At 46.9% G+C, this 144,179-nt stretch overlaps 1 protein-coding gene and 1 non-coding gene across 2 annotated transcripts; one reads left to right on the forward strand and one right to left on the reverse strand.

The window, feature by feature from the left end:
- Nucleotides 1–16,416: 16,416 nt before the first annotated feature.
- Nucleotides 16,417–93,146, reverse strand: LOC135369392 (diencephalon/mesencephalon homeobox protein 1-like). Its single transcript, XM_064602985.1, has 5 exons — nt 92,978–93,146; nt 84,000–84,172; nt 18,083–18,227; nt 17,916–18,011; nt 16,417–16,828 (listed from the first exon to the last, which is right to left on the reverse strand). The coding sequence occupies exons 1-5, from the start codon at nt 93,144–93,146 to the stop codon at nt 16,575–16,577; spliced, it is 837 nt and encodes a 278-aa protein (XP_064459055.1). The 3' UTR covers nt 16,417–16,574.
- Nucleotides 93,147–95,982: 2,836 nt separating this feature from the next.
- Nucleotides 95,983–96,066, forward strand: Trnal-cag (transfer RNA leucine (anticodon CAG)). Its single transcript has one exon. It is a non-coding gene; the product is annotated as a tRNA-Leu (tRNA).
- Nucleotides 96,067–144,179: the final 48,113 nt, after the last annotated feature.

The raw sequence follows: 144,179 nt of genomic DNA on the forward strand, positions 1-144,179 counted from the left end.
CCACCACCGCTTTCCGGTCCAGATAATCCTCCGTCAGCGAGAGATACGCTTTCTTCTGGCGCGCATTTGCGTATCAAAATTATTTGAACCTTTTTCATGGAAATTCTGTAAAACATAAAAATAAACACCCTGTATAAGTGGGTCACACGTCCCAACGCTGCCATGAAACTTTCTTTTAGTTACCTCCCTTCTTCGCTATCTTTGTCTTTCGCTGGCTGTATCAAAAGCACCATGACCTTTTCCCGCTTGTCTGAAGAATTCCAAGATCAGACGGCCTTTATTTTCCAATTTCTTTTTGACAAATAAACTCAAACTGAAATGCGCATGCAGGCTTTCCTCCTTAACGGCAAACCTGAGCTCTGCAAAAACACATTGACAACACGACACAGCCCCGCCCAAGGTTGCCATTATGGAGTACATCCACCAGCTTGCCCGTGTCTATGCAATTTTATCTATGCAGGCTTTCCTCCATTTCACACTCTGCAAGCAGAAGGCTATGCGCCAACCACTGCTCCGAATGACGCAGTTATCACTTCTGATCTGCACGAGGAAAGAGCATGATATACGCCTTTTTGTGGCAATTACCATATTACGAAGTTTCTACAAAAACGAGTACTCCTCCTGTTTGCAAGATATCAAGAAAGAGAACGACATAGTTACGGTTGGTATCGACTTCAGATTTTCATCCTATGTACATGTCAGTCTGCCTGTGTGTTTTCCTCTTTGTCCCCTTTAATGACCCAAGTGTCGCATCAAGTCTCACGATTGAAATAACGAGTTTATCAGACCCTCGATCTTCCTTAATCCTCCGCGTATAGAGGTCACGCACTGCATGACTGTGTTGCAGCCTTTTGATCATACGATTGTGCATGACTGCGTGCCATGAAAACATTTCAGTAATCGAGACCAATCGATACCATGGCTCTGTACTTTTAAAATAGGTTGCCGCGTTAATATAAACGCACTTGTTGTACACCTTACACAACATCCAGGTTCAAGCTTTCCGCGTCACCTGCCTTCATCTGCCAACGGCAAAGCCTTCTTGCGACATATAGAGCACGCTTCAAATATCAAGTGGGGTGCCGATAAAACTGAACATCTTATCGGCATCCTGACTGACTGGACAAGGAAGCTGGTCCTGTCGTATGTATACTATGGGCAATCAAGATGGTGGACTGCAGATAAGTGCCATATGGGATTTAGAGGGTTCCTTGAAATGTCCATCGCCAACAGTTGGTGTTCCATCGGAGATCCTGCTCTTGCTTAGGTGGCGGCCGTTGATATCGCAGACGAACACTCCACTCTCTCCGAGAGATGCGTTCTTTCCTTGAGTGAAAAATATTCACTTCGACGCGTGTAGGTAAGGCACACAGCGTTAGACTGCAGGTTCAGCACAACGCAACTTACGGATGACCTATACGTTTTCTTGTTGAACCCGAACAACACCGCGAGCAACTCGTGTTCGAGTCATTCCAGACGGAAGAAAATCCCGTCTCGAGAAAATCGGCTAGCTGCTAGGTAAAATAAAGTCACGCAAAAGTTTGTGTGCAATGTGAATTTAATGTGTGAGAGGGGATAAGTTGAATGCTGACAGAAAAAAAAAGGGCAAGGTTAGTCATGATGCAGGCTTGCCACTCCCAAAATTAAACACAAACAAATAAAAGGGAGATTCTATGAGGGAATGCTTTTTCCAAAGCTATTTTTGGAAAGACACGTGAATTAGTTTCGATTATTTTTCATGAACACCGCCGTGCCGCATGGACTGGAGTGTACTACATCATGCGAATCCACATAATATATCACGTCATCCCCTGTGCATCTCGCCAACGGGCTAGATAGCTACAAATACAACCAGTTATAACGATACTGCTACCAAAACATTTGTCGTCTGTTACAACTGCTGCGGCGGCCATATATTGAAATACTGGAAATGCATATTGGAGGTCACTCTCAGTGGACGATGTGACTATACTTCCCCATTACGTGACAACCGATTATCATATGTCATCACCCAGCTCCCGGATTACAGGTATATCATGATAAAACGCACCCTGAAGGTACACCGTTTCGAAGGACCTTCCTATGCTGTCATGTAGCCAAAGGACAACCCACCACGTTGTATACGTAGCGAAGTGTGTATACAGGAGGGCTTGTCCTAAATTTCGACCTTTCACGTTGACCACAACGTGGCAATATAATTCGCAAATCCGGAATATCCTATACTTCAGCTTACACTTCAGTCGGACCAAAGCAACGCACACAGTACAGCCGTGGCAAAAACAGAACGTATATACATCAAACCCCAGCCGTAACACACTTTACTCCACTTTCACCGTTACTAATCGCTCCTTTGTTACCCAAAACACTATGAACGCAAACAGATTCCCTAATCGGCCGATCCCCCCCCCCTCCGAAAAGGGGCTTCTCATTATTATAGTCAGATTTACGGTGACCAGAGAGAGCGCATCTCATTATATTCCCGTCTGCTTGTAACTACACCAGTGGGCGCAAACAGATAAAGGCGACGAGCAGCGTTATTATTATGCAACCAACTTTATGTAGGCGGGAGCCGTCCATATTGTGTACGTAATGTATCGCTGAATAAACGCTAAGCCTTTTGTCGGAAAACCCACCCCAGATGGTGTCGCATATCAATGTGAACGGGAGTGGGGGAGTCCCGTTGCCTTCCCTTCCTCCTCTTTCAGGATAGAGACGGTCCACCATAAATCAAGTGGATCAACCGGCTGGGTAATTTACACCAAAAACAATTTATCTTGCTCACGGGCCTAGCCCTAACTCCCTGGGCTTCTTCAGTTTGGAAGTTGCCGCACTGGTTTTCGGGGTCGCCCATCCATTGGGGAAAATGGAAGAGGGAGGCATGTGTGTATACCGTATAGATGCATGCTGAGAGAGTACGTGTAGTCGGCTTTGTTTTTAAAACCCCAGCGGTATTGTGAGTAATTTTGGGCGGTATCAATGTGTCGTGTTTTGGCTCGTATGCGCTCTAACAATAAACGCAGCTTCATCGCCGTAGCGTGCTCGGATCCAACTGCCACGTGCAGAATGATACAGATCTCGTTCCTGATTCGTTGAAAATGCCTCGGTCCGTGTGTGCTGAAAATGGGGGCAGGGGGAAGGGGGTGGCGCATTTTTGGGACAAGTTGCACTCCTGCTAAGTGCCCTAAAAAGGCGTGTCCACCCCACTGATCACAAGCCATAACTGTATACTGTACACTCTTAAAGGAGAATTTCACCGTACAGCACGCTGAAGGCCAATCATTGCACTCCTCACGCCTTTTTGTGACACTCATGCAGTTATGGTAATTGCCACAATAGGTACGGTCACAAAAAGGCGTATGCATCTCTTTTTGAACAAATCCGGGTAGAGAACGATGTCCTTCGGCACGACGCTTGGCAGGGATCTTGTTATGCGGTGAAGCTCTGTCTTCAGGTAGATTGTTATTATTATTATTATCATCATCATCATATTCATCATTATTATCATTGTTATTATTATTATTACATGCAGTACTGTATTATACTGATATACTATACTGTACTGTACATAGCGATACTGATAAAGTACATCAGTACCCTACAATCACGTCTCCATATTTTTCTTACCATACTTTACATAGCCATACCTTGCTAGTGTCTTCTAGATGAAAAGCGGCTACGATGAAAGTCCAGTCTTTCTATGATTATCTAGAAAACGACCACAGAAAAATCCGATTTTTGTCTTTCCAAATATCCTTGAGCAGCCTGTGAAGTGCATGAAATTCCTCGTCAGTCATGTATGTGGATCATCGTGAAAGGTACCTGGGTTTCAGTTCATGCTGGTCACGGCCCTTACGTCAACATCTCTGTACCATAGCTCATGAGAGATTTCCAGTTCGAGCACACACAACGTGGGCCACCTTACACGTGTGTGGTGATATGTTGAGTGCGGACAATTTTAACCAACAGGGGTTCTTTAACGTTCACCACAAGAGGAAAGGAAAAGTCGGTGTAACTGCCAATCTGTGATATACTGGGAAGCAGTGCTGGCGAGAGAAACTACGGGCCCAGGGGATGGGTCATACCCGCGCCCGTTCCTCACGTTCTCGATAACATAATCTAAGTATTTCGACTTTATATGTTTACGGTATGTCTTTTCCGGTATGCCTTTGGCGATATGTCTTTTTGAGGCCCGGGCCCAGCGGCGCCATCCCTGGCTGCGTATATCCTCTCGCCGTCCCTACTGACTGGGAAGGCACTGGCGCAAACCAAATTTGTGGATTGCGTTGAAAAGCCACTAGCCATCACCCTAAAAGCACAACTTCACCGCATTACACGCTAGGCTGACCACTTCTGATTTGAAGCGAGAGAGGCGTACGCCTGTTGTGCCGAGTTTGCCATCATTACCACCATGACGACCCTGAAAATTAACGTGTATCCAAACCGTTTCAAACAGGCGTGCGTCTCCGATCTTCAGCAAGTCACGAAAGGTATTGATATGGTGAACGCCGTTTGGTTATGAACTAGTTATGCAGTGAAGCTCTGCTTGTAAAGGAAACTTCATTATTAAAGGAAACACGAAAGGAAACATTATTTACTTCACTTACTCTTTGTACAGAAGCCAGACAAAGAGAGGGTTCGTGGCGGTTCCACGTGCATGATACACTGGGTTTGGACCCTCACCATTTCCCTTCCCCGGGCACGTTGACGTCATTGTGGTACGACGTCATGCACCAGCTTAGGTCGCCCCTCCACTTCTTCCTTCAGGGATGTGGTATGGTTGATGCACATTTTTCAGCCTTTTCCCGAGTATCTCAGTTCGTACAGACTAGGGAGCCTACATACGCAGCTCCGTCCGTAAAGACGGAGTCGCGTGTTATGCTCCCGCTGGTATAGACGTACACTGTTAAAACAGAACTTCACCACATAGCACGCTCCCAGCCAACCATCATTCCGAATGATATCATTCTGTGCATTGATTTGGTGAAAATGGGAGGAGGCGCCTATCTGGGACAGATTATCTTGTCCCAGATAGGCGCCTCCCCCCTGTTTTGAACATATCATGACACAGAATGATATCATTCGGCGTGATGGTTGGCTAGAAGCGTGCTATGTGGTGAAGTTCTGTTTTAACAGTGTAATGTTTCCGCGCTGTTGTAGACGGCGCTAGTGTAGCAGACATTTCGGATCTGCTTAGATACAGTAGTGGAATTATAAGAGATAACACGGTCACCGCATACCACGTTTTCCCGAGAGAAAAACTAAAGTACCGTGGTCGTGACGTTAGCCATATGGAAAATTGACCCACTTGATTTTTCGTGACATGATTCATATTTAATTGATGCTTGGGTATTGGAAGCTCGCGTGTTTGTGTCGTCCATATTTGTGGCCTGCCTCGGCTAATTCCCGTTGTTTGCACAACAGCGGCGCACACGAATGGCTTACTGATATTTCCGCTTCCGGTCGCTGTCGCTTTGCCGACGCCCATCAGATAAATGGCTAATTAGGGTGGTCAATTCGTGGCAACACGGCCTAGCGCTCGGAAATTGCTAGGTCGGCGCCCACGCTGGATAACGTGAACGTTATCGCCCGAACATGACTGCCAGGAATCTAGTGGTTTTAGACGCTTGGACCATGCTGGGGGCATCGTCCGCTAACCGTCGTCTGCTAACCCACGTGAACTTCGACGTACACGCCAATGAGGTCCCTTGCCACCCTCACGACGCGGGTGTGACGACATTGGATATATAGTTGGGCAATCCGCTGCCCCATCGCTTTGAGGACGGGCGAAAAAAGTGCTAGCCGGCAAATTTCTGGCGCCCGGAAGGCGCCACGCGAACATGCGATGTCTGGTAAAACCAGAGTTCGAGGTAACTCAAGTAACTCGTTACTGTAACTAAGTTCCTTTTTTGGTAACTTGTAACTTAACTCGGTACTTTTGCGCCGTGGTAACTTTCAGAGGAACTCGTTCCTTCTTTGCCAAAGTAACTTAAGTTAAGTTCCAAGTTAATTTTAACTCGCTTTTCGCTGACGTCCTTTTATTTTCTTGCGTTCTCTCCGGTTCCTTCATGGCATTTTTTTGCCATAAAGCGCGATATTCAATCAATGACAGTATTTTATTCAAGAAGTAAGAACCGCTGCCATTGAAACGAAGCTGATTAAGAAGGAGCAAGATGCAAAGCGTTCGAATAGACCTTTACCAGAGAAACATCATCATGACATTGGTAGACAGACAAGAAGGAGAGGGCTGGGTTCCACGAACGAGCGCTTGTTCGCTGCCTCCCATAGAAAGAAAAGCAGGACCGAGGGTCGCGTCCCTTTAAGGGACCATATCGTAATCCCCTCAAGATACCCCGTGGCTTTCGGGCGCGACCTTGTTCACCTCTAGCTTCGAGTGTAGTTCAATTCTACCAAATTTGTGGCGCTGTCGAACACTATGACGTCATTTGCTTACAAACAGTGGGGTCTATTGTTGGATATAAACGAAAACGATCTAAGCGTGTTGAACTCCTCCGCAGGCAACACAAGGTCTGACTCAACTGCTCAAGCGCGCTAATGCTATTTTGTGTCCGAAGTAAGTTGGAAGTAACTCGTTCTTTTTTTTTTCAAGTAACTCAGTAACTGCGAGTTACATTTCAGGCTGAAGAACTTCGTTATTGACTTAGTTACATTTCGCACACGGTAACTTCACTTATAACGAGTTCTTTTTGACGGGTAACTTCTCAATCTAAGGGTAAAACTCTCGAGAACAGGCGGGACCTCGCAAAAAAAAGAAAAGAAAAAGAAAAAAGAAAGAAAGAAAGAAAAAGAATGTTGCAACGAAATGAACCCCCGAAATGGGCATCCAAAACACAGCGTTTGTGACTCCTCCTCATCCTTCGTCAATTTGATGTTTAAAGTCAGGATGTAGTCTGCTTCAGCTAACCGGAGCAGACGATTTTAAACGCAGGCTTTCTGTGGCTACAAGTGGCTCACGGCGACTCGCCTCCATAGTTATGACGCCCGAAAACACGATCGTGATTGACAGACTCCTAATGACCACGTTATGTCGTCTCACCGACCACGATTTGTTTGCTCTGGGTGCGTTCGTTCGTTACACTTGAACAGCTGGAGAGTCGAGAGAGTCATCTCTTGGTTAGCGCTGCGCCGCTATTGTGACGTCATCCCACGTGCAGTGAACGGGGATAAAAAATTCCAGGATTCAACACTAGCGGTGCTCGAGAGTCGACTCCCAGAGACTTTCCTCTCCACGCGGGTCGCGGGAGTCGATGACGTATACGATGACTCTCCAACGTCATGACTCTGACTCGCGAGGCGCGCGGTTTAATATGTGGAATTGGTTTCGCTCTCAATCGCTTTCGGCCGGGCATGCGATTGGTCAAGACGAACCATGGCTGCCTTTCTTCGCCGCGAGGACGCCCTTTACACCCCGTTCTATCTCCCGCGTATAGTTCTTCCTTTCCGGCCCTGAACAGAGTATTTCTTTCATGTTGGTTTCCTGCCGTCTCCTCGGCCTACCACCCAAGGTCATTCCTAGCGCAAACGAACACAGTCGCCGCCCTACTAACACACACTCTCTCTCTGAAACTCCCTCTATAGGTCATCTACCTCGTCGTCTACATCATCTACCTCATCCTCCGATCGTCGAGGCGTTGCCCGCATGAGCAAGGCCGATTACGGCAAGTAGTTTCACCACCACCATCACCACCACCACCACCACCACCACCACCTGGGAAACTAGCCGACACGTTTTGCCATTGTGCTTCGCCGCCGGAGAGCTGACATGTCCAGGAATGTGCAGTCCTTATTGATACTGCTTTTTTTTTCTTCTTCTTCTTTTGTTGTTGTTGTTCCCGTCGTTACACAAAATTGTGTGCGTGTTAGTACCACGTCATATTAAATTTTAATTCTAAAAAACAACTAGCCGACATCTGCTGTTTTTCGAGTTGGGCGGAATATCGCTGAGCAATCACGTATTTTTTTTTTCACTCCGTGTTAGCGCCACGAAGCAACTGTGGCTATGAGCGGCGTACAAACCTGGGCAGATAGAGAGAGGACAAGTGGAAGGAGTGGGGCAGATAGCGGGGTTAGAGTGTGTCCTGGGACAACTTCAATGCCAACTCTGCCGACATTCGTTTGGAAAGTGTGTCGGAAAATCTCAGACCGATGGTACGATTCGAAGCTCCCTCAGTCTACAGCACGGCCTCATTCTGTGCACACGGCCTCATTGGTGTGCCAGATATAGGCAGTAAATTTTTCGAAGGTATTTGGAGACTGGTCAGATTCCGTTCGAGTGGAAAATTAGCAAAATAGTCCCAATTTTTTAAAACAGGAGACCCATTGCCCTCTTGTAATTATCGTCCTGTTGCATTAACAAGCAATCCATGTAAGATTATGGAGCACGTGCTCTGTAAGCGCATTATAACACATTTAGAAAAAATATGGTGTACTGAGTTCACGACAGCACGGTTTGAGACAGGGATTTTCAACCGTGGCTCAGCTTACAGAATTTCACCACGATTTGGCAAAGGCGATCGATGAACGTTTACAAATTGCTGTTGTGGTCATTGATTTCACTCGTGCTTTGGACTCCATTCCTCACAACAAATTGCTGAATAAACTATCTAGTTCCTTAATAACGCGAGGCCTGTTAAACGGATAGAATCATACCTTTCATATCGTCAACAGTTTGTGCAGGTTGGAGCCTCATGTTCATGGTTGTTAGATGTACCATCGGGGGTACCTCAGGGTTCAGTCCTGGGACCCCTGTTGTTTAACCTATGTATACATCAGCGACATACCAGATGTAACTGGTCACGGCGTAACTCTGTGTCTTTATGCTGATGACACTGTCGTTTATAGGGCAGTTGCTTGTACGGACGACCAGGTTGCACTGGCCGGAGCTCTGCAAAATGTAGTAGCTTGGTGAACAGTATCCCAGTTAAGTCCAGCAAGTTACGCATATTACAAGAAAGCAAACATCTCTAGCCTATAATTATTGCATCAACGATACCCTACTGAGCAAGGCAGTTCCTACGAGTACTTGGGTGTATATTTTCAGTTGAACTTATGGGGCAGCACATGTCGACTATGTTACTCGAAAAGCAGTGAGCATACTGTTCCAGCTAAAGCGATCGTTATGGCAATCAACGCCTGAAGTAAGACTTAACGCGTACAAATCACTAGTCCTACCAATATTGCTATACGCTTGTACTGTTTGTACCTTGTTTACAAAATGGGCCAATCCAGCTCCCCCTTGTGTTCCAGCTGTGGCGCGGTGGCCGACATTCTTGATTGTCTTTTGAACTGCCAGCAGCACGTTCCCCAACGGCAAGCCCTCCATCGCCGTCTAATAGAGCTGGACTGCAGCACATTGCCCATGGCCACACTCCTTGGTCCCGTCCCTCGGCCTCTTCAGTGGGCCGTAACTACAGCCCTGCTCCGCTTCTTGAAAGACTCGGGCCTTGCGTCTGCCCTCTGACTGGACATTTGGGCCGGTACTGCACTGGACTGCGTGCCCGTTTTTCTTTCATTTCTTCCTTTTCCTTCTTCCTTTTTGTTTATTTTCAGTTTCTTTTCATCTTTCATTTTCTTTATTTCTCTTTTTCGGAATAGCAAGCTGGCAATAGCCTGGTTGACCTTTCCTTTTTTTTTTTTTTGTTTCACTCTATTAAACATAACCCCCTCCCCCCCGTATCTTGTCAGTCACAAAATGAAACTAGAAAGTGTTCAAAGAAAAGGGGCTCGGTTCATTTATAGGGATTTTCGCACGAGCACATCTGCTTCTGGGCTGTGCCGCCGAGCAAGGCTGCCTCCTATAGAATTACAATTAGATACATTACGGCTTAAATTCATTTACCGACTACTCAGCAGCTTGCGCCCCGTCGCTTGTTTGGTCAAAGATACTATGTGTTCAAGGCATAAACATCACGGTCATTTACAAGAACCCTATGCCCGTACAGATGTGTTTTAGAATTCTTTCTACCCAAAAACAATTCACGACTGGAACAGTCTTCCGGAGTGTGTTATCATTGCAAGAGTCGTTTCTGCTTTTACACAAAAGTTGGAATGTGTGTTGACAGGGAAGGGTAACGGTAATGGTAACGGAAACAGAAACGGTATATTACCGAAATTGGAGATCGTAACGATAACGGAAACGGAAACGCATGCCACGGTCCTCAATTACCGGAACAGAAACGGAAACGAATTTATCGTCCGGTATTGAATTCGGGTAATGGCTATTCCTGTTGTGCGATGACATTTGAGTGACTTTTCATATTTTGTTTTTGTATTTTGATGACTCCATTCCCTGTAATGCTCTAAATACTGCACAAGAGCATGGAAAGAAAGCGCAATATTGGATATCGAGGGTGCATCCGTCGCTTACCTCATCCCAGTCCTCATAACTCCATGACATCAACACATGACTATACTCTGCCATAGCACGAGGGTGACAGCCTACGATTTTTAGTTACTTATTTTGTACTTCTTCTCTCTTTCTTTCTTTTTTTTCATTTCACCGTGGCCATGGCAGTATTATTTACGACTGAAAGCATAGAAATCATAAGTGACTGAGAGCGTCCGCTTATAAATGCGACATTGGATGAAGGTTACGCCTATCGTGAGTTGCTGGACTCCGAGTGACTGAAGATTGAAGACATGTTCCTACTTTTTAAAAAAAAAAAGCTTGCAAGATCTGCGCATCCCAACGACGTAAAATTACTTGTGTAGTGTGTACGCGTGACACCGAAGCAGCACTTTTGCAGAACAGGGTGCTGATAGAGCCGGACGGGCTGTCCTCCCGCAGCTCTGTAACAACAGTTCCATTACCGGAAACAGTAACGGAAACGTAACAGAAACGAAATTGACAGGCCGGTATCAGAAACGGATAACGGAAACGAAAATATAGCAGTAACGAAAATGAAAACGGTAACCAAAATACGTCCGTTATCCTTCCCTGGTGTTGTATGCCGGCTGACTCCTGTAACGAGGACCGTCGGCGGGTCAACAGTATCCTAAATAAATAAATAAATAAATAAATAAATTCTTCAGCACGGTGACGGGTAAAATCAATGGTCGTATATTTTACCCACTCGTTCATGCCACTTGTAACGCCGTCTTTTCCATCGAGAAACTGCCGTACGCGGTCACCGAATTATTTGCCGTGCGAGTCACGCAAAGAAAGCTTTCAACGAGCGTCCATAAATTCGACGCTGCTTTTTTTCTTTCGCGACCGAATCAGACAGTGTCGTGGAATGCATTCCGCGTACGTCTATTCCGTCTGGACGACCAACAGCTAGACAACAGCCACGAGTTTCTATTGTATAATTTCTCTAACGTCACTCGACTAACCCCCGCCCCCCGACACCTGCCATTTCACGCACATGATAGCCATATCCATTACCATATTACCATACTCGTAAGACAAGTACACACTGCTGAACACACACACACACACACACATTGAGTGGCGCATTAAATAAATTTGCTTTCTTTAGCCACGCGACCAGAAAGACACTGGCAGGTGCTTTCGTGAAAGCCCTTTTATAATCTGTCCGTGATCGGATTAAAGACAAGCGACACGGAAATCCTTTTTCTCACTGAGCTATTGGTTGGTGCGTTTAAATCGGATTTAATGGCGGGTGAGTGTAGCTTCCGAAGTGGCCGGGGATTTTGGCAGGATTTGGTGCGGATCACATATGTGAAACAGGCCAGCGTATAAAGATGTTTGGGTTGGGGCGCAGTCAGTCTGCGGGTCAGAAATGGGCCGCCTCAAAGGTGTTTGTGTAGCCCATCTGTTGGACTCATTTTCGTGATTATGCTTAGTCGGGAGTCGGAAAAGTGGATTGTTCTAAGTCTGGGCAACGTAGTCATTTAGATAAATTGGTTTCTGCTTAATTTGGTAATGGAGTTCTTCACTCGCGTTCTTTCACAAAGTGCCATGCCAGAATTGGTATGTCCATTAAAGGAGCTCTAGCTCCTGTCGATTAGTATATTGATTGGTTGAAAAATATATAAATAAATAAATAAATAAACTAGATATATAAATGTGAGTCTCGACAGAGTATGGGGACAGGCTACTCCTGAAAAAGCGAATACAAAAAGAAAAAAATAGAACACGAGAACAATAATAATAATTCGTGGGTTAATGTCGCGAGAGAACTATACATGAGCAACGCCACGCTGGTCATCTATGGATAAATTTTGCCATCCTGAGGGTGCGCCGAAAGTTCAGGCCTCGCGGAAGACGGCGTGTCCAAGCAACTTGAACCCTGCCACCAAGTAGCTGGAGTCCTCAGGCTCGGTTCGATCCCACAACCTTGTGACCAGTAGGAGAACACGCTACCAGCCGAGGTACCGAGGCCGGTAGAACTGTGGTGGCGCTGGTGCATGGGAGCGCTGAAGAAGGACGAAGAGAAGCGGCGGAGGCAGTTCCTTGCAGGTGCAGCTCGAGAGAGGGTGCAGACTGGCTTCGCTGGAAAAGAACTGGACCGAAACTTCTGGCTCGAACCGCAGACCTGGCAGACACCGGCCCTTGGTGGACTACAACCTACACTGCACTTCCCACTCTATCCCAGCTGCCGCCTCACCGTCACGTCGTACGAGGGTTCTCCATCATCCCGGGCAGGTCCGACGACATCCCTGGCAGCCAATACCTCCAAGGGAGTAAAATCACGTTTGAAACCCTCTGTTGTGCCTGTGTCTCGATGTTTCCCACTATGCTCCCCACACCAGGTGTAGGCCAGCTCACCGCGAGGTGAACGGGCTCATTCACCACACGGAGTGATATCGTTATCACCCCCGATTTGTCGAAAGCGCGGGGCGTACGCCTTTTTGGGCAACGAAAGGGCGAATCAACTAGCGTCCTCGGCACACCTGAGCTAATAGCCCTCGTTTACCAAGTCCGGCCGACTCCGACAGGCAAATGGCTGTTCTGCAACTTGTTGAACAGCGCCACCTTGGAATACGGGACTCGATGCACCATTATCGCCCCCTTCTTCCCATGAAAAACCTCAATCGAGGCGTACAGACGATGCTCCATAGGCTACGCACTGGATCTGCGTTCACGAACTCTCAACTATTGAAGATCGGCTCTACACTCTTAAAAATGAACTTCACTGCATAGCACGCCCCTAGCCAACCAGCATCTCGAATGATATCGTTATCTGCCCTGATTTCTTGAAAACGGGAGGCGTACGCCTATTTTGTGACAATTAGCATAAGTGTCACAAAAAAGGCGTACGCCTCCCGTTTTCAACAAATCAGGACAGATAACGATACCATTCGAGATGATGGTTGGCTAGGAGCGTGCTATGCGGTGAAGTTCATTTTTAAGAGTGTAGGGCTGACGCCGGCTGCGGACACTGTCAAGAGCCTGAAACAATCGAGCACGTCCCGCGAAAATGCCGAGCATACCATTCCGCGTACAAAGCCCATCTCTCTCACTCCAGCTCTGCAACACTAGCGGACATCATCTATTCCCGTGGTGGTTATGCCGAACGTTCAGCTCAAGCAAGAAACCTTATTCTCTTTCTGCAGGAGGCGGGTCTCACCCGACGATCCCTCGAGCACTTTGCATTCCCGGACGGACTCTCGCAATTTCTACGCTGCTCCACCTGTCATCCTCCATCCGACTTCCTTTTCTTTTTTTTCTTTTCTTTTTTGCTATAGTCGTGACGACGCGCACTTGTGTGCGGCCAACAACGCCGAGCTGACTCTGTCATTACGCCCCCCCCCCGTTTTTTAAGAACAGTTGACATCGTGCAATTTCGGCAACGTGATTTGAATATAGGTTGTTGAAAGAAGATCTGATTAATTTCTGTTAGACAAGCACATTTTTAATTAAAAGGCTGTTGGAGCAGCCCTAATGCTATTTTAGCAGGCGGGTCATGCGGCCAGGAGGACATCCTGCACAACAGCGTTCGCAGCTACTGGACGACTAATTAGTTAAAATTCATTAATTAACACAATTCTTTCGCGAAATACGGGAGAGCTGCAATGAAGCCAGCCTCTATTCAAATCCATTGTACAAGTCTTTGTAGAATCCATTGTATAGAAGAGGATACCTTGAGACATAAATTTCCGAATTTCGCAATGCAAATGCCGTATTGGTTGTGGCGCATATCAGTGGGCGCTCTTATGGTGCCCCCGCACTGCCGTATTCGTTGCGGCGAATATTACTGGACGCGGGCGTGACGACCCCACACCGCTGTAATGGCGATCGGATGACGTCAAGCAAGATGGCTGCTCTCCAGGAAACTGCCATATACGAACCATGTATAATATACAGGGGGCTCTTTTTAAGTGTTGCATGTGGACAACGCTAGGTCTGAAACCAGAACTACGCACTTCTCGGGCGCAGAAACGACCGACACGGCCTTTACCTTCTCTGGGCCAGAGAGCGGTGATAGTGGCGATTGAACTATTTGCCGTGGTCGGGCATGCTCAGGCATGCAACGTCACGTCTATCCCTGGGAAGATCGTGCGCCGTGGGTCGACTTCACGGAGAACTGTGCCAAGATTTGTCTTGCAACGTACCCAATCCAAACAGCGTAGCCGGCGCACGGATTCGAACACTTTCACGTCGTGAACTGAAGGTAAAGTTTGGAGGAACTACGTGGCGAAGTGTCTGTCCAATCGCAAAGCAGCGATAACAGGCTATCGGAGACAAGCCGGCATGGATCCATCGAAGAAACCGGGCGCAACTCACCTTGAAAAGTTGCTCCCTTAATTGGGGCCTCGTGGTACTTATTGCAGCTAGAGCAATTGCAAAAATGGGAATGCAATTCTCGAATATGCCGCAATTTTTAGGTTCAGCAGGTCATGCACTGTTATAAAAATGTATACCTTTTAGGGTATAAACGGCTTGTCCGAGGGCACACACCTTTTGAAGTATAAACGCTACTGAGGTCGCTCCACGGATAATAAGGGAGAGAGGGAACTGGGGAGCTGCGCAGAGGCCGGTCAAATTATAGCGTCTTCTTCGAAAGTACGAGTGTGTAGCATCGGCTGGATGAGTCTGGATGAGCCGGTGCAATAACCTCATGTTCGAGAATGGTCAGCAGCCTGGGGCATCTCTCGCAAATCTGCGCGGTTTCCTAGAAGGATATCTAATAAAACTAATTACCGAAGTTACAAAACGACCCACTTCACGTGCTGACGTTTGTTCATTTTGGCGTCTGCAGTGACGTGTGACACGATCGGTTCAGAACCCATAGCGTTCGCGCATGGCAAACTGCTATCTTATTAGGCTTATTAGACCATCTTGAACAGAGCTGCCTGCTTTTTAACATACTACTAAACCCTTTCCTTTCACCAGATATACCAAGAGGGCCTATAGGGCCATCACATGATTAAAGGAGCTATGAACTGTACCAAGCGAGCCCGCTGTCTGTATCGGCTCCAAACGGCGATTTCAACGTGTTGTCTGTGACACCTTTTGTATAGGTGAATTTGATAGGTGCGTATCTTCGGCACATTGCACGCTCTTAGCCAACCATCTTCCCGAATGACGACGTTCTCGCCCATGATTTGTTGATAACGAGAGGCGGAGCCTATTATGCATCTACTATGCACAGCTACAAAATGGGCTACGCCTCCCGTTTTCAACAAATCAGAGTCGAGAACGTTGTCATTCGGGATGATGGTTGACTATAGGAGCATGCCATGTATAGCGAAGTTCATCTTGAGGAGGGTAAAGCAGAACGTTATGTGTCTTCTGCGTTGGAGTCTGATTGGGTGCCACAATTCTTCAGATGACGTAACGATGGATAGAGGTATCTGGACGGCGGTGCTTCTACTCGCCCGAATACGAAAGAGTGCGTTTTTGTAATAACGCTGCACAAGTTATGAAGGTGAAGAATTGAACAATAAATTGTAAATAGAATTACGAAGCGTAGAAGAACAATATTACATCTAATAATCCCGTAACAAAATACATGCAGATAGGAGTTCTTACCTCCTTTAAAGGGTTTGAGAAACCATACGGATAGAACTTTGTCTCTGGCGGGGTCTGTACGCTGTAACTCCGTGACGCGGGAGCGCGGCATGAAGGGGTTTCGACGAAGATGTTTTGTACCCATAAATCTATATTTCAACCATTATTTCGTTAAATATTCAGGATTAGGTTCACAACCTCTTTGAGAACGTAAAATGTTTCGAATAGCAATGCACCTCCTAGAAACAGATGTTAGAAAGCTGCTTCATGTATCAATGCGTCTGATACTTTATACCGAGTAAACTTTCAAGGTATTCGAATACGCCAGATGTATAGTACGTATGTTTTCCAGTCAAGGGGCAGATGTCATGACCGTAACACAAATCATTCATCTCGGACCTTGATACAGTAATACAACCGAAAAACTTTTATTTCTTTTTTTTTTTTGCAGTGCCACTTCACTTCACCCGTGCAACCACACATTCATCGCACTTCCCTTGCCGACAAAACCTTACAAGAGGTCTGCCTTGCAGTGGCCACCTCACAACCCTAGTACGGCCACGAAGGCAACGGCAGAGACATCCCAGGTTCCAGAGACTCTTGGACCTGGTTGCTGGAACGTGACATTTACTGTTGAAGCCTAGTCATTCGTAGTAGTGTTGCAGCTGGTAGAGGTTCTGGGAAACGCAGTAGCAGCCTTGGTACACCAGTAGAGGGCGTTGGGCGCTGCAATGCACGGGAAAGAATGGGCAGCACCTGGAAACGCGAACGGCTGCAAGTGCAAGGGACGTTGAGCGCTCGTTGTTGGTACAGGAATCGCATGAGACGTTGATGGTGATCTTCCACTGTAGTTCCTACTCAAATGAGCAGCCGTGTGTTCCACGGTCTCAGGTTCTGTGTTTAGGAAGAAAACACACGCACAGTATAAGGAATACACAAAGTATCATAGTACGCTCATAAAGGGGCTTCATCCTGTCGCACCCGGAAACATGTGTATGAGTCATAGTATCATAGTTTACCTGGCCAAATTCCACTTTCGATAGCAGGTTACATATTTTTAAAAATGAATTTTTCGAAATAAGCACTGCCTCTGCATCTAAGGAAGCCACAGCGATAGTAACATCATGATGACGTAGGCTAGGAAAACGAATTCGAGTGCAGGGCAGGCTCTCCGACGTCTTGCCGCTTTCGCACCGCAATATACTTTGAAAAGACATCGGTAAATATATATGCCAATTTTCGCTTATCAGCGCAATCTTTGACGTGATCATGTCGCGGGGAACCAGCTGTTACGTTCCTTATTGCTATACATTGGTTTCGGCGCAATATCACTGGGCGCGGGCACGATGCCCCAACAGTGTTGTAACGGCCATCGGATGACGTCAAGCAAGATGGCTGCTCTCCAGGAAATTGCATTGTACGAACCATTTATAACATACAGGGTGCCTTTTTGTAGGTGTTGCCTGTGGACAACGCTAAGCCTGAAATGAAACAGCCCTTTTACGTCAATTTCGCTAGCAAATTAAGAATATTATGCGTTCTCTGTCAAATTTGGTACTTTTCTCGCCGGTGGGTTCACAGGCAGAAATCTGTTAAACTACGCCGTTAACATACACGGCATGTCTGCAGCTTTACTGTATACATTTTGCAGTGTAGTTAACGACTATAACAGCTACAGATGTACAAAGCCACGTACTGGGAAGTGTCTTAACGTGATATGTTCCGCGACACAATCCGACACGAACTTTTTTTCTCCGTGGTCATCTTGTCATCGGGTGGCGTCTTCGATTTTCTCACGTTTGACGACATGGGTCACGCTCACGGAAACACGTTTGATCGGTTCAGCCTTTTCCTTCTCATGCTATCATCATGTATCTGTTGTTGCTATATTGTTCACTTAATACAAGTTTAACCCAGGTCCGAAATAACACTAGAAGGTGCTAGTATTTGTAGCGAAAATTTAATGAAAAGAATGTCTCACCTGTGTGTTCGCTAGCATTGCTCCTTGCCATCGAAAGTTGATTATCACCAATAACGTTGTTTTCCTGCAGGAGATTGTCTTTCTTCACATCTGGCCCTAGAAACACCAACAGTCAAATGCCGTCATCATGTAATGCTCCTTCTTCAAGAGCGGATCCTGTGACGTACCTGCGATATCACGTGTCGATACAGAAGGCGTACTATCTTCTTCTGCAGCTTCTTCGCTGTTGTTCACGATAACGGGCTTTTTCGAGGGAGACAATCGAAGCTTCTGGTTCTTTCGCTGCTTGGCGCGCCGGTTCTTGAACCACACCTGCAGAAAGGAACGAAAGAAAAAGTCAACTGAACGTCTTATCATTGGCACGTCGACGATTTAGCCTTGAGTCGCCCGACTCTCTTACGTCATTACCGACATCATTCATCATCACATCAAGGGAGACGTTATGTTGAATCACAGACAGTCAGATGTAATGGGCGATGACGCTGACGTTCAATGACGGGTCGGGTTATGATGCTGACGCAGAGTGATAGGTTATGACGTTGATGTGATGGACTGTGAGGCTCACCATGATAGGATGTCGAATTAATTGCGTGAAGAGTGCCAAACTATACCGCACCTCGACGTTGGTGAGAGTTTCGGCGCAAGTTCGCACACTTTCATCTCATGAAACCTTCATATTACATCCCACATTCACTCGCAGGTCTTCAGCTCAAAGTCTCACTTCCCACAACCATCGCACGTCTTGAACACATGCATCGCCTCCTAGCCCTTGTAGCCATCCGTGGACGAAGACAAAAGCGCTTCACTATACTGACTTACGCTACACACACTGAATGTTCCTTAAGTTTATCCGCGAAGCTGTGGAATGAGGTTGCGGGTTGAGAAAGTCCCAAAGAGACTGTGTCCTCTGCGACTTGCCATCATTGCTGACCTATAATCATGTAGAGGGCATAGTAGGTCTTCGAATTCACTCATGATGGCCATCACCGACATCATTCACCGTAACATCACTCAGAATGATGTGATATTGAGTGATGGGCAATATGATGTGATGTGATGTTGAGTTTGATGTTGAGTGATGAACAATGATGTGATGTTGAGTTTGATGTTGAGCGATTGACAATGATGTGATGTGATGTTGAGTTTGATGTTGAGTGATGGACAATGATGTGGTGTGATGTTGAGTTTGATGTTGAGTGATGGGCAATGATGTGATGTGATTTTGAGTTTGATGTTGAATGATGGACAATGATGTGATGTGATGTTGGGTTTGATGCTGCTAGTGATGAGCAATGATGTGGTGTGATGTTGAGTTTCATGTCGAGTGATCGGCAGTGATGCAATGTGATGTTGAGTTTGATGTTGAGTGATGGGCAACGATGTGATGTGATGTTGAGTTTGATGTTGAATGATGGGTAGCGATGTGATGTTGATCTTAATGTTAATGAAGGGTAATGATGTGCTGTTATGTTGAGTGTGATATTGAATTGTGGGTTATGATGCGATGTTGACCCTAAAATGAGTTGAACCATGTTCGCAATATGTCTCTGGCTCCACGATACAGAGGGTGTCGCCCGCTTCAAGGGCTCTACTTCCGGTTGTTTCGAACTTTGCGGTCGCCTGTGTTACAATCGCAGTGGAATGGTACCATAAGTCGTTCGCAATATGACTTTAGCACCACGATGAAGGGGATTGCCCATTTTAAAAGGCTCCGCCGCCACCGTTTTCGAAATTTTTATCACCTCTGTTACAATCCCATTACAATGGCATGAGAGAAGATGCTCATTATATGTCTCCGGCACAATAATTAAAGAGGTTTCGCCCGTTTTAAAGGACGCTCTACTGCCACCTTTTCCGAATCTTGTTGTGGCCTCTGTTACACTACTAGTAGAATGAATGGCACGGCATAAGTCGTGGATAATATGTCTTTGGTACCATGATTGCAGAGGTTTCGTTCGTTCTAAAGGACTCTGCTGCCGCCGTAAACGTCAATAGGTATTCGAATTACGTTCCACGCCTGTGCCTCCTGAAGAAGTTAAATGACGTTTCTACAACTGTGTGCACCGCTCTTTTAAACTGGAATACACAGCATGCAGCGGCTGCACCACTAGCAGTAATGCGGTAAACAGTGATTCAAATTACGTTGCACAGCTGTGCTTCGGGTAGGAATAAGTAAGATTCCTAAAGCCGTCTGCATCGCCCCTTTCAACTGCATTATGCTCGTTGTACCATTGGAGCCCAAGCGGTAAACAGTATTCGAAATTGCATTGCCCTGCTGTGCTTCCGGTAGAAGTTTAAAAGGTCCTAGAAGCCTGCGGGCACCCTTCCCGCAAGTACGCAATAATACGTAATATTTAATACGCAATATTACGCAAAATACAAAAGAAACGCGTTCTCGTTACCCCTTGGTAGCTACGTAGTTACTCTTGCGTTACAGTGATAATGAACGGACTCAAAAATCAATATGTGCTGCATATGAATTGATTAACGACAGCGGATAAAGGCAGCGCATAACGTACTACCGATACGTCATGTGCTTCGTGTTGACTACAATTTCACCCACCACTTAAAAACCCGAGACTGGGGAACAAAAACCGACAACACAGACAATGTCTCCGAGGGACCTGACAATCGAGACCTTGTCCGTGTTGTCGTCTTTCGTCCCCCAGTCTCGGGTTCTCAAGTTATGAATTTATACCACCAGCTCGCTTGCCACGTCTCTGTTCTCTCGTTACAACTACACGTTGAATTGCCTTTTACCAAAGTTGTGTTCGAGACGCTGTTATCAACTACATGCGGTTACTGATGAAAACTTGCACTCTCATATGAAATGTCGTCACAATACCGTATGAGTTACGAAGTACTCAGTGTTCTGCTCAAATAATAAGGCCTTACGTGGTCAACAGCACTGATGACGATTTGTGGAACCTGCGGATTCGCCATCCAGGTCACCACGCGTTGCAGCAGATGGAATACTAATATATACGAGGGTAGATCAAGGTTCACCGAGGCTTTTGCTCGTAAAACAATCAGAGAGTAAATGGAACTGAATAGAACTTTCCGAGGCCGAAGTGCTCGCAAGTCCTTGTCGGCGGTGCGGTGGCTATCAGGGCGGCAAACGATGTCTCTGTAGCTGTGGAACAGCGATGTCACGCCGTGACGTATGAAAACAGCAAACACCATAACAAACCGCCTGCGTCGATCCCGTCGTATGAATGTGTGTATGAGAGAGCAGAAAAGTAAGAGTGAAAGGAGATTGAGTGAGAAAGAGTGGCTGGTTTGTCCCTTCAGATGACGCACCCTGGAAGTCGCTGAAAAGGCGTGTTAGCTTTGCTCAATTGGTAGGGCTGGTAATCCAGAAGACGTGGGTTCGAGTCCTACAGCTGGCTAACCTTTTCAGCGACTTGCACCCTTCATCTTTAATAGTGTAGTTCAAGCTGTCGCAGACCGGCTCAGTTTAACAGGCTCCAAATAGTCGCCTCAAACGACTTGACAAGCGCGGGAGACCGTCTTAGGAGAGCAATCGCCATTCGAGTGCAGTTTAGTGCGGAAGTTGACGCTGGGGGTCGAGCAGTTTAGTGGTATGTTTCCGTACGGCCTTCGACGGCAGCCCTGGACCGGCAATCCAGAAGATGTGGGTTCGACTCCTACAGCTGGCTAACCTTTTCAGTGACTTTCAACTTGCATCGTTAATTTCTTAGGCAAATTGAGGCTTTGTATGTATTTGTCCCTTCTATGTTGTTCCAGCCTCAGAGCATCAGTTCTCTCACCATAACAAAAAGCACGCGCCTTTATTGTGGAAATTAACCTACACAGAAATTGCTACGATGGTGCTGATGAAAATGCGTGCTGTATAGTTTGCGTGCACAAGTGGTCGGAGAAGGGCGTGCTGTGCGGAGAAGTTCTGTTTTCAGAGTGCCTACGTGTCGGTTACATGTACCCGGAAAACTATTTTCTTTACGCAGTGTTTTTTTGTTCCCTACCATATGGCTAAGGTTCGCCTGGGCACGGGCATCCAGAAGATGGCTATGTTGATGGATCCGTACGTAGTGGTAGTGGTGGCGATGGTGAAAGGCAGGTCCCCCAAGGTCGTTCCCGCGTATTTCCCGCGTATTTGTTCCTATCCCGATGCGTGCAATGCCGGAGGCCGCCCTTAGATACCCCATTGTTACCAGACGTTGGCTTGCGTTAGATTGTAGCGCGCTAAAGATCCAGTTGAAGCACAATCCAAGCCAGGCCAAGTCACCGAAGGAGAAATTGACGACTGCGCCTGCGGCGCCTGGTACGACAGGTACGCCATGTGATGCACGCAGCCGTGCACTAGATCCTTCCGGTCGCGCAACACGTTTAAAACGGGACCAAAAAGTGAAACACGACACAAAAAGTTGTTGTACGCGTTTTATTTGGACATATAAAGACTAGATTCATTCGTAGAAACAACAAAAACATTTTGCCGCTAAACTTAGCGCGCTGAAGTGATCCGGAACGGCAACAGTGGGGTATCTAGTGGCGGCCTTCTTCGTTGCACGCTTTTCCGAGGTGAGTTTGGGGGACCTGGTGAAAGGACTCGCCGTTGTCTTCCTCACAGAGGTGGGCAACGTCACGAACGACGCCCTGGGAGAATGTGCGTCCTGGGCCGACTTGTTGTCGCAACGCTGTCATAATGATCACCAATCGAGATAATGTTCTGATCAAACATCAGAGTGACGGTCTAACATATTGCATACAGATGTGTGCGTAAGACAAACGCGAATCCAAGAGGGGACCCATGCCATTGGGCTTCTGGCGAATGCAATGAGCATTCTCGGTCACAATTTACTGGGTTAGTCTAGCGAACGTGTCACATCTCGGTCGCATGCTAAAAATAGATGATAGGTGTTTAGCTATCCCCTAAATTTTGCAGACTGGTAGCCTGGTCCGACTTCTGAGGTCTGCAGTCTTGTTGAATTTTCTTCTTCTTCTTTTTCATTTTTTCTTTTGTGACCGTTGTTGTCCTGTAATGCAAAATCTCGCCTCATGCATTTCCTATGTCCCATCTCACTCAATAGCAGCTATTTTCTCCTATGTGCGCTTCATTTCACTACATACCGATGGTGCCAGCATATACAGAAGAAGATGATTAGTGCGTAAGGTCAGAATGGGCATGTCGCATCGTCATAGACGGTGTGCACGGCCTGTGCGCTGCTACTCGTACCACTGGCAGCGAATCGCTCCAATTGCGGTGTTGGGAGCAGCGAGACAGCAGCAGACGACGCTCCGCATCAGCATTGGGTATGGTGGGGCAAGATGTGACAGAAATTTGTAATTCAATGTGAAATTTTTATTTTTCGTAGGCACATTCTCAGCGGTCTAGAGCTTCTAACCTGTAAATGAGGAACGGACGTAGCTGTTCTACAATAACCACAGAACGCGATATTCAAAAATGCAGTTTGTCACATCTTGCCCCAACCCTCGGAGCAAGATGAGACGCGCCGTGGCTGAACTATACAAAGTTAGTTTAATCCAAGCACACAAAGTAAAGCTCGTGGGCCCCTACACAACCCCCTTGATCCCACCACCCAAATGATGCGCAATAAAATCACACAACCCGGGGCTATTTTGCTTCACCGTCCTTTGCAAACAAGGCACCGCCAGTCTGATGTGTCTCTACTGCGCGCGCTTCGCTTTGCTGTAAACTCCTAGGTAATATGCAAAAAAGAAATCTCTGAGGAACAAGCGTGAAGCCATCTAATAGTTTACTTACCAGTTCCTAAATTACATTAAATTTAAATTGCATTAAATTTAAATCACACTAAATTGTCCCGTCTTGCCCCGTGCATGTCATCGGATGCATTATTTTTTTCTATGCAACTCCGGATAACCAAGCGTGCCCACATTTAGCACCTGTCTAGATGAATGAATTAAGAAATAGAGTGTGGACTTAAATTGACAAGATAAGCATGCGAAACGCAGCTGTAACATCAAGGGACAAGAAAAAGGACTACAGAAAATCGCGCCTTTTTCGCGGGTCTTTACATTCTAGGCAGAAGAAATTGTTTTTTCTCTCTCTTTCTCTCTCTCTCTCTTCCACGCATGAACCAATCTGACAATTCTCACACGTAATAAAGCGGACATGCAGAGCCACCTATGAGTAAAATTTCAAGCACATGGAACACTCTGAGACTGGCGGCGTCGAGCAAAAAAATGTAGCGTCTTGCCCCGTGTCTCATCTTGCCCCACCTTATCCTACATGTATAATATAAACGTTTAGGTAGGGTCGCTTTATATTCGATACGGCCTGCCCAATTTCCGATGACGAATTCTCAGAAAGGGAGAAAAATTATTCGTGACGCATGGAAGACAACGTGGTTTTGTGGGAAAATCGATGCCACGGATATATTTCGCGTGGGTGGAGTTTTTGCTTGATTTTTAATTTTCTCTCACATGATCCTAACGATTGCTAAAAAATCCAATAAACCTTCGGACAAATGTGTACCAGTAAACAAAGTTTGGATTGTGCCAAACCCCGTCTTCTATTTTTACGATGCGATAGAAATCTGTAGCGTTTGCTGTAGACTAACCCTGTAGAAGCACGGAAAGCCGAAACGAAGGCCGTTATGCGTGTGTGTTTGACATTGCGCAATAGGGACCGTGCGACACCTACAGGGGGCGCGCTGCTCCGTCGCGACAGCGCCGCCAGTGGCGGTCTTGGACGTATCCGACGTGATACCACGCCGCCCGTTCTATGCATTCTCAAGTGGAACCGTAGCTTGCGTTGCGACCTCCGTAATTAGAAGGGCTAATTTTCGAAGTGCAAATAATCTGGAACCTTTCTGGGGCGCGAACGAAGAGAATGGAGACCAACTGCACAGAAACCACCGTATTTATAATGCATCTAACAGTACGGAAGCAGAACAGCCACTCGCGTCTGCCCGGTCAAAACACCTGTAAGTGATACGTCGAGAGGATGGTTATTTGACTCCTCACAAAATGGCTTGCTAGCGAAGGCTATATACGTGTATTTCTCTGACTCCAGCCATTTGTAATATCATGTTTTTGACTGAGTCTTGTATTCCTTTCGTCGTCTTTGCACACACATAGCTTCGTCACTGAAATTTACATCGTGCGTCCGTTTTATCCATACAAATAAACACGTGGGGTCACAACTTATTGCCTGAACTTGTACTGCAGTTTTTCCAGTATCTTCAGATACAATAACTCTAACGAGATCCTCAAAGAAGAAAGTATATGAGTTTTTACCTCGGCTACCGCCGTAAGCTTGCGGGACGACAGCTGTGAAATGGTCGGTGAGTAAATACTAAACCTTTTGGACAACGTAGAACTTCTGTTCTTACTGTGAGACTCGCCATACCGGGAGCAATATCGGCTCTGGGCACTGGCGATGAAACACCTCAATCATTATCTCGAAATAGGTTGCCGTTTGGTCGGTGCATTTGACGGTGATATAGTATCCAGCGGCGTTTCACCGTCACGAAAGTGGCAACTGTAAATCATTGATCATTTTGCAGGTCCTCATTCAGTTTCATTGAAACTAGAACAAAAGAAATAGAATATATTCGCTCATGTTGTGCACACCTCATGCAATGACCGAACGCGCGTCACAAACGCTATTCGCTGCGAGTCTCGTGACCTCGGTGGTATTGGAAGCGTAGAAATCACGAGAAATGAAGCATCTGGTCCCTAATGAAGAGTTCTTTTAGGTGCTGGCACAGTTAGCGATGCTGTGGCAAAAAAAGATACCCACACTTCACATGTAAACAAAGCTGGCTACCCGGTGGCTATCACGCAAGGTACTTTCTCCGGAGGCCGCATCGCGGCGCCACCAGTTTGTCGCACAGTCCCTATAGGCACGCGTAGTCACTAATATACAAGATACTGGTTAACAAATTTTGATGGAAACTGACGCAGCAGGGCATATACATACCGAGAAAGAGGAACAGTTCCGATTTCATATGCATGCATCCAAAGTAACATTTCGTTCGGTTCGATACTACGGGTGGGGTGGCGCCATCTCTCGGAGGCTCTTTTAACTACGAAAAAAAAAAAAACTGAACTTCACCGCATTTCACGTTTTGGGCGAACCATTGCTACGAGTCATAGCGTTATCGCTTCTCAATTGAAAAGAGAGGGAGGCGCAAGCCCAAACTGACACAAGAAGGCGTACGCCCGCCTCTCCCTTCCGTGTAAGAAAATGATAGCCCGACACTCTTAAAACAAAGCTTCACCGCATAGCACGCTGAAGGCCAACCATTGGGCAGAGTGATACCTTATCACTCTTTATTTTTGGAAGGCGCGGGGCATACGCGTTTTTGTGACAATGAACGTTTCTGCATAAGTGTCACAAAAAGGCGTACGCCTCTCGTTTTCAACAAATCGGGGGAGAGAACGGTGTCACGCGGGATGATGGTTGGTGAAAGATGAAAGTCACTGAAAAGGTTAGCCAGCTGTACACTCTTAAAAATGAACTTCACCACATAGCACGCTCCTAACCAACCATCATCCCGAATGACAACGTTCTCGCCTCCGATTTGTTGAAAACGAGAGGCGGAGCCTATTTTGTGTACATTATGTAGGGCACAAAATAGGCTCCGCCTCTCGTTTTCAACAAATCGGGGGCGAGAACGTTGTTATTCGGGATATTGGTTGGCTAGGAGCGTGCTATGTGGTGAAGTTCATTTTTAAGAGTGTAGGACTCGAACCCACATCTTCTGGATCCCACATCTTCTTGAGCCCTTGTACACTCTTAAAAATGAACTTCACCGCATAGCACGCTCCTAGCCAACCATAATCTGGAATGATATCGTTATCTGCCCTGATTTGTTGAAAACGGGAGGCGTACGCCTTTTCTGTGACAATTATGAACAGCATAAGTGTCACAAAAAGGCGTACGCCTCTCGTTCTCAACAAATCAGGGCAGATAACGATATCATTCGAGATGACGGCTGGCTAGCAGCGTGGTATGCGGTGAAGTTCATTTTTAAGAGTGTGGGCTCACGAATTCCGTGACTCATCCAATCAGTCAACAATACAAATTGGTCAATTGGGTTTCATTGGGTTTCATTGGGTCAATATGTGGTTGTCCCTTCTATGTTGTTCCAGACTCAGAACATCAGTTCTCTCATGATGGTTGGTTATGAGCATGCTATGTGGTGAAGTTAATTTTTAGGAGTGTATCATTTCCTCCTTGTTTTTAATTGCGTGTTAGTGCCGTTAATCAACTAGTGGCTATGAGCGGCGTACAGATGCGGACAGATGGAGAGACTGAGACAACAGGAAAGAGTGGAGGACAGCGGGGGATAGTATACGTCCTGGGTCGACTTCAGGGGGAACTGTGCCGACATTCGTCTGGAAAGTCTTCGGAAAAATCAGGGAACACTTCAGACAGCACAGCCGGCGGTAGGACTCGAACCAACCACCTCCCAGTCTTCAGCACGGCCTTATGGCTACCACCAACATGCGGAACGCGTTCGTCCATGCCGCTGGAAACAAGCTTTTTTCTTTTAAAGCTGATTTTAATGCGTCAGTGGTATATACGAGGGGTGTTCAAGTCAAACCGGGACTTTTCATTTTTCGCAAAAGTAAGATGAACTTACAGGCGAGAAATTAGTTTTATTTTTCGACGTAATCTCCAGCTGCACTAATCCCCTTGTCCCAGCGTTTCACGAAGGCTTGGATGCCAGCAGCGTAGAGATCCTTACCGGCGCGTAGTAGCCATGATCGGACCGCATTCTTGACCCGTCGTCGCAGCTGAAGTAACGGCCCCCAAGGAACGCCTTCAGTCGCCCGAAGATATGGAAATCGCTGGGGGCAAGGTCTGGATTGTAAGGGGAATGTGGAAGCAACTCCCAGTCCGTGTCGTGAGATGCGCGGTATGCAGGCGTGCATTGTCCTGTAGGAGGAGGACTCCTTTGGTGATGAGACCCGGACGCTTTTGCTTCAGCGGCTTATGCACATCCCTGAGAACCTGGCAGTAATATGCATTATTGGTATGGTGGTACCACTGGGCAGAAAACCAACATGAACAACGCCAGCCTTGTCCCAGAAAACCGTGGCCATGACCTTACCCGCAGACGGTTTGCTTCGGAACTTCTTGGGAGCTTGTCAGCTCGGATGCTTCCACTGCTTTGATGCGCGTTTAGACTCAGGAGTGAAATGGTGCACCCATGTTTCATCGCACGTGAAGATCCGATCATGGAACCGCTGTCCTTCAGTGTCGAAATGGTACCTTAGCTCTTGGGAGATTTCCAGTCATCTCTGCCGGTCAAAGACGGAGAGCTGCCTCGGGACCCAACGGGCACTAATTTTCCGAAATTGGAGGTGTTCATGATAGTGTTCAACGTTCCCACAGAAAGGTCCGTCTTTCGAGCCAGTTCGAGACATGTTATCCGTCGGTCCCTGAGGATCAGGCGCTCCACAAGTTGGATGATCTCAGGAACTCTGAAACTGGGCTCTGAGCTGCCCTTGCTGGCATCGTCCTGCACTCATGTACGGCCGTCTCGGAACCGTTTGCACCACTCAAATGCTTTGCTGCTGCTAAGTGTATCGTGGCCATACTGAGCCTGAAGTCTTCCGTGAGTTTCAGATGACTTTACGCCTTCATTCACGAGAAACTTCATGACAATTCGCTGCTCGATGTGCGCGCTCGCCTCCTTGTCGGCCATTTTGTCCAGCACGTGTCTTCTGTTTTGCACAAGCTTTGGACCACCACGTGGTGAACGCGGAGGCCTGTCGCGTGTGAAACTGACGAAAAAGAAGTAACGCGAGATCATTTGTACACTCAGGAGACAGAAAGTCCCGGTGTGACTTTATGTCGGTGATGCGGTGTAGATATGTACTCTATCTAGAGCAGCGTTTCCCACACTTCTCGTTGTGTCGGACCCCAAAAACCGCAGATAATCTATTCGAGGACCACCGTTGAGTACGATTCATGTTGACATAAATATGGGATGTGAAGAAAGAAAAGGAGAAACAAACAAGGCACCGCATGCAGGAAATGAGAAGTTAGTATATTTCGGGCTTCTTTAGTATTGACTATATCGTCATATATCAATATCGTCCCCTTCAGAGATGACGTGATCAGCACTCGCCAAGACGGTCTTCGATCGTCGCGAACCCCCACGAAGACTCTCGCGGACCCCCGGGGGTCCGCGGACCACATTTTGGGAACCACTGGTCTAGAGGGTGTTACCCTATAGAAAGTCTACCCGCGCCGGCATGCCGTGCTCGCCAATTACTCACTGCAGGTGGTACGATGTATTGCCTACGTATAAAACTCATAAGGACATTCCATCATGGTGAGTATCGAAGTGACTGTGAGCACCGTAACGCGAAGTTATAGCGCAAAACGTGAGATTCCAGTATAGTCTAAACAGCCGCGATGGCGGTGTTGTGGATCGCAGTTGTGACACAGTTCCCCAGACGACGACGTGTCGCTCTGGCAATCAATCCATCCGTCCATACAGGCAGAGTAGTCCCCGCGTTATGTTATTTCACTGCCTTTCAGTAAGCAGATGACATCCCCCTTTTGAATGTCGTCTGCTGAGTATGTCGGCATTTTCGTTCCTCACGTTAGTTACTTCTGAGCAAAATACGACAGCTACACGAAAGCGAAATGGAAACTGCAGTTTCATCTAGCTGGCAGGATATGCGACACGTAGCCGTCTGGGAAGGAGCATGTGAACTGCTCTTCTCAGCGCCGCCATCTTGATTGTTTTGACTACGGGAATTGCACGTTTAAGTTAGGGTTCCGAGTTTTCGGAGTTTTCCTTTTGGAAAATTCGGAGGCTGTTTATCGCAGTTTTCAACTTTTCGGAAATTCGGAGTTTCTCGGAGGGTAACAAAGTCTGAAAAATGAACGGCGCCGATTTCGGAGTATTGCGGAGCAGTCATCGCAGAGACAATGCAAGGAAATATGTGCAAAAGTGACTCGGACCACACGATGTAACGCACTGATGTTTTAATACCAAGAGCTATTGAAGTACAAACAAGCGTATTTGCACAAATTGTGAATGGTGCCCATACTCAAAATGAGTAAAATGAGTAGCAGCTGCTACGAACACAGAACTGTTCTGTGCCAAACTAGTCCAGTACCCGGGGTCAAGTAGAGTCACTAGGTTCTAGGATACATGGACCAGGTGGGACAAGCGTGTGTAGTATCCTCCTTTTGGGCCATTCATGCGTTCAGCGACCCTGAAGGAGACTACCCAGTTCGAAGTCGAAAACTAGGTGTGGAAGAAGACAGACAAAGGAAGAAGGAAACCAGAAAAACCTTAAGGCCGTTCCGTGGCGTTGGAAAAATCGGAGTTTATTGGAGTCTATCGGATAACGGATAACAGTCGAAAGCCTATAGTTATAACTTCGTGCTGCGGCGCATCAATCATTTCAAAATTTACCAAGATTAAATGTCCTCACGGGCTTTGTATGAAGACCGCACAATGTGCCACCTGCATTGAGTAATTGGCGAGTATGGCTTGGCAGCACGGGTAGACTTTTATATGGTAACACCCTGTACATTACAGCACTACACTCTTAAAAATGAACTTCACCACATAGCACGCTCCTAGCCAACCATTATCTCGAATGATATCGTTATCTGCCCTGATTTGTTGAAAACGGGAGGCGTACGCCTTTTTTGTAACAATTATGAACCGCATACGTGTCACAAAAAGGGCGTACACCTCCCGTTTTCAACAAATCAGGGCTGATAACGATATCATTCGAGATAATGGTTGGCTAGGAGCGTGCTATGCGGTGAAGTTCATTTTTAAGAGTGTAGTTTCCAGTGACACTCAGCACACAGGCACTGGTGTTAGATGCCGCTGGAACAAGTGTATCATTCATGGCAATGGGTAGCGAAGAGCGGGCTATGCTGTAAAGTTCAGTTTTTCAGTTAAAGTTCAGTATAGTGATCGGCGTCCGTCATGTGACCTCAGGCCTCTTCAGACAACTTCAGGTGGCAGCGGACGTTTTCGGGAGACTTCAGGTGAGCTCAGACGTCTTTAGGCGACTTCGGGGGCTCCTGACGTCTTTAGGTGACTCCAGACGCCTTCAGGAGACGGTGACTGCTGATGCCTACAGATGCCCAAGTGAGTGACTGCAGGTGACCTGGAACGTCTCATACGATTCAAATTACTTTACACGTCTTCAGGTGATTCCAGCCGACGTCTATTGACGTTGAGTACATTGAGTAATTTTAGGTGACTACTGACACCTTCAGGAGGCTTCAGGTGACTTTAGATAACTTCGGGTGATGTGACTTCAATTGACTTCAGACGTTTTGATGTGACTTCAGATGACCTCAGACATCGTCAAACGACTTCAGATGTCTCCAGAGCCTCCTTGTCTGTGACCGCAGCTGTAGAATGTTCTTTCTGGTTAGCGTCGGACGTGTTCGTACAGCCAGGGGAGTATAATCGTATTCCACGCATTCGTACGCGCGTCAGAACTCGCACTGTTATCGAAAGTCGGCGTACTCACCGAGGACTTTACACTTAGTACCAGGGAAGGGTAACGGTAATGGTAACGAAAACAGAAACAGTATATTACCGAAATTGCAGTTGGCAACGGAAACGCATACCACGGTCCTCCATTACCGGAAACAGAAACGGAAACGAATTTATCGCCCGGTATTGAATTCGGGCAATGGCTATTCCTGTTGTGCGATGACGTTCGATTGACTTTTCATTTTCATTTTTTTGTTTTTGTTTTCATGACTCCTCTCCGTAAATATTACATGAGAGCGCGCAATACTGGATCTCGAGGGTGCCTCCGTCGCTTACATCGTCCCATAGCCCTCATAGCCCATGACATCAACATCATACTCCACGATAGCACGAGTAGGAGGCACTACGATTTTTAGTTACTTATTTTGTATTTTTCTGTTTTCTTTTTTTTTTTTTTTTTTCACCGTGGCCATGGCAGTATTATTTACTACTGATAGTGTCCACTTATGAATGCGACATTGGATGAAGGTTACGCCCATCTTGAGTCGCTGGAGTCCGAGTGACTGAATGCATGTTTGTACATTTGTGTAAGTCTTGCAAGATGTGTGCATCCCAACGACGTAAAATTACTTGTGTAGTGCGTACGCGTGACACCGAAGCAGCGAAACGAAAATATAGCACTATCGAAAATGGAAACGGTAACCAAAATACGTCCGTTATCCGCTTAGTACGTTGCATTCGAGTGCCTGGCTTACGTCATCATGGCGTTATCGCAGGGGCTTCTTAGCTGTAGAGACAATGCGAATTCTTAAAACTGGTTTAATTAATACGCAAGCTGCTTTCGGATAAACTTGGCCAAATACACTGTGAAGCGGTGGTGAACATTACCGTATCGATCTTATACACACGTTTCCGGAACGAAATAGTCCCGTTAAAAGATAACCGTAAAGTAACCATGTTACTATAGTTTGTTAACTGTTGCTCCAACTGCTTACGTTAAGAAAAAGTAACTTTAATTGCAACTCCGTTATTATTTTCACAATATATAGCTGTGATCGTAATTATCTTTTGGGTAACTTACCCATCACTGCTGCTATACAAATCGTACATCTAAAAATGGTTGAAAAACGTCATTTTCTAAATGCCATTCGATACTAAACTTCTTTGTTCCCCAAAATATGGCAAGGTGAAAGTGAATCCTTCCCTTATTTCATCAACAGCGATGGCTGTCGGGTCCGCCTGAGACATTTCATTTGTTGCCCGCGGAGATGAAAGAACCTCCACATCTGCGCATGCGCCGTGGATGCGTGGATGAATAGTCGCTTTTCTGGACTGCTGCGCCATCTATAGCGCTGGTGTTAGGGAAGCGGACTATCCTTGCGTTAGCTAACCAAGAGCAAGGGAGGCTCCGCCTCCTGGTTGTCGACCAATAGGAGGACGCGGAGGGCAGGCACTTCCCAAGCCACTGCTCTGGCTTAAGAGATGGCGCAGCGTTACCGTTGTTTTGCGTGTCGCAAGGCTTCTGCCCGCACCAGTCTAACCAACTGCTGAACGACGCTTAGAGAGGAGTGCAGCTACCGTTATTTCTCCCGCCCGCAAGGCTTCTGCCATGGCACTCCGTCAACATGGGAATGAGAGGACAGAGAGGTAGCAAGCGAGCTGGTGGTATAGATCCATAACTTAAAAACCCGAGACTAGGGGTCTGCGTTGTCCTTTTTTTTTGTCCAGTTGTCTCGGGTTTTTAAGTTATGGGAACGTGTTCAAGCGGGAGTCGCGCGTACCCCGTTAAACGGAAGGCGAAGCAGTTGGCGCGCAATGGCAGAAGCCTTGCGACACGCGAAACGACGGTAACGCTGCGCCATCTCGTAGGCGAGAGCAGAGGCTTGGGAAGTGCCTGCCCTCCGTGTTTTCCTATTGGCCGTCATCCATGAGGAGGAGCCTCACTCGTTCTTGGTCAGCAAATGCAAGGATAGTCGCTGCACAATAGAGTACAGGGCACGAGGTCCCCCCCCCCCCCCCCCCTCCGCGCCTTTCAAACGACTCCAGACTCAAAAACTTTCGAAGTTGGCACGTTGCACGGCTGCACTTGCACCGTGAAGAACGTCACTCTGCGACAATACGGGGGCACACACCGGGTATAGACGGAAGTGTGTTCGTCAACTCGCAATGTGCAGCTCACAAAGCATACAAAGTGGCTGCGTGTGTGGCGTGGGCATCAGCATCTACGTTTCATCCAAACCAAGTGGCTCGCATCAATGCTCTTGTAGCTTCAGTTTCTTTCTGTCGCAGAAATGTTGGTAGAGACGTTCATACATGCATCCTTTATCTATTTACGTATTTGAAGGACAACAGAAACCGCTTTTAATGGGATACAATGAACAACTGCCTGTTTACAGGGACGTGTTGCGTGCAGCAGAATTGATATTATTGACATTATTTCCAGTCGCCATATAGGACGCATACCAACCTCCCGTCCTCCATTCCGCTCCTATAGCCCCAGTTGCTTCGCGGAGCTAACGCGGAGTTTTAAAAAAAGTTGCAAAAATATTTGCGTGATTCTATATGTAGTTACATGTGGCTCCGTAAGATCTCGCGCCCATGCAGCAGCCTCTGAACTATACGTAAACTTGCGTGAAAAAGTATAGACCTGTAAGAATAATATTCCAGGAGCATGAAGAGCGCAGAAGAGACAAACACACGGAAGAGGAAATACCCGTAAAGACGGTTCAACACTTGCGCCCTCTGCGAGGCGCGGGCGGAAGCGCCTTACTGGATGCCATGGTGCATGCTTCAGGCACTCTTCCTCCGATTCCGGAATCTCCGCCTGCAATTTTTACCTCCACTTTACAGCTTTCGCTGCAAAAAAAGTAAATTGAGTGTAACTACGACTTTTACTCTGTTTCTACTCTTTTCTACGCGTCTCTGATCCCCCCCTCGCTCTTCCGGGACTTCCCTTCCAGTTTCCCCTTTTGCACTTTTATTCTCGTATATGCTCCACAATTACACATAATTGCCTTTCCCACATTCTCACATTCCCTTTCCTAATCTGGAAGTCTAAAAGGGGAATGAACTGAGCTTGTCCTGTCCCCATATCACCATCATCAAGATTTATTTGAGTTCTCACAAGTGGGACTTTCGTCGTCCAACCTCCAACAACACCGGCAAACTTGAACGACAAGCACTGATGATATGTGACAGGGGTTGGTCGGCAAATGCGTATTTGCGGCGATAGTTGCCATAACTTTATGAAGAAGATAGATTATGCTTGTCCCATCCTACAGTTGGCGATACAAGAAGATAGATTATGAAGAAGATAGATCTTTCGATCTTTCGCGGTGGAGGGAGGCGAAAGGGAGCCGGTCCTTCATATTTCGAGAAGGGCCCCTTGATAACGCGGTCCGCCCCCGCGTGGGCCGTGCCTTGGAATGCGCGGCCCGTAAAACGGTCGTCGGGGCAGCATCGCTTGCGGTGTTGTTTCCGGGAAGATTTTTTCTAAAGAAGATAGGATGATAGGATAGGCAAGCTTTCGCTTGTCCCATCCTACAGTTGGCAATACGAGGCAGAGTTTTAGAACTGGCCTCAGTTGTTGACTTGGTTGGGGAAAATAAAGCAAATCAGTAAATTAAGGATATAGGGAGTGGTAGGCTAAAAGATAAGGAAGATGGGCTCACTAATTTTGTGACTCATCTAATCAGTCAACAATACAAGGATGATAGGATAGGAATATAGGAAGATATGAAGGATAGAAATAGGCAAGATACGAAACAAGTGGGGTAACAAGCGGGATAAATGGTTAGGGAAAGTTTAGGAAGATGAGTACACAATCTTCTGTGGCTCATCTCATAGAGTCAGCAATACACACAAGAAGATAGAACTCAAGGATAGAAATAGGCAAGATACGAATAACAAGTGGGGTAACAAGCGGGATAAGTGGTTAGGGAAAGTTTAGGAAGATGAGTACACAATCTTCTGTAGCTCATCTCATAGAGTCAACAATACAGGATAGGAGGATAGGAGAAGGCCAATGGATAGGAGAAGGACCCTATCTCTCTTTTGGTGAATTCCAATGGCAGAGTCGGAGTAAGTGGCAGACTCGGCAATGGAGCGGCTTGATCTGGCCTAGAGCAAGCGATCAGTGGTGGTGGTGGTGGTGGTGGCGATAGGGCTTGCCGTTGTCGGCCTCACGTATGTGGGCAACGTCACGACTGACGCCCTGGGAATGTTGCGCGCAAGCGATCAGAATCTGCGACTGGAGCACCCAACCTGGCCAATCTTCCTTGGTGGATTGGGGCCAGAGACGGAGGAAGAAGAAGGTACTCATGTTGATGTTGAAAATACTAGGGAGAGGTTGAATTCGTCACACAACAAATTCGGCTACTCCCATAAACAGACCCCCCCATGAAAAAAAAATATAAAAGAAAGAAAATAAAACAGAACCCCCCCCCCCCTACCCAGAAGAAGGTACTCATGTTCCATTATAACGCTATGTTTTGCAACATCAACGTCCTTCTAATCTCCTAACGTGGCCATTGTAATGTCTGACTTATCGATTCCTTCATGAAACAAAATCGCCAACGTACGACGCGAAAGACTAATCACGGCGAAGACGCATTGCGAGGCGGCCATGTTGGCGAAGCAGAGACAGGAAATAGGAAGCACAAGCGACAAGTGACACGTCACATGGAGTTCCGGTTGAATCTGCCTATTTTCGCGGAGCTGTCTGGGTTGCTCCCTGGAGCGACCTTGGCTCGAATGCCGCTCCGAAGCTCCCATTGGAAGTGTAGCGCCATTATCATCGTCAGCGCGCAGCCTGCCAAGGCGCGCGAGAAATAAATCGGCGCTCGTTCAGTTGCTCTCTGACGAGCATCCAGCGAACAGCTGTCCTGGTCTGTCCCTCGTCTAGCAACAGGAGGCTCCAGAACTGTTCCCAATTTGCCAATCGAACAGACTTGCTCTCGGCGGAGCAACAAAACTTGCTCCGGAGGTGCTCCGAAGCTGCCATTGGAATTCAACATTTGTGATGGAAAAGGAGAAGGCGTTTTTAGAACTGACCTCAGCTGTTGACTCTGTTAGGGAAAACAAAGCGAATCAGTAAATTAAGGATAGAGGGAGTGGTTGGCTCAAATGATAAGGAAGATGAGCGCACTACTTCTGTGACTCATCTAATCAATCAGCAATGCATAGTTTTTCCTAAAATCATTTATCTCTTTTGCTTGGGCTGCTGTTCCCGAAAAGAGATTTCGTAAAATCTTTTTTTTTTTCGTTGATTCTCATCTCCCCCTGGGAGTGTTGTTATATGGTATGTAAGACAGAGTCGCTGTAAAAGGCACATATTTTTCCCATTGGTTATTTTGCGATTGGTTAATTAGCAAATGCAATGTGGCGGTGTTCTAGAACTGGTCTCAGTTATTAACTTTGTTGGAGAAAATAAAGCGAATCAGTAAATTCAGGATAGGGGGAATAGTGGGCTAAAACGTCAAGACAGATGTACTCTTAGAAATGAACTTCACCGCATAGCACGCTCCTAGCCAACCATCATCTCGAATGATATCGTTATCTGCCCTGATTTATTGAAAACCGGGGGCGTACGCCTTTTTTTGTGACAATTATGAACAGCATAAGTGTCACAGAAAAGGCGTACGCCTCTCGTTCTCAACAAATCAGGGCAGATAACGATATCATTCGAGATGACGGCTGGCTAGCAGCGTGGTACGCGGTGAAGTTCATTTTTAAGGTGGTGGTGGTGGTGGTGGTGGTGGTGATAGGGCTTGCCGTTGTCGGCCTCACGTATGTGGGCAACGTCACGACTCACGCCCTGGGGGAATGTGCGTCCTGGGCCGACTTCATTTTTAAGAGTGTGGGCTCACGAATTCCGTGACTCATCCAATCAGTCAACAACACAAATTGGTCAACTGGGTTTCGGTTGGCCGTGTCTTTGATTGCGCTGCCAATAAAACGGTCGTCGGGAGCAGTACCGTTCGCGGTGTTGTTCCCGGGAAGATGTCTCTAAAAATTTGGCTTTTGATAGAGTGCTCCACAAACGGGGTTGGTGCAGGAGATTATACATACTGGATTAAGACTGTCCGCTGGGGCGACTGCTTCTATACAGGGGCGGATCCAGACCTGCGGTTTGTTTGTGGGAGCGCGTACACTCTTAGAAATGAACTTCACCGCATAGCACACTCCTAGCCAACCATAATCTCGAATGATATCGTTATCTGCTCTGATTTGCTGAAAACTGGAGGCGTACGCCATTTTTGTGACTGTGACAATTATGAACCGCATAAGTGTCACAGAAAAGGCGTACGCCTACCGTTTTGAACAAATCAGGGCAGATAACGATATCATTTGAGATGATGGTTGGCTAAGAGCGTGCTATGCAGTGAAGTTCATTTTTAAGAGTGTAGTAGGGGAGGGGGAGAGGGAAATCCAATGTATAAACTGACGTTTGGGGGGGGCGATCGCCCCCCCCCCCTTGGATTCGCCACTGCTTCTATATGGGTCAACAGGGCCGTTCAAGCGAGTTTCAAATCAAAGTTGGGGTTGAACAGGGTTGTCCGTTGCTACCGGCACTGAACGCTGTACACTGTTAAAACAGAACTTCACCACATAGCACGCTCCTAGCCAACCATCATTCCTAATAATATCATTCCGTGTCCTGGCTTATTCAAAACAGGGGGGAGGAGCCTATCTGGGACAAGATAACGTGTCCCAGAATGGCGCCACCCCCCTGTTTCGAACAAATCAATTCACAGAATGATATCATTCGGAATGGTGGCTGGCTATGAGCGTGCTATGTGATGAAGTTCTGTTTTAACACTATAGTGTTCAGTCCACTGTTGAAATCCCTCGCGGAATCACTTGAGTCTAGGATGCTCGCCTTACCGGGTTCCACTGCAGCTCCTCTGTTCGCATATGCTGACGACCTGTCGCTAATCCTTAGAGACGACGAGAAAGCCATCGGCCGGGTTCTCCAAATTATTGACAGTTACGGAGGTGTTGCTAACGCACGCCCTAATGAGGGCAAAAGAGCACTTCTGTTTGTGAACCTTGCGCCCTCGTGTCCAATACTATTCGGTATACGGGTCAAGAGCGTCATACGTATTTTAGGTTACGCTCTTTAACTATCGTGAAATATCTGCCATTCCTTGGCTATACACGTTCACCGCGGTAGCGTTCCCGTTCTACAAGACCTGTGGGAGCTCGTCCTGCCCAACACGTGCAGAGCGCGTCTCGCCGCGTCGTGGTTTTTAAGTAAATATCGGTATTTTGCCAATATATGCGCCCCCCCTCCCCCCGCGTGCAATTCCGTTGCGTTTCAGTTCATCTGGGGCGGCTCTGTGGGATGGGTGTTGGGGGGGATGGGGTGGGATGGGGGCTCTGTCGTTGGCTCGGATGTCGTGACGATGGAGGCCTGTTAGTCTCACATGTTAGGACTAAGTAATAATATAGGGTGTTTACGTTTAAATAATTGGGTGTTTACGTCGCGAGACAACTGAGATCATGAGCGACGCCACAGCGGTCGATCTGTGGATTGCTTTTGCCCACCTGAGGGTTCTTTAACGTGCGATGAAAGCTCATCACACGGCACCCCGTATTTAACGTCCCTCGCGGAAGACGGCGTGTCTAAGCAACTTGTACCCTGCCACCAAGTTGCTGGCGTCCTCTGCCGGGTTCGAACCCGCGATCTCGGGATCAGAAGGCGAACACGCTACCGACTGAGCCACCGAGGCCGTGTTAGGACTAAGTACCTCGCCCTATAGGCTCGGGCTCAATTTATCGGGCCCTCTGTGAAGAACACCATCCGACTCACGGCCTTCTAGAGGTTCAACTGGGCCCTGGCATTCGCTTTTGCTCTGTACTCATTCACACTCACCCTCGTTCTGGGTGTGTTGCTCCGCACCACCTTAAAATCGATGCTGCCACAATACGAAGCCTCCGGGCATCCCTATCTGGAGAGTGCAATCGTGCAATCTCATTCTTCAGTACCCCACTCTCACCCTCAACTCATTAACCTCATGCTTTCCTTTTTGCGTCGTCTTCTGTGATCCATCTCATCATTCTTTCACCGTTTGTTAGTCATCTTTCTTTTTTCTTTTTTTTTTCTTTGTCTTTAATCTACCTCGTCCTTCTTTCACCCTTTGTTAATTTATCCTTTATTTCCTAATTCTTCTCTTTTTATTTATTTTATTCTTCTTTCATTTATTTTCTTTCTTTGCGGAGTAGCAAGCCGACGTCTCGTTTGGCTGACCTTTCCCCCCTTTTTTTCCTTTTCGTCTAATAAATATATCCCCACCCTCCCCCCTGGAGAGGACATTCCATCTTGGCCCGTGCAGCGCCTTTACACGGGCTTTTTTACGCTTAGGCCTTCGCTGACTGGACGGGCGCACTCACCACGTCAAGTGGCGTGGCGTCACGTTCACACTACACTGCGTGGTTCACACTACAACTTCTCTCCGTTGCGGTTACGGTGCGGATCCAGTGCGGCTGTCGTACGACACGCTGTTCAGACATATGCGTTCTTGATACGTCAAACGCTTGTGGTTGACCAATCACGTCTCCACTCCACCACGTCTCCATTCCACAGGCAGCCATGAACGGGCAACGTGATGTGGTCGGCGAAACTTTGAATCTCTGAATGAATCTCTGTACTCGGCTCGGCGTGGGTCGTAGAGCCACGGGTATTTCTCGACCTCTGAAATTAGAGCTTCTTGTTTTGCCAACGTGCTTTCACCGGAGGCAGCCATGTTGGAAAAGCACGCGACAGCACAGCAGTGATGCGCTTGCGCGGAGCGCGTTCGCTCATTGGTCAGCTGCATCTCCGCAGGTAGCCCGTACCGCATGGACTTCGGTCGAGCTCAACTCTTGCGGTGCGTGTGCTTTTCGGAGTGTCGTGCTTCGTTGTCATGACAACCGTGTCGCGCCGCATCCGTAACGCATGAAAATGCAACAGTGTGAACCAGGCATTACTGCTGGGTGGTAGCACATGACATGATGTGTTGCCGTTGCGCGGCCGCTTCCCCCCCCCCCCCCACACACACACTTGGGCAGGCTACGCCGTCGTGCCCCTTTTACGGGCACCGTGACTAGGCCTTTAGCTTATGTGTCCTTTTGGGGGCCCTGTGGCATCGCGTCGTGGTACTCTACGCTTTCCGAGCGTTTCAGTGGACAACTGTCCAAGGAATGTCACCGTTTCCTGTTTCGCGCCAGGGCCGGCGACACTCTGCTCTCCTGGTCACGGAGATAAATTGAACCTCTGTATGCAATAAGGGGATAAGTCGAAAAATCCCAAACTGAGAAAAAAGGACTGATCTGATTGTCCGTCCCATTGACACACATGCATTTCCCATCTCTTACCCTCCTGTAGCAGGCCATTAGATTGCAATACGATCCTAAATTTCTTTGGCAGGTACATACTGGTATGTAGGTGTCATTGCAGCAAAAATTGCAAAAAGGAGATAAGTCGACTTATCCCCTTTTTGCATACAGAGTTTCAATTGTCAAGTATAGGTAGGGCCTGTCGGGCGGTGCACAGGAACAACGATCGTATAGTGTAGCAGAGTTAATTCAACTCGTCCATGCCAGTATCGGCAGAGTTCATTGCCGGGAGAGAGCCCTTCTGGAAGCTGTCGAGTTTGAAGTGGAAGCGGCTGACATCCAATGTTCTCTTCCGAGTGAACCATGGTAAGTTTTGCAACAACTTCTGGACTGTACTTGTTCTTGTGTCGTTATCCCGGTGGCAGGTCTCCGAAGTTATGTACGGTTGCCCGGAGACAACTAACACGTACATCAATCTCGGATGAGATGTAAGCTCTGGCTCTGTGAGCCTATGTTCGTTTAGTGCATTATAGGGAGACAGCCCCTGTGGTTAGCTTTTCACTTTGACGCCAATACATCTTAATTTGGAGGATGTTGGAGAACTACTTGAGTAATTGAGGGGACGCTTGCCCCATCCTAGAGTTGGCAATACCAAAACGTTGGGTAACGCCAACATGTTTGAGAATGGTCTCAATGAAGGTGATTCTTTTGATGGGGAAAGCGTCCACAGTTGGCTTCCGAGTATCCACTTCCTATCTAAATCCTTCTGTTTGTCCATTTCCCTTCTATACTTGACTTCCGATATCTACTTCCGGTTGTTCCTGACTTCCGGTTCCTGTATATACCTCACTTCTTGTTCGACACTTTCGATTACTATATGTAAGTCTGTTTAATTAACCTTTAATGAGCCTCAGTTACTTCCAATTTCCCTCTAATTACCGACGGCAGCCGTAGGGTACCTGAGGTAATGTTGCATTCCATTTAATTCGCTTTAATTACGTTTGCTTCCATTAATTACTCTCAATTCCCCTTTACTTGCCGTTAATTTCATTCGATCTTTCTCTTAATTACATATATTCTTACATTTCCTTTAACCTGAACTTTCTTGCTTTAATTTCATTAAATTTCCTCTAATTACTTTCAGTTACTCTTACCTCTTACTCTTAATTACCTTCGACTATTTCAATTTCAAATAATTTAGCTCCATTTACCCCTGTTATATCCTCTTTATATATTCACCTATACCTCTGCCTCAGTGAGGCTTCACCATCTCATACACGGACACACACACACACACACAAAAGTACAGCTTTTTCCATTCTCACACTCCTAATGCGAACGCATTACAAGCTGCTGAATTTAGCTGCAAAGAAGTACAGCAGGCGGCTATAGAAGCATCAAGAGTGGAAAGTCGCCGGGACCTGACGGGTTTCTGTACAGTTCTACAAGTGGTATTTGAACGTCGTTGGTCCCTCATTAGTGAAGGTGCTTAAAGTGTGATTCCGCAACAAAATCACCACAAATATTGTGACGTAGCAGCAACCGTTGGGGTGTCAGGAACATACGTTACGAAATATCGCGTTCCCACAGTGCGCAGATTTTATTCGAACGAATTATTACAAAGCGAGCGCTTTGCCTCTGTGAAGCAAGAGGGCGCCGAAAGCAACACTGCTGACGTCATCCTGCATGAAAGAATGCAAGCCCGCTAGCAGACGACAATGCTGGGTGACGTCACAGTACCTTCCACCTGGCGAGCCACTGTGCGCTTTGCAATTGTCATCATTTACCAATGAATTACTCGCACAAAATGAATGCCAAAGTTGTAATCGGTATCAAGCGAGCGGCCTGTGTTCGATATGATGCTCACCTAATTTTTTTTCAAATCCAGATATGCCGATTTTTTTAGTGCCACAGAATGGAACGATACTCAGGCTGTGTGTCCATTCGGGAACACTAAACTTGTGTGCGAAACGTTTTAGTTCGGCTGTTTATAGTTTTTCGGAAAAAAAAAAACACACACATTTTTAATTCCCCCGCTCACCCCTGAAATCGTAGGCAAACTCTGCGTACGGGCGCACCGACGTCACTGCTCTAGGTTTATTTGTCTTTGGCTTTGCATGGACTATTGGCTTGGCCGCTTGGCTTCTTTGGTTTCGTTCTCTGTGCATTCTGTATTGGCAAACGGCTGTTACTTATTGCTAAAGCCGGAAACAAGCAACACGTGAGAATTTTTGTGGCACGACATCGTTTGGAACGACATCGTTATAGAACACGACATGAGTCTTTTATGAGCTGCAGCAACATGTGATATGCCACGGCGAAGTTGTCGAGAATGCGATGGTGCTACGCTCCCGGTTGTTAGAACAACTCATCTGAACATTCAAGTGTTACCTACCACAAATTGCCACTTTACACTTGACTAGCTTCAGCTGACGGTAGACTTCCTCAGGTGACTTCAATTGACTTCAGACGTCTTGATGTGACTTCAGGTAACCTCAGACATCTTCAAGCTACTTCAGATGCCTCCAGAGCCTACAAGTCTGTGACCGGAGCTGCAGAGTGTTGTTCCTGGTCAGCGTCGGGCGTGCTCGTACAGCCAGGAGAGTATCATCGTATTCTACGCACTGGTAGGCGCGTGAGGACTCGCACTGTTATCGAAAGTCGGCGTATTTACCGAGGACTTCTCACTTACTATGTTGCATTCGTGTGCCTGGTTTACGTCATCATGGTGTTACTATCGCAGGGGCTTCTTTGCTGCACAGACAATGCGGATCCTTAAAATTGGGTGAATTAATACGTAAGCTGCTTTCGGATGAACTTGATCAAATACACTGTGAAGCGTTGATCAACATTACCGTATCGATCTCATACACACGTTTCCGGACGAGATAGTCCCGTTAAATGATAACCGTAAAGTAACCAAGTTACTATAGTTTGTTAGCTGTTGCTCCAACTGCTTACGTTCAGAAAAAGTAACTTTAATTGCAACTACGTTATTATTTTCACAATGCCTAGCTTTGATCGTAATTACATATCGGGTAACTTACTCGTCACTGCTGCTATACAAATCGTACATCTAAAAATGGTTGAAAAACGTCATTTTCTAAATGCCATTCGATATTAAACTTCTTTCTTCCTAAAAATATGACAGGGTGAAAGTGAAGCCTTCCCTTATTTCATCAACGGCGATGGCTGTCTGGTCCTCCTGAGACATTACATTTGTTGCCTGCGGATATGAAAGAACCTCCACGTCTGCGCATGCGCCGTGGATGCGTGGATGAATAGTCGCTTTTCTGGACTGCAGCGCCATCTATAGCGCCGGAGTTAGGGAAGCGGACTATCCTTGCGTTAGCTAACCAAGAGCAAGGGAGGCTCCGCCTCCTGGATGTCGGCCAATAGGAGGACGCGGAGGGCAGGCACTTCCCAAGCCTCTGCTCTGGCTTAAGAGATGGCTCAGCGTTACCGTTGTTTTGCGTGTCGCAAGGCTTCTGCCCGCACCAATCTAACCAACTGCTGAACGACGCTTAGACAGGAGTGCAGCTACCGTTATTTCGCCCGCCGCAAGGCTTCTGCCACGGCACACCAATCTAACCAACGGCTTCGACGTCCGTCAACATGGCAACGAGGTCAAGCGGGAGTCGCACGTACCCCTGTAAACGGAAGGCGAAGCCGTTGGTTAGATTGGTACGCCATGACAGAAGCCTTGCTGCAGCCGAAACAACGGTAACGCTGTGCCATCTCTTAGGCGAGAGCAGAGGCTTGGGAAGTGCCTGCCCTCCGTGTTTTCCGATTGGCCGGCATCCATGAGGCGGAGCCTCACTCGTTCTTGGTCAGCAAACGCAAGGGTAGTCGATAATAAATACTAACGTTAGAATGTAATTAAGATAGAGTATAAATACATGAAAATTAAAGTAATTAAGATAGAGTATAAATACATGAAAATTAAAGTAATTAAGATAGAGTACAAAATACTTGAAATACAATTAAGATACTATTTATCCTTGAACGCAAAAAATCACCGGTCATTGGTCAATGCGGCAAGTCACCGCTATGTGACATGAATCCCCTAAACCCCGCGCACTACGCAAGCCGCCGCTGAGTGATAGGAGTCACCTAAACACAAGTCTCAAAAAGATGACAAAGATATACCACATTACTCCACTAAGTATACGTGAGCCAGAACAAAGCAAACTTCTAGCAGATCCCTGCTCGGCGAGGTCAGAATTCCGCATCACCGCGTCAGGGCACACATAATAGAACCCTCATTCGCCAAGGATTAGTACGCAGGCGGCAAGATCTCTAAATGGAGACATCCAAGAAGGGCCAATGTCAGGATCAAGTCCGAGGGACTCAGGAAATTTCCACTGAACGAGCGAATGTCAGGGCCCAGTTTAAACTCTAGAAGGCCGCAAACCGGATAGTGCTCCTCACAGAGGGCCCTCCGCCCTCCTCCGTCCAGATGTGTACTCGACTTGGCTTCGGCATTGTACGGCATGCACTGAACAAGCCACTGAACAAGCAAGATAATGGAAAGACGAGACACAAAGTTTGAGAGGGAAATCCAAAATATGAAATTAGAGTATTGAGTAGAAAATACCATAAAACGTATTTTAAGTAGAGTACAAATACACACACAAAAAAGTATTGAGTAGAGTACCAAAATACCGCAAATTGTATTTAAAATACAGTATTTTAAATACAATACTCCAAATAGGTACAAGTCTGCTTTCAAGTGACTCCAGACTCAAAAACTTTCGAAGCTGGCACATTGCACGGTTGCACTTGCACCGTGAAGAACGTGACTCTGCGACAATACGGGGACGTCTACGTTTCGTCCAAACCAAGTGGCTCGCATCAATGCTCTTGCAGCTTCCGTTTTCTTTCTGTCGCAGAAATGTTGGTACAGACGTTCATACATGCATCCTTTATCTATTTACGTACTATTTGAACGATAACAGAAACTGCTTTTAATGGGATACAATGAATGAACAACTGCCTGTTTACAGGGACGTGTTGCGTGCAGCAGAATTGATATCATTGACATTATTTCCAGTCGCCATATAGGACGCATAGTAACCTCCCGTCTTCCACTCCGCTCATATAGCCACATTTGCTTCGCGGAGACAACGCGGAATTTTAAAAAAAAATGCAAAAATATTTGCCTGATTCTATATGTAGTTACATGGCTTCGTAGATCTCGTGCCCATGCAGCAGCCTCTGAACTATACATAAACACGCGTGAAAAGGTAGACCAGTAAGAATAATATTCCGGGAGTATGAGGAGCACAGAAAAGACACACACACACGGAAGAGGAAATACGCGAAAAGACGGTTCAACGCTCGCGCCCTCTGCGAGGCGCGGGCGGAAGCGCCTTATTGGATGCCATGATGGATGCTTCAGACACTCTTCCTCCGATTCCGAAATCTCCCCCTGCAATTTTTACCTCCACTTTACTGCTTTCCCTGTAAAAAAAAATTGTACCGAAAAAGAGCAAATGGAGTGTAACTGTGACTTTTACTCTGTTTCTACTCTCTTCTACTCGTCTTTCCGGGACTCACTATATCATGCCAGGGTTCACGTTCTACACAGAGAGTGCAAATGATACTCTTAGGAGCGTAAAGGTACAGAGACAGGGGTAGCAGCTCCTATCCTCCAAACGCCCATTTCCACCGACATCCCAAATCAACCAAAAGCTCATTTCCTCCGAAAAAATATTCGGAGCTTCTGGGCTTTCGGTTGATCTGGGCACGCGGGTGGCAGTGACCCATATCCCCAAATGCTCTTTTCATCCGAACGCCCAGAGCCACCGAAAGCGTGATACTTGAAAGGACACGCTTCCCCCGTTTGACAGGGAAAGGAGGAAGAGCGAGCGGATCCTAAGTGTGGGGGTATCCGATGTACAGCCCGAAGCAGAGTTAACTGGAACGCCACTTCGACTGGCGGAGGTAATGTCGGGGAGAGAGCAACCCTAGCGGCTCATACGAGAAATAAAGGCAAACAGTGTTTCGACTGTCCCACTGTTGCTGCTGGAGCGTCCGCCTTGCCATGAGCTGATGACTCAGCATTACCCTCAGCTGCGGTTATCATCGCGATGTTTGTTTGTGTTTGCGGCGATTATGTGAAGTTGTATGTCGGCTGATATCGCACGGATGCGCTGACTTTCTCATTGATACACACGAAGGTGATCGCGTTCGCTCAGTTGAGCATTTTCAGATTTGTGATGAGACAAATGAGGATGCACGGGGTCTAGTGGCAAATTCAATGCGGGAACGAGGGAATTTGAATTTGGTGTCCACCTTTGTGTGTTAATGAGATAACAGCGTCGCATCCGCGTGATATCGGTCAGCATGCACCTTTACATAATCGGCTCAAACCGAAACAAACGTCACGATGATAACCACAGTTGACGGTAGTCCCGAGTCCACACCTCATGCCAAGGCGGACACCCTCGCAGCATAATGGCGAATTCGGGTGATCATTTCATGGCAACTTTTTTTCCAGATCCCGAACAGTCCTGTTCGTTTGGTCGAAGCAAAGCAATCTCGCTTGTTCGCGTGGCGCTTTCCGAGCGCCGAGAATTTGCCAGCTAGCACTTTTTTCGCACGATCTCGAAACTGTCGAGCAGTGGGTTGCCCAACTATTTCCAGTGTCATCAAATCCGCACTGCAACGGTGACGAGTGCCCTCATTGGCCCGCAAGTCGAAGTTCACGTAATTTAGCAGACGACGGAACCCGAAGACGGGCGACCGCGATGCCCCTAACTTGATCCAAGTGTACGAACTCTGCCCTACTTCAAAAGGGATGACGCGAGCCTGATCCTGATCCTAAAACCGCTAGATCCCTGGCACTCATGTTCGGGTGGCAACTGTCACGTGATCCAGCTCGAGAGCCGACCTAGCAATTTCCAATTGCTAGGCCATGTTGCCATAAAATGACCACCCGAATTTGCAATAAGTAGGACAGTCGAAACATTATTTCCCTGTATTTCTCCTAAGCGCCGCTAGGGTGGCGGTCTTCCCGATTCGGCAGTCGAAGTCGCGTTCCAGTTAAGTCTGCCTCGAGCTGTGCTTTCTGCAGCTCACCAGAGAGGGTGACGTGACTCTAGCCATCACGTGGGTCCCTGGGTGCTGCTCATCCGGTGCTCGAAATGTTCTGTAACGTGATGTACGCGGTCCGCTGACTTCTACAGCTTCTTTTGTTTCCGTGCTCAATAATTATCCTTAGAGGTCTAGCATCTAGATCTCCGCGAGATGTAACAGATATGACTGATATAAAAATGAGAGCCGATGCACGGAATCTATATCAAAGAAGCCTGAGCTTGGGTGGATAGAAATGACACGACACTCGGTGTGTACAAATGAGATCGCGTTCAAGAAGTGATCTGAACGGAGAGATATTTCGAAAATGAATTTTATTCGTATGCACGTTGCTCACGGGAGAATCTCTACCTTCGGAAGCTCATGGAGGTCCGCGTCATGAGGCACGGAAAAAGAATATGATGGGAATGGTATGTCCTGGGGCTGGAACATATAGCGGGACGGCGGAAAACACACAAACCTCAAGCGTCTTCTGAAGAGATTGACAGTTCAGACGATGTGTCGGTTTCATGCATTCATACTGCTTGCAAGCTTTTTCTTGGGGTTGTTTCAGCCGGTTAATAGAGCCGGTGTTTTCTGAACGTCTGAACTGTATTAACAGAAAGCATTAAATAAAAGTAAAGGAGGAGGTCCTTTTTGTAACCTTTTTCGGGACCTGTGCCGTGGGCGCTTTGTTACTATTTGTTTTCCACTATCATGACCTACACAGTGCCTGGACTCCAGTCACTCATATGGAAAATATCTCTATTGGGATCGGATCACTGCTTGAACGCGATCGACATCGATAATACCTTTCCTTGGCAAACTTCACTTCTGAGTTAGTTGCAAGAAGTACATTGGATTCCCGCACACCCAAGAACCGCTCACCCTTCCTCCTCTCTCTGACAAACGGGGGAAGGTGTTATTTCACGTATCCCGCTTTCGGTGGTTCTGTGGAGGAGGAGGAGGAGGAGTGTCGTTGGGAGGAACCCGAGAGGTCTGCCTGCCTGATTAGGCGGGAAGGGAAATGTGGTGGAGAGGAAAGGGTGAAGTGAAAGGGCGGGGGGAGGATAGCTGCGTCCATGGGTCGACTTCAGGGGAACTGTGCCGGCATACGCCTATTACACATCTGAGGGAAACCCAGGAAAAACCCCAGACGGCACAGCCGGCCCGCGGATTCGAACCGCGGACCTCCCAGTCTCCAAGCGCACGCGTTACCGCTGCGCCACCGGAGCTGGTGTGGTTTTGTGCGCTCGGATGAAAGGAGCATTTGGGGGATATGGGTCACTGCCACCCCCGTGCCCAGATCAACCGAGAGCCCGGAACCTCCAAACATTTCTTCGGATGAAATGAGCTTTTGGTTGATTTGGGACGTCGGTGGAAATGGGCATTTGGAGGATATGAGGCCTAACCAGAGACAGGAACTGTTAATCTTCTCTTTTGCTCTTTTATCCTGGCGTATGCTCCACAATGACGCATAATTGCCTGACTCGCTATTCTCAGATTCACTTTCCAAATCTGGAACGGGAATGAGCTGAGCTTGAGCTGTTCTCATATCACGATCGTCAAGTATTTATTGAAGTTCTCAAAAGTGGAAAGTCTTCGTCATTCCGTACCGCTAAGGTATAGCTAAGGAGTGGGAGACGGAACACTTTCATCGCACAACTTCCACCACACCGGCAAATTTGGAAAGCAAGCACTGATGATATGTGACAGGGGTTGGTCGGCAACTACGTGTTTGCGGTGATAGTCTTTATAACTTTGTTATGTGTGCTACCTCGATCGATGCCTCGTATACTCAATATATATATGTTGGCTACCTCCATAGGTAGTCATTGCTCCAGGTTGCTTGTCCCATCCTACAGTTGGCAATACGAGGTAGTTATCTTGCTTGATTACGATACACACATAGAGAATGTTGTTCGAGATAAAAATATCAAATTCTAAATGCTGATAAAAATATCACATAAAAATATCAGAGATGCTTGTTATGGCGCGCATTCAAGACGAACCCCGTCTTGGATACCGCTGGGGCGCCGTCGCGCCGCTATGGCTACCAAGTTCTGTTCAAGATCTGCGATGGCGCACTGCCTGGGATGCACTACCAACGAGGGATCGGCTGAGCCGTTGGGGAGTTTCTCGAACATCCACCTGCGTGCGATGCCGGAAAGAAGAATCCGCAGTGCATGTTTTCCGTGAATGCCCTGTGGCCCGCAGAGTATGGTCGATACTATCTCGAAAATATCGCTTGCGGCTCCCCGCTGGGCTCCAGACAAGATCGTACGGTGCAACACAAGGCAAGCTTCGGGTTCTGTTCACAGCCATTGCAGAACAAGCTCTTTGGAAGGCCCGACGCAGGGACACCATACAGTCCAGGCAGTGGTGCTCCATGATGATGTTGGTCGACTGTGTTGGAAGTGAGGTGAAACAGTACCTCGAAAGACAGTTGCTGATGACGGGTGAGAGCGTTTTCGTCTGCGTGGACTTGTGTCAACATAGTCGAGGTTGCTAACTGCCGGCTGAAACTGTTAACAACTTTCTAGCAGAAGAATGGCATAACTTCAGTGCTTGCAAACGTGCACCGAGAAAGGGAACGGAATACAAGGGGAAAGGGCGTTTTCAAGGCATAGGCATGCCACCCTCGTGTATATAGTCGGCGATTGATTTTCATGTGTGACACTTAAGTAATCACTGTGAATAAAAACCTTTTCGGATCAGAATGTTGTTCGAGTTTGTTTGAGATGCTACATGAAGCCTGCCCCTGTGGCCGGCCTTCCATTTGATGCCAATACACTTTCTCCTATCTGGTCGTCGGGGCAGTACCGCTTGCGGTGCTGTTCCGGGAGGATCTTTTCTTGATCTTTCTCCTACGAGGGTGGTTCCATAAGTTTCCGGCCCGAGGTAGAAAATGCGCGCGAATTTGAAAATGCGATTAAGGACGCGTGGCGCCATCTGTTGGAGGGCCGGAGCACCCCCCTTAACCCTCTCCATGCTTTTGTCGGTTGGAGAGCGGCATTTCAAACAGCCAGGGTGCACTCTTCAGTTAAAATGGAAAAAAATCGAGTACCGCGCAGTGATAAAATTTTTGACAAAAGAGGGACTTTCGCCTAAAGAAATTAAAGCGCGACTGGACAACGTGTACAGGGAAGCCTCTCCGTCGTACACAACGGTAAAATAGTGGGCTAAGCAGTTTCGACTGGGACGAGAGTCCATTGGAGATGATCCACGCGATGGTCGTCCAGTGGAAGTGGTGACACAAGAAAATTTGTCTCTTGTCGAGGAGGAAGTGCTGAGCGACAGGCGTCTGAAGGTGAAGGAAATCTCAGAAAGGCTGGGGCTCTCCAAAACAACCGTTGTTCGCATCATCGGCGAGGGCCTTCACATGAAAAAGGTCAGTGCGAGATGGGTGCCACGACTTCTCTCGTCAGTTCAAAAGCAACAGCGCGTCGTCTGTGCCAAAGAGTTTTTGGAGCTCTGTCAAGAGAACGAAGAAGAAATATTGAAGTCAATTGTCACAGGGGATGAGATGAGACTATGGTGCTCTACTATGATCCCCTTTCGAAAAAGGAGTCGATGGAATGGCGCAAACCCAGAGAAGCACCCCCAAGAAAAGCCAAGGTCACACAATCCACAAAGAAGATCATGGCAAACAATATTTTGGGATTGTCACGGGATCCTCCTCATCGACTTCAAAGGGAGGAACACCACAGTGAATGCGACTTATTATGCTTCACTCCTGCACCAGCTGCGAGACACCATCAAGGAAAAGAGGCGCGGCAGGTTGAGTCGAGGTGTTCGGTTGCTCCAGGACAATGCCCCTGTCCACACGGCTTCTGCTGCCAAGGCTGCACTAAAGGAGTGCGGCTTCAAAGAAATCCACCACCCACCCTACAGTCCAGACTTGGCACCGAGTGACTACTTCCTGTTCTCAAACTTGAAGAGGGATCTCAGAGGACGGAGATTTCAAAACGATAGTGAGGTGCAAGAGGCAGCTTTCCAGCATTTTGCGGACAAAACTTCGGACTATTTTTTCAAGGGTATAAGAATGCTGGTTGAAATGAAGACATGCAGAATGCTGTGTGTCAAAAGTGCATCGAAGTTAGAGTGACTATGTCGAAAAGTGATACACTTGTTTCGTCTCTATGACTATTAAAAGTTGGTCTGGCCGAAAACTTATGGAACCACCCTCGTATCTCCATAGGTAGCTCTCATGCTTGATGACAATACACGTTCATGATTTATTGGAGTTCTCAAAAGTGGAAAGTCTTCGTCATTCCGTACCGCTACGGTATACATAAGGAGTGGGAGAGGGAACACTTTCATCGTTCAACTTCCACCACACCGGCAAATTTCGAAAGCAAGCACTGATGATATGTGACAGGGGTTGGTCGGCAACTACGTGTTTGCGGTGATAGTCGCTATAACTTTGTGACATTCCTGTGCTCTTCTGTGGCTCATCTCATAGAGTCAACAATACATACATACCCGCCCACCCGTCTCAAAACAAAAAACAATACATACATACAGACATTCCAGTGCTTGATGACAATACACACTCCGCGCATTGATCTTTCGCGGTGGAGGGAGGAGAAAGGGAGCCGGTCCTTCATATTTGGAGAAGGGCCCCTTGATAACGCGGCCTGCCCCTGGGTGGGCCGTGTCTTTGAAAGCGCGGCCGTTAACAAGGTCGTCGGGGCAATACCGCTTGCGGTGCTGTTCCGGGAAGATTTTCCCTAAAATCTTTCTTGCGGTGCTGTTCCGGGAAATAATTTATCTTTCTCCTATCTCCATAGGTAAGCTCTCCTGCTTAATGACAATACACGTTCTTTCTTCAAGCTCCCGCGTTGGGCCTAACTTCTTTGTTGAGCACACAGAGAAGTCCACTGGACCTTGTTAATTCGAGTCACCAGGGACTGTTGGAGTCTTCAGCGGCCTCACCATGCCTAAGGACTTCACCACCACGAAAGACCTCTGCTGCACTGAAAGAGGCTCCAGTTGAAGCATCATATGCTGCCGACGTCGTGGATGCTATCACGCATAGGCGTAGCACGCCAATTTTCCCGGGGGGGGGGGGGGGGCGAGCCTGGCACACGGGAGGGGTCGGGAGGAGTCCAGCGGTGCCCGAGCCGGAAACGAAGTGACGACCATGTGCAACGTGTAATATTTATTATGTGGTTGCCAAATTATCGGCTGGTACATGATGGCAGGTGCGTACCGGCACATTGGATGGTATACGGGAAGCAGACACGACTATCAGCGAACGAAGACATGTCTTTAGAAGCCGTGAAAAAATAGCATTCTTCGAGCCAACAATTTGAAACGTGTTTTCCCTAGGAGTTGTTCGTTTGATAAACTCGTTTGCTACAGCGTTCAAGTCGACATCACGAGCTAGCTCTTTGTGGCAATGAAGCAAGGCAATATGGTTTAACCGGGCTTGTCCCATTGTGGAACGCAAGTAAGTTTTGAGCCGCCGTATGCACGAGAAGGACCTTTCTGATGTGCAAGACGTCACAGGTATGATCAATACAATTCGAAGAAGTTGAACAACTTCTGGAAGTATCGTCCTCAGTGGTTCACCTTCCTTTCCTGAGAGCAGCTCTTTTACGTCCTGAAACGAAGTAAGGCTTATACGGAACGCTGCTTTGCAATGTCCAACAGCATATCTCGATGAAGCTGAAGGCGACCTGCATCAAGATCTCCGTCATAGAATTCGCACAGATAATCGCTGTCAGTTTCTTCCATCAAGAACTTTCGTCACGACACCACGACTTTCGTCACGTGGTCCCACATTCCGGCAGGAAACCGAGTGCACAGAGACGCATGAACCGTGTCAATTACCATGTAGAACCTCTGTCGATAAGGCTTCCGAGGATCTAAACTCGTGTGCTTGAGATCCTTCGTCGTAACGACGTGGTGCTTGTCGCTGCCCTATCGGAAGGCTGGGGCTCCTAGTTTTGAGCTCCTCAGCCGTGGCTTTCACCGTGCTCCAAAAGCCAGGGAATTTGTCGCGGAGTTCAGCAACACATTCTTTAACGGCCTTCACTATTATTGCTCTGCATGCTCAAACTGCAAGCTCTTCTTCTGCAGAGCAGAATTTGCGCTCTACAATCTCTCAAACACCAGGATCATCAGCCTGAGCATGAAATATGAATCAAATTTTCCGAGCGCTTTTGCATAGCCACTGGCTTTTGCTCCTGTGTCATTCTTTTCATACGATGACAGAGCGAAAAGGAACTGCACCAACTCAGAGTAGTTACTTGACACTGACCGCAGTGAGGATGCCTTTAGCGTCCACCGGGTTTTACAGAATTGTCTGAGGGCTGGTGTCCCCTCCTTCTGGAACTGTTCGAACCAGCTGAGGCGCTTTGGAGATGTTTTCACAAAATTTACCAAGTCGGCGAACAAGCTGACAAAGTCTCGACACACATCAATTTGCTTACACAAGTCTTGCAACACTAGGTTGAGCGTGTGCGCAAGGCAGTGTACATACATCGCTCTTGATTCAATATCCTGAACTAGGGCTTGAAGTCCACCGCTTTTGCCGGACACATTTGCAGTCCCGTCGTAGCATTGTCCGCGGCAGTTCTCAATTTGAAGATTCAGTCGACACAACACGTCCTTCAGAATTGAGAAGAGGGTGCTTGCTCTCGTATCGGCCGTCACGTAAAATCCAATAAAGACTTCTTCCACTTCAAGACCCTCTTTGACGTACCTGAGGCAAAAGGATATCTGCTCCTGCGTGCTAATATCAGAGGTCTCGTCAGCAATCACCGCGTAAAACAACGCGTCCTGCAATTCTCTGATTAAGGAACGGAGCATGCTGTGGGTAATAAGTTCAAGCATCTCATTTTGCAAGTCCGGCGAAATCCACTTACACCTACTTTTGTTGAACCATGAACCGAGACCTGGCACATCCGCTTCCGCAACAAAAGAAGCTGCCTCAAGTTACCTTCGTCTTCATCGTGACCGCGAAGTGAGAGCCCTTGACATGCCAGAAAGCGAACAGACGACAGAACTGCCAACAGAGCTTGACGACTTTGCTTCATTTGGCTGAGCTTTGATTCAGAGAGCGCAGTTGCTACGTTAGCTCCTGCTTGCAGTTCTCAGCGCCGTGGAAGCTTCACGATGCAGCGCTGACTTCTCATGACTCCGGAATCGTTGAAGAGCTTTCTTCCAATTCTGGAAACCTCGTTCAACGAATGCAGCGTATGAGTCTTTGTCTCGCGATGTGCATGGAAGCGGGATTTTTTTTTTTTGTCCCCGGCAGTGACGCAAATGGCACAGTACACCTTACCAATTTCAGCGCTGTAGGAAAGCCATCCGCAGGTGGATTCCCAACTCTTAAGGTAGCCCCGCCCGCCGCTGCCTTTGCTGGATGATGGCTCGTTCTTCTCATGACTCCCTCCAATGGCAAGTTTTTCAGATGGCGTCACATTTAGGGTAGGCGGGGATGGTCCGTCTCCTGCAACATCTGCTGAGCTTGCACCAGTGGACTTACCAGCTGCAAACTGGGTGTTCACGTCACTATTGAGTGGTGAAACACTGACGGTGTGTGGATCTTGCGAGCAGGAGGTTTCGGGCGCATCAGTAGACAATCGAGACTTTTTAATGACATACTTGTCCATTCTGCATTGACGGACCCTTCTCTTAGAACAACGTGTCGAACAGAAATGATCGTCGCGTCTGCCGGGCAGCGTCGCGCGAGCATGCAAGGTCACTAACAGACGCGGCGCTTGCCAACGCCGCTGGCAAAGGAATGGTGGAGGCTTCTTGAACTCACAGCCCGGGGGGGGGGGGGGGGGGCTCCGCCCCCCATTGATCAGCCCGGAGGGGGGGGCACGAGCCCCCCCGTTTTCTACGCTTATGCAGTATCACGGAAGTTTGTTGGGCTAGATGGCCTAGATACCGTCCAGTACCAAGGTGGTACATCGTTTCTCGGCACGTTGTACACAACTGCCGCGCCTACCATAAGCACCTCAAGGTGGGTGGCCTCGGATTTGAAACGCGGGTCCCCGTGAAGCCAGTAGCGCCGCACGTTATTCGTGTGACTTGTATGTGTCTAACCCCGTACGTCCCGGATGAATGCCTCCTTCGTGCCCTCGCTCCGTCTGGAAAAGTCGAAAAGTTGGAGAAGATGTACTCGAAGGCAGACTTGTACGTATTTGGAGTATTGTATTTAAAAAACTGTAATTTTAAATAGAATTAGCGGTATTTTGGTACTCTACTCAATACGCTTTGTTTTGTGTATTTGTACTCTATTTAAAATACATTTTATGGTATTTTCTACTCAATACTCTAATTACACATTTTGGATCCCACTCTCAAACTTTCTGTGTCTCGTCTTTCCATTATCTTGCTTGTTCGGTGTAAATTTCCTGATTCCCTCGGACTTGACGCGGACATTGGCCCTTCTTGGAAGTCTCGATTTAGAGATCTTGCCCCGTGTGTACTAATCCTTGGCCAGTGAGGGTTCTATTATGTGTTCCCTGACGTGGTAACGCCGAATTCTGACCTCGCCGAGCAGGGACCTGCTAGAAGTTTGCTTTGTTCTGGGTCACATATACTTAGTGGAGTTATGTGGTATCTCTTTGTCATCTTTTTGGGACTTGTGTTTAGATGACTCCTATCACACAGGGACGGCTTGCGTAGTACGCGGGGTTTAGGTGATTCATGTCACATAGCGGCGACTTGCCGCAGTGACCAGTGACTTTTTCCCTTCAAGGATAAATATAGTATCCTAATTGTATTTCAAATACTTCTTGAAGTATTCTACTCTACTCTACTCTATCTTAATTACTTTAATTTTCATGTATTTATAGTGTATCTTAATTACATTCTAGCGTCAGTATTTATTAGCTTATCTTAAATACACTTTTGAGTATCTTGTACATGTCTGCTCGAAGGACAGGCCAACGATCAAAAAGGGACACAGAGTTGCATATGTGCAAATGAACGAAAATAACCAAGTCCCAAACTTCGTTTGGGTCCTTGGTCACCGTGTTACCTGCGACTATCTAGGAGTGCGCCGTGTTTGCAGCAAGTGCAAACGCGAAGGTCACTACCGGGCCGCCTGTACTACGCCGTTTTGTTCAAGTTACTCAAGATTTGGCCCGGTCAGACAGAAGAATGCACCTCGCATTGTCATCGATGCAAAGGCAACCACGTTACGGCTGATTGCATCCGCAAGCGCACGTTTGCTGACATTATCCGACCACCAGAACCGCCGTCCACGACAGCAAATGTGAACCCAGCTCCGCTTGGGCTACCAGCGAAGTCCCCGCTGTGGTACCGACTCCCCAAACTGACCAACAAGGCGACGTCCCAATGGATGAACGTGAAAGCTTTTCCTGCGATGACATGCCACGTGAGCAACTGCTGAATGAGGCAGAATCCCCTCCGAGTGAGACCGTACCGTCCAATATTACTTGCTACGCTAAACCTGAAGCGATCCAAGATGCATCTGCATCATCCATGGATGAAGACACAGAAGTGGGAAGCGAGAGCTACTCCGCAACTTGTGATGTGAAGAGTGATGCTGCGACACATCTGCCATCTTCATCAGAGCACATGAATACTGGGACACACTTGATAAGTGGCAGCGAGAGTTCTACAAGCGATGACCTAACTACATCAGGGGAACACCAACATGCAAAACAGAGTCGAGCGAGGGCTCTATTCCAACAAAGAAGAGAGCCAATCTGGCGAGCGACTTACATCGCGAACTGAAGTGAGATCTGTTTGGAGATTCCGACACCTCGTCTGACTAGAGCATTCATAATATGGGTCATAACAACTGGCGAGCTGCTGTGCAGCTCTACTCCTCTTTCTAACAATGGATTTGCGAGTATGCACTCTCAATGTTTATAGATTTCGAAATCTCGATAAGAAAGCTGAAGTAATTAATTTCGCCGCAGCTGCCAGAGTAGACATTCTGCTTCTGCAAGAAAATAATTTTACCACGGTGCAAGAGGTAGAATCGTTCACACAACGTTTCCGTGTGAACTGTTTTTTTTAGCCTAGCATCCACTCGGTTTACTGGTGTGGCAGCGATTATTTTTCGCCGAGCTTTGTTATCAGGCGCTTTCTCGACTCCAGAGAGTGAGGGCCGCGTCATCGCTGTGTACATGAACGTTGAGGGAACACGCTTCGCATAGTTAATGTGTATGCCCCTGCTCAGATGAACTCCACCAATGCGTTTTTTGCTGATCATGATGTTCACCTGTTAAGCCCATCTTCTACATCTCTTGTGGGAGACTTCAACTGCGTCTTGAACGGTGTGAGAGATGCTCGAGGGCCTGGTGTTGGACGACCGGTGTGGAATGGTCGAGAATTGCTCAGTGGGCGGTTAGAAGCCCGAAGAGTGGAAAGTTGCCGGGACCTGACGGGTGTCTGGCAGAATTCTACAAGCGGCATTGGAACGTCGTAGGCCTCTCTTTGCTGAAGGTGCTTAAAGGTCAGATATGCCGATTTTTTTAGTGCCACAGAATAGAACGATATTTACGCTGTGTGTCCATTAGGGAACACTGAATTTGTGTGCGAAATGTTTTGGTCCAACTGCTGGTAGTTTTTCAGAAAAAAAAAAAACATTTATTAGTTTCTCCGCCCGCCCCTGAAATCGCCGGCAAACCTTGCGCACGGGCGCACCGACGTCACTGCTCTAGGTTTTAACTGGTGATGATGGCGCAAAGGCAACGGTTTTAACTGGCTTGGCTTGGCTTGGCATGGCTTGGCATGAACTATTGGCTTGGCCGCTTGACTTCTTTGGTTTCGTTCTCTGTGCATTGTGCATTGGCAAACAGCTGTTTATGTATTGGTAAAGTCGGAAACGCGCAACACGTCAGAACTTTTTTTTTTGACATGGCATCTTTTGGAAAGCGCACCTGTATGCGCTGACCTTGACTTTTATGAGCTGCAACCATACAGAGAACCCTCGTTATTATGAGCATGGTCGTTCCCGAGAATTTTGGTCATAATGCGGGATTGTCATATTAACGGGAGGGGACGGGGTTGACTTTTATGAGCTGCAGCCATATGTGATATATGCTACAGCGAAGTTGTCGAGAACGCGACGGGGCTACGCTCCCGGCTGTTAGAACAACTCATCTTAGCATTCAAGTGTTACCTGCCGCAAGTTACAAAAAGAGCAGGTATAGCGCGGAGCTCTTGGCTGATAGTGATTGATTGCCGTGCGGACTGAGTTCCACACCCGAAGGCCGCGATTTCCTCCAAAGATTTCGTTTAAGAATGTTATCGTAGGTAACGCGTCACTGCGGAGGCAATTTGGAATCACGGCACGAAATCGTCTGAAGTGAGGTGCCGGACACTCCAAATTTTGAACGTGCTGCGGAGGATCAAGGCAAAAAAAAAAAAAAAAGAGCAAAATGGCGGTTCAAGTTCATGTTCACGGAGAATGTAGTTCCTACAACTTATCCAGGAGTGCGCCGTGTTTGCAGCAAGTGCAAGCGCGAAGGTCACTACCGGGCCGCCTGTACTACGCCGTTTTGTTCACGTTGCTCAAAATTTGGCCATCAAGCAGAAGAATGCACCTCGCAGTGTCATCGATGCAAAGGCAACCACGCTACGGCTGATTGTATCCGCAAGCGCACGTTCGCTGACATTATCCGAGCACCAAAGCCGACGCCCACGACAGCAAACGTTGACCCAGCTCCGCTTGGGCCTACCAGCGAAGTCACCACTGTGGTACCAACTCTCCAAACTGACCAACAAGGCGACGTCCCAATGAATGAACGTGAAAGTTTTTCTTGCGATAATATGCCACGTGAGCAACTGCTGAATGGTGCGGAATCCCCTCCGAGTGAGACCGTGCCGTCCAATATTACTTGCTACGCTAAACCTGAAGCGATCCAAGATGCATCTGCATCATCCATGGATGAAGACACAGAAGTGGGAAGCGACAGCTACTCCGCAACTTGTGATGTGAAGAGTGATGCTGCGACACATCTGCCATCTTCATCAGAGCACATGAATACTGGGACACACTTGATAAGTGGCAGCGAGAGTTCTATTAGCGATGACCTAACTACATCAGGGGAACACCAACATGCAAAACAGAGTCGAGCGAGGGCTCTATTCCAACAAAGAAGAGAGCCAATCTGGCGAGCGACTTACATCGCGAACTGAAGCGAGATCTGTTTGGAGATTCCGACACCTCGTCTGACTAGAGCATTCATAATATGGGTCATAACAACTGGCGAGCTGCTGTGCAGCTCTACTCCTCTTTCTAACAATCGATTTGCGAGTATGCACTCTCAACGTTTAGAGATTTCGAAATCCCGATAAGCAAGCAGAAGTAATTAATTTCGCCGCAGCTGCCAGAGTAGACATTCTGCTTCTGCAAGAAACTAATTTTACCACGGTGCAAGAGGTAGAATCGTTCACACAACGTTTCCGTGTGAACTGTTTTTTTAGCCTAGCATCCACTCGCTTTACTGGTGTGGCAGCGATTATTTTTCGCCGAGCTTTGTTATCAGGCGCTTCCTCGACCCCAGAGGTTACATCCCATTTCGCCTATTCCCATTTTGCCTAACCCGGATTATCGGATTAAAGAGGCGGGAGGGGTAACAGCCGTTAGGCGAAATGGGACTGCCGTGCAATCTCATTAGGCAAAACGGGACTGTCGGCAAGTGGGCGTTACTTACACGCTCCGACCCGATGATGACGTGTGCAAGAAATGAATGTGCTCGTCGGACAACTACCTTACGTCGTCCGAAACAAAGACCCTTTACATTTGCAAACATAAGGTGTAAATATAATGTACAAATATAACAAAAACATTTTACAAACATTTTACGTAGTGACTCCTGATGGACAGCATGACGAATGAAACAAGGCTTCGAGCCATGTTCAGTGTCACCTGAGCGAAGTTAAATATGGAAACTGGTGTCACTATAGTCGTGTTTAATTTAACTCTTTTTTTTTTTTCTTTCTTTCTTTCGTGTTAGCGCCGCGAAGCTATGAGCGACGGCGAGGTGGTTATGAGCGAGATGTGGCTATGTGGAGATGAGAGGTGGCTATGAGCGACGTACAGATGGAGAGAGGACAGCAGGAAGGAGTGTGGGGATAGGGGGTTAATATGCGTCTTGGGCAGACTTCAGGGAGAACTGTGCCGGTATTCGTCTCGAAAGTCTTCGGAAAACCCAGGGAAAACCTCAGACAGCACAACCGGTGGTAGGATTCGAACCCACCGCCTCCCAGTTAGCACGACACCACCGAGCGAGACGCCTTAACCCACGTTCAACCTAACTACCGTATTTTATTTTCCGGTGTATAACGCGCGCGTTATTCGGTAAAAAGGTGCTCTGAAGAGGGCCTGCGCATTATCTAACGGTGGGAGTTATACACGGAAATATTTTCCGACAGGAATTCCTTTTCTGGTCGGTGTCGTACAAATTCTAGTTTCCTCCAGGGTGTGCTGTGAATTTATCCCAAATCACTTAGGGTCAGTTGAAAAAGCCGACGTAGGGCGTTGGAATTAATAAAAAGTTGTGATGCTACTTAAGAATGTCATTGAGCAGTCAATAATTCAGAATGGCGTTCCCCATTTTTTTCTTTCGTTCAATCTATCAATCAGAATGGCGAACGGGACATGATGTCGTACCTCGATGCCGTGGGACATCTAATGCATATTGAGTAGAGCTGCAAATTTGGAAGAATTTTGAAGTGCAGAAAACAAAGCTGCCCTTTTAATTTAAAAAAATGTAAATAAAAACTATGTTTTCACTCTTGCACAGTCTATATTTGTTAACCAACAGATGAGGGAAGAAACCCTAGTGTAATATGAATTATAAATACAGACCTCATGCTTCAGTGAAACCAACAAGGTTGCATGGAAAGTTATATGAAGATCCGAAATTGACTTTTGGCAGCATGCCAGAGGACCGCCTTCTTTCTTACGTAACACGGATTAGTAGGCGAAGTGGGACTGTCTGCAGCATACATTAGGCCAAATGGGACCCCCTGCAGTTCGAGGTCGGTGAACCTGCTAAGGGATGGCGAGATAATCTGCTAAGAAGCATTAGGCAAAATGGGAATAGGCGAAATGGGAAGACACGACCCCAGACAGTGAAGGCCGCGTCATCGCTGTGGACATGAACGTTGCGGGAACACGTTTCGCATATAGTTAATGTGTATGTCCCTGCTCAGATGAACTCCACCAATGCGTTTTTTGCTGATCATGATGTTCACCTGTTAAGCCCATCTTCTACATTTCTTGTGGGAGACTTCAACTGCGTCTTGAACGGTGTGAGAGATGCTCGAGGGCCTGGTGTGGACGACCGGTGTGGAATGATCGAGAATTGCTCAGTGGGCGGTTAGAAGCCTGAAGAGTGGAAAGTTGCCGGGACCTGACGGGTGTCTGGCAGAATTCTACAAGCGGCATTGGAACGTCGTAGGCCTCTCTTTGCTGAAGGTGCTTAAAGGTCAGATATGCCGATTTTTTTAGTGCCACAGAATAGAACGATATTTACGCTGTGTGTCCATTAGGGAACACTGAATTTGTGTGCCAAATGTTTTGGTCCAACTGTTGGTAGTTTTTCAACAAAAAAAACACATTTATTAGTTTCTCCGCCCGCCCCTGAAATCGTCGGCAAACCTTGCGCACGGGCGCACCGACGTCACTGCTCTAGGTTTTAACTGTCTTGTCTTGGCATGGACTATTGGCTTGTCCGCTTGACTTCTTTGGTTTCGTTCTCTGTGCATTGTGCATTGGCAAACAGCTGTTTATGTATTTATGTAACGCGGCTTCGGAATGTCCTTCCTGCACCCCTGCTGCAGCCATAAAACGTGAACGTAAAGCCGCAAATTATATTCACTATCCTTTTATTTTGTGCTATGTTCAAGTTCTGTCAAAGGAGCGTGTAATGCAGCACAATGTAGTAATATAGTTCAGTACTTCCTTGAAGAAGGAGGAACGGTATAGCGCATGAAAGCGGGAAGGAAACTGTCATGGTGTTAATGCCATGTACATCTAACTACTTATTTTATTTCTAAACTTTAACCAGCGTACCGTGTCAAGCCATGTTGTATTAATTTGGAACATGTTCAGTAGCCAGACCAGCTGTTACACAGTCGTTAGACTGTGTGTGTGTGCGCGCGCGCGTCTGTGCGTGCGTGTGCCTATCTGTCTGTCTGTCTATCTTTTCTACCGTGCCCCATGGTTTTCCTCCCTGATGCTACACACGTTAGGGATAGGTTTTAAAAACGGTAGTTCCAGACAAGTGAGCATGGCTTTTCAGGAGGTTATCGTGCTGGCATTTGAAACATGTGCTTTAAATTATTTGGTGGACAGGAATACCGCAGCTTCACACAAAAACTACTACTAGTTCTAAATAAGAGGGACTTCAGGGGTTTCACTGTGATCCTTTATATGGGGTTATGTGCAATGCAATCAACTGATACTATTTACAAATCCGTGTTTCCTACTCGTTGAAACGGGGTAGTTGGTGTCTGATAGCCGTAGTGAAACACAAGCAGCTAAGGATAGAGTTTTGATGCCCTCAGGAAGCTTGACAATACATTTTAGGGAATGTGGATGCTCCCCAAATTTCCAGAGATCGAGACTGCATTTAAACAAGAAGTGCTTTGAGAAATTCGAGAAGCCCGTAGCTACGACGACGGCAGTTTTCAAGCTGCTCACGCGCATGAACATATCGCACAGTCCATCAGTATTACTACCAGAATAAATATTATCAACCCACGGACGGGATATATCTCAATATTTGGTGACCAGAACACTGGACATGATCGCACCGTCGCTACCGCGCCTACATGGAGCCTTCGAACGAGGCCTGTCCGACTCGGCACAGTTTCTTTGAAGCTTCCACCATTCTGGCCTGCTGACCCAGCACCAGGGATTTCCCTACACCCCCCTCAGGGGGGTGTACACCCTCCCTGCATTTTTGCAACACCCCCCCTGAAATTTCTCAGGTGACCCCACCCAGCTCGGCCACCAACACGTTCTGGTAGTGAGTCCGGCGCAGCGAATTACATCCTGTGCTGTCAAACTTGGGCTGTAGGACCACAGTCATGCAGATGATCGTACGATGCATATGTCCAAAATCATTTAGAAGTGACTGTGCAATGCATATATTGCGTGTATGTACGACCAAAAATGCGTGCGGGCACGCAAACTCAATGTGGATCATCAAGAGCCATTTGCGCCCAACTCAACCAAGCGAGGTATTCTAACGTTTTCACCGTTGATTGCTAGGTGTTCGTTGACAAGATGGTTTAATTTAGGATTAGGATTAGGTTGGATTCTTTAATGCGTTTAATTTAGGTATCATACGCGCACTACGTTTTCTGGGCAGTAGCACGCAGCACACCACGAGCGCGAATGAATATCCGGCACTACAGTTCCGGAATCTTTGTTAGTTGCGCGTTGGGACATCTTCGTCATCTTCGAATGGTTCCGAGAACTGTGCTGCCGTACTTTGGTTTGAGCCATGCGGCATGGCGGCACCAGGTCGCGTGGTACAGTGGATAGCGTGCTGGCCATGTCACGTCGTGGCTGGGAGGAACCCGGGTTCGAATCGCGTCATGTGACAGCAGTCGAACTTTTGACGTTTGCGCCAGCCGGAGATGTTGAAGATGTCATGACGTTGAATTTCGAAACCACGGAGCGCAAAACGTCGTTTCACACAAACAAACTGAGCGCTCCGACACACAGCTGATAACGAAGTATGTTTATTGGCTGGTAATTTGAAACGTCATGTGCGCAGCTCGGCCCCCCGATTGGACGGCAAAACGCTACGTAGCCATGTGACGTATGGGTGGTGGAGAGAGGCTCGCTGGTTACTCATCTTTGAAAGCAGTTATATGGGTCAATGAGCTGGCACGAGCCGAACGAAATGTATATTTTGGTATTATGATCTGCGTTCTTTCATGGGGTATCATTATTTCAGAAATGTTTGGTGTCCTGTTTACGGCCCCTTTAAGATGCATAATCACACGACCGACAAAGTTAAGAGACTACCATCTTGTCAATCTTGTCAAATCTTGTCAACGAACACCTAGCAATCAACGGTGAAAACGTTAGAATACCTCGCTTGGTTGAGTTGGGCGCAAATGGCCCTTGATTATCCACATTGAGTTTGCGTGCCCGCACGCATTTTTGGTCGTACATACACGCAATATATGCATTGCCCAGTCACTTTTAAATGATTTTGGAAAAATGCATCGTACGATCATCTGCATGACTGTGGTCCTACAGCCCAAGTTTGACAGCACAGGATGTAATTCGCTGCGCCGGACTCACTATCAGAACGTGTTGGTGGCCGAGCTGGGTGGGGTCACCTGAGAAATTTCACAGGGGATGTTGCAAAAATGCAGGGAGGGTGTACACCCCACCTGAGGGGGTGTAGGGAAATCCCTGGTTTGAGGCTGCAACTGTTTAGATTTTGAGTAGAAGAGGATTCACGTTCATCTAGTCCAATTCCGCATTTGAAATAAAATCATACGTGGAACACTCGATCGTAATTGGTGAGGAAAGCGCTACGTCAAAATGACGTAAAGTTAGAGCGCGGGGCGGAGCTAAATTGCGAAAGAGTGCAGTGAATATTTCATCCGTATGCAAGCGCCTTTTGTTTTTGAGCGTTAGTAATTGCAAGGAGTTTTCACTGCCTAAGTTTCATTAATATAACACAAAGAAATGTACACCTTTTGTACCTGTTTACGGCCCCTTTAATGTTGAAATGCCGTTCACAATGAATCTCTATTCTAATGTACTAAAGTAATGACATGTACAAATAAACCGGGAAAGCTGTGCAGATATGTCACCGTTGTGCCACGATTCTTTCCGTGTCTAAGAAAAATTCCGTAAGTGGAACCTTCACCAAGCATGACCCCCCCCCCCCCTTGAAAGCTCTGCACCCCCCCAGAAGTGAACTTCTGGGGACATCACTGCCCAGCACTATGGTTCACACACATAGAATCCCAGCTTGCCACCCGCGGAATCGTCAACCAATTGACCAAGTTCTACTATGTGGTGACTGCATTGTCCCCAGCAGAGGCTGCCGTTGTCCGCGACATCATCATGGCGCCACCCGTTACTGGGGGTTACGACATGGCTAAAGAAGAGCTTGTTCGGCGCAAAACAGCATCGGAGCAGAGGCGTCTTCAGCAGCACGTCACCGCTGAAGAACTCTGCGATCGTAAACCGTCCCAGCTCCTACGCAGGATGCAACAACTTCTGGGCCATCGCGCAACATCATCGATGCTTCCATCTTGCGCGAGCTCTTCTTGCAGTGCCTTCCATCGAACGTTCGAATGGTCCTGATCAGCTCCGAAGACATCCCTATTGAAGCCTTGGCGCAGCTTCCTGACAAGATTATGGACAACGTGAGCTCCATGCAACCTTCAGCTTTGTCATCCGTGTGCGCTCTAATAATCCAAAGGGTGTGGTGATGGTAGTCTTGGCGATGTGCTCAGGTGCCACGGGTATTTAATGGTACCCGGGGATGAGTTGAGTCTTCGAGATGACAGTGGCGTCGTGGAAATGATTAGCGAAATCTTCAACGTGCACAATAAGGTAGCGACGGCGACACGATTGAGAGCGCGGCAATCTCCACATGGCCGCCAATCCCCGGTCTTCTTGGAAACCATGTTGAGGGCGGTGAACAAGGACCTCGATGATTCATATTCTTCGTGCATGATCTTGAGCTTCTTTGGAGCCAAGTGGCATGAGCGAACGTGAACAGGTGTACCTCCTGTTTCAATTAAATGCTGGACGCCATGCTGGACAGGAAGCTTTCAGTTGGGAGGCTGGGTGAGACTGGAAAACTACTGCTGGACGCGGTCGAACTCGGTTCGAGGAAGGCGGCGACGGAGCATGGGGCTGAGAAGTGGAACGGGCGAACATATCCCTTGGACGGAGAGGTTGGTGGTGACATCAATGAGTCATCGACGGGCCATATCAACCAGGAGGCCGTAATGGCCGAAGAAATTCGCCGCAATAATGGATGAGGAATTTGGGCAATGACGAAGAGCCAGCGGAAGTCTCGGCGAAGACCAAGGTTCAGTGAAACGAGTTTCTCGCCGTATGTTGGAATAAGGGTTGAGTTAGTCGCCCGAATGGCTTGAAGCGAATTTGTAGGTGTGCGTCCGCAAGCTTCACCGCCCGTATCCACCAGGAAACGTGTGGCTGTACAGCGCGGTCGGTGACGAAGAAGAGACGAGGACGACTCTGATGTCGGTCAACAGCACACGTCCTCCTTGGATGTTGACGTCCGTGTTTCCCGGAAAGGTATATGGGGGATGGCATTTGAGGACCTAAACAACGAAAGTCTGATGGGCCAGGTGAATGATGTGACGGCGAGTTACGGTGCCGGCTAATACAACGGGGAGAACGTGGCCGAGGAGACCGGGACCTTCGGATGCGGAGGTTTGACGGCACCGAGTAGGATAGGCCAGCCACCTGGTCACGGAGAGAAATAGACTCCGTATGCGACATCAAAGCGTTTAAGGAAGAATTGGCGGTGTTGGACGGCGGGGCAACGTCGATAATCTTGTCTACCATCTCAGCTAAGGCTTCAAGGGGAATGCTGGTGGACGTGGTGAGCATCATGCGCACCGTGTTTTGCAGGCGTTGAAAGAACAATTCCCGGAGTATTGGCTCGTCCGGGCAATTGGCGCGCTCGCCCAAGAGCGGCAGCATACGCCGGAAGAGTAGAGAGAGCATATGTCGCCGACGACCTCAGCGGTATATATGGAGCTGACGGAGCCACTATTGCTCCGACGCGGTGGTGCGTCTGGTTCAGGCAGACCTCCGGGCTCCTTACACCGAACCGAGTCGCTTGGCGTCTCATTATAGAGCGTGCTGCCTGGTGTGGCGGCTTTTGGGAAAGATTGATCCGCAGCGTCAAGACCTGCCTCCGCAAGGTTTTGGGAAAGAGCACCCTCAAGTTCGAAGAGCCATCTACTGTTATCATTTCGAGACCGCTCACTTACATCGCTGAAGATCCAAGGATTTCAAAGCGCTTTCTCCTGCTCACTTCTTACTGGGATGTTTATTTCGAGCACCGGGTGAGGCGCATGGAAAGCGCGGAGATGCAAAAACACAAGGGTGGCATCCAATGGATTGCTCCGTAGGCGAAAGCGTGCTGGGCGAACGCAACGCATCCTGGACAGGTCCTGGTCGCACGTCACAGCAAACGTCAAGGTGCACGTAACCTTAAAGATGGCGGCGTCCGTGATCGGCGGCCAAACCGTCTGTAAACAATGCGGTTGTTGTTTCTGGACGACGTTTTAGATGGTTTTCGATCACGGTAATTATTTTTATCCGATAATCTCGCAGTAAAACGCGCAGTTTTACACATAAAGCCTCGTATTGCTGACAACTTCCAAAGATGTGATGACGACCGCGCCTTAAAACTTACCGAGCCGATGCGATGTACTTAAACAAAGGTGAAATGGGCTACCATGTTGCGGAAGAAGCACTGCATAGCTTACGCTGGCAAAATACGGTCATCTCTTGGTGTTATGACGGTGAAAATATGTCGGTAAGCGGCAAAACGACATGTAAACAAAGTCACGTGACCTCAAAATGACGTTTTCTATGACGTGCGACCAGGATGGCAGTTTTGCCAAAAGCGCCCGCTTGAGGCTAGTTACACAATGGCGGATTTGTGTCACCCCTGTGTGCAAAAAGGAGCGTCGATGACGATGAGGCTGCCACGAACTAATGATATAGGTAGGAATCCGCGTTTTCGACGTTTGCCGAAAAGTGCCAAAAAATACTCGCCGATTTTTTTATTTTTTTTTGTCTGCATGTTCCCAAAATGCCGTTTCCTGAGCAGATTTTTCTTCCTCCAGGGCACCACATTATCGTTTTCCCTTCACCTCGTTTCCAGGTGAAATGCGGGGAATACCGCCCTGCAGAGCTGCTATAGCCTCTAGTTCAGGGGAATACCTTCCTCTGTGCCACTTTGGTCGGTGGGTCAAGAGGGCTCGCGCAACCCTCCAACAGAGGAAAGGGAATTCCTTATGTTCTCAATGTCCTCAGACCATGCTGCTCTCCTACTATAGGCCCTTCTCCCTTGTGTTTACAGCTGCCGATTTTTTCGCATCTATTTTTGGCATGAACGTTTTGAAATGCCCAAAAAATATCGGAATTAGTCGAAATATATAAATGCCGAAAAACACCAGCCGAATCTCACGAGGAATAGATCCCGAAAACGCTGAACCTTAGATATAGACTTGAACCGGTTCACAACATAAGAACCTCGATTCTATGTCAAATAAACTAACTTTAGGAAGTAGAACTGTACTGTATATTTAATACGTCCGTCTGGGCCTGTTTGGGAAACATGACTACTATAGAAGCGCTTAGGGAATACAAACACAGACACAAGGCACAGAAAGCGCTTTCTGTGCGTTATGCCTATATTTGTCTTCCCTAGCTAGCCCTATATGCAACGAGTGTGGCGTACTTGCCAAATTTGAGCACATACTCCTCCGCTGCCGGACCTATGTCAGCGAGAGGCGTACACTGCAGTCACAGCTTGCCACCCTTGGCTGCCGCCCCTTCAACTTGTCGACCATCCTCGGCCCTTGGGACACCGCGGCCGGCTCCAGGGCGGCCTTACGTCCCGTGGTTGACTTCTTTGAGGCGACAGGCCTAAAGGACTCATTATGACCCCAGCAGCGCCCCCAGACATTCCCACCATCACGATCACGTCCAGCATCGTCATCGCCACTTCGATCATTCCCGTCATCTCTCATCGTCACCACTCATATTAGACCCCTAGCTATGGGGTAGCGTTCCACTCCTAGAGTGGAAAACCTCCCCACTTCATCATCACAATATATATGTTGTTGTTGTTGTTGTCTTCCCTACGCGCTTCTATAGTGGTCATGTATAACTGTATATGCTTAGGGAGATGAGTACACGATACCCTTGTGGCGCATCTCATTGAGCCAACCAATTTGGGGAAGTAACCAATCACAGTAACTGTAGTTACTATAGAGAAGCAAACAATAACTGCAACTGATTTTTCTTCACAACAAAGTAACTTTCAGCTGTAACTACATAGTTACCCTTTTTTTTAGCATCTATAGGTGCAGTATCTAGTTACTTTGACAGCCGTAAGTTTGTCGCAATGATTTCGGAAAGCGTTCGCGTTTTCCTTTCAGTACTCTTCGCCGCGGGTTATTCCTGGCTTACCCAACTTCCCGTAGCAGAGGTGCAGCGATGCAGATTTCATAGGGGAACAAGCACGCGGCGCATCTTGGCTCGAGCTATACCAGTGATGACTCCTCACTACTCCACTATATTCATTATGCTAGATAAGCACGACAGAGTCACTACATAGGTTTACAGAGTATCGCATTCCTTTTCCGCGCCGGAGCCGCGATTCGGTGTCCGCGATTGGGCCGATCGTGTCACGTGGTTTCTCCTTCCAAGAACGCGCCGTCCATGTTGAGTCACATTCATCCAAGACCGGTTTCCTTGGTTGAGACCTGCTGGGTCGAGTGCGCGCTGTTCTCTTGCGGAGAGAGGGGGAGATTGATGTTCTATTGCCCGGCGACGCAGCCGCGCCGGACCCAAAATGGCGGTCTCGCTTGCCGGCGTGGCTCAGTGTCGCTACTCTGCTCCCTATTTAGTGACTCTAATGCACGCACGTACAATGCTGACATTCAAGCCTCAAAAAGGACTCAAATGAAAGTTCATTTCGGTATTGCTACAAATATCAAACGTTACGACTACCGTATTTTCCGCTGTATAACGCGCGCGTTATACAGTAAAAAAAGTGTTCTGAAGAGGTCCTGCGCGTTATCTAACCGTGCGCGTTATACACGGAAACATTTTCCTACAGAGTTTCTTTTCAGGTCGGTGACGTACAAATTCTAGCCTCTTCCAGAGTATGCTGTGGCTTTCTCCCATATCTCTTAGGGTCGGTTGACAAAACCGGCGAAAGGGCACTGAACTTCATAAAAGGTTAATGATGCTGCTTAAGGATGCTATTCAGCAGTGAATAATCTTGAATTCATTTCAGAAGAATGGCGTGATTGAGAAGGGACGCGAAAGGGAAAGCAGTCAGGAGACTGAAGTATACTATGGCAGCGACGCTGTTGCATCGGAGTTTAACGGATTTTACTAAATGTGTTTCAAATATAGCATATGCATATATGATATATGATACACCGCATATATGCTACATGATATGCATATATGACACATCGCTTTGGTTTATTGTGTATACTGGTGGCAGTACAGAAGCTTGTAGCACCACGATGAAAGATGAAAGTCACTGAAAAGGTTAGCCAGCTGTAGGACTCGAACCCACATCTTCTGGATTACCGGTCCAGGGCTCTACCAATTGAGCTAAGCTAACACGCCTCCACAGTGACTTCTCTCTCTTAGGCAGTTTGAGGCTTTGTATGTATTTGTCCCTTCCATGTTGTTCCAGCCTCAGAACATCACTTCTCTCATGCTCTTGTAGCACCATGGCGGTGCGCGTTATACATCGAACATTTTTCAAATTCGGCCCGTTTTTAGGGGTGCGCGTTATACACCGGAAAGTACGGTACTCTGATGACAAGAAAACAGTCCTGTGGTCACCGCTCGTAAGTGTAATACGGAAGAAGCATTGGTCCTGTCCAGTATTCCAGTTGGTGGTTGTTGAGCATTGGTATGGATGCTTTAAAATAAAGCGAGGCAAACTTCGAAAAGACAAATTTGGAGCAGTAGATGTTGCTCCAGTACAACCTGCGCAAGTGGTTCACATTGCACTGGTGAAGAATGTAGAGTAAGACTTGCTTCCGCCATTTTGGAAAGTAGACTAACTGCAGAGTAATTAAGTTGGTTTTACTAGCCGCAACTGATCTCGTTATCATTTGTGCAGCACAACTGTGCCTGTAACTGAGTTGCTTTGTTCGTGTAGTTACCGTAACTAACTTAATCTCCTCTTAAAGTAACGTTTTTGTAAGTAACGAAAAAATTTTTGCAATCCTTCTTTTTTATAGCTATTCCCATTGCAGTAGTGAATGTATTTTGCAACAGAACGGGGTAAATGCGGGATGCACTTCATGTTACTGTAAAAAATAAAAAAATTAAAAAGAAAAACTTGATCCGACAACTTTCGGAGTTCGCGATGGATGTTCTGAGTTTGGTTCGAGTCCTGCAGCTGGATAACCTTTTCAGTGACTTCCTCCTTTCTTTGTTCCGACTTCAATTGCTAAAATTTAATTTCTCGATAATGCAATTCAATAAAAGCGATCAGAAGTAATGGAAAACTCTCCCCCAAAATAAATTTCATTTACCCCATATTTACACATTGTTCTTCGTCGAGTCCTGCACGGGCCGACTTTTCCGGGCCCGACGCGGCCCTGGCGCATCGCAAGATGGCCCGGACCTTCATGTTTTTTGTGCGGCTCGGCCCGGCCCGATCGCCCAGTGCATAGAGCACGACCCGGCCCAGTGACTCCGCGAATAGAGCCCGGTCCAATGACTCAGCGCGTAGACCCTGGCCTAGTATTTCCAGCCGTGACGTATGCGTTTCAAGCGCTTATCACACAAATTTATAACAAGAGACGACCGCACACATACAAGAACTGTCGGATTAACGCCCAACCAAATTAAATCCAGGACGCAAGCAGGAAAGCGCGTTATCCTTACACTACCAAGTTTTTGTGGATGTAGAGGGTGCTGTCCACAAACTCCCCCCAATCCTTACCCCTCTCACCAAGCTTTGCGAACGTGTTTGTGAGATACGTGAGGAGTCAAGAGCAATGTAAAGTGGCTTTGAGAATGTTCTAGAGGGTCGAATCATACGCACAATGCAGCGTCCGTTGCTTCTTTTTGCAAATACTATGCACAGGGATGACGCAGGCACGTGATGATATATTGGTCCTCCATTGCGTGGAATTATCTGCGTGACCCGGTCGAGCCTGACTATCGGAAACATGTGTAGCGGGCCGTGGACAACGACGAAGATGGCCACGCGCCTGGCCACACATGTTTGTTGGCTCCGGCCCGATCCGGCAGCCCGTGCTGGCATCTTCTGTCGGCTCGGGCATGGACCAGTCCGGCGCACATAACCAATACCAAGCCCGGGCCGGGTCGGGGGCACGAGCAGGACTCTAGTTCTCCGTGTAGGCTTAGACGTATAAGCTAACGTTAAAACTTTAGGAAGATCCACAGTTGGATCCTTTGGAAATGCGTTAGCTGAAGCCTTTGGTTCGTTCTTGCGCTTCCTGCTTTCTGTTTTGCTTCTTTTCTTTGGTTCCTTCTTTTCTTCCTCTTTTTGCGTTTCGGCGTTCGTGTAGCTCTCGGGCAGAGCCTGCCATTCTTCAGGTCTGAAGAAGGGCAGGCTCTGCCCGAAAGCTCACGTATTAAATAGTTACTCTGATTTCGTGCTTCATTCTTTCGTTATTATTTTTCTTTCAAGGGATCAGACAAGTGTCGCTATACAAGACGAATTTGTTCGTGAATGGTATACAACATGACGGTCCCTTTGATCTGCACATTAGCAGCTGCTCATGCAGCCACAAAACATGCCACCGATCACAGCTCATTGTAGTTTATCTTATACTGTTTTCGCCTAGCCAGTTCACTGCGGACACTCGACGAGCGTACAAATCGCTGGAACAATTACTGGAACAATCGCTGGAAGAATACAATTACTTCACCTTAGCCGTGCTGTTTGACACAGGCGATTCTGAAAACAGCTCTAATTTTGCTACAGTGCACCGATTCATATGTTAGAGTCGTTTATTTGTATACCCAGGCATCGCAAGGGAACCTCATAAAGGAAATGTCAGGGAACCTTTCGGTTTAACTGGGGGAGGGGGGGGGGGGGGTTCAAGCGATTTCTTCGCTCTGCTTCGCGCGGAAACTGATTAAAAGTAATTTCGCCACCCATAACCCATCGGGTAGTGTACCCGAAGGTTACACGGCTTTGCGGCATGTCTATTTTTTTTTTTTATAATTGGGGGTTTACGTCGCGAGACAACTGAGATCATGAGCGACGCCACAGCGGTCGGTCTGTGGATTGCTTTTGCCCATCTGAGGGTTCTTTAACGTGCGATGAAAGCTCATCACACGGCACCCCGTATTTAACATCCCTCGCGGAAGACGGCGTGTCTAAGCAACTTGTACCCTGCCACCAAGTTGCTGGCGTCCTCGGCCGTGTTCGAACCCGCGATCTCGGGATCAGCAGGCGAACACGCTACCGACTGAGCCACCGAGGCCGGTGCGGCATGTCTAGTTTGCATGAAAACGGCAATCACTCCAATTGATTGCTCACTATAAAAACAGCACTTCACCGCATAGCACGTAGTGCGCCAATCATTGCCGCGGACGACAGGGTTATCGCTTTTGATTCGAGGAGACGGGGAGGCGTACGCCTTTTTCTGGCAATTATCATATACCCAAATTGCCAGAAAAAAGCGTGCGCCCCTCTCTCTCCTCGAATCGGAAGCGATAACCCTATCATTCGTGACAATGGCAGGCGCACAGCGTGCTTTGCGGTGAAGCTCTGTTTTTAGAATGTATAGTGTAATGCGCTCCTGTTTCCATGCTCTGCATTAAAGGAGGTAAAAACTCCTATCTGCATGTATTTAGTTACGGGTTTAATTTGATGTAATGTTGTTCTTCTACGCTTCGTAATTCCATTTACAATTTATTGTTCAATTCTTCTCCTGCATAACTTGTGCAGCGTTAATATAAAAACGCACTCTTTTTCGTATTCGGGCGAGTACACTCTTAAAAATGATGGTGGTGGTGGTGATGGTGAAAGGGCTTGCCGTTGTCGGCCTCACGTATGTGGGCAACGTCACGACTGACGCCCTGGGGAAATGTGCGTCCTGGGCCGACTTCTAGGGGAACAGTGCCGACATATGTCTGAAAGCGTCTGAGGAAAATGAACTTCACCGCATCGCACGCTCTTAGCCAACCACCATCTCGAATGACATCGTTTTCTGCCCTGACTTGATGGAAACGGGAGGCGTACGCCTTTTTTGTGACACTTATGCTGGTCATAACTGTCACAGCAAAGGCGTAACGCCTCCCGTTTTTAACAAATCAGGTCAGATAACGATATCATTCGAGATGGTGGTTGGCTAGGAGCGTGGTATGTGGTGAAGTTCATTTTTAAGAGTGTACACGCACCGCCGTCCAGATACCTCTATCCATCGTTACGTCATCTGAAGAATTGTAGCACCCAATCAGACGCCAACGCGGAGGCACACATAACGTTCTGCTTTACCCTCTTCAAGATGAACTTCACTACATGGCACGCTCCTAGCCATCCATCATCCAGAATGACAACGTTCTCGTCTCTGATTTGTTGAAAACGGGAGGCGTAGCCCATTTTGTAGCCGCGCATAATAGATACATAATAGGGTCCGCCTCTCGCTACAAAAGGTGTCACAGACAAGACAACACGTTGAAATCGCCGTTTGTAGCCGACGCAGTAGGCGGGCTCGCTTCGTATACAGTTCGTAGCTCCTTTAAAACAAGGCACGAAATATTGTAGCTATAGGTATTCATATTTCTCATTGGCTCACCCCGAGCCTGCAACATTTGGACCAGTATCGGCAATTTCCGTGTTTGGCAACCCAGGTTGGCTGCCAGTGTTGGACCTATGTTGGTCCAATGACGGTGTGCTGCCTGGGTAAGCACTGCAAGTGGAGGACTGCGTTATTCCGCACACTGTCCAGCGTCTCACGTGGAAGTATACGCCGCACAAACATTACGCCGAAACGATATTCTCCGCGCAGTTTCCGCTAGCTGCAACCCTCGATGCAACGCATTTAAAAGACGGCATCGTTTCCTGAGCCGATAAATGTAATGTCTCAACTATACCTTATATTTCTGCCACTTCTGAAACGATTCTATACGCCTTGGGAAATACCCTTTCAAGACCTTCTCACACACGTATCGTTAAGAATGGCTAATTATGTACCGTGTATGAGTGTACAGCGGGAAAATCCCTCCAACTTATAAATACTGAGAGCAATAAGTGGGCTTTCCTCCTTAAAATACACGTCGTACCGGGTAAACAGAAGGTTAACTAAGGTCACATACACACGATGACCAATCCTGTGTGGCGCATAAATGCGACCAGTAAGACTGCGTGAGAAGTGGGGGAACTATCTCTTCAACGGTCCGGCCAATCGCAAGGATTAATTTCGAAGCGCCTAATTATGGGTTTTATTAATTTTTCGGTCGTGTAAACATCGTACCTCGGTAAACACGGGAAAAGCATTTCCACTGATATCTTATCTTGTGTCCGTTCTTTCTCAGACTCGAGGCCTTAATGCGAGGCCATTAATAGTGCTTTTTATTTCATGAATGTGTATCTGTTGCCGAAAAGCGTACCTGAAGTGAAGCGTTCTTTTCTGAATAACACGTCCTGGAGTAGCCAGTCCCGAGTGGCTCGGGACTAACATCTCTTCTTTTTTTTTTTTTTTTTACAAATCAAAAGGCACACAAAATTGCAGTGACGAATATGAAGTAACAAGGAATCTGCATACTGGAACATATGCGCGTTCTGTAGTTTTCTTCCCTGCTAAGCACGCTGGTGCAGGGAACTAGACAAGTTCATGAAAAGTTATCTACTAGGTAATTTTCACTCACTATGAAGGGATTTTAAAAGATCAAATGTACAGAAAGTGAGCCTTCCAAGAACGTTTTCGAGCACGATGACCAGAGCGAAAGCTCCGGCGCAAGCAGCGCATCCCCACTAAGGGCAGTTCACGGAGCAGCCGCATGGTGGCCGCACTGTTCGATCTCGAGGTGAATAATGCCGTGACTGCCATTTGAAACTATATCTAGAATCCATTGATGTTTATATACTTATTTTGTATTAGAACGCGGTACCTCCAACGTTACGTCGACATCTGTCGTGTTTGTAACGTTGACAACAGAAGAAGAAAAACTGTTTTTCTGTGACACCAATTGTACTTTTTTTTTTGTATATACCGGGTGTTTTTTTTATCCGTTACGAAATTTTTATCAAAAAAGCAATGAGAGCAACATAGATGTTGTTTTTGCGGTTGAGTTCGACAGCCACGCTGACATGCTCTCGAAGAAATTGTGCAACTATACAAAATGACGCATCACCTAAAATTCATCAGGGAACTCTTGAATTAGGGGATTTGGGGCAAAAGCCGGAGATCAGAATGAGAGAGCTTCCCAGTTGAAAGCCATTCCACGTTTTAAAAAATCCTGAAACACGCAGGTGCGTGAAGGTATCCACCCCCGAATTTTGATATGCAAATGAGCCAAAACCGAAACCGCGGTGGCCTGGGCCACAGGGGGTACGTAGAGCCCTCATTTGAGGTCATAGGTATCCCACGTGATTTGTGATTTCGAGTGATGGGGCTGATTGGAGTAGACGCCGACCCGCGGGCCAGATAAACCGCTTTCCCGCCCAGATAAGCTTCTGTCGGCGAAGGTGATACGCGCGCGTATCGCGCGCGATAAGCGCGCTTTTTCAGTTTCGGCTCTTTTGTGTATCAAAATTCAGGTATGGATATCTTAACGCAGATGCGTGTTTCAGGATTTTTTTTAAAACGTGGAATGGCTTTCAACCGGGGGTGAGTGACGGCTCCAAGAAACTGCACGGGTACACTAATGGGTACACTAATGGGTACACGCAAAGGTGGGGAAATTACAGAATATAAAGGTGCTCGCTATCACTTAAGATGCGCACTTAGATGCGTTTAAATACTCCTTTTTCCCAGATACCATTGATCTATGGAACGCCCTACCCCAGTCGATAATCATGACAGAGGATGTAAATGTTTTCACTAATGCACTAGTTGACATATCTATGTAGTGTTGTTATTGTGACTTGTACGTTTAATCTATAATAAGACGCGTTGAAGCGTTGTTATCATCACCTGTATATCGCCTACTTTTCCCCCCTGTAGCGGTCCGTTAGGACTAACTAAGTATAATTAAATAAATAAATAAATAAAGTTACTGTGCAAACAAAAAAGCAACTGATTGACTCACAGAGTTTCAGGCTGAAAATGAACCTCAAGTTCCTAAGCTGTTTCGAAAAAGTAATTTACTTTCGAGTTACTTACTGCCTAATATACACTTTGTCGATCTTGACCTTTGGCCTGTATTTCTTCACCTGTATCGCTCCTTAATTTTAGCGCGACTGGAATACGCGTCTCCAGTGTGGAACTCTCTTTCCTACACTGACTCGTCACGGATTGAGTATGTCCAGAAAAAAGTTTCTACACAGCGTGTTTACGAGAAAGAGACCAGACTTTAGAATGTATGCCTACAGGGAGATAATGTCATTTCTTAACCTCGAACCACTCTCAACGTGACGCCGTTTTCGTGATATTATGCTCTGTTATAAGATATCACACAGTTTTCTCGATACACCATCTTTATTACATCAGCTTCATATCGTCGTACCTGTCAACGTGACCAGACACACGAATATATTGTACCTATTCCACCATATGCCTGCAGATCCGATCGCACGTATTACACAAATATGACAAACGCAGTTCACCTCTCTCTGATATCTTTAACTCCCATACAAACGTTTTCAAAACTATCCTCTGGCGTTCACTGAGTAACATGTGAAGTTGCACAGTTTTTTTTTCCTTTCCTTTTAGTGTCATGTACGTACTGTATATCTGTATGTTTGTACTGTATGTATCAATGTGAATATCTTCCTGTTACGTTGGATTGGATTGGATTGGAAAGGAAAGAAAAATATGGAGGTTCCTGTTACGTTCCTGTTCCTGAACATGTTATGTTTTGCCTAATATGTATGTGTAAGTAATGCATTGTCTTCGTGCGCCAATACCAATGCTTTGGCTGTTCTTGGGCACGTTAATAAAGATTACTATTATTATTATTATTTTTAAGTGTCACAAAAAGGCGTGCTCTCGTTTTCAACAAATCATGGTAGCCAACGATGTCATTCGGGATAATGGTCCGTTAGGATGATGCTATGCGATGATGTTCTGTTTTACGGAGGGTGCGCAGGTAGTGGCTTAGCCAGGGGGGGGGGGGGGACGAAGGCTCGGAGTTTCAAACCCCCTCCCCCGAACTTGTACCTTAGTGACCTTACTAGAGTGTACCTTGTGTGACGTTTTCTTTCTCCATAAGCTTTTGAACAATAAGGTCTATTCAAGTTGCCTTCTCTCTGACATATGTTTTCGATGCACTGCTCGTTCTAGTAGGACTCCTTTACTTTTTTACCCGTCCGTGTGTAACTCAATAGTACCTACACTCTTAGAAATGAACTTCACCGCATATCACGCTCCTAGCCAACCATCATCTCGAATGATATCGTTACCTGCCCCGATTTGCTGAAAACGGGAGGCGTACGCCATTTTTGTGACAATTATGAACAGCATAAGTGTCACAAAAAAGGCGTACGCCTACCGTTTTAAACAAATCAGGGCACACAGCGATATCATTCGAGTAGTTGGTTGGCTAGGAGCGTGATGTGCGGTGAAGTTCATTTTTAAGAGTGTACTTTTCGAATGCAACTTTTGCATAATCAGATAGTGTGCGCGGATCTTGATATTTTCTCTAATTATAGACAATTTAGGTCTGTATGTGTATCGATTATTTGTTAATTCCACAGTATTGTATAACTTGCGCGAATTTTGGCCTTTGCCTGTGTATCTGTATTTTGTAATTTTGACTGGTGCACTGCCTACACTCTTAAAAATGAACTTCACCGCATAGCACGCTCCTAGCCAACCATAATCTCGAATGATATCGTTATTTGCCCTGATTTGTTGAAAACGGGAGGCGTACGCCTTTTCTGTGACAATTATGAACAGCATAAGTGTCACAGAAAAGGCGTACGCCTCCCGTTTTCAACAAATCAGGGCAAATAACGATATCATTCGAGATTATGGTTGGCTAGGAGCGTGCTATGCGGTGAAGTTCATTTTTAAGAGTGTAGAGGGCCTCTGGCTGTTGGCAGGTACCGAACAAAAAATAAACTCACTTATCACTTAGTGACTAAGGGAAAGGAAAGACAGGTGCGAGATCCTCATCGCACGTGTAACGAGAAAAGAAGAAAAAAAGAAAAGAACTATCCAGGAGCAGTACTGCAAGCAATGCTGCCCCATACTGTACGTGTAACATTCGTACGGAAACCCTCGTGAAGTACTTTTCTGTTTACGCTACTGTCTGTATAGGACAGATGTATGACTATGTGCACATGAATGACTACATTATATGGCGTATACAGTTACGATGGCACTCCGGCGAAGATAAGAAACGTCAGTTGGATGTGATTGGAAGGGTGGCCGTGGAATGAAGGCAGAAAGCCACCTTCCCCTATTGCAAATAATACCCCTGTCACACGGGCATTTCGATCCTTCTCGAATCCGATCTGCATCGAACTTTCCGAGCACGCTCGAGTTTTGACGCTGCTACACGGCCACTTTCAATGCGCATTGAATGGTTGACCTGCGGCGCGAGAGGCGGCGCAACCGTCGCCGTCTGAGTACGTATCCGTTTAAAAAGCCAAGATTAGTCGCTCCCGCCCAGCGGTGTTTACGTGTTGTTGTACGGTTATGCCCGCCATGTGTGCCGCGGTGTCGAGAATATAGGCAAATGAATAAACGGAACTCATTAATTTCGCGTTTCCTATATAACAGCGATATTAGTGGTAATTTATCGTATACCGATGTAAGCATCATTTGTAGCTTCGCGCGCATGTCCGTCTTAAGTTATGACAGTTCACCGGGGTCGAGGATGCAAATGGCGGCCGTCGAGCAGTCTTGAAATTTTCAATCCTGTTATGGGAACTGTCTTGAGTCAAGCAGGATCGAAGTTCGATCCTGCTTGGAAGCGGCCGTGTAGCACCATCCGATCTGCATTGGGTTCAAGCACGTTCGGTCGAGCAGGATCGAAAATGCCCGTGTGACAGGGGTATAAGTCACTCTGCAGAATGCTGGTGTGTGTCATATCCGCAAGCTATTCGCCTCGAGATCGAACAGCGTCGCCGCCATGCGGCTGCTCCGTGAACTGCCTTTAGTGGGGATGCGCGGCTTGAGCCAGTGCTTTCGCTGTGGTCATCGCACTCAAAAACGTGCTTGGAAGGCTCAATTTCTGTGCATTTGTGCTTTTAAAATCGCTTCGAAATGAGTGAAAATGACTTGGTGGAAAACTTTTTTGAAGTTTTCTAGTTCTCTGCACCAGCGTGCTTAGCAGGAAAAAAAACTACAGAACGTGCATATGTTCCAGTATGCAGATTCCACTCGGCCCTTGCTATATTATATTTGTCACTGCGGTTCTGTGTGTCAAACAAAATGTACCAAGAGCGAAGGTCAATGTTGTAACAGTTTTTTTATTATAAGTATAAAACTATGTCACAGTTATTTATAGAATGGTTTCTGTGCCAGCTGTCCTAAGTTACGTCACAATGCTCAGTTAGGATATTCTGCACGCGCTAGACACAAGTTGTATCGAATGTATTAATATATGCAATATATGAATGCATCAATATATATATTTATGACACGGGTGTTTTTAAATGTGTGGATTTCAAGCTTTCATCTCATTTCATCTAACAGTATGGCAGACTAGACTTTTATCTTTCACATACGTAATCATTGGAACGCACGCATTCAAGGTAAAATGCTATCACCATCCCTGAACGTAATATGTAAAACACGCGTGTTTTTTGGGGTATGAAGCACGTGTGCAACAGCGTGTTTCAGAATATATACCTGCCGCTGGAACCAAAAACTTACTTTATATGTAGTTATTAACTGACCGGTAGCACCACAAAGTCAAGTCCACCACAGAAGTATGGTCATCTCGTAACATATTTTAGCACCATTTAGTGAATGCCCGCCCAGTAGACGAATCAAACCTCGAACCTCTCCTGTACTCGCTCGACGCAAAATCGCGAGGGACTTCAATACTTACTGGGCTATTCTGCCCTTATGTTACATTCTTGCACATTTGTACATTTAGATTCATTGTTATTGTTGATTCGTACATTGTACATTTAGATCAGTGGAGACACGAATTTTGAGTGAGTCTTTTTTTTTTAATCCTTGTTGTCTCGACGTAAGATAAAAAGGTACAGGGGAAGACAGCAATACAGAAGCGACGAATAAATATTCGAGCGAGAGCTGCAAAAGACAAACAAAATCACGCTTGGAACAAAGGAGGCAGTGTTTCCCTTCAAAAGCACACAGGATATTTTCTTTTCACAACTTCGCGACTTGAGCGTTTCGCAGTGCAGCAATATTTGTCTACTTTCACACCTTATCAGCGTTCTAAGTATCGCATTTCAACACATCCGCAATATGTGAGGCACTGACAGCAGCATTTCATCCAGAAACACTGCGATATCTGCGTAGAAAAGCCAGAGCCTGCTGCGTCCGATCACGCCGTATCCCCACTAGGGCATCCGTCGCAGCGCCACCTACAGTTCGATCTCGAGGCGAATACAGTAGCAATTTAGGGCTGGAACAAGGCGTTATCGAGCTTGCGTTTGGCGTTCCCTATTCTGATGTAACTTATTCTAGCCTTTTAATGCTAACATCATGGCTAACGTTTCCCTTCTCATTTTGTTTATTTGCATTAAACATATCCCCCCCCCTTTTTTTAATGTGATATCATTATTGCCCAAGCTCCTCAGAAATTCCTGTGTTCTGCCTTTCCTTTGTCTTACTTGTCGTGTTTTTTTGTGTGTTTTTTTTTTCGTTCTCCTTTTTCTTTGGAATAACAAGTCGGCCCTTTGCCTGGCTAACCTTCCTTTTTTTCTTTTTTCTTAATGAACATACCCCCCACCCCACCCCTGTGCTCTGCGCCGAAAACTAAGCTCAGACGATAAATAGCGTCACAGTAACCGTGGGCGCAGAAAAGTTTAGAAGAAAAAACAAGAGAAAACTTCAATAGTCGCATGGTCATCCACGGGTCCAGTGCAGGAAGCTCGTTTAGACTCGCTTATGCGGAGGGCGGACGGTTGCCGAGTTCTGCGACCTTTTCAACCTCATTTATTTATTTATTTACCCTCAATGCCGTGAGGCAATACATAGGGGAGTTGTTAACATTTAATAATATAATGTTAATATGAGCAGCATACAGAAATACCAACAAAGTCAGCAAATTGCACAGATACGTGGAAGTAAATAAAATAGAAAATGAAACATTTGAGTCGATTAAAAGCAAATCACAGCGCAAGTGTACAATATCGAGACTGCGAAATGGCCATACAGCGAAACGGTCGCATAAACATTTCTTAAACTGCTTGGCGTCGGTAAAGGAGGTAATGACACCGGGATGGCACTTCCACTCCAGCGATGTACGCGGATTGACACGCCTTCGCTGATTGGCCAGCCGCATAGCTGGAGGTTATTCGTACCGCATGCAGTTCGGTCGAGCTCAACTCATGCGGTGCGTTTGATTTTTGTTTCCTGTACTTCGTTGTCATGACAACCGTACCGCGTCGCATTCGCAACGCGTGAAAACGCAACAGTGTGAACCAGGCATCTCGACCTCTCGTGGTGCGGTCCAAAAAGTTTTTCTTCGCACCAAGCTCACTGCGCGCTATTTTCTATAGCATTACGTCATAACGCATTGCAGCAGTATTGATCGATATCTGGAAACCATTACGCGCAATTTAAAGTTATCCATCACTGTTTTCTCGGTAGCTCAACGATTGTTATCACGTTACTGCACGTCCCATCAGCACACTCTTAGAAATGAACTTCACCGTACAGCACGCTCTTAGCCAACCACCCTCGCTAATAATATCGTTATCTGCCCTTATTTGTTGAAAGTGAGAACCGTACGGCTTTTTTGTGACAATCATGAACACACTCTTAAAAATGAACTCCACCGCATAGCACGCTCCTAGCAAACCAACCGAATGATATCGCTATCTGCCCTGATTTGTTGAAGACGGGAGGCGTACGCCTTTTTGTGACACTTACGCTGTTCATAATTGTCACAAAAAAGGCGTACGCCCCCCCCCTTTTCAACAAATCAAGGAAGATAACGATATCATTCGAGACTATGGTTGGCTAGGAGAGTGCTATGCGGTGAAGTTCGTTTTTAAGAGTGCAGCATAAGTGTCACAAAAAAGGCGTACGCCTCCCGTCTTCAAGAAATCACGGCAGATAACGATAACATTCGAGAGGATGGTTGGCTAGGAGCGTGCTATGCGGTGAAGTTCATTTTTAAGAGTGCAGGAAGACCGCTAGTTTTTCTGTTATGACGGAGCAAGATAATTTATTTAAAAAATACATTCGATGTGTGCGCTAATATTACCTGAATGCGTGCCTCTGGCAAGTTGGTGCAGAGAGCAAGATTTTCTCTGGTGACGACGTCTGGGTAGGCTGTTCGCTCGAATGTCCTTTCCAGAGCAGACAGTTGCTGGTGAGTGAACGCAGTCCGGCTGCGCCGTTGTTTTCGTGAGATGGGCCAGGACAGCGGAGCAAGCTCTGCAAAAGCACGTTTACGTCTCAGGGTTAAAGAAGCGCAACTATGGACTGAAAAAAAAAATATTTATTGTATTACTTATTTTTATTATATCTCTCCTACTCTTTAAAAAACAGAACTTCACCGCACAACAACAACAACAACTAAATCATGACTATGGCCTGGGGTGATTCACTTCACCGCACAGAGCGCAGTGCGCGCGCACCATTGCTATAAATGTCAGGTTTATTGCTCCTGATTTCAAGAGAGAGGAGTCGCACGCCTTTTTGTCTCAAATTTGGATGTAGCATGATAATCATCACAAAATTGTCCCTCTCTCTTCAAAAGAGAGAAGGGATAACCCTATCATTCGTGGCAATGGTTAGCCCACAGCGCGCTCTGCTGTGAATTTCTGTTCTAGAGTATAGCAACAGCGCGAGATTCTCCGCTCTTCACCCAACGTTGGAAGTGCGCTAGCAACAGTGGTGCGTAGACCGAAATCAACTTTGGGGGAACAATACTGCCGGACGCATCGCAGACTGCGTTACCCTTTGACGCCATACTTTTCGAAAGTACAAAGGAATTTTATGATACTTCCGCTTCAAATAGAGAAACAATATTATTGGTAGAACGCAGGATCAGACAGGAACATTGTATATTCGGTAAGATTTTCAGGAAGCGAGATGAAGTTCGTAGTGCACTCTAAAAAAACTGAACTTCACCACAGAGCACGGTGAAGGACAACCACTGCACACAATGATAACTTCGTCACTCTCCATTTGTCGAAAGCTTCACAACCATAGCACTCTCTTACATAATCACCATCCCGAATGACATCGTTGTGCCCCCTGATTGGTTAATAGCGGGTGGTGTACGCCTTTTCTTTTCTTTTTGAAACGGCATAAGTGTTCCAAAAAGGCGTACGCCTGCCGTTATTAACTAATCAGGGGGCACAACGATGTCGTTCAGAATGGTGCTCGCTTTCCGCATGCCACAAAACACCTCTCGTCAAGATGCTGCATTAATCCACCGAATGTGACTCGATGTGGCCTTTACCGCTCAGTGGCGTTACTGCTTGAGACAAGTTGACTCTCCCACCTGCTGCCACTGTGGTGCTCTTGAGGATCTGGAGCACATTCTTCTTCGTTGCCCTCACTACCAACCTTCCCGAACCGAACTCTCCGAGTCTCTTAGTCAGCTGGACTCTCGCCCCTTCTCCCTATCGAAATTGCTTGGTCCCTGGCCCAATCCAGCCCAGCAACGATCTGCGCTCAAAGCTCCTTTGTCATTTCTGGACACCATCGGACTTCGATCGTTATTTTGAAGGGGCTCATTATTTTATTCCCCACATCCCCACCAGCAATGGGGTAGAGTATCGCCTGTGGCGGTGAACGTCCCCACTTTCCATCTCAAAATAAAGTTGTTGTTGTTGTTCAGCATGGTAAGACTAAGAGAGTGCTATGTGGTGAAGTTCTGTCTTTAAAGTGTGGCGCATTAATGCTCAAGACAGCGGAATAATTACTGGAAACGGTATGCGAGGCGATTGGTCGAGATCCTTTGTTCGTGCTACAACAGCAGGACACTTAAATCTATAGATACGAAGAGTAGACACATCCCAGTTTTCAAAGTATACTTATTAGTGGCTTTGCGTCGAGAGACAACTATGATCATGATCGACGTCAAAGTGGTCGGTTTGTGAATTAATTTTGCCCAGCTGGGGATTCTTTAACTCGCGTTCAAACCTCAACACACGGCACACCGCATTTAACGTCCCTCGCAGAAGACGACGTGTGAAAGCAACACTGCCACCGAGCTGCTGGCGGCCTCGACCGGGTTCGAACCCGTAACCTTGGGATCAGTAGGCGAACACGGTACCAACTGATCCACCGATAGCCGGTAGTCTGCAAAGTGAAGGGCTGGTGACGATGACGAGTTGTTCCCCACGGCTGCCGCGCATTTTAAAACGATACCGACACACCGTTTCTCAAGGCCAACCAACATCCAAGATGCCAGCGTGGCGTAGTGGTGAGCACACTCGACCGGCCAGCAATCAATCAATCAATCAATCAGACCTCTACCTGTTCGTGAACAAATGACGTCATAGTGTTCGACAGCGCCACGAATTTGGTAGAGTTGAACTACGTGCAAAGCTGGTGGTGAACAAGGTCGCGCCCGAAAACCACGGTCTTGATGGGGTTACGATTGTCTCTGAAAGGGACGCGACCTTCGGTCCTACTTTTTTTTTTCAATAGGAGGCAGCGAACAATTGTCCATTCGTGGAACCCTGCTCTCCCCTTCCGATGTGTTTCGGTTTCGGTCTGTCTACCAACGTCACGATGACGTTTGTCGGGTAGAGGTTTATACCGTTATGCCTCGCCCCGTATAGGGGCATAATTCGCTACTGAGCAGCTACATCATCGAGTCGCTATACCCAATGGCCCCATAGAATAACAAAAACGAGCATCGTCCAATAAAACGCTCAGTGCAAGTGAAGATGAGGGCGGGCGACATTTATTCGCTTGAACTAGATTAAATTGGCGTGAGTGAATCCGAAGAATAAAATATTTCCATGGCAAGATTTGTTACTTTTCGTTTAGGATCATTCGCTCGGTTTGCTCCTCAGGTGAATGTTACGAAGACTCGATGTTATAGCTATAGCAGTATATCGAATATCAACCACCTGTACCTTCTTCTCTGTAACACCCCCTTCCGTGCTTTCGATTGGCCGCGCGTGGATTACGTTTCCCTGTAACTGAGAAGCTATAATCAACGATATTATAACGCCCGTATTGGCCTAGACCAATTGCTGTGGTTATTTTATTACTCGCACGCGTGACCGATTACATGACGAAACGCTTCCTTGTTGGGCTTTTTCCCCCGCACTTAATTTCTGCCTGTCTCTTTGTGCGTATCGGTCGTTTCTTTAGCAACTGGTGCACTTCTACGAAACGTCTACTAGGGGGGATGGCATTAAAGTTTTATGAAGGGTGAGTAAGAATAAAGGTTAGGCCAAATAACGCGACAGAAAAATGCTGACAAATACGGCTCGAAACATACAGGGTGTTTCAAAAACGTGTCATTCGGACTTTATAAAAAAACGGGGCGACGGAAAAATACGGGGTAAACGGCATTTGTTTGACAACTGAATTTGCCATCTTGCAAAAATATTTTCATTTGATTTTAATTAAAATAAATTGAATTTCTTTAATTGAACTTCAAAATTTCCCAAGTCAACCTAACGTTTTTTTTACAGAATCAGAGAACCCGTAGCGAACTTAGTCAGAACCACCAAGAAATCCGCTCGATATTGCAAAGGGAATTGCCCAAAAAAAGTCCCGAAGTTGAGGCTTCAGAGTTTCGGGTATTCAACAGCGTACCAAATTAGTCGCAAAGATGCGCGTTGGGCAGGACATGTTCCTGCCCCCATGAAGCTAGAACAGTTTATCGCCGGACCCGCGTGCACCACAAGACGCGCCGATAACAAGGCGGGTGGCATTCCACCATACGTTGATAAGCGGCAAACAAAAATGATTCCGCCTCTTTTTTCCCGCCCTGTTTTTTTTTCGACCTTCTGTCTTTCATTGGGGCAGGAGCAAGTCCTCCTTTCCACGAATCTTGCCTCTGATTTCGTGCGCCGTTGAATACCCGAAACTTTGAAGCCTCAATTTCGGGACTTTTTTTGGGCAGTACCATTTGCAATATCGAGCGGATTTCCTGATGGGTCTGACTAAGTTCGCTACGGGTTCTCTGATTCTGTAAAAAAAACGTGAGGTTGACTTGGGAAATTTTGAAGTTCAATTAAAGAAATTCAATTTATTTTAATTAAAATCAAATGAAAATATTTTTGCAAGATGGCAAATTCAGTTGCCACACAAATGCCGTTTACCCCGTATTTTTCCGTCGCTCCGTTTTTTTAGAAATTCCGCATGACACGTTTTTTGAAACACCCTGTATATACAGGGTGTTTCAAAAAACGTGTCATTCGGACTTTATGAAAAAACGGGGCGACGGAAAAATACGGGGTAAACGGCATTTGTGTGGCAACTGAATTTGCCACATTGAAAAAATATTTTCATTTGATTTTAATTCACATAAATTGAATTTCTTTAATTGAACTCCAAAATTTCCCAACTCAACCTGACGTTTTTTTTACAGAATTAGAGAGCCTGTACCGAACTTAGTAAGATCCACCAAGAAATCCGCTCGATATTGCAAAGGGTACTGCCCAAAAAAAGACCCGAAGTTGAGGCTTCAGAGTTTCGGGTATTCAACAGCGCACCAAATCAGTCAGAAAAATGCGCGGAGGGCAGGACATGCTCCTGCCCCCATGAAGCTAGAACAGTTTATCGCCGGACCGGCGTGCAGCACAAGACGCGCAGATAAAAAGGCAGGTGACATTCCACCATACGTTGATAAGCGGCAAACAAAAATGATTCCGCCTCTTTTTCCCGCCCTGTGTTTTTTCGACCTTCTATCTTTCATGGGGGCAGGAGCAGTCCTCTCCACGAATCTTTGCGTCTGATTTCGTGCGCCGTTGAATACCCGAAACTCTGAAGCCTCAACTTCGGGACTTTTTTGGGGCAGTTCCCTTTGCAATATCGAGCGGATTTCTTGGTGGATCTGACTAAGTTCGCTACGGGCTCTCTAATTCTGTAAAAAAAACGTTAGGTTGACTTGGGAAATTTTGGAGTTCAATTAAAGAAATTCAATTTATTTTAATTAAAATCAAATGAGAATATTTTTTCAAGGTGGCAAATTCAGTTGCCACACAAATGCCGTTTACCCCGTATTTTTCCGCCGCCCCGTTTTTTTATCAAGTCCGAATGACACGTTTTTTGAAACACCCTGTATACATATCCTCAGTACTTGTAGTCTACAGAGCGTCCCAGAAAACGTGGCATTGAATTATAATAAAGAACTACACCACCTAGAATAATGGGGTTAACGGCATTTGTTCTTACTAGGTTTTTGCCACCTCCCGATGTGAATGTCATGTGACGTAAGTTTAATGATGTTAATTCTACCGAACTGAACTCAGAAATTTGCCAAGTAAAGGTCACTTTTTCACCCCACCAACGTGTAGAGCGTGATGAATTTACTAAACATAATGATAATTGTCAGGGATATTGAGAAGCTATCCCATCGGGAAAAATAGCCAAACATCATGCCATACGGAGCTCCCAGAGGATAGCGCGCGACGAATTTTACGGCGCAATCGTTGCCAGTCCGACGAAAGGGGGTTAGAAACCCGGCCCACACTGGCATCATAGAAGGAGATAACACAAGAGATCTGGTGATCACCGTGGTTCAGGGAGCATCCCAATCAAGACTACTGATGGATGCTCGCACGTTTTTTTGTGATGGGTAGTCCTCTTGGACTACCCAAATCCCAGAGCAAGAGGGTTAGCACGCCCCTCCCTGTGCCACCCTCTCTCCTCTCTCTGCTCTCTCTCCCTCTGCTCTCCTGTGCCACCAACATCTCTCCTCTCCCTCTTTCAGCCTCCCCTCGGTGAACCGAGCCTTCACTTCAGAGCAGGCTGACTTCACCTTCCCCTGCATCAACCCGTCACGTGTCCAGCAGCATGAAAGGAGTCATACGGCGAGCGACTGCGAACACCAGAAGGAGGGAAAGAAAGCAAAAAGAAACACAAAACAAAGATCGTGAAACGTACCGCGATAAGGGCGGGCCTGGCTGACCCACGCAAATCGTGCAAATCCGAGGAGAAAAATGTAATATACAGGGTGTGTGCAGAAAAACATGACCCGCATTTTTACATGTAACTCGTTGTCTACTTAGCCGAGGAACTTCCGGTGGCGCACAACGGCGCATTTATGCGTGCGAAATCTGTAGAAAAATTGTGGAAGCCATACCCAGCTTAAAAAATAAACGGAACAACGAAAACGTCCGCTTCCGTGCATCAGAATAGGGCAACATGGTGGACAATAGGGTGTATGTGAAAGGGCAACGTGGTGCTCGTAGGAGAGTTGTGTTCAAGTACCGCTAGGGGAGCTATCGGTGCATAAATCGAAACGACGTCCCACATGGATGCTCATCGGCAGTACCCCTAGCGGTGCCTGCACATAACTCTCATGAGACCGAAATGCACTACCATGCACTGTCATGACCGCCCTATTCTAATGCATGGAAGCCCATGTTTTCGCGCTCAGTTAATTTTTTTACACTGAGTATGGCTTCCAGGATTTTTTTGTAGCTTTCGCACGCATAAATACGCCGTCGTGCGCCACCGGAAGTTCCTCGGCTAAGTAGACAACGAGTTACATGTAAAAATGCGGGTCATGTTTTTCTGCACACACCCTGTATATACTATATCGGTGGTCCAGCGTGACAATCGCACAAGTTCTTGCAGTTACCGGCGTCTATCCAAGCAGCATACTTGAATACTTTTGATATTATTTGTTTGTAACTCAAACGTCACAATGCCAGTACTGGACAGCTGTTTCGGCCTTGTTGGGCCTCATCAACAGTACGCAGGCAGGCAACGTTTGAGTGGATGGCGTCATCCACTGTGACGCCATGTTTCGCGTGTTTCATGCAAGTGGTCATGAAAATCCTGTAAAAATTTGCCTCACAACGTCGCAACACACGAAATTCGCGACACCCTGCCCGACCTCTGTGCATTAAAGGGGGGGGGGGCGTTGTGCCCGGGCCCCCTCCGGAAGATTGAAAACTCTCCGCCTATGTGTAAGCACACCATCCGTCGGACGCAAACACGCTGAGGTAATGATTTCTATAGTGCTCATGTGTTCGTCATATGCCTATCAGTGGCATAGCCAGACCTCCAAGGTTGGGGGTGCTCGATACGAAAACTCGCCCCCCCCCCCCCAATCCTGGGTGCGACGACCCACACATACTTGTGCACATCGCAAAATGCGGATGAAAAAAAAAAATATTTGGGCGTTCACAATACGATTCCATGTACATAGGGTGTCATGAGCAATAAGGTGGTGTCACGAGATTGGAAGTATTTTGAAAAGCTCATGCTTTGAAAACCATTCAACAGTGCTGCTTAGATAGACGCCATGATCTGCAAAAACTTTCGTGATCGTCACATAGCCCCCCCCCCCCCTATATTATTTTCTCATCGGATGAGCACGATTTGCTTGGGTCGGTAGGTAGAGGGGGCTCTGCCCCCCCCCCCCTTCCTCCGTGGCTACGCCACTTGTCCTGGTGTGAGTTAAGTACCGTCGCTCAACACAGTTGTGTGGGTGCGCACATTATAGTTAAATTGTTATTTCTTTGAAGCATTGGATTAGTTTACAAAATCGTTGCTTTTTCAAAGTCACCTTATTGGCTAAGTTCCACAAGGGAAGACGACTCAGAAGCCTACTGCACCGCGCTTGACAACGTGGCCACAGTGCTTAGCCTTCCCTCCTTCGTGTCAAAAGTTATAAAATTCGTGATAAAATATTGCAGTACAATTTTACATTCGTCTGTCATTTCTTCAAACGGTTTATCGTTGTTGTTTTTGCTACGTCTCTACTGCGAGGGTACGCTGTCGGTGCGAGAGGGAAAAGTGAATGAGTTCCCCGAACTCATTCGCTGGGCGAATATCATTCGCACGTATTGCCATTTGAATTCACCGCGTGACACGAAACGAATGTCATTCAGTGCGAATGTCATTCACTGGGAATGACATTCAATTTGTCGTGTGACAGGGATATCAGACATGTAAGAAGATGCTACAAAAAAAGTATTTAAAATATGTAAATAAATACTGAGCGCAAAATATATTTAAAATACAGTAAACAGAGTTAGAAATGAAAGTACTTAGATGATACTTAGTAAATACTATGAAAAGTATTTAAGATATTTATAAGGTACTCAAAAAATAAACAGCCACAGAACTGTCGAAATATGCCTGCAAGTTAGACATATCCTTTATTTGCAGGAAAATATAGCTGCATTTCAAAGTGCTCATCCGATAGCTGTCCTCTCCTCATTTGAAAAACGTTTCCCAGTTCAAGGTCAGAACACACGTGGCGTTTCAAGACAAATCAGCGTGGACTTCCTTTGAAACGGCCTGGAAAGGTCAATCGTTCTCAAATGCGGCAAGAACAAAAAAAAAAAGAAGAAAAAGAAGGAAGAATTCCCATCTGAATATTCGACAAAAAGAGGAAACAGTAGTTAGAGTACTGAGTACTAAGTGAAAAAACTACTAGTGAAAAAAAAAACTGGTTTAATTACAGCACAAAAGCTTTTCGCGAAGCGTACACAGTGAGATACTGTCACGACTGTCGGCTCCGGGTTACTTGCTCATCGACACCGTCGTCATCATCGGCCCCTGGCGAACGTCATCCGGCTCGTGCACGAAAGCCAACAAAACTGAGGAACACGAGAGCTTGCGGTTCTCTTTTCTCTTTTGGGCCCTCTTTCTGACCGCCGGAGTATGGCCTTTCATTAAAATACAGTTCTGGACCTTACTGCCTCTTCAATTTGGGGGAAAGAATGCATCAATACTTAGATACCAACAAAAGTATTTAAGATACAGTATTCAGAGTATACGGTACTCAAGATAAGGTATAAGTCTACCATACATCGATTTCTTCTTCTGAGTATAGCAATGGCTGCACTCCCTGAACCACTGACTGCCGAAGCTTTCTTTTCCGATTCGGTCGTGTTCGCCGAGTACAACAACGAATGGGAGCGAGTCGATCGTTCGAACGAAATACCGCTTCCTACGACTCGTTCAACCATTCGCAAAGAGCGTGCGCGGCGCTCGAGCCGGTCGCTTCGTTCGCTGGAAATGGACTCCCTCAACCCCCCCCCCCCCCCCCATGTAATGCGCATTCAAGTATAGATGGCTCACCATTGTATTTGTCGTCGGTGATCCAGCGGTTGAAGAAAGGCCCGCAGAAAGCCAGAAACCCGGGATGATGAAGAGCAGGCAAGAGGGTTCGCGACCATGGGCTGCTTTGTGCCGGAGAAGTGGGACTTCGGAATTCTCCTGAACGTTCTGGACCTCCGGCCGAGTACATGTTTCTTGAAGGTAAATATAACGCATATAAATGAACTAAAATGGAAATCTCTCGATTTCAACGTAGGCAACGCAGTAATATTTATTTTTTTCACTTTTCGGGGTGCAAAAGTGGTGTATTCTAAATAAACACATCCTCGAATAAACACTAAAGAAGCACTCGATCGACAGGACAGCAGGGTCTTCGGTATAAGTGAAGGTGTTGGGACATTGAGCACCGAACACGAGTGATGTTGCCTTGGCGGCACTTCCGAAATTTGTTCGGAGCTGAGTGATGGATACGTGCTTCTAGGCTCCTCTGTGTATGGTCTCGGCTATTTGTGAATAGTGGACTCATAGTGAACATTTGAATAGTGAACATCGAACTAGTGAATAGTGAACTTACGAGCAGAGCACTTGAGAAGTAGTAGTTTTTTTGTGTTTTTTTTAGGGGGGGGGAGAATTTACGTTAGGAGTAGCAGAACAAGTTAGGAGACGAGTTAAATTTTTTTCACACAAACAAACAAACCTTCGACTATTATGCCGGAGTACTCCATTGCGGAACACTCCATTTCGAAGAGCGTTTCAGAAATTTCGTTCTCTGTGGTGTGAAACCTACAGGTGGTTTACCTACAAAAACCTACAAAAACCTATCGGAGGTTTTTGCCTCGGTATTTCGGGTCTAGAAGGTTAATAGCGATGTCAATCTGTCGCAAACAGAACTCTTCGCGTCTTCTTAAAATCTCTTTTTTGTCCGCGCCTTTTCTTCGTGCGTCAAACTGGTGGTCGCCAGCTTCGTGGTCACGTCAGCTTTGATGGCATGAAAAACTTCGGGAACGTCAGGTTCAACCGCTGTCAGATTCAACCGCAGATTCAAGAAATTGACGTCACCAGTTCCAAGCAGCACCGCGGAGCTTTCCAAAGCTAGTCTTCGTCCAAGACGGCCTGGCGCTCTGATTCTTTTTTTTTTTTTTTTTTTCTGGAGTGCTTCTCTATTCTTAAGCAAACTTTCAGGAGAGAGCGTGATACCACCCCCATCTTCAACGTGAGCGTCATGAAATTACCTTTCCCATATTTTGATCCTTGTTTTTGTTGGAAACTTTGCAGCAACCACGTGAGTCTGTTTTACATGCTTAACCACTTCCTTGGACGTCTTATAAACTTTTGCATTTGTGTTTAGGCGCACGAGGTCATTTAGGAGCAGATTCGGTCCCTGCACGGGCGGCTCGTCATATTGATTTTATATGTGGAAACCTTTCAGTAACCACCGGACATGCTGCCTGCATGTTACCTCTATTGTCGGTAACAAGCGCTGCTACTCTGTGAGCTTCAACGGACTCGATGACGCCACAGATTTCGCCGCTGATATACGACGCGGTGTACCAGTTTGTGCCTGTAGTGCTTGTAGAACACTGGTGTCGGCGTTGTGAAAATAAAGTTTATCACTGAGTCTCCTTGAATGTCGGTCCAGCCGCCAGTTAGGAGGGTAAGGCATGTCGCCTTGGTCAAAGCCTCCTCCACGTTGCTTTTCACTCCCTCGTATACTCGGCATCAAGCAGCAGGGAGCTACTCAAAGCGGTGTATTTGAAGGACGAAGTATTTTGAAAGCTCTTTGAGGCATCTCTTAGGTTTTTGCATGCCTAAAAATCCCGTGATCTAATTATCACATAAGTCAAATTGAGTACCTCCTATATTTATTTCTCATATAGCCCCTGTCTGTAGTTGCACGTTCTTTTATATAGACGTCTCCCTGTTTTCAAACAAATGACGTCAGATGGTACAACAGCGCCACCGACTTGATAGAATGAACTACTATAGCAAAAAAAAAAAAATCAATAAACACAAGAAAGCCACGTTTAAATATAACTTTTCATACCGTAAGGTTTTTATGCAATCGCTTATATACTATTAGTTGTATGGCCTTGTTCTGCTCCATTCTACCGGTAGCCCTACCTTTTCCATAACCCTTTCTAAAGATGGCTACCGGGCTCCTCTATCTTCACGAGCCTGAAGGACACGAGTTTCTATCGGACTGCACGTGTCTGTATATCTTCTCTTCTTTTCTTTTTTTTAATATTCGTGCATTTTAGTTGTACCGCAATGTGCATGATACCTATGTACCCAAGATGAGAGGCTCTACAACAGATGTTCATTGAGATGTATATATTTGCCATCCCAGCCGATTCCCAAGAGCAATTAGAGTTCAATAACCTGTCGTCGGTGTACCATTGAGAGCACAACTACCTCGCAGCAGTGTATTCCATGTAGCAGCCTTAGTTGGTGTTTTCGATTTCCGACTTTTTTTTCTTGTTGTAATATACCGTGAGCTTGGCGGTTGTGCGCAAGGCATACTGGCGTACACATTAGTGCATGACACATCTTAAACACTTTGTGTATTGTGGAAATACGTATGTACGCCCTTCATAACCCATAGATAATGTAACTTATTCACATGACGGCATCCGCAGGAGAGCGCCACTGTCGGTAGCAGATTTGCCGCCATAACCGTGGTCCTCAGGTTTTGTCTATTTTGCCTGTTCAGGCCTTCACCTACATCGCATTCACCGTACATTTAGTTTTTGAAAGTTATTGTACTGTGCGAACATTGTTTTTACTATACCCGAGTAAATTACTCGCGTATGGTAAAAACACAGTACAGTAACTTTTTCAACTTGAGTAGTCCTCTGAATAGCATATGGCAGCGAACGAAAACCGAAACCAAACTTTTGAATGTACCTACATCATGGCGGCGTTTTTGCCTTTTCGAAGCTACTGCACTGTGGAGGAGTGACGTCAGTGAATAAGATGCTTATACTAGCGTCACCCGCAAAAAGTTGTTGCAGAGAACACGCACTCGTGTCAGGATGGCCGAGCGGTCTAAGGCGCTGCGTTCAGGTCGCAGTCCGGTTCTCCGGGCGTGGGTTCGAATCCCACTTCTGACAGATTTTATTTTCGTATTTTTTAATGCGCCTCACTCCCACAAGAGAGCAAAGTAGTATAAGTAAAGTGTGCAATGGGAAGCAGGTTTCATGACTAAATAATAAGTGTAGGCACATAACTAAGACAACTTTATAACGTGTATGAGTCCACGAGGAACAAAGAAGGAAGTCTTGCAGCCAGAGAATTGCTGCAACTTTTAAAAATACGACGAAGTTTTGCAACTACGTAGTGTTCGTTTCCACGTACGAAAATGAATTTTAAAAAAATATTTGTTAAAATTGTATTGGGCAATATGGTGGAGGACGTGGTTACCAGAGGTGGGCACCCTCACGAGGGCGTGTGAGGGTAAGGGTTTCTTCACCTCACCCTCACCTCACGATATTTGAGGTGAGGTGAGGGCCAATTTTTTTGGTGATGTTTGAGGTGAGGTGACGTAAGGAAAACCTTTTAAAAAATTTGAGGTGAGGTGAGGAAAGTCTTTTTAAAAATTTTTGAGGTGAGGTGAGGAAAACTTTATGAACGCGCACTTTATGAAAACTTTTTCCGCGCGTACACGGGATATCTTCCTTCTTTTTGCAGCTTCTGTCTCTCACCTGGGCGGGGACTGTCCTCCTCTCTCGCCGGTGATACGCGCAACTTTTACGGGTATAACAATCGTTCCACGAGGCGTTTTCTGTGATTGATTAGGCCAAATCTACCAGCAAAAAAAAAAGAAAACAAAAATAAAAAGAACAAAAAAAAAAAGTTACATTGACTAAGCAATTTCACGAGTTCATTGGCAGTCACTGAAAGCCAACGCGACTTTAATGATGAAGATTCTTCAGTCCCTGCGAACGTCACATCGAATACACAAATAGCTTGAAAAAATTGAGGTGAGGTGAGGAAAATTTCGAAAAAATTTGAGGTGAGGTGAGGTGAGGAAAAGTCTCAAAAACTCCTTTGAGGTGAGGTGAGGAAAAATTTTCAAAACATTTTTGAGGTGAGGTGAGGAAAATGTTTCAACAATTTTTTGAGGTGAGGTGAGGTGAATTTTTCTCTCAGAAAATTGAGGTGAGGGCGGGGCTCGTGAGGGCAAACGCCCACCTCTGGTTTTACACACGCTGAAGAGTCATGTAAATTATTCCTTGTTCAATTCTTTGTGTATAAATTGTGAAAATTGAGACGCGTTTGTCCTCCTAACATTCAAAATGACCTGTTGTCGCTCGTGGCCTGTGAAAAGCTCCAGGATCACACTCTTTTGTGACAGCTAACATAACCGCATCAGTGTCATAAAGAGGCGTACGCCTTCTGCTGAAAAAAGAAAAAAAACTGGGAGAGAATGATGACATTTCGGATTGTGGTTGGCTATGAGCGTGTCAAGTGGTAAAGTTCTGTTTTAAACGTTGCCCACATACGTGAGGCCGACAACGGCAAGCCCTATCGCCATCACCACCACCACCACCATCTGTTTTAAACGTATAGGGTGCACGTTACAAAAGCAATGAACGACATCTGGTTTAGTTTCCCGACATTGTTTATATTTGTTTTATCTCCGTTACAAACCCCGAAGTTTATGTTGGCGAACCCCGTGCATCTCCACCTGGTGTAACAAGGCCCACCGATGGAAAGCCATAAGTTGTAAAGGATTGGACCACGTCACTGGGGCACGTGTATGGCTCCGTCCAATAACATGTTCGAGTTGACTATGCTGTGCAGGTGTCAGCTATCGGCATATTAAAGTGGGACTCCGCAACAAAATCACCACAAAGGTTGTGGTATATCTGTAAACCTTGGGTGTCAGGAACATGTGTACGAAATATGTCCTTCCAAAACTGCCCAGATCTTATTCAAACCAATTGATTACGAAGCAAGAGTGCGCTGAAAGCAACACACTGCTGACATCATTCGGCAAGGGAGAATGCAGGTTTCCAAGCAGACGACAATGCTGGGTGACGTCACGGTATCCTCCTCGGAACGAACCGCTGTTGTATGGAGCTCTGTTTTCTGCTTTTCGCATTTCGGCGTCGGTTTGCTGTTGCCGTCATTTACGAATTAATTACTCGAGCAAATTGAATGCAAATGTTGTATTCGGTATCGAGGGGTGGTTCGTGTTCGGTATAATGCTCAGCTTTTCTTTTTTTTGAATCCTTGCAAAGTGTCCGTTCTTCTTGCCCTGAATGCCCAATAATACATGTTTAGTATGTTTAGCACGTAATGTCTACAACGTGCAAAATCAGGTGAATTTTGTTGGTTGCATGTTCCCGGCTGCAGGAAAGACAAGCACACACGAGGTGAGACTTTTGTTTAACTCGTCTTTTTATTTATTAATGCGAAAATATTATTGGGCCAGCACCGCAGAAATTCCTGTGGTCTGCGCCGAAAACTCAGCTCGGATGATAGATGGCGCCACTGCAACCGTGGACAAAGAAAAGTTTATGGCGCGTATAAACCTCTACCTGACAAACGGCATCATGACTCTGCCAACTGCGCTCTGGCAGCGCGCGTCCGCCATATTTTGGGCGACGATGGAAGCGTTGCCCGCGCGCGGGCATTTCATCTTTCATAGTATGGCTCTGTTTGAACCGCGCGTCTGGGATAATCTTTTGTCGTCCCCCGCCTGGGACTTGGTCTGCTGCCTCATCGAATCATCGCTCTTTTCATGAGTGGATTGTCCATCTGCATTTGTAATGTCAGTCTGTTGTTGCGTGTCGTTCTGCAGCCAGCGTGGTGTGAGGGGCGCCAAAGGAAACAAGGCTTGTGCACAAAATGGTTGGCGACTAAAGTTCACATGATACATGGCTTTCCAAGTAACTATCGTCAGAAGCATTCTGTTGCCATTCTAAATGGACGGACTATAGATACCTTGCAGGCGAAAGCACGCAACACAGTAATCCCACATTCAAAATACACGACTGGTCGTGAAATGTGCATAAACAACACAATACAGCATGCAAAAATGTGGTGTACCGTATCTGAAAGTCGACAAGGCGACGCAGATGGAAGTTGAATCCAAATATGACACGCATAATAACTGTTCTCGCAAGTGCGGTCAGTCGTGCCAGATGCACTCATATGTTCTCAAAAGAAAAACAACAAATAGATCGTGACTATGTTCACAAAAGGCGTACACGTCTTTGGGAAAACCCATCTCGTATGTTCGTCAAGTCTCTCGACCACTGAATATTTTCGTTCGCCATCGCGCGTTCGCTTAGCATACACGGCACCACATGTACGACGTGCCAAAGATATGGCCGAACGTCGTCTGCTAGAAGTTGGCCAGACTGACTTTTGAAAAGGGTCTATTGTTCGCTGCCTCCTATGGAAAGAAAAGTAGGACCGAAGGTCGCCTCGTTTTCAGAGACCATCGCAATCCCCTCAAGACCGTGACTTTCGGGCGCGACCTTGTTCGCCGCTAGCTTCGAGCGTAGTTCAACTCTACCAAACTCGTGGCGCTGTCGAACATTATGACGTCATTTGTTTACAAACAGGTAGAGGTCTATTCAACGTGACTCCTCCCCTGTCCCCGTGTACAGCACACGTGCGGGTGTCACTTGAGATGTGCCGGGGAAAGCATAGAACCGGGCGTGTTTGCTATAGGTGAGGTTATCACGAAGCAGCTGAGGACACTGGAATATTACATTATACGAGTATTACATCTTGCAAGCCAAGGTGTAAGAGCGCCGCCTTGCATCGTCGTGGCGTGGGCCTGCCAACATGAAAAAAAAAAAAAAACAGAGTTCGAGGTAACTCGTTACTATACCTAAGTTCCTTTTCTTTTTGTTTGGTAACTTGTAACTTATCTCGGTACTTTTGCGCCGTGTAAACTTTCAGAGGAACTCGTTCCTTTTTCAGGTAACTTTACCAAAGTAACTTAAGTTAAGTTCCAAGTTACTTTTAACGCTCTTTTCACTTCACGTCCACATATTTTCTTGCATTCTCTCTGGTTCCTTCATGGCATTTTCTGCCATAAAACGTGATATTCAATCAATGACAGTATTTCATTCAGGGAGTAAGAACCGCTGCCATTGAAATGAAGCTGAACCATTGAGCACCCACAGGGAGTAAGATACAAAGCGTTCGAATACACCTCTACCAGAGAAACGTCATCATGACATTCGTAGACAGACTTGAAACCGAAACAAATCGGAGAAAGAGGGCTGGGTTCCACGAACGGGCACTTGTTCGCTGTCTCTCATTGAAAGCAAAGTAGGACCGAGGGTCGCACCCTTGTTTACCTGAAGCTTCGAGCGTATAGTTCAATTCTACCAAATTTTGGCGCTGTCGAACACTATGACGTCATAAGTTTACAAACAGGGAGAGGTCTATTGTTGGGCATAAACGAAAACGATCTAAGCGTGTTGCACTCCTCCGCAGGCAACTTAAGGTCTAACTCAAATGCTCACGCGCGTTGCACCTAAGTAATGCTATCTTGTGTCAGGAGTGGAACTTGGAAGTACCTCGTTCTTTTTTAAGTAACTCAGTAACTGCGAGTTACATTGCAACCTGAAGAACTTCGTTATTAACTTAGTTACATTTTGCACACGGTATCTTAGCTTGTAACGAGTTCTTTTTGACGGGTGACTTCTCAATCTATGAAACACAACACAACAACAACAAAAAGAAAAAAACGGCGGTTCTCGGACTTCCCATGTTGATGGCCTTCGTCTAAACGTTGCAGTAAATCCAGTTTGGCCTGTCGTGTGAATGCTTCGGATAATTTAAATTCAATGCCTTTCGAGATACGTATTTCAGTATTCGTATACAAGCCGTTACTACGAGGGGCGTTCAAGTCAAACCTGGGCTTTTCATTTTGCGCAAAAGGCGAGAAATTAGTTTTATTTTTCAATGTAAGCTCCAGCTGCACTAATGCACTAGTCCTAGCGTTTCACGAGGGCTTGGATGCCAGCAGCATAGAAATCCTTACCGGCGCGTAGCAGCCATGATCGGACCGCATTCCTGACCTCGTCGTCGCATATTAAGTAGCGGCCCCCAAGGAACGCCTTCAGTGACCCGAAGAGACGGAAATCGCTGGGGGCAAGGTCTGGACTGTAAGGGGGATGTGGCAGCAACTCCCAGCCAAGCTCCTGTAAGGTGCGTGTCGTGAGATGCGCGGTGTGCGGCCGTGCATTGTCCGGTAGGAGGAGGAAATGCGGACATGCGGACATGCGTCCGGTAGGAGGTGATGAGGCATGGCCGCTTTTGCTTCAGCGCCTTATGCACATCCCTGAGAACCTGGCAGTAATATGCACTAATGATGGTGGTACTACTGGGCAGAAAATCAACATGAACAACGCCAGCCTTGTCCCAGAAAACCGTGGCCATGACCTTACCCGCAGACGGGGTGCTTCGAAACTTCTTGGGAGCTGGCGAGCCCGGATGCTTCCACTGTTTTGATGCGCGTTTAGACTCAGGAGTGAAATGGTGCACCCACGTTTCATCGCACGTGATGATCCGATCAAGGAACGGCTGTCCTTCAGTGTCGAAACGGTACCTTAGCTCTTGGGAGATTTCCAGTCTTCTCTGCTGGTCAAACACGGAGACCTGCCTCGGGACCCAACGGGCACTAACTTTTCGAAACTGGAGGTGTTCATGAATGATAGCGTTTAGCGTTCCCACAGAAAGGTACGTCTTTCGAGCCAGTTCGAGACATGTTATCCGTAGGTCCTTGAGGATCAGGCGCTCCACATGTTGGATGTTCTCAAGAACTCTGACAATGGGCTGTGAGCCGCCCCGGCCGGGATCGTCCTGCACTGATGTACGGCCGTCTCGGAACCGTTTGCACCACTCAAACGCTTTGCTACGGCTAAGTGTATCGTGGCCATACTGATCCTGAAGTCTTCTGTGAATTTCAGATGACTTTACGCCTTCATTCACGAGAAACTTCATGACAATTCGCTGTTCCATGTGCGCTCTCACCTCGTTGTCGGTCATCTTGTCCAGCACCTGTCTTCTGTTTTGCACAAACTTTGGACCACCACGGTGAACGCGGAGGCCTGTCCCGTGTGAAAATGACCAAAAAGAAGTAGCGCGAGCCATTTGTACACTCAGGAGACAGAAAGTCCCGGTTTGACTTGAACACCCCTCGTATATGCGTGTGCACTACCCGATGCACATAACGAACAAGAAACAAATAAACAAGTTATTCTCTAGTTCGGGTCAGTGGGCCTTATATGTCTTCACGCTAAACCCCACAGCGCGTTATCCTCCTTAGCGTAACTCATTGCAGTTCTGCTTGTACATCTGACCCATATGCGCAAAGCATTGCGGACAATTTAAAGTCATCTAAGCATTTTCTTATCAGTTCAACGATTGCTATTGCATTACTCCTCGTTGTACCAGCAGGAAGCGTTTTCATCTCATGCATGATGAAAACAGCGCTGCCAGACGAAACACAAGAGACGTTAGATAAAGACATATACCGATGCGTTAACTTCCAACACTTTATCTTGAAAAAAGAAAACCAGCTTACTTAAATACATGTCACCCTACCGGTTGCTTCCTTCAGTACTACACATGTCGAGGAATGCCAGCTGCTTATCTGACATTGTTATGGAAGGAACACTGACATATTGTTTTCCTAGTTGCCTACCTTATGGGCCCCTATAATCTCTCTAGTCGTTCTATCACGATTTAACCCGATACATACACACTGATCCAACGTCGGCTGATAGCCACATTCCTTGCAGTATACTGCTAGCCATCCAACCCGGTTGTTCTTAATGTTCAAGCGATTCTCACACACACTCTAAGAAAAAAAGGAGTAAAACGGGGAGTAATTGCAGCTTCTACTCCCCTAGTCTGCAATTACTCCCCATTTTAGTCCCCTAACCCAACATTTAGTCCCAACGTTTACTCCCCAGGACTGCAAATTGTCACTAAACTTCGCGAATGGTCTCCCGAATGCAAAAGTCTACGTAAATATGTGCCCTTGGTCAATTTGAACGACATAAGGCTATATAACTCACACAACGTAGCAATTTTCCAGCCATAAAGAGTAAGAAACAGTTAGCGCATCTTTCTTCGCAAATTGTGCCCTAGTATGGCGCAAGATTTTATATCACTCGATATATCACGGTTGACGGTTTGCTTCAAAGTATCTTCATGCATGCGCACCAATTATGTACCTGGGACTCTTACAACAGGGCGTGAAATGCGGTCTTCACTCTGTGACATTCATTTACTCCCGTGCGTTTACTCCCGAAAGGGACTATTTTTTGTGGCAATGCAATTACTCCCCAAAAGGAGTAAAAGTACTCCTTTTTTTCTCAGAGTGCAGTTGGTCATTTATGCAGCGTCCGGTCTGACCGACATAAGCTTCCCCGTATGACAGGGGAATTCTGTAAATCCCACTCTGCTTGCATCCTACATACGGGAACCTGTGCTGTTTCATACACTACTTTTTCTCTTCGTTTGTGCCATTCACCGTTCTACAAAGCCTTATCAGCTTCTCAAGGGCCGAGAACCCGGCAACCTGGACATGGGCACGACCAGCCATCTTTTTCAGCCGATGAGACACTTCATGAAGATACGGAATTACGTCCGATCTAGCTGCCCCTCCTTCAACTTCTGGCTGTTGGTCCGGCTGTTCCCGACCAACGATCCTCCTGAGCACACTCCCAGCAACCGCGGCCGGTAGTATAATCGGGTAGTCTGACTCGCTCAGCCGAACTGTCTGTTGTTGGATACCTTGATATCGCGGCTAGTCGCAAAATGAATTCAAGACGCCAGCAACAACTGACTTGATATGCAGGCACAAAAGTGCGCACAAAGCTTTGTGCGTGAGCACATGACTGTGCTTGCCTGGTGCATTCTCTGTCGTACTGAGGCGGCGCTACAGGGCTCCCCCTCCAGCGGCAGCGAAAGGCTGTCCGATCAAGTGACGTGACGTTGAGCCTATGTGCGGGATGACGATGGCTGTGAACGGTCGATGACAAGGGAAACCGGCAGGTGGTCATTGTCGACGAACGCCGGCTTACAGGTGCTGTAAAGCAGCAGGCAAGCTGTTAATATTGGCAGTGGCATTTGAAAGCTTATGCCGAAAGAAACCCACAGTGCAAATTTTATGTGCGACAGAGAATTCTAAATATTTTTTAATCACTTCCGAAATTGCGGTGAAAGGAAGTGGTGCGACGCCTGGTGGGAAACAATCGCCTATTCGTCGAGCAACAGTGTCCCCAATCCTCTATCGGCTATGTCATGGGCTAAGTGTCTGGCTTCATGAACTTTCTTTTAAAAGTTTGTTCGAAAGAGGTAGTTGCTGTCTCTCAAAATGCAAGAACATTGGTACATCATATAAACGAGTAACAACCTGCCAGCAGAATCACCATGAAAGCCACCTACGTAAAAAAGCACCACGTGCGGCAAGCCGGTTGATGATGGTAGCGGTCCACAGATGTCGCTGTACGCTCCATTGTTATTTGCATGTTTATGTCAGCCGCCCTACATGGCAGGAACTGCGGAGTTCGTGTCGGGTCTTAGACACAGAGTTGCCGGTAATATTGAAACTTCATTTTCTAAAAAAAACTATGGAGTGGGTTTGAACGAAATTCGTGGCGTTTGTGTGTATTGGAGTTTGTGTATTGCCAACTGTAGGATGGGACAAGCGTAAGCTTGCCCACATCATGGAGTTTGTGTACTGAGCACCCAGGCTGTCAAATGAGCCAGCAATATAAAATTGTATGCCTGCTGCTTTACAGTACCTTTAAGCCCGTCGATACAAACGGTGTCTCTACGCCCGTCGATGGAAATGACGAAAAACTTCTCTGTGCGTTCGAGAACTGGATGAGGACCAGAGTAGGGCAGCTGCAGAACCTTTCGAGTAGCGTCAATACAGGTTGGGACAAAAGTTTACGGAACACGCGAGCGGCGTACTTTTTCTTCGGTGCGACACCCTAGCGGCCGGCGGAAGCGGGCGAGTTCACTGCTTCGGAGGGGTGGAAGCGTGCGCTGTTACCGACACACTGTGGTAACTCCGGTGTCACTTGGGGGCTTGGGTGTGTCTGTGAAGTTGAAGCTACCGCTGTGTGTCGCTCACAGCGCACCCTTCCACCCCTCCGAAACAGTGAACTCATCCACTTCCGGCGGCCGCTAGGGTGTCGCACCAAAGAAGAAGTACGCCGCTTGCGTGTTCCGTAAACTTTTGTCCCAACCTGTACTAAGGAAAACGTGGGGCGCGGTGCGCGACTCCAGCATAATGTAGTGCGGTCGGGATGTATAGGAGTGCGTGGAGGTGGAGCACGTATGGCGTCGAAGATACGGCGAAGACGACTGACGTAAGTGGCGGGATCAGGTGCGGGGCTGGAAGACGTGCTGAAGAAGTCACCAGGCAGATGGAGAGCGGTGCCATATACGAGCTCGGCGCTACTGCACGCAAGATCTTGTTTCAGTGCAGCTCGGATGCCGAGTAGCACCAACGGAATGAGGTTTTAGCGGGCCGTGGATAATGACGAAGATGGCCACGCGCCTGGAGCACCTGCCTCAGTTCCACCGGCGCGGTCATGGAGACAGACCACCGTCATCGCCTCTCCGTGGCATACCATTATCGTCGGTCGGAACTTACGTATAGAGGAAGAATATCGTCCTCTACAAGGTCGATCCAGCGGGTGGGGTCTTCGTAAGCCATAGTGGCAGCCTTTCGTTGCCTGTGGAAATGCTCCACGCGTCCATTCGAAGCCGGGTTATACAAAAGTGGTGCGACAGCGGGTCGTACCCAGGAGAGCAGTGAGGGCTGAGAAGAGATGGGCTCCAAACTGTCGGTGTCTATGCGGGACGGGACACCGGAACGCGAGACCTAGCAGGAGAGGAAAGTCGAAGCGACAGTAGCGGTGGAAGAGTCTGTCATGGGCACAGCCTCCGGCCATCTTGTAAAGCTCGGTTAACCGCCGTCAAGAGATATCGATAACTGGAGCAAGGCGGTAGGTGAACGAACAGTGTATATGTGAACGACATCAAACCGGGCATCAGGAGGAGGAAATCGTCCCAGGGGAGGCTGTGGTACATATCTGGGTAGTAATGTCATTACTGTAATGAATTACTTTCTTGGTAATTTGTAATATAATGCGGGGAACGTCAGTTCCCTTCGACGAGCCAGTTGCCTTAGTTAGGGCACCCACAAACAAATGTTCTTCAGGTCAACGGTTTTTAGCCTTGGAGAACCATTGTTTGCGGGGCCCATCCTCCAGACAATCTTCCTGTTGTCGTGATAATTTGTGTCACCTTCGTTTGAGTTTGAGTTTGATTATACCTTCGTCTCTTCGTCTATACATTGAGGAACGATACCTCATACGTGGCACACTAGCCTGACATGTAGAAGAGACAAATAGAAGAGTACAAGCTAATTGTTGTTACATTGTCAGCATACATTTACCCGAATGTCGGGGAAGGCAAGTTTCGTCAACTTTTGTGTTTTTGTCCCTTGTGCCTTCCACAAAACTCAGGAATGTGTATGCCAATAATGGCAAAGTAATGACTTTGTAATGTCATTGCATTTTCGTAGTATAATTGCAATGTAGTTTAATTATATTTCAGTTGCAGTAATGAGTAATGTAATTCAATTACATTCTAACTGGAGTAATGAGTAATGTAATGTAATTACATTTTAGAAGTAATTTACCCAGGTATGCAGTGTCACCTCATCGTGTTAGCAAGCGGTGCAGGAGGTGACCCATAAACGAATATCTGCGCGCAGGCGTAACGTTGGCAGAGCCTATGTCTCATAGAGTGGGGTCACGACTTACTCACTGCGTTGCGAAAGTATTATATATTGACTATAGCTCTTTTTACCAACTTTGAATGGGCTCACCGATACGGGTAAGAGAGGCTTGTTGCCTCTAGGTTGGTACATCCAACAGGTGCGATCGTCTGTAAAGACCAGCTGCAGATCCAGTTCTTCACTGTTCAAGTTTTATCACGTACTTTATCGAGTCTCTGACATTGAACTTAGTTTTCAAATCTTCCCTATTTTCATGACCATGACATCCTGATTTATAAGACGTATTGAAGTTAAAATTCTTGTGAATGATACGGACCGATCGGATAGTACGGACCGTATGCGGATGAGCCATTCCGCTTCGCGGGTTTGATGAAGCAAGGTGAAGGTACAGAAAGTTCGATAGAGTGAACCAGCACTGCGTACCCGGATCAAATGGACATGGCGAAATGTCATCCACGCGGGACATTATAATTCGTAACCTTAGTAGCGGGTGGGAAAAGTTCGCTGTCAGGGCTTGGCAAAAATGATCAAGCGCAAGAAATAGGTCACCCGTTAAATAGCTGTTCACAACACCAACGTACATTTGTTCTTTTCTTGTCTTTGCTCCATAGAAGACTAAAATAACAACAGCTTTATAGTAAGATTGTGAGAACAGCACTCCGCAGGAAATTGTATCTTTGAGCGGAGTAGACGATTTTGAGTTCGTGTTAGTAAGATTACTTCTGTGACACGAGACTGTAATTAAATCAAGCAAAAACATTGGTATGCAGCCCTCCGGGTATTGTCCCAGAAAGCGTGTAATTCAATTATAACAAAACAACGACACCACCTAGAATCATGCCGTCAACGGCATATGTTCTTGCTAGGCTTTTGCCACCTCCTGATGTGAATGTCCTGTAAGTTTAATTATGCAAATTTTTACGAACTGAAGTCGGAAATCTGCCAAGTATAAAGGTCACTCTTCTACCGCACCAATATGAAGAGCGTGTCTAATTTACTCAAATTAATCATGATTCACAGGGACATTCAGGAGCTATCCTACCGGAAAAAATATCTGAACATCATGCTCTACGCGGAGCTCCCGGAGGATAGCGCGCGACGAATTTCTCAGTGCAATCGTTGTCAGTTCGACGAAAGGAGGTTGGAAACCCAGCGCACACCGGCATCGCAGAAAGAGATAACACCGCCATGGCTTATCGCGTGCGGCTTTTGCTGGGATCACGCTTTCCCTCTCCCAATTTCAGGAACGGTCACTTTTTCTACTATCACTCTGTGGGATGGGTTTGGGACCTGCTTTCGTCGGACTGAGAACGATAGGAAAGATCGTCGCGTATTATGGTCCGGTGCCCCGAAAAGCATGATGTTCAGCTATTGTTTGGGATGGGATAGGTGAATATCGCTGTCAGTTATCATGAATTTGAGTGAATAGACCTCTACCCGTTTGTAAACAAATGACGTCATAATGTCCGACAGCGCCACGAGTTTGGTAGAGTTGAACTACGTTCAAAGCTAGTGGCGAACAAGGTCACGCCCGAAAGCCACGGTCTTGAGGGGATTACGATAGTCTCTGAAAAGGACGCGACCTTCGGTCCTACTTTTCCTTCAATAGGAGGCAGCGAACAATTGCCCATTCGTGGAATCCAGCTCTCCCCTTCCAATCTGTTTTGGTTTCGGTGTGTCTACCAACGTCACGATGACGTTTCTCGGGTAGAGGTTTATTCGGCACGCTCTTCATATTGGTGAGGTAAAAAAGTGACCTTCACTTGGTAAATTACCGAGTTCAGTTTGCAAATATTTACATTTGGTTCCACATCAGGAGGTGGCAAAAACCTAGTAAGAACAAATGCCGTTGACCGCATGATTCTAGGTGGCGTAGTTTTTTCATTGCAATTCAATGACACGTTTTTTGGGACACTCGCTGTATGTGTAGGGGAAACATCCAGGGGAAATATGAGTTTGCTTCATCATTTTGCAACGAGTTCCATACTTTTGTAGTTTCGTGGCGCAGCCATAGGAACAAACTTCACCACATAGCACGCTAAAGGCCAACCATTGCACAGAATACCGTTACTCCTCCTGATTTGTAGAAAGCGCGGGGCGTACACCTTTGTGTGACAATTAACGTAACTACATAAGTGCACAAAAAACGCACGTCCCTCGTTTTGAACAAATCAGGGAAGAGAATGACGTCATTCGAGGCGACGGTTGGTCAGGATGATGCTATGCGGTGAAGCTCTATCGTAAGAGTGCCGTGTGTGGCCTATAGGCTTGTCTCTCAGTCAAGGCCATAGGCAGCAGCGCGACCTACTGTATACTAGAGACCTGGACAGCTGGCGATCCCCTATGGGAGAGACGGGTCACGGGTTAGTTACGTTAGTGACCGCTGTAAGCGCCACAATCACCCTTGCCACCGCCTTTAGTCTGCTACGCAGGGATACACAGGCTGTTGCTAAGCACGCGCTATTATCTCACTCATACTGCTTCGTCGTTGTCAACACAGCCTACCATACATCGCCGCGGTTTCGACAAGTCACGTGGTAACGAATAGTGCGAGCTAGCGCCAAATCCCATAGCCAGGCGGCGATTGCCAGAACTACTACCCCGGTGCTGAGAGCATTGCGGCTGTCCAGGTCTCTAGTATAGTAGTAGGTCATGGGCAGCAGGTACGCAGGGCAGCTGAGCGATGCCATTTATGCTACTATACAACAGTAATTCTGAAGGACTCACCGCAAGTTCGGCCGCTGTTTTCCCAGACAGACAGACACCGTGACTTCAACCAGCCGAATAAGCTCGCGAAGCAGCCGCTGGGAGCTCTGTCTATCCACGCAGGGGTTGTGTCCTGACAGAGGAGAGTGTAAATGAGCCTCCCCGATTCACAGACCACCACTTGACGCAAATGTAAGGGCAAACATCACGCGTTCTCCTCGTCTCAGCCACTTAGTGGCTCCTCCTCTTTGTGCTGGAACTATAGAGGGGTAGATCCCTTTCATATTATCGGGCGACGGGACTATCGGACTAATAAGCGGATTCAGACCGCCCTGTTTGAATGTGAAGATCCGAAGAAAAGAAAAAAGAAACTAGAAGCAGCGGACGAGCAAGTCAGTGCGTATTCTTGCTCGGACCTCGGGGATCCCTAGAGCCTAGTGCGCTTGAAGCGGCCCTCTGTCGCGGTCCTCGAACAAAGAGCAACGCCACATGTGTATCGCATTTCTTCTCTGTTCGCAAAGGCATCTGTCTGGCACGTCACCACGGACAACAAACTGCGCGAATGGCTTGCACTATGTTAGCGATTATTCGTGCATGTGTTTTTCATCGAAGTTTGCCTCTCGTGTCCGGTCCGAGTTTCGGACGTCAGTGTTGAACCTCCGCGAGACGCATGCTGCGTCCTCGCGAGTATCGGTGATAAGGACTCCGACACGACACATTTATCTGTGTCTAGGTGTGATAAAGCTTCGTCATGAACCACAATTATCTGTGCAGTGGTTGGAATCATGCAGGCTCGCGAAGAGGACGCGCGTTTTCACTGTCGGGCGCAACGACGTATAGACATCCTGCACCCCTACGTCACTGATTACGTAACGCCACCACGCAAAGCATGCTGGTGGACAGTATCAGCTTTATCAGCCTATCAGACGACGCGTTTTTCCCGCTTCTTGCCTACCACTGCAAAAGATAACCTCGAACCAGTCTTCTCCACGTCACATGTTTGCAAACAGAAGGTTATCTATATAATACAGCCAGTATCGGGCTGGTTTTGTCTTCTTTTGTGCTGTTGTGTCCTGCTGGTCTGCGGACAGTACGACCGCAAGCGCGCCCTCATGGAAACTGCTCTGCAACGCGTCAATCAACGCCAGTTAATTCGACTTAGCCAAAATTATCGGGCCAAGGTCGGACCCCTCACATCTGATGCAAGGCCTACGAGTTGTTGCTGAGTTCCTCTCCAGCACTGGACTAATGGACGAACTCTAATAGGGCACCTTTCCATCATCATGACTTTCTCAGTCCTTCCACGAGCGCAATGGGGCAGTGTACCGCGATAACGGCGGAGAGTGACCCACCACATCATCATACCACTTATATGTGTGTGCTGTTGTAGGGTGTCCCTCCTCAACCCTCCTTCAACTGTCACCTAACTTTCCTCAGTACTCTACAATTTCATCTGCAAATCCCACGAGGGACCCTACTCTCTAAGGGTTGGGCTACTACAGCGCACATTTCTGTTTTCTGATAATCATTTTAGGTCCCGGTTGTGCAATGTTCCCAAGTATAGAATTGTTAAGAAAGCACGGTACTGTGTCTGATTGATTGATTTTTAAAGAAAAAAATGGAGATGGTAGTCTCGAGCCACCCGGGACTGGCTACTCCAGGACGCGTTATTAATAAAAGAAAGGGTACTGTGTCTCCTGATCAACTACCGATTGTTTTGTCGATCATTTAAAAATGCGTTCTTTAGAAAATTGAGGGACTGGTTCGGTCTGTTCATTGACAGGGCGACACGCATCTATTCGCAAGTGTCGTCGGCGCGTTGGGGATCTTTGCCTCATCAAGCCAGGTAACAACCTCTCAGCAGCCTTGACAGCACATTGAGCACATATTCGCAGGGCCCGCAGAAAGTGCTAAGGCTATTGAGACGCGCACGTGTGTCCTAAGGATCTCGGTGCCACAGCGGGAATCCAGTCCAGCGAGGGTCAGTCAGTCTTAGCGATCCAGCCAACAGAAGTAATGGCGCGTGATGCAATACAGGTGTTGTAATGCAATGTCCATCTGTCCATCTACCAACTGGTGACTGGCGATCGGAACCAGGCAAAGAAAAGATTACACGAGTGTTCAAAGAACAGACGGCTTAATTCTATGGATGTAGTATATACAGCACAGTAGAATGCACTTCGCGAGTATTAGAGTAGAATTGGTCGCGATGTCAAACTATCCTGCAATGGTTTACAGCGACAGCAGTATACTTGGTGGTCCACTAACAATGAGAGAAATTCATAGTAAAAAACGTAGGCCCCGGAGAGGCATGCGGTCAAGGGATTTTTTTCTGCCAATAACTTTTGGCACCTATTGGTAAAATTTTTATTTCATTTCAATTGACGGAAAGTTAATTTCTTGAATTGAACTCCGAAACTTCCCAAGGCACCTAACGTTTTCTTTGCGGAAATCGGTTCCCCGTGGTCATTTTACTCACTATAGCACATAATCCCACTCGTAATGCAACGGCACTTGCCGAAATAAATTCGCCAAAAATCCGTGAGCCCTTGGCTCCGCCTCTTTTTTGACGACTCGTAGTTTGAGCGCGAAGCTGCGAAGAAAGGAGGTTACATTAACACGTTGCAACGCATTCTGCGAAGCCTGCAACTGGGAAATCGTTTTCACCAGATGTTGACGCAATAATTAAAAACAAGGTGTGCTAATTTTCCGCATGACACAGCAAATAAAAAGAATAGACCTCTACCTGTTTGTAAGCAAATGACGTCATAATGTTCGACAGCGCCACGAGTTTGGTAGAGTTGAACTACGTTCAAAGCTAGTGGCAAAAAAGTCGCGCCCGAAAGCCACGGTCTTGAGGGGATTACGATGGTCTCTGAAAAGGACGCGGCCTTCGGTCCTACTTTTCTTTCAATAGGAGGCAGCGAACAGTTGCCCATTCGTGGAACCTAGCCCTCCCATTCCGATCTGTTTTGGTTTCGGTGTGTCTACCAACGTCGTGATGACGTTTCTCGGGTAGAGGTTTATTGCTTACTTGAGCAACGTTTTTTGCTGCAATTGAGCAACGCTAAGTAACCCAAATGTATACGTTTTATGTCGTTTTAAGTTCTGCGTTGTGTCATCTATATGAGAAATACGCTACTCCAAAGTCATGGTATGTTGCCCGTGTAGTTCCTTCATGGCTCAATGCGGCCCGCGGACACGAGTAAAACCGGCACCCCTGATAGGAAGAACATTTGCATGATGCCTCCGTTCCCTCTTTTGTAACGTGGACTTATGAAGTTGCGATTTCGTTGACTTCAGCTATATAGTCGTCGCAGACGACTTCAAACACATCAACCCTCTGGTTACCGTACGGGCTGCATTTGCGACCGATGAGGACTCGTTACCATGATCACGACCCCTTAAAGGACGGCTGTGATTGACGGACACTTATATAGAATACTGTACGTCACGTCCGAGAAGCTATCAGGCCTTCTTGAGTCTCGTCCGAGAAAAACCTGAAAGGTACCGTAAAGGAACGAACGTGACAATGACAGGGGTGACACAAACCCGCCATTGTTGTAACTATACCCTCAGGCAGGTGCTTTTGGCAAAACTGCCATCTTGTCCTGGTCGCACGTCATAGACAACGCCATTTTGAGGTTATGTGACTTTGTTTACATGTCATTTTGCCGCTTACCGAAATTTTTCCGTCGTCATAAATCAAAGAGATGAACGTATTTCGCGGTGCCTCTTACGCAACATGGCGGTAGCCTATTTTTCCGGCGCCTCGGCTCAGTGGGCCTCAACGCGCGGTCGTCATCACATATTTGGTAGTCGTCAACGGTACGAGGCCTTATGTGCAAAACTGCCCGTTTTCGTGCGAGGTTACCGGATAAAAAGAATTACCGTGATCGAAAGACATCCAAATCGTCGCGCAGAAACAACGAGCGGTGGTGGTGGTGGTGATGGCGATAGGGCTTGCCGTTGTCGGCCTCACGTATGTGGGCAACGTCACGACTGACGCCCTGGGGGAATGTGCGTCCTGGGCCGACTTCTAAGGGAACTGTGCCGACATATGTCTTAAAGCGTCTGAGGAAAACCCAGGAAAAACCCCAGAAACAACGAGCGCATTGTTTACAAACGGTTTGGCCGCCAATCACGGACGCCGCCATCTTTAAGGTCATGTGTGCCTTGACGTTTGCTGTGACGTGCGACCAGGACTTGTCCAGGATGCAGGTGTTGCGTTCGCCCAGCACGCTTTCGTCTACGGAGCAATACACTGGATGCCACCCCTGTTCACTATACCGAATGTCGTTCGCCGTTTGCCGTCTCCTTCTTTACAACCGCCTACGTCGTCCCGGAAACGGAAACGTTTGCACTTATTTGATCCACGAGTGACGATACAACGTCACTCTAAAAATGGGCCAGCTGGCAAAGGCATGAGAGCAACGGTGTAGGGTAGCTGCCCCATTGGCCGACCTTCGGAGCGCGATAGCTTCGTAACGCGGCATTGCAGAAACACCTTTTTTATGTGCAACTTTGGTACGCATAAATCAATATTTACAACGTGATTTGATTAAAAGTTCAGAACCCCTTTAAAACAACAGACAACTCTGTGCTGAAGTTGCCACCAAGTTCGCATTGCTCGTCAAGTATGGCGGGAAAGCTACATTGCATGCGCATAACACTGGGTTGAAAACGCAAAAAGTCGGCTGCGTAGCCATCGCAAGTAGAAAATCACTCTCGAATACATGACCACTGTTGCTTGATGAAGTCGGGTTTATTTCCAGCAACGCGTTCCCTTTAACCGTTTTAGAGGAACTTTGTTAGCAATTTAAGAATATGAAGATGATGATAATCAAGAAACTATGAAACTAGGAAATATGTCCCATGAACAACCTGTTACTCTGGGTTTACAAACAACGCACTGTGAACCAACGTCGCCATCCCAGAGAATCTTGTGCGGAGATTGGAACCCGGGTCTCTGGACAAGACAGTTGTCCCAACTGCTTCGCTACTGGACTGGTGCGCCTTTACAGCTCCGTTTATATACCGTTATAGGAAACCACCGCTTGTGACACAAACCGAACGAACGCTTGCACACACGAACGAGAACGTCCCCCGAGCATTCTCGATGAACAATGGCGAAGTTCAGTATGGCTTCAACCGGATCACGATGGACGATAAAGTGAGGGGATCAAAGAGCAGGGCAAACATGCATCCCTGTTCCTTCGTTTGCTGTTCACACTCTTCAGTTCCTTTTTCTTTTTTTTTCTTTTTTTCACACCTGAAGGCCCCTCCTTCCCTTTTTCTGATGAATGGCCCTTACCTTGTTCCCCTCCGGAAGGAGAGCGTTGGAGGGAGTAGTAAATATATGCGTAGTATCTGGTTTTGCGGCTTCCGCAGCCCAGATACACACACGGTGGCCTCTCGAGCTTAATGTGCTGCCGTGTACACTTGGGGAAGAACATGTCCCTATGCGGTAGTGAGTTAAGCTAATTCGCGCATCTGACGTCTGACAAAGGAAAATGTGTTAGTTATGATATAGTTTGCTATGGTTCAAAAAATAAAAAATAAAATTGCGTCACTTTTGGGCACGGCGCCAAGACCTTGTTGGTGCAGATGATGTTGATGCAAATGATGCAGATGATTGAACCATGCATTTGTCCAAAATCATTTGAAAGTGACTGTTCAATGCATATATTGCGCGCATAGACGGGCAACAACAACAACAACTTTATTTTCGGCCTTGGAGAGTGGGGAGTTTCATCGCAACAGTCGATACTCTACCCCAGTGCTTGGTGGAGTGGGGGGAATAAAATAACGTGCCCCTTTACAATAACGATCGAAGCAAACATGCGTGCGGCCACGCAAACGCAATGTGGATCATCAAGAACCATTTGCGCCCAACTCAATCAAGCGAGGTATTCTGCTTTTTTCGTCTAAGGTTTTCACCGTCGGTTGCTAGGTATTCGTTGAGCTTCGTGAGACAAGGTGCTAGTCTTGTTTCTTGGTCGGCCGTGTGATTATGCGTCTTAATGTTGAAATCCGTCCATAATGAATCTGTATTCTAATGTACTGTGTTCTAACGTAATAACATGTACAAATAAAAGTGTTGCACAAATAAGCTGTGTAGATATGTCGCCATTGTGCCACGATTCTTTCCGTGTCTAAGAAAAATTCCGGAAGTGGAACCTTCACCAAGCATACACCCCCCCCCCCCTTGAAAGCCCCCCTCCCCCCAGCAGTGAATTTCTGGGGAAATCACTGGATGCGACACAGTGTTATGTACTGTAAGTTCTGCACTGTCTGTGCGTTTATTTCATCATCTGTTCTGGTGCCTAAACTTACTGACTATGACGTATGAAATAAATAAATAAATTGAGTAATTCCTTTGGCGTTCTTACTGCGGTAGTTATACAGGATGTTCATTCTTATCCGATACAGATTTCTTATAAAAACAACTATAAGAGCACCGTAATGCCGTTTTTGCAGTTGAGCTCTTCCTTTACTTTTTTTTTTTTTGCCTGACACATGCTGATCTGTTGACATATTCATCAAAGAACATCACAACGCAAATGAGCCTAAACGGAAACCGAAACCACGCACCCAGGAATGCATGGCCTTGCCGACGGAGGCTCTTTTGGTCCGCAAAGGGGTTGATGAGCACCTACTCCAATCACCTTCATCGCTTCAAAGCACGTGGTTCTCTGACGCGGAATGAGCGCTGCTCTCCCGATCCACGCTGTTCCGACTAGGATTCTCTCCCATTCTGGTATTTCGCTTTTCTGCGAAATTAACTACTTACAGCGTTAATTAACTAATTTTAGGTAATTAGTGATCACGTAGTTACATACTGTCTTAGGACCCACCGGCAAAAACGGCATCGATGCTCCTGTCATCGCCAACGTCGATATCAACGATAATAATAATGCAGACGACGAAGAGGGGGAGAGGGAATAAAACAGTTTTCTCTCGCGAGAGGCTTCGAGAGAAGCAACCAAAGGAGCAACATTTGCCTCCTCAGCAGCCTTTTATGAGCAAGAACACCACAAATAATAATAATAATAATAATATTTATTATTATTATTATTATTTGCTCTCAACTAATGTGTAAACAATCTGGAACGGATACTGTACAGTAGTAGTAGTAGTAATTAACTGAAAAAAAAAAAACAGGGGAAAGACTTGGAGCAGGGTGGCTGCCCTAAGGGCGCCTGCAGCTCCATCTCATTTAGGTAGTTTTGAGGGTTATGATATGTGTTCCTGTTAGTAGCGGCAGTGTATACCGCTTTCTTTTAGGTAGACACACAATGCCTTGAGTGCCTTCATGTCTTGTTCCCTTGTAGGCCATCTTCCCATTACTTTGCAGTAAGAGAATGGTCTTTTGTCCAGTGTTTGAAGTGCATGGGACAGTCTTTCCCTTGCGTCTGCTTGTTCTGGGCACTGTATAAGTACGTGTAACGTGTCCTGGGGCACTTTGCAGATGTCGCACAGTCTTGAGGCCACATTCATTGTATGATGCCCTAACGAGCCCCTTCTTGGATTACCACCTGGAAGGGCCATCCCATAGGACAACGAAATCCCAGCCAACCGTTATCCTGAATGACATCGTGATTATCTCTCCTTCTATGATCTGGTCTGTCTTACGATTCTCTCTTCTTATGTGGTCGCAAAGAGGCGTGGGCCCGCGCATGCCACAGGTGAAGGGCCATAACAGTATCGTTCTGTGCAATGCTTGGGTTTCAACGTGTTACATAGCCAAGTTCTGCCCGGAGGCATACCCGGGTTGGAATCCCGGTGCCGGCTGTGCTGTCTGGTTTTTTTTTTCCTGGGTTTCCCTCAGACGTTTTCAGACATACGTCGGCACAGTTCCTTCAGAAGTCTGCCCAGGACGCACATTTCCCCAGGGCGTCAGTCGTGACATTGCCCTCCTCCCTATGAGGCCGACAACAGCGAGCACTTTCACCATCAGCGCCACCACCACCGTCTGTTTTGAAGGTGTAGGAACAGTTTCTGACTCGCAAAAGTAATGCTGAAGAATCCCTGATTAGGAACGGAAAGCTGTGATCAGGCGCAGGACGATCCTGTGTGTGAGGCTCACTGTGGCTCGGGGTCTCCCCGAGGTCCACAGATGTTGTTCGTACACGTGGTGGTCTAACCAACGCCACCTAGACACAGAAAGCTTGCGTATTCCTTCCTCTTCCTCCTTTGCTACGTGGACATACACAGGGTCCATGAGAGAACTGATGTTCTCAGGCTGGAACAAAGGCTGGAAGTCGCTGGAAAGGCGTGTTAACTTAGCTCAATTGGTAGAGCCCTGGATCGGTAATCCAGAAGATGTGGATTCGAGTCCTACAGCTGGCTAACCTTTTCAGTGACTTTCATCTTTCATCTACAGGGTGTTTCAAAAAACGTGTCATTCGGACTACGAAACGTGTCACTCGGACTCTCATTGCTTTCGTTTTGGCTACGTATTTTGTCAGTGTCCGCCCCTATCCAGGCTTGTAGTCAAGGCTGGTTGGTCTGGTTGAGGCGGCGACGGAGACGGCGTCCCCATGTGGCGTCCGCGTCGTGTTTTTGTTTCTTCGTGTGTGTGTGTATGTTTTCATATATCTCACGGTTTCATGAATTCGGGCTGTGTGTTACTGTTCCAAAAACACTTTTGGCGTTATCTTTGCTGTATGCTTACTGGATCCCTTTTTTGCATGCGCCACGGCAGCAGTAGCTGATTCAATATGGCGCTCCCCTCGCCCGTACGACCCAGTTTCGGAGGTTTCCCTCTAGCGTACTCCATAAGGTCCTCTACCCGGCAAACGTCATCATGACGTTGGTAGACAGACCGAAACCAAAACAGATCGGAAGGGGAAAGCTGGGATCAACGAATGAGCAATTGTTCGCTGAAAGAAAGTAGGACCGAAGGTCGCGTCCCTTTCAGAGACCATCGTAATCCCCTTAAGACCGTGGTTTTCAGGCGCGACCTTGTTCGCCACTAGCTTTGAACGTAGTTCAACTCGTGGCGCTGTCGAACATTATGACGTCATTTGTTTACAAACAGGTAGAGGTCTACGCGTGGGCATATGGAGGAGAGCACAGCAGGCAGAAGCGGCGGACAGGTGGAGTTAATGTGAGTCCTGGGGGGAGGGGAACCGTGCCGACATTCTTCTGGGAAGATTACAGGAGAACCAACGGAAAACCAAAGCACAGCCGGCGGTAAGGTTCGAACCCGCCACCTGCTACTCTTCAGTATGACCTTGGCTACCACTACGAGCTGATGCTCGGCCATTCGCCATGAGGTTTACTTATTCGTGCACGTGACTTGGGCTGACCCTCAATGGTCACGATGAAGGGGCCAAAAAGGAACGAGACGAAGACCGCACCACCGACGCGCTTCGGTGGAGTGGTGCACGTCTCGCGTCTCTTTGGCGCTTTTCGTCGTGAACTTTCTTGAACCGTATACCAACCTGGCAAAGGACAGTTTTCACTGATGCTCAAATGGTGCCGAGCGATGCCAAATTTTCGGCTTCCTTTAAGGCTGACAGGCGAGGCCTTTATTAGACTACAGCTGAATCATGCATTACTTCGTCGCATATTGTATATTAAAGGGACCGCGAAGCCAGGCGGTTTACTTTGACTTCGTAGTTTCGCAGCGTGCTGGTACACAGGGCGAGAGTTACAAGTGTGCGAGACAAGGCGTAATATTTTAAATTTTCATATATTCAAATTACCCCAAAAAGGCGTACGCCCCCCCCCCCCTATCTCTCTCTCTTCGAATCAGAAGCGATAACCATATCATTCGCGCCAGCGTGCTATGCGGTCAAGTTCTGTTTTTAGAGTGCATATACATAGTCAGAAATTTTGAAAACCCTACGTCCTTGTATCGCTACAGTCCCTCCCACTAGCCAATAAATTCCACAAAGCCAAAGAATTCTTATCACTTACCTTGAGAGCAATATGAGCAAAGTATCCCAGTATACCACACGGTGGCGCCACAAGACAACAACTCCCTCGCGCGTGGCAGACACTGGTGCCACAACAGGTCTTGGACGTCTTTATATGCCACTAGCAGGCGTCGAAGGAGTTCCTTTCGCACTTTTTGTCGCTGGGAGGTGCTGCTTCGAGAGCTCCCTTAAGTAGGCTTAGCACAAAACGCACTCTTTTCAGAACGTCTATGATCGAAAAGAATTACGGCAGGAAGCAATCCTATTATCTAAAGCGACGATAGGAGCGGTGCAAAAACGCGGTGCGAAGGTAAATATATGCGATTCGCGAATCGGTATTTATATCTATCAGGCATTCAAAGCTGCGTACACAGATAGAAGAGGAATGAGAAAGCAGGATTGGAAAATAAGAAGGGAAAATCCGTCCGATTTCTTCACGCCGAGTGCATATATTCAGATGGCATTATTTTGGAGTGCAAAATCGCTGCTAGGAAGATTCGGAGGGCTTCGACGCGCCGTTTTTGTTTTACTTTTTTTTTTCGCTTTTTATTTTCCAGCGGGGGGATTAAAATAAAGGGCCAGGCTAGCCACTTTGCACGTTTTAAAACGGCTCTCAAGTGGCTTGTTTTCTCTCCGAGCCCTCCCTCTCTTTCTCGCTCTCCACGGTGTACGCGAAACCGTGCCGTTTGAGGATGCATGCTATACTAATGCTTTGCTTGTGTAAGTTTCCTTTTTTTCTTTTTCCTACATTTTTCAATCGCGTTTTAGGCGTAAGTGGTGCGGGATGATTCACCACGGTGGTGCGATAGCGACGTAATCTTAAAGTCGTCCGCATCAGAAGCGGATTAACGAGAGGTCTTTTTTTTTTTTTTTTTTTGTAGCCGTTCGTATCGAATTCCGACGACCCCAAAGCTAGAGTTTATGCAACGAACGAGACTATTACACAATCGTCTCCATATCCTGAGGGCTTTGTCGTCTGTAAACTTATTGCTGTAATGAATGACAAATGGGGTTTGGTCCCCTTTTGCAGGTCAATAATAAAAAAACAAACAAACAAAGCAATGCTAAGAAATACAGGCCAACAGCATTGAGACGTATGCCGTGGTGTTCATTAAAGCCTGTACAACAACAACAACAACAAATACATCATTACTATGGCCTGCGGTGATTCACCGCTGGAGAGCAGTACACTGCACCATTACACGCGAAACATGAGATGTGAGATATGAAACTGACGTTACGTGCAAGTACAACACTTGAACTCTCCTCCACTGGCTGCGCAGCGCTACGTCACACAGAAGGAAGGTGAAGAAAGAAACACATGACAGAGGCGCCATTGAGATGCAGGGTAGGACCCTACAGCGTCTGGAGCAAACCGGTAGACAAGAGGAATACCAAGAACATCAGAAAACCTCGACGGTGTTGCACATGACCCTGACATGGGCCACGAATTGCAGCCAGTTTGAACGTCTGTCGGCTAGCACCACTAAGCTGAGCACACAGTAGCCGCCTCTCCGTTTCGTAGAGCTTACATTCTATTAGGACGTGCTGAATGTTCGCTACGACGCCACATTTGGAGCATAGGCTACTGTCACAGTATCCGATCCGGCTACATTGAGACGAAGCCTGTGCAGGAGGGACGTAAACGGTCTGGAACTGAGAAGGACAAAGTTGGATCCACCGAATACATTAGGGACCTGTCAGTGATGTCCCGACTCCAGAAGCCTGTACAGCCTTAATTAGCGCTATATAAATCATTGCCACAACCACCACTATAGTACACACCTCTGAAACGATGAAGGGGGCGGCAAATGAGCCTGATGCATTGACCGAATTAAAACGATGGACCATAACGAGTGAAAGGAAAGAGAGAGAGAGAGAAATACACGATGACGATGATATGGGGATGACTTCCGCTCATTTGGCGGAGAGAAAATTCGAAGTGAGAAAATTCGAGAGTTCTAGTTCCCTCTAAGCAATTACTCTCAATTTGAGTATGCTGACCCTCAATATATACTCCCCAAGATTGCAAATCTTTCCTAAGCCCTTACCGACGTTTTCGGGGCCATCAGTCCCGAAAGGAAAGTTGTCTTCTCGTGACGCATCTAGACCCCAATACTACTATCAGTGCACCGCTTTGTCTGCGAAAGTGGGCAACAATTTGATCGGCACAACAACCAGAGATGTGCTGTAACTACTCTTTAGTAGTTTAACTAATAGAACTACTAACTAGTAACTACTGCGCCAAATTGTAGTTTAAGTACTAGTGTAACTACATCACAGCTGCACTAGTTATAACTACTTTGCAACTACTAGGATGTAGTTGCTTAAAGGGATTGAGAAACCACACGGATGAAACGTCGTTTCTGACAGGGTCTGTAAACCTCGCTCCATGTACTCCGTACACAAAGTCACACCTCCCACATCCTATGATTTTTTATGCTACCAAGTTTTAAAAATCTCCCATTTCTGAGGCCCCCGCCGACCGTGGCGCCAAGCGGTGCCACGGCAACTCCATGAAGTAGGCGGGAAGTGACGCTTTGGCCGGTTGCTCTTTGATTCTACGTCATGGCGCTTCCGCTCATTTCACTTCGGCGCGCCGCATTCCCGCGCTCGCAGCCTCTGTTTCTCTGGCGTCGGCATGAGGACAGGAACCCCACACTTCCGTTACGCGCTCGGTACTACGTCATACCGAGATCGGGCGAGGAGGAGGCGAGCCAAGAGTGAAAGGATCTCCTCGTATTCAAAGTGCCATAACTCCGTGGCGCGGGAGCGCAGATTCAAGGAGTGTCGACGGAGTTGTTTCGTACCCATAAATCTACATTTCAACCGCGATTTTCTGTAATATTCAGGATTGGATTCACAACCCCTTTAACTACATTTGTAACTACTCTGATATCTTGGCCGTGTATCGCTTAGGGGGAGAAATACCGCAGCGTATGGGTTCATGGGGAGCGAGAAGACAGTGCGCTCCCACTCTCGGAACAATCGTAGCACAGCACGCGCTCCTCTATGCAATAGTGATATAGTCATATGTCATACAATGATACAGACATGGTCTTCAATCTGACGACGAAGGGGGCGTAAGCTTTTTGAATGTGTTGTGTGTGTCGATCGTTATGTACCGTGATTAACACAAATGGCGTACTTTCTGTTCATGTGTATTTTAAACAGCAAATGATGCCAGTGCGCTCTGTGCAACGCTTTGCTTGCGAGTGTCTGCATGTGTGTGATGCGCAAGATGTAAACGTTCTCAGAGTTGTCGCTAATAAGCACACAGAAAGAAGACTGTGAAGCACACGGAAGAAAACATTTCCTAAGTAAACAACAACTTTATTTCAGGATAATGGGTGGGGAGTTTCATCGCCGGGGGGATACTCTACCCCATTGCTGGAGGTCAGGCTTGTGCGTAACGCGTTACTAGTAATTGCGTTACTTGTAATCAATTACTTTTTTGAGTAATTTTTCGAGTAATCAGTTACTTTAAAGTCAAAGTAATTTTGTCGAGTAATCAATTACTTTTCTGAGTAATCGATTACTCAGTAATTGATTACTTTCCCGGCAGAGACTAACTCATCTTTTAGATGTTCTGCCCCAAGTCAAGATATTCGTGCGGTCAGCCTTTGTTCTGGAATTTCAGGGTCTCTCCCCCTAATCTGTTCCTACACCAGTGTGGTGGTACCCTTGTGGTAGCTTTCGAGGTTTAGTGAGTCATCGGGAAGTTCCACGCATGATCTTCCACAATCGGGTCAACGTCTTCCCGGGGGATAACTACAGTAGACGTACATATTTTTGGGTTATTTCAGCTGTTCCAGTGTTGAACTTTTCTTCTTCTTCTTCTTCTTCTTTTTTTTTTTTTTTTTTTTTGCTGAGGCACACAAAGACGGGTATAATTTGCGTGAATGCAGAGTAACGGCCGGAATAATGCGTTACTTTTCCACTCGTTACTCAATTACATTTGAAGTCCTGTAATTGGTAACGGTAATCAGTTACTTTTTCCGTACAAGTAACGGTAACGGTAATCAATTACTTTTTTCGAGTAACGGGCACAAGTCTGCTGGAGGTGAAGCAGGGAATGAAGGAATGAGTCCCGTTACAATGAGGATCGAAGTCCTGTGGCGTCCAAAAAGGCGAAGAGAGCCTTGAGGACAGAGCGTTCGTGAGCTGGATGCGGCCAGGGCCCAAGCAATTTGGTGAGGGAGAGGGGAAGGGAGTCGAGCTCGTTGATGGAGGCGGAGAGTACGGAGCGGGAAGGGTGGTAGTGTGGGCAATGGAGAAGAATGTGCTCGAGATCCTCAACAGCACCGCAGTGACTGCAGTGAAAAGCGAAGTAGCTGCACCTCGCTGTAACCTAACTACTGTAGTTAACTACAAAAAAGTTTAACTAGTAGTCGTAACTGCCATTTTTGCAAGTAGTTTCTAACTACTTTTTATAACTACCATGCAGTAGTTTAACTAGTAGTTTAATTACAGGTGGTTAACTACTGCACAGTCCCTGCAATTTGCCAAGCTTCAAAAGAACGATTTGCGTTAGAAGTATGGTTTCCCTGCCCCCTTTTCTATTCGGGATATAATTATATACAGATTGTTGTGAGGCAGCTTTCACAATGCCCGAGGGCGGATGACTTTCGGTCAGCACCGCTAACTTCAGTGCCTCCGTCTCCACACGCTCTTCTTGGCAGGGACAATTTTCGTGACGAGACTATAATTTTGTCACTTAGTCGTCTCATCCTAATTATATAAACGTCTTTTCCGAATACAATGGAGCACATGTCAGAGTTCTTTGAGGATATTAGACAGTTGTACAACCTGAAAGCTTACCTTTCTTTTGTCCTTTTCTGTCTCTCTCTCTCTCTCTCTCTCTCTCTCTCTTTCTTTTTTTTTTTTCTATCACTCTGAAATTATCGGAAATTACCTAATATGAAGGCGTCAAATTTCAGGATCATCATTTTTCTCCCCGATATGTTGCTAATGATGAGAGAGGAGTATACGGGCATCGGAATTTCTAACCAATGGATACCTCGAAGCACAAGTGACTTACCGATGGTGCTATTTATTCTTACACTCTCGCCGTTTAACGCTTACTTAATGTACTTTCGCACCATTCTTCACCGTTGGGTGCGAATCCCGCACTCATCGCAACGTCATTTCGTCTTAATCGTCTTCTCATCACGTCATCTCATCTTCCAGGTATATGTTCGTGACGGCGCCCACCCCAACAACGACAAGCTCTTCACACCACCGTCATCAGAACGACCCAATATTTCGTCCTTCCACACCCATTGGCAACTGTCCAATATATATGTTTGAACGTCGACGGCAGGTTCACTAAGAAAGAGTTTGTAGCTCCACGGGAGGCATTTGTTTGAGGAAATTTTATTCCAGTGTCGCCCCAAAAAAGTAATTTTAACGCAAGGCTCTATAATGTAGGCAGCAATGGCATTTTATTTCCGTTACAAATTCTCCGACTGAAAAACGTGAGCATCACTGCGACATACCTTCCAGTCAACGACGCCGTCAATGCTCTGCGTGCGGGAGGCCGGAAGAAATCAAGAACGCACGCAACTTCCGTTTACTTCCTGATTGGCTGAGCATGTGCGGATGCCGCTAAAAATCGTGCACTGCGCGATCGCCAAAACGCGGAAAGCGGAGGTGGTCTTCCCCGCACAGCGGCAAGAGTTTACCGCGCCGCGTTCGCGTTTCCGCGCACATTCTCCGCATGTGGGTACGCGGCACAGGGGTGACACAAACCCGCCATTGTTGTAACTACCCTCAAGCGGGTGCTTTTGGCAAAACTGCCATCTTGTCCTGGTCGCACGTCATAGAAAACGTCATTTTGAGGTCATGTGACTTTGTTTACATGTCGTTTTGCCGCTTACCGACATATTTTCGCCGTTATAACACCAAGAGATGACCGTATTTCGCCAGCGTAAACTATGTGGTGCTTCTTCCGCAACATGGTAGCCCATTTCACCTTAGTTTAAGTACATCGCATCGGCTCGGTAAGTCTTAACGCGCGGTCGTCATCACATCTTTGGAAGTTGTCAACAATACGAGGCTTTATGTGTAAAACTGTGCGTTTTATTGCGAGATTATCGGATAAAAATAATTACCGTGATCGAAAAACATCCAAAACGTCGTCCAGAAACAGCAACCGCATTGTTTACAAACGGTTGGGCCGCCGATCGCGGGCGCCGCCATCTTTAAGGTCACGTGTGCCTTGACGTTTGCTGTGACGTGCGACCAGGACCTGTCCAGGATGCATTGCGTTCGCCCAGCACGCTTTCGTCTACGGAGCAATGCATTGGATGCCACCCCTGTGGTACGCGGCCACTAATGTGAATGGAAAGGTGATCGCGCCACCAACGCCGGAAACCCTGTCCTCCTAGTGCGAAGAAGTCTTGCTGCAGGATGGAGACGATGCCGACTCGCAATTCCCGTATCATCCCGAATGACATCTTCTCTCCCACAAGGACGGAACGATGGCATTCGAGATTACGGTTGGTGAGGTGATGTTACTGCTATTCCGTTTAATGCATTAAGTTTGCCGTGTGGCTAGGGTACAATCGTAATTCGTTTGAGTGAGGGACGCGTGACGCATTTAATCGGGAGTGCTCCTACGACTTGAGAGCAGGTATCGTCTGGACATCCTCCGATTTTACGTTCACCCTCTCGCTCTTGCTCTTGCATACCGTATAGACAATCGTTCTACACCATCGTCCCCGAAATACACTCGCTGTCGCGACAAAGGTCTGCATTTAAACCCACTCGTACGCATATAAGCATTCCGTTTACATTTTTTTAAAGGGATATCACCGGTTTACTTCCCTACCTCCTTTTCCTCTCTCGCATCGAGTAAAAAGAGCGAGAAAAGCTTTCATTCCCTTAAATCGATTTCTGCGCATAAATCTCTCCATGAAAGCAGATCAGATTGCAAAGAAACTAAGACAGAGACACCTCTTTGCGAGGGTTATGCGCAAAAGAGCTTCGTTGCACAAAAGCTTGAACAATCCCTGACTCCCCGCCGAATTCCCCTTTCCAAGTCTCTGTGTTTCTTTCAGACTCGCATTTGTGCGCAAGAAATGCAAATGCACCATTTCTTCGCTTTCTTTTTCCGGACGAGGTGGGGGAGCCATTGTGTGGAAAGGAAGAGAAGTGGATCAGTCTTGGAAGATTCCGTTACTGCCGAAGATTTGGAATTGAATTCAATACAGAGCCCTATACCTTGTTTGCGGATGACAGAAGCGGGTGTTGCGAGTGTCGAGGAATGTGTCTGAAGCCCTCGGGTTCCACGTTGGGCTATGTCCTCATGTGTGGGATTGTTTAATGATGTTTGATTACTGCACACACGAGATGTGTTTTTTGTAGATTTGCTTTACGATGAGCGGCTGAAAAGTAATGCACAGTGCGCCTGATCAGTAACGAGGCTGATTTTCCGTTTTTCTATCTGTAAATTCGAGACCAACAGCTTCTTTTATTACCTTCTTTCCTTTTTTCTTTTTTTTTCCACCACTGGTAGGAGTAGTTAGTTACATGTACATGTTAGTTACACTGGTAGGGTAGTTACACGACGTCTGCGCGGTTGTGCGTTTATGTGAATGATAAACGCTACACCAAGGTCTGTAATCCGTTATATAAACTAACTCTTTGCATGGGCGGCTAAACTTTCCTTTCTTAATTGTTTTTCTTCTTTTTTTAAATAAACATATCCCCCTCCTTTGCAAACCACCAAATCATTCGAGCTACCTCCTCACTACACGGCATTGATTCCACGAGACCTCCACACTTGTGGGCTCTAGTGAGGATCGCTTGTTGGATTATAAGATGGCACGCATGATAATCCTGGCCACGCCAGGCCTGGCATACTGACGGACGTCCTCTTCCCCGAAGGCGCTTATGCAAAACGACTTACAAAAACTCGCGGCCTCGTGCGCTTTCTTCAAGAGACGGGCCTCGCGGAGAGACCACCCTAGTGCACCTCTCATCTACAGTGTGCCTCCGTCCCATCAGTATCGGTCATTCTGCCTATGCATCACTTTGAAATCCTCAACTCCCCTCTCCCCCTTTCCTTTTTTTTTTTTTTGGCTATAGTCGTTACGATGCCCACTTGAGTGTGGCCAACAACGGCAAGCTACCTCGACCCCCCCCCCCCCCCCCCCTGGGTTGGGTTCGTCACCACCACCTGGGTTGGACGAAGTGTTCAGGGTGAAGGCAGCAATATGAGTGGCGGAATGTAATATTTTATTGTCTTCTTCGCCTTCCCAAAGCAAAATGACTCAGTACTTCCCACACGTCGTATTCCAGTTTGAAGAAGCGTGCTCAGGTAGGCGTCCTCGATATTTTTGTTAGGTGTAGCAGTTACCGTATCAAGGGGGGAGGGGGGGAATATGTTTAATGCAAAGTAAAAAAAAAAGAGAGACAAGGGAAAGGTTAGCCACGATGTGGGCTTGCTATCCGAGGATTATACGTTAAAGGCACTGCGTTCGACTAACTGCCGCGTTCGAATTGTATCTCGTGGAGCCATTGCCGTGTAGTGAGGAGCTAGCTCGAGAGCTTGGGCTGATTTGATGGTTTACAACGGGAGGGGGGGATATGTTTATTTAAAACAAGAAGAAAGGAATGTTTAGCCATGCAAAGAGTCAGCTTATAATAACGGCTTATAGACGGTGGTGTAGCGTTTATCATACACGTACATAAACGCATAACCGCGCAGACGTCGTGTAACCACCTACCAGTGGTGAAAAGTAAGCCAATGGAAGCTGTTGTTGGCCTCGAACTTACAGATGGGAAGAACGGGAAATCAGCCTCGTTACTAATCAGGCGCACCCTATTTCCAATACCTGCATCAAACAAACGTGACTGTATTTGATGCAGCCATGCCTTTCCTCAGCAATTTTCCACGCTTGCCATAGAGGCTCTCTCGAGGAAACTACCAATTATTATTCAAAGCGAATTCCATGCAACTTGTCGGACCAAATAAAGCACGTGCCAATTTTTATTTTGACGTAGTTGTGGCTCTCTAATAGCGTGGTAACGTAAGTGTAACCCGTTACTGTCGAGTAACGGGAACGCGTTCCTTTTGTCGCTTTGGCAACGGATAACGTATTTAGTTTCTTTTTTTCCTGGTAACGAGTAACAGCATTTAGTTCCTTCTTTGTTTGTAACGTGTACAAGTTTGTTCCGCCTTCGTCAGGACAAAAATATGTCAGTGATGCACAGAGCTTATAAAGGCTTGCACGATGACGCCTTCGGAAAAGGGAAAAATACCTCCACCTGGAGGTTGGATGGGTCCAGTTCGAGAATGCTGTCTTGTCAGAACAAAACACAGCTTAACAGAGCAGAAAAACAGCTTGCATTCCTTGAGAGGGTGCTGTAGGTGTCGCGGTTGTTCTTTTCTTTCGTGTCGTGGTTTTTCCCTGGCCATGCTATTCTAATAAAAGTTAGTTGTTGTTGAGTGTACGCTTGTCCCCTTCTCGTCGTTCTTGTTCCACTTGTACTGAGTTGATGATTGATTGATTGATTTTAAAAGAAAAAAATGGAGATGGTAGTCTCGAGCCACTCGGGACTGGCTACTCCAGGACGCGTTATTAATAAAAGAAAGGGAAACTACACTAACCTCGACGCTTTGAAACGCTTTGAAAGAATAAATGAGATCATCATCACCGAGCTTGTCACCAAAAGCGAAGTCTCAAGGCACTAAAAACTGAGTTGAGTTTGAGTTTGATTAGGTAGAATTAGTGCTGGCTCTTTGAAGCGGTCAGAGGTGAAGTTTGATTGGAGAATAAACATTGATACAACGTTAATAGAATGACCCGGCTGCCTGAAATTTCGGGAAACTGGAAGATTGTGTTTTTTTGGCGACATTCGATCGGTGGTTGTTGAATCTGACTCTGAAAGAAGTTTTTGTCTGACCCACATATTGTGCTTGACATGCGTTACATCGGATTGCATGGATAACGTTGAGGAGCTACAGTCTAGGTCTGCAATGGTGTTGGCGGTAAAATTAGAAGTTGAACTTCTGACTTCCTGCGTGGTTTGCATTAGCTTGCAAACCTGTCAACGTCGTCCATTACATGGGTGACAACCAGTGGAAGGATTTATCGTACTGTTTACTTTGGAGTGGACGAAGTTGTCCTGTCGATTACGTGTACGCCTGCAAGCGACACGTGGTGGTTCTGGCAAAATTTCCTTAGTGCGTTCGAACTGGAGGAGGATATTATGGTGACGATTAAGTATGCTGTTAATGTTTGTGACATTTCCGGCGAATGTTACAATTAAGTTTACCGCGACTGGACCTTTTTCACAATGGCCCATGCGCATGCGTAGGACCTTAAGAGGCCGGAAAGGTTATCTCCGTCTTCACTAGATGGCGCAGTATGGTGACGACAGAAGTGGGGACCAGTGGGGAGAAAGGATGAATGACGCGACCTTGTCGACCCCACTGCGGACCGGTTTTGGTCCTTTGTGCTATCCAAGTAGATTTGTTTTGACGCTCGCCGAGCATAGTTCGTCGGAGAGCCGGTAGGGTACGACGCGTATGTGAAAAAGGTTCATTGATCTTCGAGTTTTTCCTTTTTTGAAACAAGCTAATGGTATCTACTTTATGAGCCCTGTTGAGAGCATCTTGCACTAGGTTCAGTGGATATTGACGATCAACGAAAGTTTGCTGCAGCTGTTCTAATTTTTTCTTTTTTTTTTTTTCTTTCCAGATCGTCATCATTTGTGCAGATTTTCCTGTACCGAAGCGCTTGACTATAGGAGATGGCCAGTTTTTTTGTGCCGCGGATGACAGCTTTGGAATGACAAGTATTGTTGAGAATCGGTGGGCTTACGGAACAGGTCGGTTGTTAAACCACCATTAGTGAATTTAACCTGAACATTCAGGAAGTTAACAGTGGTGGCTGAATAAGAATGAGTTAAGTTAATGGAAGGGTGGAAGTTGAAGTCGCGTATAAAACCTGCAAGGCTGTCTTCCGAGTGTGTCCAGATCATAAATATGTCGTCAAGGTAACGTTTGTAGACGGTTGGTTTCAGCTCGCACTGGTTCAATAAATTTTCTTTCAAAGTGCCCATGAATATATTTGCGTAACTGGGTGTCATCTTAGGTCCCATAGCTGTGCCGTTGGTTTGTATATGTTGGTGAGGTACGGGACCGAGGCACGGCCGCTGCCAACTATTTGCGAACCGATTTGACACTTATAATTCGTCCTGAACGTGAGGTCGCGGTTACTTTGCACTTGCAAGGTGACGTGTACCACGCCCTTCACGTATCGCGCGAAGAGCGCCGTGCACGTGTTTTTTCACGTGTCCACCATTTTAAATTTCCCGCCCGCCTTTTTGAATTTCCTGCCACTCGTTAGCTTGTAACGACCGTAACGACGATGAAGCGATTAAGCCCCCTGAAGCGATAACTCTATCATTCTTGGCAATGGTTGACGCACAACGTGCCATGCGGTGAAGTACTGTTTTTAGAGTTTACATATACGACATAGCTGCTGTGAGGTTACAACGCCACATCCTACCATTTCATACCTTGGTCTAGCCTATACGGATCCGATGTGGACCCTATGTGTGCCGCCTCCCGTGTACATGCACATACGCTCAGGGGCGGATCCAGGATTTTTCTGAGATGGGGTCCAGCCTTGCCCAGCACGGTAGATACGCAATCGAGGTCAATTAAACACAATGTAAAGACAGAAATTGAGGAGGGGGACAGGACATCCTGACCTCCTTCTAGATCCGCCCGTGCATCCGCTCTAGGCCTTGCGAAAAAGAGCCACGTCCTATAGCTGTTGCTGCAAGCCAACTTACGCAGCAATATCTCCCTTCCCTGCACGTTCATGTGCCATGTGCTCCGTTTGCACGTGCACCGTTCCTTTCCTCTTGTCGTGGGCTGTCGGCGTGCAGCATTAGCGGCAAGTGAGATGGATTCCTCTGAAATTGGTTATGGTCCCAAGCTCGGGCATCACACAGTAATGTTCCGCTTCGGGGCTATCGGTTTCTGTAGTACCCTACACTCTAAAAACAGAACTTCACCGCATAGCACGCTGTTGCCACCTTCATATATCAAAATTGCCACAAAAAGGCGTACGTCCCCCTCTCTCCTCGAATCAGAAGCGATAACTCTATCATTCTTGGCAATGGTTGACGCACAGCATGCTATGCGGTGAAGCTCTGTTTTTAGAGTGTAATAAGTCAATTACAGGTTATAAGGTGCAACTGGACTAGTTCACAAATTACAAGGTAGGATACACTTTCTTGCTTGTCCATAATGCACATGCCTTCGTGAGCGTGGATGAAAATATCCGAAAGGAGATAGGGACATGCCGGATATGGATGTTCATATCATATATGCCTTTCTGTCCCAAACGACCAATGCCCAAAACGACATCCTGTTTCGCAGCAGATACGGTCTGCGCCAACCGCTATGGCGATTGATACTGTTATCGCTTCTGACTTGAGGATAGAGAGGACCGTACACGCCTTCTAATGGCAGTTCAAATTGCCACAAAGAGGCGTACGCCTCCCATTTTCAACAAACCAGGAAAGTGAAAGCTAATTCTGCATGGTGGCTGGTTCCGAACGTCCTTAGTCGCTGAAGGACCGGAAGTATTCGTGGCACCGAAAGTTGTAATGCGGCCCTGTATAAGTTTACCCGAGAATGTCATGTATATCGCCTCAATGAACGTTCGGTGCAGACTAGACTCCCCGCCTACTTATGCCCTTACTCTCTTCAAGTAATGTCATTACTCCTACATTATACGTTCTCCCAGAAGTCCTCAATGACGCCCTGCATACAGGTAACGGCCACATATAACCCAATATCCCCCAAAATATACGTGCAAGTGAATTTGCGCAAAAACAACAGTGATATGCATAAACTATATACTGGAAACGTATTTACACTCGCGATATATTAATTAATAATTATTTATTATATAATTATTTTTTTCGAATTCCGCGATGTATACTTGCGTATTGTACCCGCCAATAAAGTGACATTGACCGGACAGGAACACGGCAGGGCACTCACAGGACTGTGCCAATCGGGAAATCAGGTACACCGGAACCTGTTTAAAAACTTACAGTTTGAGAATTCGCAATAAATCGTCCGCAGAAAAGAAAAAAAAAGAAACAGAACAAGATGTTTACACTATAAGATAGAACAGCGTAGATGCAGGATAGCTGGTGGATAAACTCCATGATAGGCAAACCTGAGCCTATGGGCAAAGACACGTAAACAACACACAACACACGATGACTCAAATCGTGATATGTTTCCTTTACGTGTCTTTGCCCATCGCTCAGGTTTGCCTATATCATGGACACTATAATATTTATTGCAGCGCAGAGATAGTTAGTGCGAGACAAAAACAATCAATCACCTGTTACAGGTACACAGGTTACTTTTCTTCATTCTCTCTTGGTCAAAATACGTTAGAGGAGAAAAATCCGTCTGAACACGTGTTGTCCTACCCCAGGATACACCACGCTTGGTCCTCCTCCTTCTTTTTTTTTTTTTTTTTTTTTTGACCCCCCTATACCGACATTGCAAAAGGTTGTGTAAGAAAAAACCTGCGTTTTTCTGCGCCTGGATACGGCACAATGCTAGAACATTCAACACAAGGAATGAGTATGCCCACAACGTACTGTATTAAATGCAATGTCCCAAAAGATAATACACTAGCTACCGAAAAGACGAAGACGAAGACGGCCGAAGAGGACGTGTTTTCTGCGCGTTCTTCACTCTAGGCCTAGCGATTTCTGTCAATTTTATCCTCAAGACGAAGTTTTTCCTATCTCCACTGCCCTGCCCTGCACCGTCCTCTTGTTCGCCAGGGGGAGGTCCCTCCAGCCCCATTGGGGCCTTTGACGGACATCGGCCCGCTGGTGTCATGGACACAGCAAGAACAAGTGCCGTTGCAGCTGCTAGGCTTCCAGCGAAACGCCAACGAGACGAAAATGATGATGTCTTTGAGCGTGGGTACGTCCCTCACGATGACGCGAACCCCGCCTCCGACGACACAGTGGTAAACCTGGAAATCGATAACGAAGAAGACGACGACACGACTCCTTTCCAAGTCGTCACATACAAAAAGAACCGTCCTGCGGGCATTCCAGTTGTCTTCAAACCGAAGGACTCAAGTCAGACGTTTTGGGATGTTAACCCAAACACCATCGCAAAAGACATTCTAAAAGAAACGCAAGAGAAAATCCTCTCGCACAGGATCAATGGAGAAGGTTGTTTGGTCATCAACGTCGCATCGGAGGGGTCCGCAACTAGCCTGCTGAAAATTGAGGTGGCTGCCGGGCTCGCAGTTGAGGTATTTGTGCCATCGTCGTATCTTCGGACAATGGGGAGGATAAGGAAGGTCCCTAAGAGATATTCCGAGCTTCAGTTGAAAGATTACCTGAGCGCATATAACATCCAAGCTGTGAAACGTGAATTCGCTTTCATCCGAGACGATGACGGGACGTGCACGCTCTGTTGAGAAGGACAGCGTCATCCTCACATTTCAGTCAGGGCAAGCACTGCCGTCGGAGGTTCGACTAGGTTTCACTAGCTACCCTGTAGAAGAATATGTGTCACCTCCTACTCGGTGTTTTCGCTGTCAACGATTCGGGCATATTGCTCGGCATTGCCGATACGATGAACGATGCAAAGTGTGCGCGGGCCCCCATGACTACAAGGTGTGCACCGCACGGAGGGAGCCAAAGTGCGCTAACTGTAGCCTCCCACATGCAGCGACGTACGGAGCGTGCAGGGTGGTTAGAGCGGCAGTCGCAGCTCAAGTTCGTCGGGTGACAAATGGTCAGCCTACTACAAGCAAGATGGCACCACCTAACCCCGACTACGTAAGAGCTACTTTACAAGAGTATCCCCGTCTCACCAGCCAGACAAAGCAAAAGGCAAAACCCAAAGCTGGGAAGAATAAGGGCATAGGAACGTCACAGCTGGTAAACCTCACGTTCAAGGAGAGACCCATGACCCCCTTGAGAAGTCGGCGGGATGTCATAGCACAACCCCGGAGCCCCAACGACTTCGTGTGAAAGCGAATTCGTGCAGGACCACGATGGAGTCCTTAGATATGATTGTACCAATGTTATTCGTCGTTTTGCGTGTCATTCTGCGAGATCACCCTGCGTCACAGAACCTCCCTGAGGTACAAGCGTTACTAGCCATGGAGGCTATCTTACTAAAAAAAAACATGAAAGAAGCACTGACTCACATCATGGCAACGGCTCTTAAGTCGGCCATCATCTTCCAGTGGAATTGCAACAGCCTTAAGCCGAAAATGGGAGATTTTCGCAACTTTATTTTTCGCCATAGTTTCCCAATATTGGCATTGAGCGAACCGAGAGTGGACAGTAGCTTTGGTCTCTCAGGGTACGAGGTGTACAGTTCTCAGAGGACAGGTAACCACAGTCGAGCAATGTTGTGCGTGAGAAAAGACATACCGTGTGCCTTCCTACGATGCTCGACAGATGAAAATTTTGAATATGTAACGTGCCGGGTGCAGCTCAAGAGTACGCGTATCACAGTGACTAGTATGTATGTGGCCCCAAATGTAAGGATCAACGTGGATCAGTTTCGCGACTTTCTCCGAGGAGTTCCTTCACCGGTCATCATCTGTGGAGACATGAATGCCCACAGTGTTGTTTGGGGTAGCCGGCACACCGATACTCGGGGACACGTGCTTGAGTGTGCGATGGATGAATTTAACTTGACTGTCCTCAATGACGGTTCGCCGACATTCTTTCGAGGCCACTCCTGCCACAGTTCCATAGATGTCACCTTGTGCTCTTGTGACATAGCTCACCACATGGAATGGACTACCCATACAGATTCGTTGGACAGCGACCACACGCCTGTACTTGTTATACACCGTCTGTTCACACCTACGAAAGGACAGAGGCACGTTCGGGTAACAGACTGGAGGCTATACAAGCTTCAGTCCCCTCGCCACATGACCTCAGTAACTACAGGGGAAGAATTCTCAGCTGCGGTGAAGGCCACAGCTGAGGCTGCAATCAAGGTTGTCACAGTTCCCGACACGTATCGTCAGGTGGACGCGGAATACGAGAGACTGCGGGCGATACGGCGCAGGGCTGAAAGGAGGTTCCGTAGGTCTGGAAGCCGTGCCGACTATCGCGAAGCATGCCGCTTACAGAGGGTCATCCGCCGTCATCTTCAAAGGTTGTCGCAGCAACAATGGAGAACCTTTTGCTCTACTTTGACTCCTTTCACACCTACAACGAGAGTATGGCAGATCATTAGAACGCTTGGGACGCCGACTACCCAGACATACCCGTTTAGAGCATTGGCTATCTATCGAAATACGGACGAGAAGACGGTGGCTAATGAATTCTGCATGTCACTTGCTAAACCGTCAGTGGCATCTGCAACTAGCGTGCATCAAACATCTGTGAAAGAGGTCACGGACACCACGTGCTTTACTCGCAATGCGCAGTGCGAAGCACTTGACTTCGACTTCAGCCTTGCGGAACTCCAGGCTGCATTGAAATCAAGGGCTCGCCAGTCATCGCCAGGTCCTGATGGTGTTACATATAGACATGTGGTTAACTTGGACCCAACTGCTCAGACGACCTTACTGCATATCATGAACGCCAGTTGGGCTGAAGGCAAACTACCAGCGTCATGGAAAGTCTCTAGAGTGGTTCCTCTACTCAAACCCGGAAAGTCCCCTCGTGACGTCAATTCGTTTCGTCCCATCAGTCTCTCCAGCTGTGTGTGCAAGATCATGGAAAACATGGTCCTGAGTCGGTTGGAGTGGCTCCTAGAAGCGCATTGAGTTTTCCCTGACTCCATGTCCGGGTTTCGAAAGGCAGATGTACAATGGATAGTGTGCTGGACTTGGTCACGTATGTAGAACATGAGCGCGCTCAAGGCCGGACAACTGCAGCAGTTTTTCTCGATATTAAAAGAGCATACGATACGGTCAGCCACAGTCACGTGCTCCACGACCTCTTCACTCAAGGCATCCAAGGGCGTGCTTTACGGTGGATTGCTGACTACATCCAGGGCAGGTCTGTTTACATGAGGACGGAGAACGGTGCAAGCGATAATCATGCTCTCACATGTGGAGTCCCACAGGGGGGCGTACTGAGTCCTCTACTGTTTAATGTGGTCTTATCATCTCTGCCACAGCTGCTGCCAAAGAATGTACATATTACCATCTACGCTGACGATATATGTTTGTGGGGCTCCGGAGTGCAGATGCCTGCGCTACAAAAACGTCTTCAAAATGCGCTAGACGTAACTGAATGCTTCTTAATGCAGAGAGGAATGGACATCTCAGCAGAGAAGACGGTCTTCCTTCCATTCACCCGAAAGAAATTGAAGCATTTTCAGTTGCATCTAAATGGGCAACGAGTAACAAGAGTATCTCACCATCGCTTTCTGGGAGTAATCATCGACGCACAACTCTCATGGGCTGCTCATGTCAAATATATAAAAGGAAGAGCCGATGCGAGAAGCAACGTGTTGCGTCATACCGCAGGTTCTCACTGGGGACTGTCGACCAGATCCCTATTGGCCATACACAGAGCTCTCATTCGGCAGATGATTGCATTCCACCTTCCGGTGTTACATGGTATATCTGACACCTCAGAGCGAACACTGCAGAGTGCACTAGCCAAGGGCCTGAAGATATGTCTTGGAGTACTGTGCGCCACTTCTAATATTCTAACCACAATAGAATCCCGAGAAATTTGCGCTCGCTGTGCTGCGGTCACAGGAATCAGTGCGTCATTATGCGCGGCTAAGCACGTCACACTGCAAACACCCGCTTGCACGACAATTAGTCCACCGAAAATCGAATTTTTCAAATGCGATCGCTCAACACCACCGAACAATTCCTAAGGCGCAAAGACAGGAAACGGCACTGCATCCTCCATGGACATTTATACCCCCGGTAGTTTGCACGTCCGTACCAGGTTTGCAGAAGCACATCACCCAACCTTGGCGATCCGACAGTACTGCCTTGCCGCAATGGACAATCACAAGAACAGGACGGCGATTTTTACTGACGGCTCGACGACGACCTCAGGATCTGCATCTGCATTTGTGGTACCAGAGCATAGTAGGGAAGGGATCGCGAGACTATCGCATCGCACGTCGTCCACCATGGCTGAGTTAGTTGCGATTAAAATGGCAATAGATTATATAGGCACAAGGGAGATACCGGCTCAGTGGGTTATCTACTGTGACTCCAAGGCTTAACTTGAAGCTATACAATCGTTCTTGACTGGCGCACGTATTAATCCAGTTGTTCACGACATACTGAAAGAATATGCAAGATCGTACATCACCGGTCATGACGTCCTCATCCAGTGGATACCTTGCCACATTGGCATACCGGGTAATGAGGCCGCAGACAAATTAGCGGACGTAGCACATCTTTCGTCAACAAACTATGTGGTGTCATTTTTCAAGGCAGACGTGAAATCGCTACTTCAGTCCACTTCAAGAGCAGGTATGGAGGAACAGTGGCAGGAAGCTGATCGCCGATCATCTCTCCTCTTCAAGATCGACCCGGAAGGGAAATACAGGTTCCCATCCGGTACACGGAGGCCCATTGAGACGCTGCTGCATCGTTTTCGGTTGAATGTCCCGTACGGTCAACAGTTCCTCCACAAGATTGGGCGGGCAGACTCTGCAGACTGTTCAGTGTGTGCGACAGTGGAGGACACTGAGCACATTCTCCTGCATTGTACAAAGTATGCTCCACAAAGGGCTAGGTTGATGTATACCCTCGACCGCCTGGACAACAGGCGTTTCGACGTGGTGAAAGTGCTCGGACTGTGGGACCCAAGAAAGCGAGACACTGCCTTTGCGGCACTTGAGAACTTCCTTGTGAGCTGCGGCATGGAACTCATATTTTAGGATTTTGTACGAGTGCCTCGTATCAGTGTGTATCTTTGTAGTGTGTATTTGTAGTGTGTATCTTTGTAGTAGTATTAGTTGTAGTAGTAGTAGTAGTAGTATTGTGTAGTGTGTAGTGTATCTTTGCATTAGTGTGTATCTGTTTCTCTGCATGTTCTAGTGATATTTATTCACTTGCACCTAGTGTACTAACACACTAATTGTTGGGGATGGGGAATGTACTTTGTTTGTTTTTAGTTGTTTGTAGGTTGTTGTTTTGTTTTGGGAGTAGCAGAACTAGTCAGGAGACAAGTTCAATTTCTCCCTGGTTTTCTTTTAAATAATCAATCAATCAACACTAGCTACCATTACTCATTGCTCAAATGGCAGTACCTTGTGATTCATTACACCCCAGTATGCATGCTTATGCGTAATCCCGCATGCTTCGGCCAGCAATAAATATTTGACCTTACAGGAACACAATTTCGCGATTGGAAAACTGCTTTCCTTTTCGGGATGAGTGCAAAGATTCGCAGTGAACGACCTCGGTAGCCGCCATTCATTCGTGGAGTCACTAAATAGGGGTACAGAGTATCGCATTCCTTTTCCGCGCCGGAGCCGCCGTTCAGTGTCTGCAATTGGGCCGATCGTATCACGTGGTTTCTCCTTCCAAGAACGCGCCGTCCATGTTGAGTCAGACCCATCTAACGTCGGTTTCCTGGGTTGCGAGCTGGCTCGAATGCACGTTATTCTGCACCGGAGGAGGGGGAGATTGTCATCCCGTTGCTAGGTGACGCAGCCACGCAGGAACCAAGATGGCGGTCTCGCTTGCCGGCGTGGCTCAGCGTCGCTACTCTGCTTCCCTATTTAGTGACTTCATTCATTTCATTCTCGCCCCCCGAGACTTAATTGGAAACACGGGAGAGGAAAGCCCGTCCTCTGTAGCTGCCCGCCTTTCGGTGCTTATGAACATTCGGCGGTTCTGGGCTTTTAGTGCTTATGAGCAGCCTCTTCCCTCCTGCTCATTTGCACCAAGCGCTCAAAACCACCAACTTTTTTTCGGTGCATATGAGCGTTCAGAGTTTTTGAACACTTGAAGTTTATCAGCGTTTGGTGCTGATAAGCTACCAGCAGCTTGGTTACTTGCTTTTCCTTAGATGCTTTTGTCCTACCGAACGAGGTGACCAAGGCACTTCTCTGGTTCATGCAAGTCTGTGGCCTCGCATGTTTACTGAGAGTCTACTCCCATGGGGAGTAGAAACTCTTCCTTTATCATCTCTCAATAAGGTTGTTGTTGTTTCTTTCTTCCTTTTGATAATTGTGGTGGTGTTGTTGCTTTCCGGGTATCTTTCTTTCTTTGTCAATGGTTTTTTTTGTGTGTCAAGTAAAATTCTATTAGTTCAGAGTCGGCATTCGTTACGTGCGGTTCTTGTCCTTGTTTCTGCCTTGCTGCGTCTTTTTTTTTTTTTTTTTTTAGTATGTACTGTTACCAACTGCCCCGCCTTTCCACGCCGGCTGGGGTCAGTTTAGCGGAGCATTCCGGAGCAGCGGATTCCCCATAAGTACGGTAACGAAGCCGTGATTGTTGTGCTTGAGATCTGGGAAACCCACCCGCTGGCGTAGGCGACCCAGTTTTGGAAGACCTCCCGCCACCTCCTCAGTACACGTGAGCTATACCTTCCTTATAAATGTGTGAACGTGTTTCTACCTCTTTCCTCTTCATTTTTTTTTTTTCCTTTTCATTTCTTTTTAACTGTTTCTACGTCTCGCCTTAGTTCTGTTGTATCCCGTTATTTGTTCGAACGATTTGCTAAAAGTTCGCTCGAAGAAGGAGTAAACCGTTTGAAATCTATTATGTAAGGTCCGTATAGGAAAAAGGCAAATGCTCAATATACTGGTAGAGGATTAAAAACAATTAAAAACCCCCAGTGCTGGGTAGGACGAGGACAGAGGATAAAAATGGCGCTCTTCCACTCCCTTATCCACCAATGAATTATGTCCTTACACTCTTAAAAATGAACTTCACCGTATAGCACGCTCCTAGCCAACCATTATCTCGAATGATATCGTTATCTGCCCTGATTTGTTGAAAACAGGGGGCGTACGCCTTTTCTGTGACAATTATGAACAGCATAAGTGTCACAGAAATGGCGTACGCCCCCCGTTTTCAACAAATCAGGGCAGATAACGATATCATTCGAGATAATGGTTGGCTAGGAGCGTGCTATGCGGTGAAGTTCATTTTTAAGAGTGTACACTAATGAATTACATCCTTTTGCGCTTCACCGCGACCAGCCGCGACAAAATATGTAAGCCGAAACCAATTAATTTCAGCAACAAATGACCCACTTCGGTGGCAGATTTTTCTCCGAAAGGTGTCCACTGAAGGTACCAAAAGGGGTAGTACCCATTTTAATGCCGACAGCGCCCTGCTTTAGAAGTTATGTTTTTTTACGAAACCCATTTGAATTTTTATTTAAATAATGAGCGCCTCCCACTGATTCACACGATGCGCAGCTTGTAGGTGGTATCGGACAAATACGCGTAAAAAAGAAAGTTCGTCGATTGGTGCACCCGTTCGCGAATTATTTAGCACGGGGATTTAACTGAAACACCCGGTACAAATGGACTACCTAAGTATATTTTGCATTCCAGGGTATTTCTGTATGCAGACGATACGACTCTTTTGATAACGGGGCAGAACACTTAATACAGAACCTACAAAAAGATATTGATAGCTTGGTCCGCTGGTGTAACATTACTTTATTAAGTTTGAACGACTAATACCCTACTCAGACGGCAAACCTAAGTCCGTTAGCGGAACGGCGGTTTCTTCACCTGTAGTCCAATCATCATTTTGCATAACATCATTCTCTGCCCTAATGTCTTGAAAATGGAAGGCGTACACCTCTTTTGTTGCAATTATGCAGTTCATAATTGCCACAAAAAAGGCGTACGCCTCCTGTTGTCAACAAATCAGGGCACAGAACGATGTCATTCGAAATGACGATTGGGCTGCAGGTGAAGTGACGGCCATTCCGCTAACGGACTTCGATTTGCCGTCTGACTAGGGTATAAGATGGTTTGTATGACATTTCGTTCACCCCAGCGTCAGTTAGCTTTTTCCACCTCACTATTTTTGCTAGACACAACGCTAATGTTCCATGATTAACCAAAATTTCCTGGCATTACCGAAGATCCACATCTACGATTTTAATCACACATCAGAAAAATTCCTCTGCAAAATTTCTTACGGTGTCAGCACCCTAGTAAGAACTATAGGCAGTACTTTCCCCTTTCAGTTCTCCTGAGTTTCTATTACGCATCTATACATTGTCAGTATGAAGTCTGACGGAAAAGTCCCACTTACATTGATTAATTTAATTTAATTTAATTTAATTTAATTTAATTTGTGGCCTTTAGCATTCCTTACAAGTATTGCAAAATCTAGCTATAGAAATAATTTTTGGTATGTCATACTAATCGCATACAGTGGAATATAATATTCAGATTCCGTTATAGTAACGATTTGTGTTTTTTGTTCAGTCAGTTGCTCAGTTGGCATACTTATAATGTGCAACAGCTAATTTCTTACAGCGCGCTACACGTAACTTGCTTTTCTACACACTTAAGACCGAGCAGGAACAGTGCGCATACTCACTAAAATCAATTTCGGAACGCTTGCGTTTCACATTGGCACCTTCTATCACCAGAGTTGATAAACTGCGTGAATTTACACTTGTTCAAAAAAACAAAAAAAAAGCAGTTTCTTTTGTACACATAATTCCACTATTGTAGTGCTATCTTAGTTTGTACTATTGTAGTGCTATCCGAGATTATACTATTGTAGTACTATCGCTTGTCGCAGTCTAGTAGTTGTACTAATCATTTTTTTAAATCAGGGTTAAACTTTCCTTTTTTTTTTTCTCACGTGAATTTGTGTAACATTATTTTGTGTTGCTCTCAGGGTGCACCCTTCAAAAGCAATTATATTGCTCTGGGCCTCATATGTATATTGATGTTCATTATCTTCATCTCAAAATAAACTTCAACTTCAATGAGGTGACTATCCTTATTATTATTTTTGCACTAGAATTTGTCTATTCAGCTGTTTTCGATATCAGTATTGATAGAATGTTCGAAGATGGCTTATTGTCGAACCGACATTCTCAGAAAACAAAGGTAAAGTAAGGGAGTGTATTTACACGTAAAGTTTGTCAGCCCGTTTGTGCTTGGCGAGTGGCGACATCGCTGGGCGCAAGGTATAGGGCTGCGGATAATTTCGACCACCGTAATCTCCGACACACTGTGCTGGAAGCAGAAAAGAGCTTCACCGCATAACACACTGAAGGCCAGCCATCGCGCGCCTTTTTGTGACAGGCAGCGAAACCACATGTGTCCCACAAAGGTGTGCGCCTCCCCGGTTTCTGTAAATCAGGAGAGCGAACTATGTCATTCGGGATGATGGTTGACTAGGAGCTGCTATGCGGCGGAGGTTTGTTCTTACTCATGCAACCACCCGCCTCGTCATAAGGACGTCAGCTCGAAACCGCACGTGTGATTGACTGAAAATTTGGAACTTTATAACAACGGCGAGTCGACTGTGGCACTTGTATAACGTTCGTATTAATAAATAATGTATTCTAAAGATATGCAGTGAAGTAACACAAAGCTTCTGTTCATCTGTCCGTCCGTAACGGTATCCTGTAAAGCGTGCTTTCGCTGCATTGGGGTAATGTACATAGGAGAAGCAACCAAGCAGTGTGACTTTCGCATAATCTCTTACAAAGCAGACATAACAGCGAGTTTTAGCGCATTGTTCGCTCCCGTCTTTGCGTACAGAAGGGATAGTGTTGATAATTCCGCGCACGCCGACAACAGAAAGAGAGCATCGCGCAGAATGCACTAAAACTCTCTAATGTTTTCCGTTAAAACGAAGAATTGGCCTAGATTATATTTTTTTTCTTTCTACTTCTAATCGAATCTAATCGATCGGACAACGCGTTCTTGGAGCGACACAGTTGCTAGTGCGCTTCGTCTTGTGTGCGTTCCTTGGTCCCATGTCTTTCCAAGAGCGCTTTGGCTGATGGATAATGTTGCCGCGCTGTGGTGATAATGAAGCTAATTAGTCATCGTAAGCCAACACGGTCCGCTTGTGTGGAAGATGGGGGAGAGAGACGCGAGGTTCGTGTCAATATACGCACCAAATGCAAAACACAAAAGATTAGTCTCCCCCACTCCTTACTGCTGTCCTCCCTCCAGCTGTCCACGTCTGTACACCGCTCATAACATAGTTGCTTCGCGGCGCAAACGTGGAATTTAAAACAAACAAACAAACAAAAGATTAATTTGCTCAGCAACGTATGCCATTTCTTGAACGTACCAGGCTCAGTAGTGTCGGCATTCGGTTGCTCTCCTCAAATGACCTCCAACGAGGAGTAGACAAATCGTTTGAGGAAATCAATGAGTGCCCGCTCCGCGATAAGTTGATGAGTAAATCTAAAAATTAAGGAGAAATTCAATTCTGCACCCGACCAATTCTGTAACTACGAAAACAAGATATCAAAGAATAGAAAACGAAACAGAAAAGAGAAAGAACAGAAAGGGGGGGGGGGGGGTCGTAACACACGCACCAACCAAGACGTAGTCGCCGGGCAACATCAAAGAAGCGCAATAGCAACATTAAACTTATACGCTACAGCGGCAACAATCGCAACATCTCACACCGACAGGGCGTTGCCGCCCATCTTGAAAGACAAAGTGAAATAATTAAATTGCGGTTTCGTTCACTCAAAAATCACGTACATACACACAGACACACAGCCGTACATAGATATTTAGTTTCACATAACAGTACATACCATACGTTACGTTAGCTTAAAAACGGGCAGCCAACCAGAAGAACAC

The sequence above is a fragment of the Ornithodoros turicata genome, chromosome 9 (assembly GCF_037126465.1).
Source record: "Ornithodoros turicata isolate Travis chromosome 9, ASM3712646v1, whole genome shotgun sequence".
NCBI classification, from domain to species: domain Eukaryota; kingdom Metazoa; phylum Arthropoda; class Arachnida; order Ixodida; family Argasidae; genus Ornithodoros; species Ornithodoros turicata.

Coding starts and splice junctions, on each gene's coding strand:
- LOC135369392 (XM_064602985.1), bottom strand. CDS start 93,146: ATGTACTCGGCCGGAGGTCCAGAACGTTCAGGAGAATTCCGAAGTCCC. Junction 18,228..83,999: donor TGCCAGAGGCACGCATTCAG/GTAATATTAGCG, acceptor TCCTTTCTGCAG/GTGTGGTTCAAGAACCGGCG. Junction 16,829..17,915: donor CAATGCTAGCGAACACACAG/GTGAGACATTCT, acceptor TCCTAAACACAG/AACCTGAGACCGTGGAACAC.